Source organism: Nyctereutes procyonoides, unplaced genomic scaffold, assembly GCF_905146905.1.
Source record: "Nyctereutes procyonoides isolate TBG_1078 unplaced genomic scaffold, NYPRO_anot_genome, whole genome shotgun sequence".
Taxonomy (NCBI): Eukaryota; Metazoa; Chordata; class Mammalia; order Carnivora; family Canidae; genus Nyctereutes; species Nyctereutes procyonoides.
Genome location: NW_026575121.1, coordinates 30,900,630 through 31,033,430, shown reverse-complemented (window position 1 = coordinate 31,033,430; position 132,801 = coordinate 30,900,630). Strand labels below are relative to the sequence as shown.

General features: G+C 36.9%; 1 protein-coding gene across 11 annotated transcripts; it reads right to left on the bottom strand.

The window, feature by feature from the left end:
- Positions 1 to 13,466: 13,466 nt before the first annotated feature.
- On the bottom strand, positions 13,467 to 124,503 carry SCEL (sciellin). Of its 11 annotated transcripts, none has more exons than XM_055335683.1 (32): positions 124,360 to 124,503; positions 108,582 to 108,642; positions 107,579 to 107,696; positions 104,951 to 105,010; positions 101,508 to 101,576; positions 95,776 to 95,844; positions 95,140 to 95,178; positions 93,883 to 93,963; positions 90,753 to 90,818; positions 73,674 to 73,754; positions 71,196 to 71,261; positions 69,419 to 69,478; positions 65,444 to 65,488; positions 64,219 to 64,278; positions 63,859 to 63,918; positions 60,011 to 60,070; positions 59,591 to 59,650; positions 58,610 to 58,669; positions 54,542 to 54,601; positions 53,826 to 53,885; positions 52,890 to 52,949; positions 51,371 to 51,433; positions 46,073 to 46,132; positions 45,871 to 45,930; positions 45,679 to 45,735; positions 30,729 to 30,791; positions 24,464 to 24,556; positions 23,694 to 23,765; positions 21,533 to 21,607; positions 18,001 to 18,109; positions 15,642 to 15,744; positions 13,467 to 14,232 (listed from the first exon to the last, which is right to left on the bottom strand). In XM_055335683.1, the coding sequence occupies exons 2-32, from the start codon at positions 108,622 to 108,624 to the stop codon at positions 14,216 to 14,218; spliced, it is 2,049 nt and encodes a 682-aa protein (XP_055191658.1). In that variant the 5' UTR covers positions 108,625 to 108,642; positions 124,360 to 124,503; the 3' UTR covers positions 13,467 to 14,215. The 11 variants fall into 11 exon arrangements, with proteins under 11 accessions (XP_055191658.1, XP_055191659.1, XP_055191661.1 ...); XM_055335684.1 differs by having other exon boundaries at positions 51,371 to 51,430; XM_055335686.1 differs by lacking the exon at positions 58,610 to 58,669.
- Between the last annotated feature and the right edge of the window lie 8,298 nt (positions 124,504 to 132,801).

Below are 132,801 nucleotides of genomic sequence, written 5' to 3'. Positions count from 1 at the left end.
CTGGCAAATTGCTAATACCCCAAAATGAAAGATATAATGTACTTCTGATGAAAGTACCCAATCCACTTTCTAAGTAGTCTTCACATACATATACCACACCAAACCACCACCACCGCCACCAAACCTGATATCTCAAGACATAGAAATACACAGGCCAAGAAACATGTATAAAACAAAACAAAACAAAAATTTAAACTGCAGGTGATTCTATGAGACAAGTAACCCAGCTTCTTCTCTTCCTCTCCCTTCTTCTACAACAAGTACAAAATTCCAAGGGAAAAAAAAGAGATGGAAAGAATCTATAGATTAAAGGAGACAAGAGTGTGTTAGCCAAATGCAATGTATAGAGCTTTCTGAATCATGATTCAAACAAACTCAAATAGAGAGAAAACATTTATAGCAAAATCTGGGAAATGTGAGCACTGCTTGGATATTTGAGGAGACTACAGAATTAAAGCTTATTTGGGAGATATATTGGTGATATTGTGTCATGATTTAAAAGCATAAGCATGGTAAGTGTAATGCAGCAAGCATGCTATTTTGACTACCAATGAACCAGTCTTCTGAGGCCTTTAGTAAGTGGGAGTAGGGTCATGGAGCTAGAAAGAAAGGGTTGCTGCTTCCTGTCGCCAGAAGAAAAAACTATAAAATGTATTTCAAATTTAGTTTTGGTTCACCCTGAAGCATGGACATGAGTAGTTTAACAAATTAATTGACAATGCTGTTAAATCACATAGATAGTGGGAAAAGCATTCTCTCTGGCTGATTTTTCTCTAGTAATGAGAGTTTATTAAAACTTTGTAACAGATTCAAGCATCTAGATTTACAGAATAGAAGTAAACATTTCATGAAAGAGTTAAATATGCAGACATATGCCTTCATCTTAGAATTTGGTGTTTGTTAGAAGTTCGTAGGATCCTAAGATTCTTCCCCTTTTCTCCCTAAATTAATCCAATACTGAGCTAGAAGACAACCATAAGAGTGCAAAATAATAAATAAAAAGAAATCTTCCAGGCTGATATTTTGAGACTTACATATTTCGTCTTCCTGCTGTATATATTTCCATATCAGTGTATCATGGAATTAAGCACTTGAGCAGTATACACCTATAGTATTTCTTAAATGAGTTTGCCTCACTTTCCCCAAGCTGTGACATCTCTGAAACAGTGAGATATAGATCCAGAAATGCATGTATGGAAAGTGAAGCAGTTGGTACTTGGTGAATGGACGTTACTATTATTGTATCAGAAAAAAAAATACTATTGGCATTATCCTTTGATTTCCCCCATTTTCCTGTCTGTCAAAGAAAATCTGCATTGGGGAGCCAAATTTTCCACCTCTTACAAGTTCCAAGGGGATGGATAATTTTGTGCTGAATTTAAGACTAAACTCTACTAAATATTGTGAGGACAAAAAGGAGAGAGAAAAGGAGGAGGGCAATATTAAGGTACACTGGGAGTATAAGAGGATTTTTGAGGGGGGAAGGAAGGATTGGGAAGGAGGGAAGGAGACTTTAATAAAAGTAGATGTGGATTACTTGCCATCAGGAAAATACAAATCAAAACCACAATGAGATACCACCTCATACCAGTGAGAATGGGGAAAATTAACAAGGCAGGAAATAACAAATGTTGGAGAGGATGCACTGTTGGTGGGAATGCAAACTGGTACAGCCACTCTGGAAAACAGTGTGGAGTTTCCTTAAGAAGTTAAAAGATAGAGCTACCCTACAACCCAGCAATTGCACTACTGGGTATTTACCCCAAAGATACTGATGTAGTGAAATGTTGGGACACCTGCACCCCAATGTTTATAGCATCAATGTCCACAATACCCAAACTGTAGAAGGAGCCAAGATGGATAAAGAAGATGTGGTGTGTGTGTGTGTATGTGTGTGTGTATATATAAATATAGAATGGAATATTACTCAGCCATGAAAAAGGATGAATACCCACCCTTTGCTTCAACATGGATGGAACTGGAGGATATTCTGCTGAGTGAAATAAGTCAATCAGAGAAGGACAATCAACATATGGTTTCACTTGTACGTGGAATATAAGAAATAGTAAAAGGTATTATAAGGGAAAGGAGGAAACTGAGTGGGAAAAAATTAGAGAGAAAGGCAAACCATGAGAGACTCTTAACTCCAGGAAACAAAGGGTTGCAGAAGGGGAGGAGGGTGAAGGGATGGGGTGACTGGGTGATGGGCAGTAAGGAGGGCACTTGATGGGATGAGCACTGGGTGTTATATGTTGGCAAATTGAATTTAAATTTAAAAAATTTTTTAAAGATTAATTATTTATTTATTCATGAGACACAGGGGAGGGGGCAGAGACATAGGCAGAGGGAGAAGCAGGCTCCATGCAGGGAGCCCGACATGGGACTCCATCCCGGATCTCCAGGATCATGCCCTGGGCTGAAGGCGGTGTTAACTGCTGAGCCACCGGACTGCCCTAAATTAAAAAACTTTTTAAAAAGTAGATGTGGAGTATGTATTTGGATTCTCTCAAATGTCCTTTGAGAGTCACTAGTAAAATATAGAATTCTTTTTAATTACATTTTAAGAATAGAACTATACTTCTTAAACATAGCGTTGTTGTGGGACTGAATTTACAAGCATATATTATTATTTGCTTGAAAGTTGTATGCAGTAAAAGATCGACCTTGCCCAATGAGAGATTTGGCCTTTTCCTGTACTTCCTGGGAGATCTTTATAATGCTCTGTCTTCTAAGTGTATCTTTGTTTACCTGGAGGTCTTGGGCCACTCCAGATATTCTCAGCTAACACTGGTGGGGCTTTGGGCCACACAGTATCAGCTCTAGCTCTAGTGGGGCTGGGGATTAAGGTCAACTATACAAGCAGCCAACCAAGTCCAGTGATGGAACCGCAGTAAAAACTCTGGACACCAAGGCTGGGATGGGCTTTCCCGGTTGTCACAACTCATGGTGTATTGTCACATATCATTGCTAGAAGAAACAGGAGTAATCCACACAAATCCACTGGGATAGGACAACTGAAGCTCTTTGCTGTTCCTTGGACACTGCCCTAGGTGCCTCTTCCCCTGTCTGATATTAATCCATACTTTTTCACTATAATAAACTGTGACCATGAGTATAATAGTTTTTCTGAGTCCTAGGAGTCTTTCTTGTAAATTACTGAAATGAACAGTGGTCTAGGAGAACTCTTGAACTTGCAGTAGGTGCCAGAAGTGAGGATGGTCTTGGAAACCTACACACTTTGCAGAAGTGCCTGACGATATATATTTCTACACAAAATGTAAAGTGAAGTGTTCCTGGAAAAGCCTTAAAGTGAAAAAAAAATCAGATTTAGAAGGGAATGAGTCTAGAGTTGGAGGCCAATAAACTATATTTCTAGAAGAAATTTTGAATACATATTCAAAGTAGCAAAATGTGGAAAATAATGTGGCTTTCAAAGGAGTAAATCCTACTCTTTTTTTTACAGTAGTGATATATATAGTCAACAGAGGTCATATAATGGATATAACACTTATGAACTTTAGTAAAATTTTGATTTGATCCCAGGATTTGACTTTTTAAAGCATCTCATATTAAATGGGAACCAAAGAACTATATATTCAACTAATTCAATAATGACACATGGAGAGTATAAAAAGCAACTAACTCATGGAAAAAGAAATCTATACAAATGCAAGCTAGGACAGAACTTATTTTGTAAATGTATGGCACAAATTGATTTAGAATCATAAAACCACAAGATAAGTAGGAGTTAGCAGTGTGTCACTGTAATTCTAAAAGTTAATAAAATACTGAATTATCTAAATAAGAGAATAGCATGTGAGGCTTAGTCTGTCACTGTGTTCTATTCTGGTGAGATCATTTTTAGATTATTGTATTCACTTTAAACCCCACAGTTAGCAAAGAAACTTCAGCATGCTCGTTTCCAATCCCAGTTTTGCCACTGACAGACTGGCCGTATCACAGACACGTTCAGGCAATTCCCCTCATCCACAAATTCTGTAAATTGAAGACATCAGACCAGAATCATTCTCAAATGGCCACACAAATCTAAAATCATTTGTTCATCAGCAAAAGACATTAGTAACAATGACCATGGGGAATCTGATCACAATGCCTTTGTACACAGAGATATTTATAGGAGACTCTGCGCTACCATCCACTGATAAGCTATCACAGGGGATGGATGAGGAGCCCTCACTCCTGGGTTCTGTGCTGAGACTCCCATTGGCTCCCACAACCCACTTGTCCATCTTCCTTTAGTACTAGAAATCTCAAATTGTCGTAGCAGACACGTGGCTAAGAACTACCCATCTATCATGGGACATGAGCAACCAATTGGATGTGACGACAGGAACAGGGCAACTTTCATCACATTTTTTTCTCTTCTCCCAGACAGAGCCACAGTTCTGCAGCTGGTGCACCAGTTTTGATCATGAGATACTAGGGGACAGCAGTGCAATAATATGCTCTAGACAATGTTGTGGACAGAGCCTATTTCTGTTTTACTATGAGAAAGAGAAAAAAGAATCTTGTCTGAACCACTATACTCCAGAGGTTCTTTGCTACAGCCACTCAGTTGTTCCCTAACTTGTTTAGAAACTGGGGCTCGAAAGAGTATGCAATCACACAAAAGCCTAAAATGTGGGGTTAGCTGGCAATCGAGAAGGAGGAAGTACATATTGCAAGCTGGAAATCCGGCACCCTCATTACACCATGGCCAAATGTTCCGGCAAGTTCTCACTTACCTTAGCAGTGGAGCCTGCGATTCTAGGGGAAGGGATGGAAAAAATTCAGAAAGAAAGAAACTAAAACTAAAGCCTATACTTTATTCAGAATTCTTCAGTTTTAACCTAAGTTCCTTTTTTTTTTTTTTGGTCCCAGGATCTCATTCATATACCACATTACATTTAGTCATCAGTTCTCCTGAGGCTCTTGTTGGCTGTGATGGTTTCTCAGACTTTATTGTATTTGCTGACTAACAATTTTGAGGAGTGTTGGCCCTTCAATTAAGATGTGTCTCATGTTTTTCTCATGATTTGATTGGGGTTATGTGTTTGGGGGAAGAAAATCAGAGAGCTATTGTGCCATACTCATCACCTTCTGTCAAGGATACATGTTAGCAATATGATTCATTGTCATTGATGTTCATCTTGATAACCTGTCTGAGAAAGGTTTTATCAGGTCTCTCTACTGTCAAGTTACTCTTTTCTCTCCTTCCACACTGTACCATGGAAGGGAGTCACTATGAATAGCCACACAGAAGTGGACAATTGTGCTCTACCTCTTGGAAGATAGAGGTCATATAAATTATTTGGAATTCTTCTGCATGAGGAGATCTGTGTCTCCTGCCTTTGTTGAATTTATTTAAACCAGCATGGACTTACAAATCTTCAATTTATGCTTTGGGTTATAATTCAATACTATATTATTTATTTAGTTCCTCAAATTATTCCAACTTTCGCCATTGGAAACTCTTTCAGTTGAATTTTGTGTCCCTTTAACATATTCACATTGTGTGTGTGTGTGTGTGTGTGTGTGAGCACATATGTATTTGAACACTTTATTTTCTAGCACTATAAGATGCTCCAGATTCATCTTACATACATCCTGCTCCAGTCCCAGAACCCGCCATTTCTCTAAGAAGCTTTAGTCCCTTTTATTGGAGAATGGCATTAGAAATCAAGATCTAGATATCAGCTATACTCATTACTATCAGAGTTTCATTGCTTCTAGGCCCTCTCAGCTGAAGGAACTAGAAAATATACGTGTGTGTAGCATCCATGTATATGTACATATCTAGAAATATTTCTATATGTGATCATCTATACCTGTGTTAAACTAAACCTGAATCCATACCAATGTACTCATTATCACACAGATCATTCTAGCCTCTTCCCCTTGCTTATCTATAATCCCTCACTCCAACTGTGATAAATCTGATCCCTACTATCCATTATGTACTTTTTAAAAAATATTTTATTTATTTATTGATGAGGGACACAGAGAGAGAGGCAGAGACACAGGCAGAGGGAGAAGCAGGCTCCCTGAAAGGAGTCTGAAGTGGGACTTGATCCCAGGACCCCAGGAAGACAACCTGAGCCAAAGGCAGACACTCAACCACTGAGCCACCCAGGTGTCCCTAACCACTATTTACTTAACTATTCAATTCCAGCATATATTTATAATGGTTTCAGAGCTGTTAACCTGGAGCCCATAGAAAACAACTTTATCAGCTAGAGTACAGAGTTCATGTACAGTTACTTTTGTCATTAGTCTTACAGGAGCCACTCATTTCCATAGTTACTTAGGTCAGCATTTTTCCACTTGGCCCCTTTAGTGAGATGGTGTCATACATTTGTAGTACAGTTAAATTATTTTGGCACATTCTGAATTCTATCCTGGGATCCCCTGCCCCTGACCATCTAAATGGGATTCTAGATCTGTATGTAACAAGGTTCATTCTTTGTACTATAAAGTTCTATGGGGTTTGACAAACACATAGTGTCATTTATTCATCATTACAGTATCATATAGAACAGTCTGCTCTAAAAATTCCCTGTACTCCACTTACTCAACTCTCCATCTCCCCAGACTCAATTTTCCTTGAACCCGGGCAATCACTGATCTGCCTACATTTCCTATGATTCCGTCTTTTCCAGAATGTCATATAAATGGAATCATTGGTATGGAGTCTTTTTCAGACTGACTTTATTCATGTATCAATACTGGTTTAAAAGTATCCATGTTTCTGCAGACTTGATCATTCACTGCTTAATGAGCCTGAAGGGCCCTTAAAGCTCATGAATTCTTTTTCTCTTGGGAAAGGAGGTAAAATTAACAAACTGTGACTGCGAAGAAAGTTATACTAAGATCTGAATGTTTCTTTCCACCAGATACATTATTCATATCGCAACAAGGGAAGAGAACATGTAATGTTTATAAAATTCCTACGAGAAGTCTCTCCTAGATCAGAAATGATGCTGACTCTTTCATGTTTCCACTTGGAAGACAGAAAGGGAATTAATCATTAGTGCTTCAAATGAAGTGAGGAAACGTCATACCCAGCCCATGATTTCCATTCTATTTGAGGGCTGATTCAGATTTCCCTCTCTCCCATCATCACCTTTGGCACAGTCACCAGAACGTACCTGTTAGCTCCATTATCCAAGTGAGCACTTCATCATGAGGTCCAGGATTTCAGGAGCCATTTGGTGTAATCCACCCCATGCAGAGATTTCTTGAAAGCTATGTGAGTAATACTTGAATATTGTTTTGCACAAGGAATAGAGGAAGCTTAAAAAGTTTTGCTACTTAAGTTTCTGGCATCTTTGAATTTCCATCTTATTATGTTTAAAAGGGGATAATTCTCTGACTTTGGCCAATGCTAAGGTCTAGTAACTGTGCTTTATTTCTTTCATGGGTCTTATTGCTTTCAGAAATTACTGTGTTTATTTTCTGTCTTTCAAACTGCTCCTTTAGAATATAAGTTCCATGAAGGCAGGAACCTTGACTGTTTTAGTCATCACTAAGATCTGGAACATAGGATCTAAATGAAGATTTTTAAGTTTATTGAATAATAGAACAAATGAATGAATGAATGAATGAATAATGATAGATTATAAGCCATGTTTTTTTTTATATAGCACCTGGAACAACCTAACAAATCAATGTTATAAGAAGAATGTATCAAGAAACTACAGAAGCAATGATGTTAAAACATCTTTCTCATATCATTCATAAGGCAATTGTGATATTTAGTTTCTTCTCTTCTAGTGTAAAACTGAAACCATTTCTCTGACTCATGTATTTGAACATTTCAGCAATATCTCTCAGAGCCATACCTCTCAAATGATAGGACAAAGATCCAGTAAATAAGGTTCAGATGGTGCCAAACATTTGTACTGTGATAAAGCCAACATGCTATTCATACAATCATACAAGAAGATACAACATGTGTAAATATTCATGCAACCAACATAGGAGCACCAAAATACATAAAGCAAGTATTAACAGACTTCAGTGAGAAATAGACAGCAATTCAATAATAGCAGAGGACTTTAATAGCCCACTTACATCAATAGATAAATCATCCAGACAGAAAATCAATAAGGAAACATCTGCCTCAAATGACATGTTAGACCAGAAGGACTTAACAGATATATACAGAACATTTCATTCAAAAGCAATAGAATATACGTTCTTTCTAAGTGTACATGGAAAGTTTTCCAGTAGAAATTATATTTTAGTCAACAAAACAAGCTTAGTAAATTTAAGAGGATCAAAATCATATCAGCTATCTTTTCCAAGCACAATGATATGAAACTAAAAATTAATTCCACAAAGAAAACTGGAAAATCCACAAATATGTGGAGATTAAGCAACATGTCACTGAATAGGTCAAAGAGAAATCAAAAGAAACTGAAAAATACTTTGAGACAAACAAAAATGGAAATGTAGCATACCAAAATTTGTGGGGTGCAGCAAAAAAGTTCTAAAAGGGAGGTGCATAGTGACAAATGCTTACCTCAAGAAACAAGAAAAGTCTTAACTAAACTACCTAACATTATAGCTCAAGGAATCAGAAAAAATAAGAACAAAGTCCAAAATTAGTAGAAGAAAGAAAATAACAAAGATTAGAGCAGATATAAATGAAATGGGACTGAAAAGACAATAGGAAAAAATCAATAAAATTAAGAGCTGATTCTTTGAAAAGATAAACAAAATTGACAAGCTTTTAGCTAGATTCACCAAGAAAGAGGACTCAAAGAAATTAAATCAGAAATGAAAGAAGAGATGTTACACTGATAGCACAGGAATACAAAGAATCATAAGAGACTAGTATGATTAATAATATACCAACAAATTGCACGACCTGGAAGAAATGGATAAATTCTTGGAAACCTACAACTTAACAAGACTGAATAATGATGACATAAAAAAATCTGAACAGACCAGGTACTAGTAAGAAGATTGAATCAGTAATCAAAAACCTAACAACCAAAAGTCCAGGACCAGATGATTGGTGAATTACACCAAATATTTAAAGTAGAATAATACCAATTCTCCTCAAACTCTTCTAAAAAATAGGAGAGAACTCTTCCAAACTCATTTATGAGGCCAATATTGCCCTCATAGCAAACTAGATAAGGATGCCACAAATTATATGCCAATATCCCTGCTGGATATAGATGCAAAAAGTCCTCACCAAAATATCAGCAAACTGAATTCAACAATAGATTAAAAGGATCATACATGATTATACCATGATCAAGTGGGATTTATTCCAGGGACACAAGGATAGTCAACATCCACAAATCAGTCAATGTGATATACCACCTTAACAAAATGAAAAATAAAAATCATATGACCATTTCAATAAATATGGGAAGGCATTCAACACAGGCAACATCCTTTATGATAAAAACTCTCTCAGCAAAGTGGCCAAAGAGGGAATGTAATAAAGGCTATATATGACAGTGCACAGCTAAATCATACTCAACAGTAAAAACTGAAAGCTTTTCCTCTAAGATCAGGAACAAGATAAGCATACCAATGCTCATCAGTTTTATTCAACATAGCATTGGAAGTCCCAGCCAGAGCAATTAGGCTAGAAAAAGAAATAACAGGAATCCAAATTGGAAAGAAGTGTCACCATTTGCAGATGACATATTATATATAAAAAACCCTAGATACTCCATCAAGAAACTGATAGAACTAAAAAAGAACAACAACAACAACAAAAAAAAAACCCAAACCTGTTAGAACTAGTAAATGCCTTCAATAAAGTTGCAAGATAGAGAATCAATACACAAAACTCTTTTGCATTCCTATATACCAGATAACCACAATGAGATGTCACACCTGTTAGAATGACTATGATCAGTAAGAAAAGAAATAACAAGTATTGGTGAGGCTATGGAGAAAAGGAAACCCCTATTGGTGGGAATATAAACTGGTGCAGCCACTGTGGTAAATGTCAATTGATTTGGTCAAATTTTTTCCTCAAAAAATTAAAAACAGGCACACCTGGATGGTACAGTTGGTTAGGCATCCAACTCTTAGTTCCAGATCAAGTTGTGATCTCAGGGTTGTGAGATCAAGCCCTGTGGCAGGCTCTGCCCTTGAGTTTCTTTCTCCCTCTCCCTCTATCTCTCCCCCCACCTCACTCTGTCTCTCCCTCCCTCTCTCTCTCTGTCTCTCTTTCAAATAAATAAATAAAGTTTCTAAAGAAACTAAAAATAGAACTACCCTATAGGGACGCCTGGGTGGCTCAGTTGATTAAGCATCCAACTCTTAGTTTCAGTTTAGGTCACGACCTCAGGGTGGTAAGATTGAGCACTGCAGTGGGCACAGTGCTCAGTGGGGAGTCTGTTTGAGATTCTCTCTCTCTCCCTCTCCCTTTACCCCTCCCTACTCACACTCTATAAAATAATAAATAAATAAATAAATAAATAAATAACCCTATTATCCAGCAATTCCACTTCTTGGTATAGAAAGAAAGAAAGAAAGAAAGAAAGAAAGAAAGAAAGAAAGAAAGAAAGAAAGAAAGAAAGAAAGAAAGAAAGAAAGAAAGAAAGAAAGAAAAAGAAAATGCAATTTGGAACAACATAGATGGACCTCAAGGTCCATGCTAAATGAAGTAAGGAGAGAGAATAACAAACACAGTATGATCTCTCTTATATATAGAATCTTAGAAAAACAAAAACAACAACAAAAACAACAGAGATACAGAAAACAGATGGGTTATCATAGGCAAGAGTTGGGGTGGGGTAGGAAAAATGGGTGTACAGGGTCAAAAGGTAAAAAGAAAAACATATAAAACATTCAACAGCCCCTAGTCATCTAAAAAAAGAGATCAGCTCAGAATGGGGTAAGCACCAAGATACAGATGCAGTGAAACCCTGGGACACCTGCACCCCAATGCTTATAGCAGCAATGTCCACAATAGCCAAACTGTGGAAGAAGCCTCGGTGTCCATCGAAAGATGAATGGATAGAGAGAGGCTGTGGTCTCTGTATACAATGGAATATTCCTCAGCCATTAGAAACTACAAATACCCACCATTTGCTTCGACATGGATGGAACTGGAGGGTATTATGCTGAGCGAAATAAGTCAATCGGAGAAGGACAAACATTATATGGTCTCATTCATTTGGGGAATGTAAAAAATAGTGGAAGGGAATAAAGGAGAAAGGAGAAAAAATGAGTGGGAAATATCAGAAAGGGAGACAGAACATGAGAGACTCCTAACTCTGGGAAACAAACAAGGGGTGGTGGAAAGGGAGGTGGGCGGGGGTGGGGGTGACTGGGTGATGGGCATTGAGGGGGGCACTTGATGGGATGAGCACTGGGTGTTATGCTATATGTTGGCAAATTGAACTCCAATTAAAAAAAAATGTCAAAAAAATAAAAATTAAATTAAATTAAATTAAAATTAAAAAAAAAAGAATGGGGTAAGCAGCAGGAATAGATTCATAGATCCATACAGTGTTTGAGCTGGTAGGTACATGTTCTAAGTGTGCTAAGTCTCAGATTTTATTTTTATTAAAAAAAATTTTTATTAAGTAAACTCTCACCAATATGGGGTTTGAACTCATAACCTCAAGATCAAGAATCTCAAATTCACTGCCTGAACCAGCCAGGCACCCCTAAATCTCACATTTTAAATAGTAAATAGAAACAGCATACCCAAATTAACAGATATTTATGGGTGCCCCTGGGAAAGGCTGAGTACTTAAGAATAGGTGGAACTCTAAAAGCAACTTATTTACATTGTTACAAAATAACCAGTAAATTCAGCAGTACACACACACACAAATAAAAATCAACATCATTATTGTTAGTTTGCCATAATGTAGACCAAACAGTCACTTGTTTTGGTAGAGTTCTGAATCAAGCTGAGTAGGAAAATGTTCCAAACACTCATGATTGTCTATGGTAGTAAACAAGCCAGATACCACAGTGACAGTGTGAGCTGGGTCAGATCTTTCACTCACATCTAAGTGCAGGAGTGATTGCCATCAAACAAATAGGGTGTACAAATTACTTCTTGAATAAGCTTAGTCTTATTTCCTAGCCTTATTAAAAGAAAGAATACTATCTTAACAAATCCTATCACTGAGATTATTATATTTCTTCCTTTTTGCTTTCTTCGAAGGATATTGTCATGTTGCAGCAATTAATTCTTTTGAGAGGTATCTCTTAATTAGCAATAGAATTCAGGACCTGGTATTCTGAGATTTAGGCAATTGTGTCCAGGAAAGGTATGCCAGTAATAACATAATTAACTGGCAGCAAAAAAAAAAAAGTGATCTTCCAAATTGTCTTAGAAATCTGTATTCTGATGGTGCAAATAAACCCAGACATAATGAAGTGGTCTTAGTGAATTGGAAGGCCTGCTCTCTCTACTCTGTATTTATTCCATTTTTATAACAGCTTTTAGGTTTAATTTAATACATTATTATAGAAAAAAGGGGCCATTAAACAGCTACAAAAAAAAGTGAGAAATATGTTCCTTTTAAGTTTTTTTTAAATGGAGCATTAAAAAGTAGAATACTTCTAAAATGATATTCAAATGATTTTTAATTACTACAAAGGCATTGAGATGTTAATACACTTTATATAAAAGAGAGGAATACGATTCCATCCGTTCTTTTCTGCCACAAATTCCAACCCTAAGAAAATTATTTCTTTTGATCCATTCTGATAGCATGTAATAAAAGAACAATAAAACATATGGCTCAATTACCACTGCTTCTCATCAAGCACGAATTAATGAATATCAAATTATTATTAATTGTTTTTTCTGGCTTCCTCTCCATAGGACCACAATTATACATTGCTGTATTTTGATAAGTGTTTTGTGTTTAACGCTTTGTGGACCAGTCTCTAAGAGGAACAGATGCTTGAACCATTACACAGAAGAATAATTCTTTAAATTTATCAACATTTGGAAAATACATGATGATCATTTAATCTCCCTAGTCGATGTCAGTTTTTTACAACTACCTTAAGCTTCCTTAAAATTCCACCCTCTCTTCAATGTTCTGGATGCCTTCCTTTGAGAAAGCAGTTGCTATATGCATATAAAATAGTTTATAAGTTCAATTTCTCACAAAAATACTAGTACCTGACTTAAGATTATTGAATTTTAAATTCCTCAAGAAAAAGCTCCTTAAAAATAAAAGCTATAGGGTGTTTGGGTGGCTAAGTCAGTTAAGCAACCCACTCTTGATTTCAGCTCAGGTCATGATCTCAGGGTCTTGAGATCAAACCCTGTGTTGGGATCTGTGCAGTCTGTGAAGACTGCTTGTGATTCTCTCTCTCCCTTCCCCCTCCCCCCTCCACTAGCACACACACATGTTTCTCTCTCTCTCAAAAAATAATAATAATAATAACAATAATAATAAAAATAAAATAAAAGCTCAATGTCAGTGAATGATATTTATAGAAATTCCACAAAAAGATTCTATGTAACTGGTAGTTCATTTCATTTTTATTTATAAGCTGTCTGTGACCATAAAGTGCTACGTAATATGAGTAGATGCAACAAGCAAAAAGCATATGTCTTTATAATCCACAACCATTATTTCTCAGAGATTATGCATATACTTGGATTTTGAAATGCATGCAAAGAAAATTTAGCAATTTTAATACGTAAACTACACAAGTCATGTGATTTTACCCATTACCCATAAATCCATGTTTTTGTTTTTAAAACATTCTATAAAAATTACAACTGTGGTAAATTGAAAGATAACATCAACATTTCTTTTATACACAAAAGAAACATATCTTGCTTTTTTTTGACAGTTTGTCAGGGTGTCAATAATGTCTGTAAATCCAAATCCTTACAGAAACAAAGATGAGAAAAAAGGAAACTTGTCTATAATGGCAACTACAATGCACAGCCCAATAAAGAACAGAGATGGAACTAGATAAGGTTGACATAGCTCACTGCCATCAGAAGCATAATTCCTTTGACATTGGTGACTGGAACCACTTGAATTTTTCATAGCTAAATCTAGCCAGATACCAGATGGTTTCCTTTATGTATATGACCTTATTTAAGGCAATTAGATTACTTATGCAATAGAATTGTTAATTCTATATAAGACTCAATCTTCAGTGTAAAAGCTTTTCTAGATTACATATTCTTAAAATAAAATTTTAATTTCCTAATGAATGCTTTTATCTTGATTTCCATGTGCCAGAATTATTGAATCCACTTTGCTGAAAATTTTAAAGAAAATAACAGTTAGAAATACAACTTCAATACAAACATAAGCCTGTAATTAAACATTTTTAAATAACTACTTATCAATGGGGTAATTATGGGTTAAGCATTTTATTTTTCCTTTTTACTGCATTCATTACTATGGCTTTTGGTCATATACCATAAATACAAAGTACCAAGTACTTTTATTTATGAGATGCCTGAGAGTCATGTCTTCACAATGATATGTATTATAAAAAATGCAATGCCTAGGGAGTGCACATAGACAGGGAGGAAGACATAAAAACTTCTGAGTCTTTTGGTAATCATATCTCCTAGGCCATTCCATGGATTTCTAGAAGACTGAAAGTTTTAAAGTTGCCACTATGCATATCCAGGCCTTCGATATAATACTGGATCATGATAAGCCTGCTAAGTTAGAAAGAAAATGAAATATGGGAACTGGCTGAAGCTAGCAGAAAACGAAAAGTAAATACAATTGGGTTTGTTCCTTGTAATTGATACTGCAGCCTGATGGAACGTGTGTTTCTGAGTATTTCTCAGATCATTTTCCAGATGTGGCCTCCCAGTACACCATTAATATCACATATTGGTCATTAAATTCCACATTTTGGATCCCATGTAAGAATCACACATGCTCCTCTTTTATTCACCATGCCAATAAGGTGTCAGGAAACTTGTCCTCACATAATGCTGTTGACCACCTATCAATAGTAGCTCGGTTATTCCGTCTACTTACCATTGAATTAAAAATAAAATGCTGATACTGGCTATTAAAAACTAATCAAGTTTGATAAGATTTTCTGTTGCTAACTTAGTATACATTGTGCATAACTTTTAGATCAACTTTTAAAGTATTCACAGTTTAAAGAAAAGGAGTTAAAAATACCAGTCCTTAGTGTTTTCTTCTTATATAATTTATACCACTCAAGAGCCCATATTAAATTCATAAAAATACTTAGATGCTATATTTAATATAGAATTATATAGAACTAGCTCTAAGCTTTTCATTTAAAAATAACATTAAAAAGTATTTAGTGTAATAACCAAATTAGGTACAAAAGTATATTTCAATACAAATACAAAAGGTCATTCACAGAAATGGACTTCAAACAATTATTTGAGCAAAGAAGATCTTTATTTTTGTTTGGAAAAAATAAAAAATGTTCCAAAATAAATACTTAGTTGTATTATGCCTAGTCTGATACCAGGAGATAATAATATATGGTGACTGTTTTTATGCCATAAAATCCTATCATAGTATAAACTACCTTCAGCTGAAATCTTAACTAAATATAATTAATAAAATATTTTTACTTTATTGAAATCCCTCATTTCAACAATATTAAGTGCTCATTAATATTATTAGTAAAAGTGATGATTATTTAAAGCGTGTAACACTTACCCATAACTTTAGAGTAGCAAGGTTCACAGTGTATTGTCTGTCTGTAAATCCAAATACTGTCACCTGCTTGCAGGTTTTCCAAAGGCCGTTTGCATATTTCACACTAAAGAAAAAAACAATACATGAAGTTTACACACATTATATATGAAGTCTTTATTCTCAGTATATCAGGATAGAAAAGCCCTTTCAATTTACCCAGTACCATCCTCCATAACAACACTCAGATAAAAGAGAACCCTCAGGGAAAATGAGAATGTACCTGTCCAGGATCCTAATATTGAACTTTTCAAATAAATTATCACATCTCTCTACTCTGAAAAATGTGTATTTCAGGGCATATATAGCACTGAAGCTTCTACTTAGTTAACAATAGAGTAAATATAAATTTTCAAAAATTGGTTATGCCAAGGATAAGATCACCACTCAATATCTCAAACAAAAGCACAGAGTATATTCATTTGCTTACTAAGGGAGAGTTATGCTGCCCAATAACAGTCTCACTAGACAAAACCAGACTTCTGTTTTTACAGAAGTTTTGTATTGTGTTGGTTATGGAGGCAGAAAAGGGTTGACCTGTGTTCTTTGGAAATAAGTTCACTGCCAAACAGCTGAATTTCAAGCATGAGATTGTCATTGAGATGGCTTTCAGAGGTGAGTTCATGGAAGCAAATTGTCACTGATCAATTCGGTATGTTTAAACCAGTCCAGGTGGTTCTCCATAAGAAAGCTATAAGAGTAATACATCTTCTCTGAGGAGTATGGGGACATTTTTATTCTCGGTAGTATTTTATAATTAAATTGAAAGTGGAAATAAATCTTCCAAAATACAATAAATGGAAATTGTTGTTTAACAAATGAAATAATTGGGAAAATTCTCTTATTTTAAGAAGTTTTCTATATGATAACTTTATTTTTTTAAAGAATTTATTTATTTATTTGAGAGACAGAGTGAGCAAGAGAAGAGAGAGCAAGCCAGGGGCAGGGCAGAGGGAGAGGCAGGAGCAGACTCCCCCTGAGCAGGGAGCCTGATGTGGAATTCGATCCCAGGACCCTGGGATCATGACCTGAGCTGAAGGCAGACACTTAACCAACTGAGCCACCCCAGCACCCTGGATAATAATTTTAAATAAAGAGCTGTAGACTAACTTTTGATTTATTGAGTAAATTTTCATAACTAAAAGGAAATTTCTTTTTCTCTTAATTAAGTAATTATGCAATTTTCACATTTTATTTTAAATGGAATTCTCTATATTATAGCCTAAAATTGAATATTTTTTCTCAAAATGAGGCATCTGATTGCTATGTGTCACTTTCTAAAGCTACCTGAAGGAGAAGCAATCACTTGTCCAAGTATTACAGGTACTTGATCACATTAGATAATGTTTATCAACTGCAGAATGTCAGCGCAGAAAGGACCCTTGGATTTATGCAAGTGATTCTTCAATTGGCTGCCCTTAGATCTATCTAAGGAGCTTTTAAAAATGCCAATGCCAAAAAAATTAAAATTAAAATTAAAAAAAATGCCAATGCCCAGGAGTCACTTTCAAGATTTTTTATTTAGTTGGGCCAGTCCTAAGCATTCTATTTTTCTCCTAATTGCCCCTAGATGATTATAAGGTACAGCCAGAGTTGAGAACTACTTGTCTAGTCAGCTACCTCATTTCACAAATAAGGAAATGGAAGCCAAGCTAATTAGTTGATTTTCCAAAATGACAGCCAAAGTTAGTGGAAGTTAGAATTTGTACTCAGGCCCTCAGATTCCCTATTCAGTGCTCATCCAGTTACCCCAACAACTGTCATGTTGACCTACTCAATATTAGGGCAAGAAGTAAAAGAAATGATGTAGGACCAGAAATTGAAGAGTTCCACTATGTAAGCTTATTTTTATTATACTCAGCTACAATTATTTATAACTAATCATATTCTCAAAAGTTTCAGTAGTTTCAAGTATCATTAAGCCTATCAGTCCAAATTTCATGCCTCATGTAAAAAGCTGCTAGCTTTCTTAACAATTTCTCTTTTTGGATTTCATTGTTTTTATGCAATGCATGATTTATTAAAATGTTGCAAAAACTTATAAAGAGAACAAGTGTTTATATTCTTACAGATTTAAATCTCTAGGGTAAGAGTAATAAATGTGTCAGTAATCAACTCTAAGCCTAAAGCCAAGATAGTAATTATAAACCTTTGAGGTTTAGGCTGCAGAACTCTGAGAAATTTTTAAGTAATACATTATTAATATGGATGAGAGTGTTTCTGAAAGCTTTAAATTCACCTCCTGTATTTCATTAAATAATTATTTTTATTCCAGTCATTATGCAATTTTATATTTAGTTAACTGCAATAAACATATCCTTACCTTGAAGCAAGTGGAATGGCAGCAAATTTGTAATTCATCTAAAATCATTTTAGTTTCTATACCCAAAGGTTTCCGGCAATAAGTACACATATCTCTTTCAATGACAGACCTATAGAGACATAGCAATTACAAATAAATTTGTCATCATGCAAGAGACAGATGTATTCCCCATAAAGTCATGTGGAAATGATATGTTAATTTTGTTGATACTCTAGGAAATTGTGTGAAAATCATGAAAAGTTTGGGACTTACTTATTCTAGTGATAGAATTGATTCTTTTAGTTACCTCAGAATACTATCAAAGAATTAATATGAAGGAAAGTCTCAGATTATTAATTCATTAGCAGTGAAGAGTGCATCTGGTCAGGGTAAAGATGCTCATAGTTCCCTAATTGAACTAGGTCATGAGTACCCCTTGAAGCTAGAAGAGGGTTTTGAATTATTAATTTGCATATATCATAGACAAATTATACTGTCAATCAGTATAAAATTTTAACTCTCAAAACATTCAATAAGACAAAAATACAAATCCATTCAAAAGCATTTTGGTAAATTCACAAATGATGGGTCTGTGGTACCCTAGACTCTAGGGTCTAGAGTCCCCAAAATGCTCCTCTATAACAAATCTCTTGGTATCATTTTAAGACTCAGAATACAGGGCTAGCTTTCATGACAAAATTTATGTTCTCCAACAAGATACAACCTCTCCACAAATTTGATGAGGAAAAGAGAGTTTTATTATCTATTTTGGAATAATAACATGACAGACAAACCACAGATAAGATCAGCAAGTCCGAAAGACCTCAGGTCACACAGCACCTTATGAAATGCCAACAGCTCCGTGATTCTTTTCCTTTGGGAAGGTACTAGGACTACCTTAAATAGCATCTTGCAAAGCTTACTAGTTTCAGGGCGTTAGGAGACAGGCCTGAAATTTCCACAGTAGGCTACACAAGTGTAAAATGAAAATAATCAATACTTATATAGTGCTAATATGCTTCCTACAGGCAGTGTGCTTTCCATGCACTTAGCTTGCATAAATTCATTTACTTTTCAAAATATGTCTGAGAAGCAGGTCCTATTATTTTCACATCATTTCACAGAAGAAGAAACTGAGGCATGGAAGGGCAAGAAATTTGCTTCTGTCATGCGGCCAGTTGAGTGGCAGCAGAATTTGAACAAAGGTAATGTGGCCCTAGAGTTCCTGTGCTGCCTCAAGGCCTGCCCATGAAGACCACTAGGCTCATCATATGAAAGTGAACTAGTCGTGCTCAGAGCCTTGATCCTAGGATCAAGGCCAGGACTAGAAGCAGAGAGGAGGGAAAATGAATGAAAGGAGGAGGTAGGAGAGGAGATTTAAGAAGATGAAACTTGTCTGATTTTATAATTTCAGTTATTCTAGTCCTTATATAGATCAATAAATAGTTTCCTCTTTCAATTATCTCTAAAGGTCCTTCCTTATATATTCCTGTCCAATAGTTTCTCTTTTTTATTTTTTTAATGGTTTCTTATGGATAATTCGTATATATACATACATAGGTGCCCACACACTTAAATTTTCTATGTAAGACCGTGAGCACCTCAAGAGTACAAAGCAGGCACTCTCTATTCTACTTCCATTCCAGAGGCACTCAGGGAGGAGCTGGGAATACAAAGAGTGAGACAGTCTCCTTGCCATGAGGGTAGCCAAGTGTATGATTTGATGATCACAGCTTATTACAGATACATGGAGAGAATTAGGAGAGCATGGCCAACGAAGCAACTATTCCCTGGGGTGGAGTCAAGAAGGCCTTGTTGGAAAAAGTGCCACATGAGTGAAAGCTTGAGGACAGAGGGGCTCAGTGAGGTGCAGAGGAGCATGGTAGAGGAATTCTAAGCAGAGCAAACAGAATGTACCAAAGAGGGTATCTGGAGTGATTAAACATCAGTCAATATTCAGCAGGAACAAATTCTAAAGGCCCATAAATAATTGTGCAGAGGAATTAGTCTTTATCCTGGTAAAGTGGGAACCACTTTACATGGGATTGAAATGCTTAGATAAGACCTCTGGGGACATAGCTTATTTCACATATTAATCAACAAGAAAAGTTGCTTGGCAGACTGCTCCTACAGACGATTGACTTTTGCTCTGATGACTAAGAAAAAGTTCAAGAGCCACTTTAGTAACAGAATTGAAATTCTTCATATTAAGAGCAATACTTATGTGAAGAATGTTTTTCCTTCCTTAAGTTAACAGTAACAATATGAGCCCAGGGAAAGCTTTGATGTTGGTGTTGTCCTTATTAAGACCATACTGTTAATGAAAGACCTTTTTCAAAGGATTATGGAGGGGAAAAGCTGCCTTTTTTGTTAGTTTGTTTTTAGTTACCTAGGCAGTATTTGTAGTTCTAATGCTTGTGTAAATGACTTTATTCCTCAAAGAAGTGTGACATAAAGGCAAGACACTCAGAGGATTACTGGTACTACAAGATCTTATAAAAGTCACAGAAAGAGGATATTATTTTGATGCCTGGCCCATCCATGTTTTTTCTTAGCAAATAGAGCATTAGCTTATTTTTTTCCAAAAACATTTACTGAGTATCTGTTAGGTGTAAAACACAGCATTACAAGCTGAAGCTGTGCTTAAAAATAAGATAGGCCCTTACCCTCAAGAAGTCATATTTCCAGCCTCTGCTATAAAGAAACACCATCAATAGAATGTTGTGCATTTGCATTACAGTTGGCTTCCAGTGGTTGGGTTGAAATGCTAATTACTTTTATTTTGTCCATTGGAAATCTGCAGGATGTATTCTCATGAGCATCACCTATGTGCCCCACTGAACATTAAATGGTAAAGAAGGATCACCAACAGCAAAAGCCTGGTGTTAGTTTACCAGAATTAACTTGATATGCATTGTAACCCCTGTCTTGAGAACTGAGTATGGGCCCAGGGTGGGTCATAGCAGCATATCCATGCAGCTGTTTGCAAGGTGAGCTGGCTCTGGAAAACCACAAGGAGGGAGGGTTGAGGGCACAGTCAAATGATGCAGTGAAGCCTAGACACTAAAAATGTGACATTAATAGTGACTCCTGGGAATCAGCAGAGGGGCTGATCTGGTAGGCAGCTGTATGGCATGGAAAGTTCTAGTGGCATGGAAAGTACATCAAGTATATCAAAATTAAAGAGCGGCAACATCCCAGAAGCCAAAGAATGAATTCCTGGATACAGAGGTTGTTGTATGTTGCTCCATTCATACACATGTGTAACAATCACCATCAAGAGTGCCATCTCTAAGTACAATGGACAAGAATCACATCTTTCAATATTATATATACAATTAGATATATCTAATGTGAATAGAAATTATATTATATATAAGTGTATATATGCATACATGTATATACTTATACACTAAAATATATAAAATATACATTATATATAAAAGTGCATATATTACACATATATGTATATATATACATATAGTTTAAGTGTGTGTGTGTGTATATATATATATATATATACTTTCAGGTGTGGAAATAAAGAAAAACTCACCTATCTGAAGTCGAATAAACAGTTTGTATGTATTTTCCAGAGATATTCTCCTGATATCCATCCTTCAGTGATTTACTAGAAACAAACATAAATGGACATATAAGAATTGGACAATTTTCATCTTGTTGTACACACTCACATGCATGTGACGAAGCACACACACACCTCCTCATGCAGTCTTATTATTTTTTTTCTGTGATGTTACAAACCAGGACCATGTATTAACATCCTTTTCTTTTTTTTTAGGATGGAGAAGAGCTAATACATAAGCCATCTCCAAGATGACCGAAGTTGACATATCTCCTGAAGTAAATAGAGAATAGGGCAAGGAGCACAGGAACACACATGAACCATCATTTCTTGTGAAATTTATACTCTTCTCTTCCTCAATCATTTACTAAAAGAAAGCCACATGTAATCTAAAGAGAAAAGGAAATACACTAAGCATGAGCCAGTGTAAGCGCCTGTAAGTATCACCATTCAGGTAGAAAAGCAGGGATTCTTGAGCTTTTAGAGAAAACTATAGAAATGCTTATTTTTACTTGAACACATCCAAGAAAGAATAGTCTAGAATGAAAGAAAAAGAGAGTACTTTTAAGTCCTATTTGCTTCATTGTTCAGACTGCCCCAGTTTGTAAATATCAGTCTTTCCCCCCAAGAGGAGTGAAATCTGCAATGCACTAACCAGCTGGCAACTCATAATTGCTTCCCAAGTACTTATGCTGTCTGGGAGTATATTAGGGCTGGAAGCAACACATTCCTATTATTTCATACAGTTAGTGGTAATCCTACAACCTTCACCTAAAATATTTAAATAAGAAACCTTTCTCTCCCTCCAAACTGCCAACAGGCAGACTGTTGCCAGAAATAGAATCTATTTGGAACATACAAACCAAAATGATAAGCAAGAGTTTGCACATATTTGTACATGATACGTGTATTATTACTCCCAATTTATTGATGAGGAAACTGAGATTTGTAGAAATTAAGTAGCTTTTGCCAAGATCACATGGTTAGCAAATGACACAGATTCAATCCTGAATCTGATGCTAGGACCTCTTACACTATACTGCAACATCAGTGTACAGTTTAGGGAGAATTAGATTCAGCAGAAAAATCAAACTTGAAGCTGTGTTTTACGAGGAAAATTATGTGTGGTTTTGAGAAACGTCTTCTGGAAAATTGTCCACCTTCTGACATACAATGAAGCTCCTAGAGTCCTTTCAGGGACCCCTCTCTAGAAATGCTCTCCTTTCTTTGAAATGAGTTCTGGTTAACACATACATCACATTGATCACATTTGGAATACCCTTCAATATATTACCTCACAGGCTAATTTTTGTTTTTGTACTCCCTGAAATTGAATGGGGTGTGAATTAATGACCTTGATTGACATTTTCCTCAACATCCATCACTCCAAGCAGTAGATATTGGGGCATATTAATTCTCTGTAATTTGGGCCAGAGTGTATCTACTAAAGCTAATATCCCTTATTTCAGATTAGAGGCAAGCAATAGTAGATAGAACCAGAGTAGTATATAGAACTATTTAATTAAAGTGGGACTTGAAATTAGCATAGGAATATTTTTTAATAGATTTATTTTTAATTGGTGTTCAATTTACCAACAATTTTGCATTGTGTGATTTTATAAAGCTTGCTATAAACATATAGTTACATATGATAATGTGAGAACTTACAAATGGTTATCCCACTATGCATACACTTGTTATATTCAAGTATTTGGTTCATCCAACGACTATTTATGACTATTTGCCAGCTACTTAATATTGGAAACATTATAAAGAATTATATACCTAGAACTCAATATATTCCTAAGTGGTCTTCTTTTTTATAATTTCTTTTTTAAAAATATTTTATTTATTTATTCATGAGAGACAGAGAGAGAGGCAGAGACATGGGCAGAGAGAGAAGCAGGCTCCCCATGGGGAGCCAACTGGGGTACTCCATCCCAGGACGCCAGGATCATAACCTGAGCCGAAGACAGACACTCAACCACTGAGCTACCCAGGCATCCCTCCTAAGTGGTCTTCTATTTGAAAAAAGCATGCTTACTCCAAAATAATAGGATCTCTTCTTACATACAGATTTTTTCAAAATTAGAATAAATGTAGCAAAATATTTTAAATAAATGCCCAGTACCTGTTCTCCACATATGTCCTTGTATACACAAAGGTATCCTTTGGTCCTGCATGCCTGGTTTCAGCATTGAAGCTGCAATACAAACCATTTACTCAAGGTTTAAAGTTTATTTACAAGAATAATGAAAACAATAAGGCTATTATCTAATTTAATGTAAAAAATAGTGCTTATATTTTTTAAAAAAAATTGTAACTTTTGAAATGTAATTGTTAAAAGGGTATTAATCCACTTCTGCAAAACTTCTTAATAACTCCTATTTTGTTCTTAGCTTCCACTGTCTTGGTCTACTTCCAGAATACTGCTATGAAAATTTGTCACTCAGAAAATCTGTCATAGAGCATATCGATTATTGGGAATATTTGTATAATACATTTTACTGTTTGTTTCCCAGGCATCTCATTTGTATTTTCAAACCATAATATTCCCTGCAAACCTCAAAAAGTTTACCTTAATGAGTTAATAAAATAACATCTAATTTAATGAAACTTTAAATCTACTTAAAGAATATCAACATAAATGTCACAAACAGGCTTTTTAAAAAATGTAGAATTTTCAGAGAAAAATCACACTTACACTTTACTATCCAGATATCAAAACTTACCAATGACTAAGTTGCTAACTTAATGCCTTTGTGTGAGGCTGTTTCATATAGCCACTGATAAAATGATAAATGTATGCATTTCAAACAAGGGATCAGATCATATATAAGATGATTTTTAAAAACAGAAGGAGAAGAGTCCTGTCATTTGGTTTACAATTGGCTACAGCACCTGAGATTCTTCCTGGCTTCATAAGAATGGGCAGGAGTTCTAGTAAGCTGGTTATTTAAAGCATCAGTGGATCCAACGACTTGGCCATCTACCCTGGGAAAGCAAACACAAATATCTGGCATTTCTAAGGTCATTTAGAAGTTTATTGTTTTGTGAAAATTTTGTTCAATTAACATTTTAACATATAGTAAACCTCTTTATATTGGTCTGGTTTCTGTGCAGATACTCAAATAGAATACATGTACCATTTTACTCCTCCACAGCAACCACTGTTTCACCTTTAAGAATAATCTACAGGCATGTGTCATATTATCTAACAGTAGGATATAATACATTTTCACTGAAGGCAAAAACCATCTGAAATTGGTTCTGGTAATGCTGTCATACCAGCAGCGCCACTGCAGAAAGCTTCTCATGCACAGTTTATCTTGAGAGTTTATCAATTTGATGAAAATTATCCAGGGATTGCTTTTAGAAATTCCAGTTTCCATGTTATTTTTAATGGAAAGCAATATTTTGAAGATTACAGAACCCTGACCTAGATTTCTGCTAATTAAAAAATACCACTACACTTAACAAAGTATAGGCATATTTTCTTTTTCCTCTGGAACAGAGGAAAACTTTAATGAAGGAATAGTAAAAATTATAGCCACTTTTCTCCCTCCACGTTAGTAAACTCTGATATAGAAGAAATGTGAAAACCAAGAGGACAGTTTAGATCTTAATCAAGCCTTATCATTTCTAAACACACTGTTCCTTCCATTTCAATAGCTCTTAAAGAGGAGGAAAATATTTGTTCACATATTATCTCTGGCATACCAAAAAATCATCTTTTAGTTTTAAGACAGATGTTTCATAAAACATACAGCTATATTAAAATGATACTAAGTAGCAAGGAAGTAGAATTAACGTCAGAAGATTTTCTAACCTGATTATTAGAATATGTCATTCCAGGAATAAAAAAAAATAACTAGAAATTGTTTGGAAAATACTCAAATCATATAATATATAATACAAAACCCAATTTTAAGAAATAAACAGCTTCAAAGAACAAAAGTTGTGAGTTTGAAATGTGTTTGCACCATCCTCAGCAGTATAAAAATCAAATATCACCAGTTAGCAAAGTCTTCAAATAGGAAAAGGAAATTGCAAACAGTACTGTTTTTCTAAAAAGATTTTATTTATTTATTTGAGAGAGAGAGAGAGAGAGAGAGAGAGAGAGAAAGTATGAGCAGGAGTAAAGGCAGAGGGAGAAGCAGACTCCCCACTGAGTGGGGAGCCAGACATGGGGCTTGATCCCGGGACGCCAGAATCATGACTTGAGCTGCAGGCAGATGCTTAACCCACTGAGCCACCCAGGTGCCCCACAAACAGGACTGTCAAGGACTGAATTGTCTCTCTCCAAACAAAATTCATATGTTGAAACCCTAACTCTCAATGTGATTTGGAGACAGAGCCTATAAGAAGGTAAAAAAGGTTAAGTGAGGTCATGGGTAGGGCCATAGGACTTGTGTTCTTTAAAGAAGGGGAAGTGACATGAAAGATCTGTGTGTGTTTGTGCACATAGAGAGGAGAGGCCATTCAAGGCCACAGTGAGAAAGTGGCCATCTGCAAACTAAGGAGAAAGGCCTTGGGAGAAGCCAAGACTGACAACACTTTGATCTGGACTTCTAGCTTCCAGAGTTGTGAGAAAATAAATTTCTTTTGTTTAAGCCCCCTGGTCTGTGGTATTTTATTATGGCAACACAGACAGAGTAATAATACAAGTAGCATTCCTAGTTGTGTTTATAATGAGATTAATGACTTCGCCTTCATGAAGATTTAATTTTTATAACTGTGAATAAAAACCAAATACTACTAAACAAATTTGAAATATGGAGCAATAAACTATTAGATGGATTTTGCTCCATCCAGGAGGTTTGGAAGATGAGAAATTAAAAAAAAATAGAACTTCTATTTCAGAGTAGTTTTAAATGTATGGAAAAATTGCAAAGAGTGAGGAAAATTTGTGTCTACCCTTCACCCAGCTTCTCCTAATACTAATATCTTACATAACCGTGGTATGTTTTTCAAAACTAAAGAATCAACATTGGTACAGTACTATTAACTAAACTACAGACTTCATTTGTATTTTATCAGTTTTTCCACTGATGTCCTTTCTCCATTCCAGAATCCGAACCAGTACATATCTTCCACATAATCATCATGGCTTTTTAGTCTCCTAGGGTCTGTGATAGTTTACTAAGTCTTTCTTTGCTCTTCATGAGATGGTGATAGATGTTACACAGGAAATTCTATCTTGATGCCAATAAGTGGTAAAGATTTTTTTTATTATTTAGAACCATAGAAATAGTTAGAAAATACTTTGGCCACCAGTGAAATAACCGGCAGTGTTTTTTATAATGCTACTGGGTCCCATATCCAGATATTCTGGTTTAATTAGCTTGAATTATAGCTTGGGCACTGGGATTCCTTTAAGCCTCTCCGGTAAGTCTCATAGCAAATTAAGGTTACAAACCATCACCTTAGAGGTTGGGCAGCCCAACTTTTTACCCAAGAGAGCACTGGTTCTCAGAGTGTGATCCCTGGGTCAGCAGGTGGTTGTAACATACACTAAAGTTTAGGAACTGGTGCAATCAAGGAAACTCTGCCCAAGTATTCCTCTCATATACCTTGAGTAATCCTTATAAAGGATAACTCATGATTCACAATGTTTGTTGTTTAACGGTTTTATGGTTAAGAAGTTACTCTTCAGGGGCACCTGGGTCGCTCAGTGGTTGAGCGTCTGCCTTTAGCTTGGGTTGTGATCCCGGGGTCCTGGCATCAAGTCCTTCATCAGGCTCCCCACAGGAAGCCTGCTTCTCCCTCTGCCTGTGTCTCTGTCTCTCTTTGTATATCTCTCATTAATAAATAAATAAAATCTTTGAAAAAACAATAATAACAAAAAAACAACACAATAAAAAAGGAAGTTATTCTTCATCGAAACAAATTGTTGAATTATAACTTCCAATTAATGGTCATAGCTTTGTTTCTTACTAAATAACAACTCTACAAAATATAAACTCACTGTGTAGGATCTTATAAAATTTCTAATGAAATTACTCTTGAGGAAATATTTCCTGCAGTGGAAATTCACCTTGAAAATTTACCTATCTGGAACCATCATACATCACCAGTGAGAGTATGAAATGGTACAGCTGCTCTAAAAACAGTCTGGTGATTCCTTGGATGGTTAAACATAGAGTTACTACACAATCCAGCATTTCCAGTCCTAGGTGTATACCCAAGAGAAATGAAAATATATCCCACACAAAATCTTATATATACAGCATCTTTCCTAATAGTTAAATACAATCCAAAAGTCAAAAACAGTTCAAATACCCATCAATTGATGAATAAACAAAATGCTGTTTAGCCATACAACAGAATAAATACCATTTGGGAATAAAAAGAAATAAAATACTGATACACACTGTAATACAGATGAATCATGAAAATATTATGCAAATTGAAAGAAACCACTCATAAAGGACCACATAGTGCATGATTCCATTTCTATGAAATGTTCAGAATAGGCAATTCACAGAGACAGAAAAGTAGATTAGCAGTCGCCTAGGGCTGAGGGGTTGGGAAGAAAATGTGTGACCGCTAATGGAATGGGGTTTCTTTCTGAGGTGATAAATATATTCTAAAATGGGTTGTGGTGATGGTTGCACAATTCCATGAATATACTGATCAGAAACATATATTTATTTGGACATTCTATTACTATACTAAGGGAATGCATTCATAAAATGAATCAAGTCTCAGTTTAGTAGATTGGCCCAGGACACTTATTTAGATTTCCGTTGTCTTACTGATTTACCCTGAACAATCTGACATTTAACACCATAAAACAGTTTCAGCTGATAAACATCGATACCATTGCAAACTTTATGAATCTCTTTTGCATTAAGAATAAAATCATATTAAGAGCCCACTATTTTGTGTTATATGTGTTAGTGTTTACCTCTATAAAATGTCTTGAACTCTTGTAAGAAATTTCAAATTTTAAATATATTTTTTAAAAAGTACTCTACTGTATGGGACGCCTGGGTGGCTCAGTGGTTAAGCGTCTGCCTTCCGCTCAGAGCGTGATCCTGGAGTCCCGGAATCGAGTCCCATATCGGGCTCCCTGCACAGAGCCTGCTTCTCTCTCTGCCTATGTTTTTGCCTCTCTCTGTGTGTGTCTCTAATGAATAAATAAATAAAATTTTAAAAAGAAGTATGCTACTGTAAAAAAATAAAAGAGGACTTGCTGCCAGAACACTTGGGTTCATTCATCTCTGATTTACTAACCTTCCACACTCAGTCCAGTCTCTTACTTTCTGTGAGTTTTATCAATTTTCTTTCTGTTAAATATTTACCCAGTCACCCATTTTGACAGTCCTTTTTGCAGCCATAGTACATGGGCACAAAGTTGGGTCCAGAGACTTCTTTTTTCTACTCTTTTCCAGGTGAAAATTTTTATTACAGTTGTTGTGTCAGTGCCAGGGTGGTGGTTACATTTTCCATTTAATGTTTCAATGGCAGAACCTATGATTTCTCATACATAGGCAGGACTGTGATAAGACTGAAGGAGAATGATCAATAAATGGTCTTGTAGTGGTGGTGATTAAGGCCTCTAGATGTAGTAACCAAATGGGATGATTCCTGTCTCCCAGGGGGGAGAGTGGGTGCATCCATGAAAGTTTATGTCATAGTTGGATTATCTCAGGCAGGAGACACAGATGAATTTGCAGAAAGGGAAAGGGGACTGTGTGCACTTTATCGTCACCCATGGTGTTTTCCATTTACACACTATTTTTCAATGCAGATGGCCACACCCACACTGCTTAGCATTGGGAAGCCAGAAAGATCATGGGGAGTTAGAGTAAACTCAAGGTATGAAGAGCCAGAAACTGGAAGGCAGCAAAGAATCTCGGTTATAAAACAGATATAGAAAATAAAGAAGCCAACAGGCAGAAGGAAGAGTGGGAGAAAAATAGGGTGAAGCCAATACTCAGGGAGTAGCTGAGTTACAATAATGAAAAAGAACTAGGGTTAACGGTATCCAGGGATTCCTGATGGAATGTTGTCTGGCCAAGAGGGAGCAGCCTTCCAGCTATGCTGCCATTCCTGTTCCTGAATTTCGATAAAATTCCATTTCTTCATTATCTTTCCAATAAAAGCCACACTGAAATTGGAGCATCTGTCACATCATGTTAAATGAGAAGTTCCTTAACCATATGTAATAATCATTTACTTGTAATTTTTTTACCTTGATCACATCCAGATAATACTTCAGTAAGACTGGTTAACTGTAAGCCCAGTCCTATTCCCAAAATAGTGTATGTTTTTCAAAGATAAATGGATCCTATTGAAAATTTTCCCTCCTTCATTTTATCAAAGGCTTTCATGTGATCACAAGAAGAGAAGGCAGAAGACAAGTTAGGGAATTGAGGGAGCAGAAAGAAACTACCCATTAGATGTAAGAGTCTTTTGTAGACATTATGGGGAAAAAGTGATCCAGCTCTCTGCCTGCTTTTCCATTGTCCACACATAATATTGACAATATCATTTCTTTGCGTAACAAAATTTTTAATAGAAAAGACAACTGCACCTTATGAAGGTAAAAAAAAAAGAAACCTATTGTTTTTGGGTCCCCCATAGTAGAGGGAGATTGCAAAACAGGGAAAAAATGTTTAATTCTTTCTTAAAAGTCTGTAACAACAATGAAGTATATAACTGTCCCAACTTTCCTTGTAAAAGAAAGTACAACAATTTTAATGCTGTTATACTCCATGGGGAAAAGAAATTTCAAAAGTACGTCCTGTTTTGTAGTTGTGATGAATTTGTGCATTCTTTTAGTACTAGGTATCCAAGGAAGAGATTCCCAGAGTGCTTTCTGCACCACTGAAAAACTACTAAGCAACAATAAGTAAAAATAAATCTTCACAGCCCGAGTGCACAGCTTTAAATTTCCATGATGCCTTTCACACAAAGCTATTGAATAGAAGGTCCTCAGTCAGAAATCCAACAGAATTTGAATTTTGTTAATTTTTTCCATTTTTGTTAACTTTGCTCAACTCTTAAGTACCCCATATATTGATTTTTGTATTTCAATAGTATTTATATCTAAATACCATAATACAATTCAACTTCTTAGTAAATCTTCTAAGATTATATAATTTAGGTAGGCTTAGATGGGATTGAGAACAAAATAATAAATTATAATAAGTCTTACCTTTCATTTTTATTTTTAGGCACATTAGAATTTATTTCAATTACATTTTTCAGGTCTTGGTCTCTATGGAATAAAAAATATATAATTAATATGTATACATATATATGTATTATATGGGACATTGGAAATCTGACATTGATCTATTTGATCTATACAGCTCAAATATAAGAGCATGGATTATGTGTGAGAGAGAAATATAGAACTAATATTTGGAAATTTTAAGAAACCTCGTCTGAAAACCGATTTATAGTCCCATTCAATTAAAATTTAATGATTACTAACTTTGTGTCACAAAGTATTATGTATTTTCACATGGATTATCTCATTCAGATCTCACAAAATCCTGCAGGACAGCATCTGGGACTCAGGAAAGCTAAGTGAATTTTCCAAGGTCAATTAACTAATTTGTAAAAGAGTCAAGATTTGAGGCTAAGCCACCTGCCCATCTGAAATCAATTCTTGGATATTTAATTAGAGACTTCATTCCAGCTTTGTAGATCACAGAAACATGAAACCCAAAATTTGAATAAACAAGTCACAATGTGGAAGATAAATGGGACAAACAGATTCTTGAATTTTGAGCTGCAGTAATGATTTGATACACTTTTCATGATATACAGTGTCCTCTCATATGTTACTCATATATTATTTATTTATATACTTGGTTGTAACTCTGGTGGTTCTTGTTTTTTTTCCCCATGAGTTTGGAAAAGATTTTGTCATGAACTTGACTGACTAGGAGCCTTGGTTAGGAGTCAAAACGATGAAGTCATCTCTTCCCCTATTTCCTTGGGCAAGTTAATCAAACTTCCTAATTTTTCTTTTGTAAACTGGGCTAATAATATATAATTTCATAAGGTTGTGGTGAGAATGAATGAGCTAATATAAATTAAATTCATGGCACAATGACCCCAGTTGTGGGTGAACTGAATAAGCATAAATAAATGAAGTTACTAGAAGTGCAGCAGTAGGCACTATTGATTCCAGTATTTTGACAGGCTACCTTTTCTTTCTTATTTCTGCTCTAATTTTTCTTTTTACCTTTGGCATTAGCTCTAGTTTTCATAAATCTCTCTTCTTATGATTGTGAATAGTAAGTTTAAATAAGGTTATTATACATGGAATCAAAGCATTGGCTCTCACAAAATTAGTATTGATAAGTATGAAAAATTCTATAAAAAGTTCTTGTAGTGTAACAAGATTTAATACTTTTTTTATATAACCATCCAAACCAGATAAATCTGCAAATTAGCCAGCATTCCATAGCTACACTTAAACTTCACATTTAAAATACTAGTTGCATAATTTTGAAAATGTAGAAATTAGATTATTTTTAATGTAAGTTATAGTAGGGAAAATATGCTAATTAATACATGTAAAAAGCAGAAGATTTCAGAAGTAGCTCAGAAGTGTCACAATCATTTGATTCTTCAGTCTGAATGATGTAAACTTCAGAACTGACTCCCTCAACATAACTGCTAGAACTATGTAAGGAAAGCTCCCAGATCACATCATTCAAATTAGAAATGGAGACAGAAGGCTTTTGCTGAACCCCTGATGGTCCTTTGCTAATTATTAGAGCTACCTTCTTGGCCTCAGGGGCCACTGTACTATTTTAATAATCTGGCATTAAGTGATACCCTTTTATCATTTTAAAATAATACTTCACTAAATACTTGGGTGCAATGAAATATAATTAAGAGATGTATTGTGATATTATATAGCCCAGTTTTCTAGGATTGCCAAACTAGGATGGTTGGCAGTGGTAAATAGTGAGAGATCACCAAAACATGTGTATCTTGGAGGAATTAGAATTTTGTCTCAATAAATGAATTTTGTCCCAGTAAATGAATCTCCTTCCACTGCTAACCTAGGATGAGCTGAGTGCCATTTTTTAAGGACACTGGTGGTTTTCTTTTCTTTTCTTTTTTTTTTTTTTTTTGACACTGGTGGTTTTCGCTACAACTTGAGAGTAGAGTCCCATTACCATGGCCTTACATGGCCTTGTATACAGAAGCTGCTCCACACATATTTGTGAAATTAAATTTAAATTCTCTTTTTCTACTTCTCTAGGGGAAATTTTTAAGTACCTTACCTAGCTCTGGGAAAAGATATTAAAGGGGCCCTCAGGAGGAAGACATTAGACCCTGAACCTTTAAGGTAGTCAGCTTTACCACTTCTAGGTGCATATAGTGTGCACCATGACCTTCTAGAAAAAGATCACTAAAGGCAGTGATGGATATTTTATCTCCATTGGTGTCAGTCACCTGGAACCTGCCTTATTTCACCTCTGAATTACATATTTTTTTACAGCTTTCAACTCTTGCTTTTTTCCCTTGTTTTGGGACATTGTTACAGGTCAAATTGTATCCCCCCCAAAATCATATGTTTAAGTCCTAATGTTAATGGTCAAAATGTGACCTTATTTAGAGATAGGGTCTTCACACAAGCAGTCAAGTTCAAATGAGGTCATTGGTGTGGGCCCTAATCCAATTTGACTGGTATCTTTACAAGAAGAGGAAATTTGGACTAAGACACACATAGATGAAAGACAACTTGAAGATATATGGGTGAAGGCAATCTTCTACAACCCAAGGAGAGAAACCTGGAGTAGATTCTTCTTAATCTTCAGAAGGAGCCAACCCTACAGATATCTTATTCTTGGACTTCTAGCCTCTAGAACTGTGAGAAAATAAATTCCTATTTTCAGTCAATCACTCTGTGGTACTTGTTATGGCAGTACTAGAAAACTAATAAAGATCTCCTTTTACCCTCACAACAAGATTACATTTAGTTTTTTGGTCTGATCCTGGACATCCTCACTTCTGCTGGTACTTTCTGTTCATTCCTGGCTGCTGCAGACACTGGATCTTTGCATATCCTCCTACCCCTGCCCCAGGACCCAAGCCTTTTTGGATTCCAGCTATCATGAAGGAGAGCAGAAATGAGTTTGGACCTGAAGAATAAGAAGCCAGAATCTAACAAATTTACTAACTACAAATAGGTAACTCAAAATTGGAACCTATGCATGCCTTCAAAGAAGCATATTCTGAAAGTGATGTAATTATGAATCATCGAATAAGCCATATTATTAGTGGTTTCATAAAATTTTTGGTGTTTCTATTAAATAGCATCACATATCAAGTTTGATGGAGTGGATTATAAGATTTTATTCTGAATAATGTATACTAATATTTAAAGCAAAATGAAAAGTTCCAGACTATGAAAATCACAAAATTATTTGCTTTGGTTGTTTACCTTGATTGATGTCATCAGCTAGATCTGAAGATCCAATAAAAGAACTTCAGATTGCCCATAAACTTTCTAAGACAAAGTATATAAAAATAAATTTTCACTCTTTAATTAAGAACACATCTATTGCATGGTGTCTTTTACACTGCGGAGGAAAAGTGTGGCAAGTCGATTTTTATAGAAGCCCAACTATGTGCAGAAGGGTGGGGCAAAAGCTTGATTCCATGGCAGTTGCAGTGAAAGGAAGACCTTATGACTAAATATTTATGAGAATTTGGAATTAGCTCCAAGTAAAGTCACCAGTTCTCTGTGGACATAGTGAGAAATGAAAAAAAGAAATTTTGTTAACCTTTGCAAATAAAAATGATTTTTAAATGTAGATTTCAAAATTTGGGGGGAGGGGGAGTGAGTCATTTGTTGTGTAGAGTCACAGCACAAATTTTGAATGTTAGCATTTATCCTTGCTATAGTAGTGTAATTTATTTTCTACTGTCCCATTAAGGCATATAACACTCTCTTACAGAGAAGATTAAGAAAAAAACAGGTATTACTATGTCTGCTATTATACAACTTTTCTCAAGATAAATTCTGCATGAGAGAAAGTTCACAGCTCACTCACCACTGCTCTTCTTCTTTCATGAGGGTGTGGGAGGTATTTATTAAAAGCTGCAATATGTTTCTCTCTCTACAGCTTACTTAAATTGCTTTTGCAGAGTACCAAACATATTTGCAAAAGTAAGAGCCTCCATATAAAAAATTTACTATGGCACTTCTTTTGTGCCAAGAACTAAATCTTAGGCATTAAGCTTTAGTTCAAAAGTAATATCTGTCTCTCTGAAAGGACTCTAGAATACAGTGAGATAACATATAATTCTTCAGCTCTGTTGACATGGCAAAATGGGCCCATATGTATATATCTTTATAGTTCTTTTCAATGAAAGAGTCTTAAATATTTTATATTAAAGAAATTAATTGGGATCCCTGGGTGGTGCAGCGGTTTGGCGCCTGCCTTTGGCCCAGGGCACGATCCTGGAGACCCGGGATCGAATCTCACATCTGGCTCCCGGTGCATGGAGCCTGCTTCTCCCTCTGCCTGTGTCTCTGCCCCTCTCTCTCTCTCTGTGACAATCATAAATAAATAAAAATTAAAAAAAAAGAAATTAATTGATCTGTAGAGAAATTGGACAATATAGGTATTTTAAATATAAGATGTAACCAATAATTTTAGTGGCTCTAATTCACCATGGTTGATTGAGATTATGTCATGAGCAAGAGATAGTCATTGGCTTAAGCAAGCAGACCAATCATAACATATCAGATTCCTTCAGTCTGGTTTCACTCATGGAGAGATCAGAATGTTGGAACTAGAAAGCAATTAAGCTTTACATAGCTGGATGATAAAAGGTCTGTGATTAGTTGGGGATTTTAACCTTTAATTCACAAAGTATTTCTTAAGAACCTAATATGTTCCAGGCATTGTGCTTTGCATTGTAAATAAAGAATTGAATAAGAGAGACCCAATCCTTACCCTCAAAAATCTTATAGTTGGGGAGAGATGATTAAATAATAATTCCTGGGGATCCCTGGGTGGTTCAGTGGTTTAGTGCCTGCCTTTGGCCCAGGACGTGATCCTGGAAACCTGGGATCGAGTCCTGTGTTGGGCTCCTTCCTCTGCCTGTGTCTCTGCCTCTCTCTCTTTCTCTCTCTCTTTCTGTGTGTGTGTCTCATGAATAAATAATAATAATAATAATAATAATAATAATAATAATAATAATTCCCTCTAGAAGACAAATGCTATAGGACAGGAAGGTTAGAGAGTTTCTCTAGAAGAAGCACTGACATGGATGGGGTGGGTCCAGGGGGCCTCTCAGAGCTAAGTAAGAGACACCTATTTTGAGACCTAAGGAATAAGTAGAAGTTATCAATGCAATACAGATGAAAGATGGGTGGAATTTGTTTGTGTGGGGAGCATGATGGGAGTAAGGGTTGGAAAGCCTTTGGAGGAAGGATAAAGTAGGCTTTGGAAACCAGGTTAGAGTATGGCCATTGTCCAATGGTGATGGGAAACTACTGGAAAATTTAATCAGAATGAGGTGATCAGATTTGTGTTTTAGGAAGATCACTCCACAGTGTGGCCAGTGGATTGAAGAGCAGAAGGCAAGACTGGCAGCAAAAGGACCATTTAGGAGACTGAACTGTAATCCGGTTATGGTAGTATCAGGAAAGATGAAGTGTCTTAGTTCCTGAGATAGAAGCATCTAAAGTGACCTACTGATTATGTGAACAATGAAGAACTGGAAGGTTCAAGATTACCACCCCTGCCCCACAGCTTTCTTTCTTGAGCAGAAATATGAGAAATCTGTATCAAGAAGTTAGGAAGAACTCCTTCTCTTGTTGGAATACTAAACCCTGGGGGCAGGGCAAGATGGTAGAGGAGTAGGGTTCCCAAGTCACCTGTCCCCACCAACTTACCTAAATAACTTTCAAATCATCCTGAAAACCTAAAAATTTGACCTGAGATTTAAAGAGAGAGCAGCTGGAATGCTACAGAGAGAAGAGTTTGCGTTTCTAATAAGTACAACTCGTTTTTAGCCACTCTGCAGGGAGCAAAATGACTGGAAAGAACTCACCACAAAAGAAAGAATCAGAAACAGTACTCTCTGCCACAGAATTACAGAATTTGGATTACAGTTCGATGTCAGAAAGTCAATTCAGAAGCACAATTATAAAGCTACTGGAAAAAAAGCATAAACGATTCAAGAGACTTCATGACTGCAGAATTTAGATCTAATCAGGCTGAAATTAAAAATCAATTAAATGAGATGCAATCCAAACTGGAGGTCCTAACGATGAGGGTCAATGAGGTAGAAGAAAGAGTGAGTGACATAGAAGACAAGTTGATGGCAAGGAAGGAAGCTGAGGAAAAAGAAGAAAAACAGTTAAAAGACCATGAGGAAAAGTTAAGGGAAATAAATGACAGCCTCAGAAGGAAAAATTTACATTTAAGGGGGGTTCCCAAGGGTGCTGAGAGGGACAGAGGACCAGAAAGCATATTTGAACAAATCATAGCTGAGAACTTTCCTAATTTGGGGAGAAAAACAGGCATTCAGATCCAGGAGATAGAGAGGTCCCCCCCTAAAATCAGTAAAAACTGTTCAACACCTCGACATTTAATAGTGAAACTTGCAAATTCCAAAGATTAAGAGAGGATCCTTAAAGCAGCATGAGACAAAAGATCCCTAAGTTATATGGGGAGAAATATTAGATTAACAGCAGACCTCTCCAGAGAGACCTGGCAGGCCAGAAAGGGCTGGCAGGATATATTCAGGATCTTAAATGAGAAGAACATGCAGCCAAGAATACTCTATCCAGCAAGGCTTTCATTCAGAATAGAAGGAGAGACAAAGAGTTTCCAAGATAGGCAGAAACTGAAAGAATATGTGACCACCAAACCAGCTCTGCAAGAAATATTAAGGGGGGCTCTGTAAAAGAAAGAGGACACCCAAAGAAATAATCCACAAAAACAGGGACTGAATAGGTATTACAATAACACTAAATTCATATCTTTCAATAGTAACTCAGTGTGAATGGGCTTAATGATCCCATCAAAAGAGGCAGGGTTTCAGACTGGATAAAAAAGCAAGACCCATCTATTTGCCATCTAAAAGAGACTCATTTTAGACCTAAGGACACCTACAGCCTGAAAATGAAAGGTTGGAGAACCATTTACCATTCAAATGATCCTCAAAAGAAAGCAGGGGTAGCAATCCTCATATCAGATAAATTAAAGTTTATCCCAAAGACTATAGTAAGAGATGAGGAGGGACACTATATCATACTTAAAGGATCTACTCAACAAGAGGACCTAACAATCATGAATATTTATGCCCCTAATGTGGGAGCTGCCAAGTATATCAATTAATAACCAAAGTTAAGACATACTTAGATAATAATACACTAATACTGGGAGACTTCAACACAGCACTTCCTGCAATGACAGATATACTAAGCACAACATTTCCAAAGAAACAACAGCTTTTTTTTTTTTTTAAGATTTCATGGGAGACACACAATGAGAGAGAGAGGCAGAGACACAGGCAGTGGGAGAAGCAGGTTCCACCCAGAGAGCCCAACATGGGACTTGATCCTAGGTCTCCACTATCAGGCCCTGGGCTGAAGGCGGCACTAAACTGCTGAGCCACCCCAGCTGCCCAAAACAACAGCTTTAAATGATACATTGCACCAGATGCATTTCACAGATATTTACAGAACTTTATATCCAAATGCAACTGAATTTTCTTCTCAATTGCCCATGGAACTTTCTCCAGAATAGACCACATATTGGGTCACAAATCAGGTCTCAACCAATACCAAAAGATTGGGATTGTCCCCTTCATATTTCCAGACCATAATGCTTTGAAACTTGAACTCAATCACAAGAAGAAATTTGGAAGAAACCCAAACACATGGAGGTTAAAGAGCATCCTGCTAAAAGATGAAAGGGTCAACCAGGAAATAGAGAAGAATTAAAAAGATTCATGGAAACTAATGAGGATGAAGATACAACCATTCAAAATCTTTGGGATACAGCAAAAGCAGTCCTAAGAGGGAAATACATCGCCATACAAGCATCCCTCAAAAAATTGAAAAAAAAACTCAAATACACAAGCTAACCTTGCACCTAAAGGAACTAGAGAAACAACAGCAAATAAAACCTACACCAAGCAGAAAAAGAGAGTTAATAAAGATTTGAGAAGAACTCAATGAAATAGAGACCAGAACTGTGGAACAGATCAACACAACAAGGAGTTGGTTCTCTGAAAGAATAAGATAGATAAACCATTAGCCAGCCTTATTAAAAACAAAAGAGAAAAGACTCAAATTAATAAAATCACAAATGAAAAAGGAAAGATTGGGGGATCCTTGGGTGGCTCAGCGGTTTAGCAACTGCCTTTGACCCAGGGTGTGATCCTAGAGTCCTGGGATCGAGTCCCACATCAGGCTCCCTGCATGAAGCCTGCTTCTCCCTCTGCCTGTATCTCTGCCTCTCTCTGTGTGTGTGTCTCTCATGAATAAATAAATAAAATCTTTTTTTTTTTTAAAAAAAGGAGAGATCACAACCAATACCAAGGAAATACAAAACAATTTTAAAAACATATTATGAGCAGCTATACACCAATCAATTAGGCAATCTAGAAGAAATGGACGCATTTCTGGAAAACCACAAACTACAAAAACTGGAACAGTAAGAAATAGAAAACCTGAACAGGCCAATAACCAGGGAGGAAATTGAAGCAGTCATCAAAAACCTCCCAAGACACAAAAGTCCAGGGCCAGATGGCTTCCCAGGGGAATTCTATCAAACGTTTAAAGAAGAAACTATACCTATTCTACTAAAGTTGTTTGGAAAGATAGAAAGAGATGGAGTACTTCCAAACTCGTTCGATGAGGCCAACATCACCTTAATTCCAAAACCAGACAAAGACCCCACCAAAAAGGAGAATTATAGACCAATATCCCTAAAAAACATGGATGCAAAAATTCTTAACAAGATACTAGCCAATAGGATCTAACAGTACATTAAGATTATTCACCATGACCAAGTGGGATTTGTCCCCGGGATGCAAGGCTGGTTCAATACTCGTAAAGCAATCAACGTGATAGATCATATCAACAGGAGAAAAAACAAGAACCCTATGATCTTCTTAATAGATGCAGAGAAAGCATTTGACAAAACACAGCTTTCATTCCTGATCAAAACTCTTCAGAGTGTAGGGATAGAGTGAACATTCCTCAGCATCTTAAAAGCCATCTATGAAAAGCCCACAGCAAATATCATTCTCAATGGGGAAACATTGAGAGCCTTTCCTCTAAGATCAGGAATACAACAGGGATGTCCACTCTCACCACTGCTATTCAACATAGTACTAGAAGTCCTAGCCTCAGCAATCAGGCAACAAAAACAAATAAAAGGCATTCAAATTGGCAAAGAAGTCAAACTCTCCCTCTTTGCAGATGACATGATACTGTACATAGAAAGCCCAAAAGACTCCACCCCAAGATTGCTAGAATTCATACAGCAATCTGGCAGTGGGGCAGGATACAAAATCAATGTCCAGAAATCAGTGGCATTTCTATACATTAACAATGAAACTGAAGAAAGAGAAATTAAGAAGTCAATACCATTTATAATTGCACCCAAAAGCATAAGATCTCTAGAAATAAACCTAACCAAAGAGGTAAAGGATCTGTACCCTAAAAAGTATAGAACACTTCTGAAAGAAATTGAGGAAGACACAAAGAGATGGAAAAATATTCCATGCTCATGGATTGGAAGAATTAATATTATGAAAATGTCAATGCTACCCAGGACAATTTACACATTTAATGCAATCCCTATCAAAATACCATGGACTCTCTTCAGAGAGTTGGAACAAATAATCTTAAGATTTGTGTGGAATCAGAAAAGACCCCAAATAGCCAGAGGAATATTGAAAAAGAAAACCAGAGCCAGGGGCATCACAATGCCAGATTTCAAGTTGTACTACAAAGCTGTGATCATCAAGACAGTGTGGTGCTGGCACAAAAACAGACACATAGATCAATGGAACAGAATAGAGAATCCAGATGTGGGCCCTCAACTCTATGGCCAACTAATATTCAACAAAGCAGGAAAGACTATCCACTGGAAAAAGGACAATCTCTCCAATAAATGGTGCTGGGAAAATTGGACAGCCACGTGCAGAAGAATGAAACTAGACCACTCTCTTACACCATACACAAAGATAAACTCAAAATGGATGAAGGATCTAAATGTGAGACAAGAATCCATCAAAATTCTAGAGAACACAGGCAACACCCTTTTTGAACTTGGCCACAGTAACTTCTTGCAAGATACATCCGTGAAGGCAAGGGAAACAAAGGCAAAAATGAACTATTGGGACTTCATCAAGATAAAAAGCTTCTGCACAGCAAAAGAAACAGTCAACAAAACTCAAAGACAACCTACAGAATGGGAGAAGATATTTGCAAATGACATATCAGATAAAGGGCTAGTATCTAAGATCTATAAAGAACTTATTAAACTCAACAGCAAAGAAACAAACCAATCATGAAATGGGCAAAACACATGAACAGAAATCTCACCGAAGAAGACATAGACATGGCCAACAAGCACATGAGAAAATGCTCTGCATCACTTGCCCTCAGGGAAATACAAATCAAAACCACAATGAGATACCACCTCACGCCAGTGAGAATGGGGAAAATTAACAAGGCAGGAAACAACAAATGTTGGAAAGGATGTGGAGAAAGGAGAACCCTCTTGTACTGTTGGTGGGAATGTGAACTGGTACAGCCACTCCGGAAAACTGTGTGCAGGTTCCTCAAAGAGTTAAAAATAGCACTACCCTACAACCCAGCAATTGTGCTGCTGGGGATTTACCCCAAAGATACAGAAGCAGTGAAACGCCAGGACACCTGCACCCCAAAGTATAGCAGCAATGTCCACAATAGCCAAACTGTGGAAGGAGACTCGGTGTCCATTGAAAGATGAATGGATAAAGAAGATGTGGTTTATGTATACAATGGAATATTCCTCAGCCATTAGAAACTACAAATACCCACCATTTGCTTCAACGTGGATGGAACTGGAGGGTATTAGGCTAAGTGAAATAAGTCAATCGGAGAAGGACAAACATTATATGGTCTCATTCATTTGGGGAATATAAAAAATAGTGAAAGAGAATAAAGGGGAAAGGAGAGAAAATGAGTGAAAATATCAGTGAGGGTGGTAGAACATGAGAGACACCTAACTCTGGGAAACGAACAAGGGGTAGTGGAAAGGGAGGTGGGCAGGGGGTTGGGGTGACTGGGTGATGGGCACTGAGGGGGGCACTTGACAGGATGAGCATTGGGTGTTATGCTATATGTTGGCAAATTGAACTCCAATAAAAAATATACAAAAAAAAAAAGCTTGAAATGCTTATGAGGTTCAAGTAAAAAAAAAAGCAACTGGAGTACATTTGAAGAACTAAAAGAAAACATTTAATAAATTGAAGTAACTTACAAAAAAAGGAATACTAAAACCTGGAGGTATAGATATTAACAAATAGGAAGCCCTTAAATTATTATGTGTATAATAATACAAATAGAATAGTTTTTCTACTTCAGATGAAGGATGCCTTTTCTAACTTTAAATGCCTCAGTAGCACTAGCTGCTTTTCAATCTTCATTTGGAAACAGCAGTTTATAGGCTACGGATAATTGAATTACGGATAATTGAATATCTTCCTTTTATGTTTGTTCACAAAAATGTGACGCTATCACTGCTAAAAGCCATGTGGTTTCTCCCTGAATAAACTGAAAATTCAGTGCACTCTTCATGTGTTCAGGTTGTTGTGTCACTATAAGGAGCTCAGGGACACCTGCTTATACTCTGATCGACGACCAGAGTTTATTCCACCCCTAACTGTGAATCAAACGCACAACTGCTGGAAATGTCAGCAAAGTCACATAAAAAGGACTCTGATTCACTACTATTCTACTATTAAATAATTGGTGCTCCTATCACACTGAATGGGATGTAAAAGTGCCTATGGCTGTTATTCCTTGGGGAGACACGATAAAATGCCCCCTCTTTTTCCCTGTTAAAATTAAGGGGGCAGGGTGGATATGTTTTAGTTACAGGTAGCTGAGCCAATTGAATTAAGTCACTGTTTTCAAATAAACCGCTTCCTGTTTGTGTATTCTGCTCTAATTCTTGAACAACCTGGTTGATTATCATTACATCTGGTGTCACTCCTAAAGAACAGTCAGATGTTACTTAGGTTAGATTCACGGATCAAGCTGCCGTCTGAAAGCAACATCATGGCCACTATTTTCAAATTTACTTTTTGTTAGTAATAGCACTCACATAAGGAATGTGTCTTCTTTCTATAGAAATTATTTTAGAAGCTGCTGAAATACAAACTAGCTTTATATAAAATTAGTGTTTCCAAATAAACAACCGGCCAAAAAAAACACTTATGAGGAAGTTACCATTGTCGACAAAGCACATTTGCCAGAGGGAGGGAGGGCAGGAAGAGAAAGTGAGAAAAAGGGGAAGTGTGTGTGTGTGTGTGTGTGTGTGTGTGTGTGCGTGTGTGTGTGTGTGTGAGAGAGAGAGACAGAGACAGAAGTACATCTCATAGAATCAGCTAAGAGAGAGGAGTTGGCTACAGTAACTACTATTATTGATTCTGCGTGTGGTTAGTAAACCTGACCACTTCCAACATGGCAGAGAACCTCCTAAAACTGTTAGCAATGAAAAGAAAAATCTGTCCCAACCAAAACCACTGTGAAGAAATGGTTTTATTTAACAAAAATATTTCCATACAAGTCTCAGTGGCAGGGCCAACACCTAAAGTCTGCTGTCTCCAGGAGACAACTATTTTCTCTCCTCCCTGCCACTTTAGTGATAATTTTCTAGAATAAATGTTTCTAATTGTAGTCCTCTGGCTGCAGGGTGGGAGGGAGACTTAGAAGGGAAAAGACTGTTCCATTGGTCTATGTGTCTGTTTTTGTGCCAGTACCACACTGTCTTGATGACCACAGCTTTGTAGTACAACCTGAAATCTGGCATTGTGATGCCCCCAGATATGGTTTTCCTTTTTAAAATTCCCCTGGCTATTCGGGGTATTTTCTGATTCCACACAAATCTTAAAATAATTTGTTCTAAGTCTCTGAAGAAAGTCCATGGTATTTTGATAGGGATTGCATTGAACGTGTAAATTGCCCTGGGTAACATTGACATTTTCACAATATTAATTCTGCCAATCCATGAGCATGGAATATTTTTCCATCTCTTTGTGTCTTCCTCAATTTCTTTCAGAAGTGTTCTATAGTTTTTAGGGTATAGATCCTTTACCTCTTTGGTTAGGTTTATTCCTAGGTATCTTATGCTTTTGGGTGCAATTGTAAATGGGATTGACTCCTTAATTTCTCTTTCTTCAGTCTCATTGTTAGTGTATAGGAATGCCATTGATTTCTGGGCATTGATTTTGTATCCTGCCACGCTACCAAATTGCTGTATGAGTTCTAGCAATCTTGGGGTGGAGGCTTTTGGGTTTTCTATGTAGAGTATCATGTCATCGGCGAAGAGGGAGAGTTTGACTTCTTCTTTGCCAATTTGAATGCCTTTAATGTCTTTTTGTTGTCTGATTGCTGAGGCTAGGACTTCCAATACTATGTTGAATAGCAGTGGTGAGAGTGGACATCCCTGTCTGGTTCCTGATCTTAGGGGAAAGGCTCCCAGTGCTTCCCCATTGAGAATGATATTTGCTGTGGGCTTTTCGTAGATGGCTTTTAAGATATCGAGGAAAGTTCCCTCTATCCCTACACTCTGAAGAGTTTTGATCAGGAATGGATGCTGTATTTTGTCAAATGCTTTCTCTGCATCTAATGAGAGGATCATATGGTTCTTGGTTTTTCTAATGTTGGAGAGGATGCGGAGAAAAGGGAACCCTCTTACACTGTTGGTGGGAATGTGAACTGGTGCAGCCACTCTGGAAAACTGTGTGGAGGTTCCTCAAAGAATTAAAAATAGACCTGCCCTACGACCCAGCAATTGCACTGTTAGGGATTTACCCCAAAGATTCAGATGCAATGAAACGCCGGGACACCTGCACCCCGATGTTTCTAGTAGCCATGTCCACAATAGCCAAACTGTGGAAGGAGCCTCGGTGCCCATCGAAAGATGAATGGATAAAGAAGATGTGGTTTATGTATACAATGGAATATTACTCAGCCATTAGAAACGACAAATACCCACCATTTGCTTCAACGTGGATGGAACTGGAGGGTATTATGCTGAGTGAAGTAAGTCAATCCGAGAAGGACAAACAGTGTATGTTCTCATTCATTTGGGGAATATGAATAATAGTGAAGGGGAATATAAGGGAAGGGAGAAGAAATGTGTGGGAGATATCAGAAAGGGAGACAGAACATAAAGACTTCTAACTCTGGGAAATGAACTGGGGGTGGTGGAAGGGGAGGAGGGCGGGGGGTGGGGGTGAATGGGTGACGGGCACGGAGGGGGACACTTGATGGGATGAGCACTGGGTGTTATTCTGTATGTTGGTAAATTGAACACCAATAAAAATTAATTTATTAAAAAAAAAGAAGGGAAGAGACTGTGGAGAGTACTAAGTATGGAAAGTAGAGGGGAGTCTGAACCATTTTAGCCATAGATTTTTTTTGTGTTTCTTCTAGGAGGTGACATCAGCAGGGCTTGAGTTCACATCTAGGATGTTTTCTCTCTTAATAAGATCATTTAATGCCTTGAGCTATGGTTTCCTCTTCTATAAAATAGGGTGTGTGAATATATTTTTCATGGGGTAATTTTAAGGAGAACATGTATAGAAATTGCCAGTCACATGAGAGGTGCTCAATAAATGCTACTCTCAATAGGGATGGCTCTTCAAGTGCCTTTGTGCCTCCCTACCCCAAAGACCCCAGCACCACAGTGATAAAAACACACAAACAGAAACAGCAAAACCAAAAGAGTGCAACGTTTCCTTGCTGACAGGAGACACATGAGTTAATTCTGTCTTCATTTGAACACTAAAGAAAAATAAAAGGCTTCTTTGAGAGAAAAGGAAAGAAAACTCCTAACTAGAACCTTGAGAACACATCAAGATAGTTAGGCCAAGTCATTTACCGCTCAGTGTCTCGGAGAGCTGAAGATTTCACTTTAATGAGATTGTCCAAGCCTTCACTGTTCAAAAGAAAAAAAAAAGTTCAGATTAGTGATAGGTTTTTGGTTATGTTAGGTTGATAAAGCAACATTATAAATCCACTCCACCCAGGGGCAATAGATGAAAACATGAAGTAATTGCTTTTATCTGATTACCTCTGACTGCTTCTGGTCACTGCAGGTTTCACTTTGATGAGGTTATCCAGATCCTGGTTTCTTTAAATAGAAAAATAAAAAGAGATCAGGTTAATGATGAAGTTCTTTTGGCAGAGCATTAAGGTTATAAATCTGCTTGAAATAATAATAAAACAAAACATTCTTACTGACCAAAGCACAAAAACTAATATAGTTCTATTACCTCTGGTTGCTGGTGAGAGTTTCAGGATTCACTCTGATGAGCTTATCAAGATCTTGATTTCTTTTAGTAAAAACAAAACAAAACAAAACAAATTAAAGCAGTTTGTATTAGAGATAATGTGGGTTCAAGTCGCTGGAATTAGAAGAAAGGATTAGCTATCTTATCATTATGTATGATACCTGATGGTTTGGCATAGAACAGCCTTGAAATAAGCTTTCTAGCTAATTTAGGGGGGACAAATTATGCTGGATTAGAAGTGAAGCTGCTCTGACTTTACATCCTTCATAACCAGAACACATCTACGAGGGCACGCTGGCAGGTGTTCTTTTTTTTTTTTTTTTTTTACTAAATGTTTAAAATATATTTCTAAACAGAATGGGCCAACTCAGTCATAGTAACTGCTGATCTCCATAGTAGAGCAACCCACCAAGACACAGCACTGTTTTTTTTTCCCATAATTCAGGATGAAAAATATACAACTTATTTCTGAACCAAAACCACAATTTCTGCAGTTTAAAATGCTTCACTGCCAGTATGGCCCTGGTAGAAATTATGTATTTCCTTAAAAAAAATTAAAAAAATTTCCTAGGACACTAAATCATCAATCTGGAATGTAGATTCTGAGCACAAAGCAGCTCAGTTCACCTAAAAAATAAAGAAAAATTTCCCATCACCTGTCTCAGTAGGGCCTGAAAGGAGAGAAGTAGTGTGGGGAACCTCTGCTTTGGTATGGAGAGTCATGGCCCCTTGACCGAGACCGAGACCGTGAGTAGCCATAGCTGGTGCTTCTCTCTGGATAAACTCGGATGTAGGAAGTTTCACCCTCATGAGAGCGGAATTTGGTGTCATCCAGTTTACGCAGGGCGTATTCCATGTCTTCTTTTCTGAGATACTCAACTTTTTTTTCTAGTGAAAATACTCTTTATTGGACATTTAGAGAACAGGTGGGGGGGGTGATATTTCTCAAGAAGAACTTTGGTACAGTGTAATACATGTGGAACAGTCAAGGACTGCCCAGGTACCCGCAGGGCCAACAGATAGTACAACTGTAAACAAATAAATAAGCTGCCTAAGGAAACCTTAGCGATTTAAAATCATTTATATACTTTACAGCTAAAACTTTTTCAGTAAGTTGTATTTCATAATAAAGCTTACTCTTCTGTTAAAGAAATGGCACAAAATTAAGCTAATCAGCTTGAATTTTTGTATTTATTTTCTTCTGGAATTGTCCTGGAAAAAAGCAATAAATTCAACCTTTCCACAGCTACTGATTATCTGGTAATTAACAACTTTGCACTCTGAAGTGTTTTAACATTATGAAGACATAGGCTGATTTTAATGTCCTTGTTATTCTTAAGATTATATTCACCAACTGAAGATATTTTTTTTAATAAACTCTAAAACTGGGATTATACTTAGCATAAGGCTTGGCATAGAGAATTCCAGCAATCTATCAAAGTAGTGATTTCCTTTCCCTTTCAATGACTAAAACTGAATGAAACTCAGCTGTTAATGGTCAAATGACTTACACACTCTGAAGACTGTCCGCTTCCTATTGGAAGCCCTACCAGTTTCTTTCCTCAGTCATGAACAATATTTTTTCCTACATAGTTTGCTGCCATTCACTGCCTCTGTGTAATACCTTGTTTAAAGGACTAGCAAGTGATGATTTTTCAGTATCCTTTTAGTTATTTTTTAAAAGATTTTATTTATTCATTCATGAGAGAGAGAGAGAGGCAAAGACATAGGCAGAGGGAGAAGCAGGCTCCATGCAGGGAGCCTGTTGCGGAACCCGATCCGGCACTCCAGGATCACACCCTCCGTCGAAGGCAGGCATTAAACTGCTGAGCCACCCAAGGATCCCCTCAGTGTCCTTTTAAATCCCTTTTTAATGTTTATTCAAAGAAATAAGATAGCCTGTCATGGCAAGAAATTGCAGGACTGAGAACACCTGCTTTCAGTACCATCCTGGATAACAACCTGCCTGGCTCCCCCCACCCCCAAAGTAGACCTTTTTCCTTATATAAAAATAAGAGACATTTTACCCATCAGAAAGATTGAAAAAAGGTTAAGAACTCCATTTAGAGCTTCATCTCCAAAATGTTCTAATAAAAGGTTTGCATTTCCCTCCCTTAGCCCTAATACTTCCATAGAATGTGCTTCCTAGGTCCTAGCTTTACTCAGTTTCTCCTTTCCATCATTGTTCTCAGATCTCCATGGTACACAGAAAGCCACTAATTGAATTTTCAGTGTTTTGAATTATCTTCAATAATAGTATTTGCAATTAAAGATAATCAATTGTTGGGGCACCTGGGTGGCTCAGTGGTTAAACATCTGCCTTTGGCTCAGGGCATGATCCCAGGGTCCTGGGATTGAATCCTGCATTGGGCTCCCCACAGGGAGCCTGCTTCTCCCTCTGCCTATGTCTCTGCCTCTCTCTCTCTCTCTCCCATGAATAAATAAATAAACTCTTTAAAAGAATAACCAATTGGTGTCTACAAATACTATTAAAGGAATGATTAACATATGAGAGCTACTCAAAATATAATTTCCTTGCATGAATTGATTGCAAAAATCTGTTATAAAGCTCAACCATGCCTAAAAGACAATAATATCTAAAGTGAGGTTATTGTACACCTTAAACTAATGTAACACTGTATGTTAATTACACTAGAATTAAAATAAAATAAAGTGAGGTTAATTTCATATACTAGAAGAAAAAGTACAAAGAATAAAACTTTGTGGAGGAGATAATATATGCAAAGTTCACAGCCTTTTAACATATACATTAATCACAATATTTCTTAGTGTAACTACATGTAATATTCATGTACCAACAAAATTAGAGTAAGCTACACACACAACCATAAGAACTTCTATTTTCACTCTCTGAGCATAGAAAATCTGATTTATCCAACAGCCTGGAACATTTTATACCACAGCCCAATACTCTCTTTTCAGACAGACAAACACACAGATTTCATCAAATAATACCTTTACTACATAAGAACACTCATATTTTCCATTCTATTTAATTAATTTTATTTAATTGGCAAAAATGCTGATTGCCACTCACTGCATTAATGACAAGACCCTTTAATGGGTTTTGACCCACTGTTTGAGAAATCCTAGCTTAGAAAATATATAAATATATGCTTTGTTCTACCATTACTCCTAAAAAGACAACACGGTATTTTAACAAAACAAGGATCTCAGTATCAGTTCTGAATTGCCTTGATTGATAGCATCATGCAGTTTATCTCAAAGAAATGAATATAACAAATTTATAGAACTTTTTAAGGCCCTGGATCCCTGCAAACACAGGAATTTTATATCTAAAGCTTACCCAAGAAAAATGCATCATTCTTTCTTTTTAAATTTTATTTATTTGAGAGATAAAGAGAGCACGAGCAGGGGGAGGGGCAGAGGGAGAAGTAGGCTCTTCGCTGAGCAGAGAACCCTATGTGAGGCTGGATCCCAGGACTCTGGGATCATGACACAATTTAAAGGCAGATGCTTAACCAACTGAGCCACCCAGGGTCCCAACATTCTTCCTCCTCCAGTTACTGCTTTCATTTGTTTTGCTTTAAGGATATAGAGAAGAGATATATTACAGTTTTTAGTTCTTATTTCATCCCTGTAGTTTAAGAGCTATAAAGTTTTGCAGGCATTTGCACGTTTATGCCACTGTCACCTATGAAGTAATATTTCAAGTGACCCTGTAGAGCAGTAAATGACACCTCCTGGCTGTCCCATGACAAAAGCAACAATCCTAGCTTTACAAGCCTCCACTATTTCTGGAGGAACTTAATTACCTTTCATTTACTTTAAGATCTAAGTTTGTGTGCTGTGATTTCAAGACCAGGAGTTGTTCTGGGAGTTAGAAAAACTCACAAGAGACTATGAGATTTTTTTCCCCCTGGCCTTAGTATTCTCATCTGTAAAATGAGGAGATTGGATCATTTCTAAGAATCTGCCCATCTAACGTCTTGTATTCCTAGGAATCTATGAATATGAACTTGACTGCCTGTCATGTTTATTAAATTTGATGTTCAATGTCTCTTTTTTTTAAATGCAATGTACTGACAATGCATTCTATATTCAGCAAGCAGAACATGAGTGTTCCAAAATGTAATATACTAAATTGACAACCTATTATTCTCTTGGAGTAATATCTCTGTGCCCCCAGTACATAATTAGCTTTAATCTATGATAATTGCCCGCTGTTAATAAGATTGAGTATGTCTACCGAATTCTCTTCTTGGCGTCCATGGCCTATAATTATACCTAATGTGCAACTAATGATACCTAGTTGTAAGCTTCAAACCCAGTAGGTGCTCAGTAGTTATTCAATGCCTAACAGATCAGAGAGCTAGTACCAGTCGTCTATCAGTTTTCTCTCTGACCCTGGTCAGATCACTTAACCTTTGTGAGTCTGTTTCCTCTTCTGAAAATGGAATAGGTTTGACTGGAACAGGGGTTTTCAAAATTGTTCAAACTAACAGTATGGGAGTTCTCTGAGTCCTTTCTTTATCTTTAATTTTTTGCAATTTTATATGTACCAACTAAACTCTATAGGGAAACCATGAGAACATTCTTAAGAGATTATATATACATATAAATAATGAGATAATATATATACATATAAATAATTTATATACTATACTATATATAGTATAATTTATATACATATAAATAATTACAAAATATGTAAATATATATATATATACACACACACATATGGAGTAGTGTGTAACAGTATAAAAATCTTCATATAGCCAGAAAGCTATAACTTTGCTGGGAGCATCAAACCATCTGAGAAACAACAAACCTCCTAAAATTTCCACTACCAGAGAACTCTCTTCAAAAATGAAATACATGGTATTGCTGATGATGAATCTAATGAAGTGTTCTATGTCTTTTAAAAAAATAACTGTTATTAATAAATTTTCATCAGTTTGAGAGACAAAGGTATTAACATCAACACTTCAAAGAAAAAAATAAAATATAGCACATAGAGCATCTATGTTCCTACCCCAATCATTCTCTTCAATTGCTTTATTTGAGGTCAAAAAAAGTGAAGTCACCATCATATTATTTTCTCCAACTATTGTTCTTTCTTGCTAGTAATAAATAGATATTTATTTCCAGGAACATATAAAAATTGTGGCAGCTTTTCCAGACCTATATTCATTTTGCCCACGGAATGACTGTAAGTCATTTGTATTCATATTGTATTTGTATTTCTTAAAGAGGATAAAACCAAAACAGGACAAACAAATAACATCTTTCTCTTACCCAGCCATGTTTTTGACAGCTTTGGGGCTTATATTAATAAGTTCATCTAGACCTTCTTTCCTGCTAAGACAAAATAAAAGTTCAAATTCAGCTGGAAATCTGCAAATTTTATGACTGACATTTTTTCTTTTGACACCTGTGAATCATACAATGGGATGCTAGATAAAAAGTAACAAGTTTATCAAGTTTCTACTTTACAAGTCTTTAAAAATCCTCAAAATAATTAGCTTACTAAGGTAGAGACTATCATCCTCCCTTTATAAATAAGAAATTGAGTTTCATGGAAGTTAAGACCCTCTTTAGGGGTAGGTAGGAAGAAGTGACCAAGGATGAATCAGATTTGGAATTATAGCAACTGGACCCTAATTCTCATGCTCCTTCCCACTATCATCCTTTTTCTGTGTTCATGGTAATTCCTTCTATTTGCACCCTGCTTTTCACCATAAACCAAAATCAATAATAATTTGTACATTTTTTCAACTGTAATATTAAATTATGAAATTGCTAACTTAAAACTTCATCATTACTTGAATTCTTTTTAGTCCTATGGAAAAGCAGGTGGCTATGAATTCATTTCTTACACAATTATGTATATATGAGAATTTAATTTTATTCTTGTTTCTTTCAAGACAACTTCACATTTAAATTGCTCTTAAGCTTTTTATTTTCCATATTATATTTTATTGTTGAATTAGCATGTAGGATATTTGGGGAGGTTGTAATGAACAAGAGAAAAATATAAAATTTTTTTATCATTTCTTTGTATGCCTCATTTCCCTACCCTCCAAAAAAATAAAACAAAAACAAGCAAACAAAACAACAAAACCTGGAACTTTTAAAAAACAGAATTATTTCCTGATTCCAAGGTATGGGGCAATATATATAATGTGAAAGTGTAGCACTGAGGCTACTCTCAGATATCAATTAAACCACTTCAGAATTGCATTTCATGCAAGGCTAAATCAGAGCAAGCAAGACTTTTGGATTACATGAATTGCTTTTATTCTAAACATCCCAATAGGCAATTATAACTCTAAAGAGACATTTCTATTATCACAATGGGTTCTCATACCAACACTAACCCCAAAGGCCTAAACAAGTTGCCTAATTTGATATACTGTATTACTGGACAAAATGTTATATATCCTGAAGAGAAAAAAGGCCAGAAAGGTTTGTATCACTTGAGGAATCTTTAGAATTAACTAATCTTATCATGTGTATTTCCTTTCATGTAAATTACTGCATCCTGTCATGTTGAACTATTATCCTGAAATAGAATTATGTTGAAATTCCAAACAGGGAACACAAATCCCATACTAGTAAGAAATATTTTAAGGAATTCTTTATCTTCCATTAAAGCCCATGGCCCAGGAGCCCTGAGCAAGGCCTTGAACACTAGGTTTCTGACACAAAGCTGTTGATTTTGAGTCCATCACTGGCTGTCTCGATGGTAGAAAAATGAATTACATTTTTTAAGTTAGATAGAAAAAAATAGATAAAAGAGTTCCATGAACCTCACCTTTGGTTAGTTCTGTTTGTTTCAGGAGCTACTTGGATGAGGCTGTCAAGACTTTGGCCCCTTTAAAACATGGAAAAAATGATCAGATCAGTGGTTGATTTACAAAACATGGTTGCAAATATTTATTAAAACCAAGAAACATTTTTATAAAATATTATATTATAAAATATTTAGGAATACAGAAATCATCTCAGAGGACTGGAGTTTTTCAGTGCTATGGAATATATATTTTTGGACCTAACTACTGCTGCATAGAAATAAACAATAACCAGTGGTTTTAGAAAATTCATGATGTGCCGGCACTGTTCAAGTGATTTACATGATTTATATAATTGAATCCTCACATTAATCAGTCAATATAGGAAGTTTTATCATCCCATTTTCTCAAAGGGAAAAACTGAGACATACAAAGATTAAGTGAAACCAAAGTGCTCTAACTCAAGAGCACTTGCTCTTTCCATGATATCAACCATTGTATTGGCATTTAGTAATTGAATTCTCATTGAAATGACAAGACAGCACCTGGTCCAAGTTCCTTATTAGAGGACAAGGAAACTGAAGCCCAAATAGAAGTGGCCAATCTCATTTTGCACCGTTAGTGAGGGCAGAGCCAAGGCCTAGACCCACATCTATGGTCTATCATCTAATTCTTTTTCCCCACTCCTGTGCCATATTCTGCTTAAGAAAAATAAAGAAATCAATGAATAAAGTGTCTTGTCATTCTTGGAAATCAACTGTGCATCTAATTAACCAAAGGTTACCCCCATTATACTAAGAATCAGTTGACCAAAATCTTCAACATTTTAGATACGATGTCATGGAGGTCACCTGGCTTTTATTGGAGTTCAGTGTCAGTCTGCTAAAATGTTATTTTAATCATATTTTTAAGCATTGGTATGTGTGAAACAAAAAAACAAGAAGCATATTAAATCTTACCCTTGCACACTTTTTCCTGTTTGTGGAACCACTTTGATGAGGTTATCAAGGTCTTTGGAACTTAAAAACGGAAAACAAAACAAAACAAAATGATAAGTAAAAATACAATTAAATCAACTAAGAATTTATTTAAAAGATATATATGCTCAAGATGAATTTTGCTATTAAGTTTTGAGAAAAATAAATACCAGTCTTTGTCCATAATTTTAAAAAGTACAAATTTTGACCTCCATACAAATCATCATTATATGGCTCAGATTCCTATTTACCCTAAAAAAAAAAAACTATAACATTAGGGCAATATTAAGTTTTTTTAAAAAATCAGGAACTATGTAATGATTTGCCAAAAATTTTCACCTGCCCCCCACAGTATTCCATTGAACACTATAGATGTCACTAAACTATATTTTGTTAATAATTTCCATTTATAGAGCCTTCTTGCTTTAAAGGGATTTTATATCCATTATTTCACTTGATCCTTACAATAATCAAGTGACAAAAGTATAACAGTTATAAAGGATCATCATTTTATAACTTAAGAAGCCTCAGCCCACAGTGTCCAAGGAACTTGCTCAAAGGCACCCAGCTGGGAAGTAATGGATTTCAGATTTTCTGGTTCCAATCCAAAGATTTTTTTTTTCCACACAGTTTTTCTGATGAGTGCCACAAATCAATGCAGACAGAGAAGGAGAAGAAAGATAAGACATAATCTTCACCCTGTGTTACTTCTGTTTCCTTCAGGAGTCACTTGAATAAGATTGTCAAGGCTCTGGCCCCTGTAAAACATTGAAGAAAAATGATGAGGTTAATGATAGATTACTACCAAATGAAAAAACAGGATAAACACTTACTGAGATCATGCCAAAGAATGGAAGATTGTTAAAGGTGACTATGCAGAAGTATGTAGGGATTTATACATCTCTGAGGCTCAATGAGACAACATTTTAATCTTGGAGCCTTTAGGCCAGTTACAAACACTGTATTGGGACTCTATGTCTATTATGATTCATTTAATGCTATGCTCTTAACCTTTGCCAGGTGTACTGAACATTTTGTAATAGTCTATATATGCATCTCATGGAACATTCCAGAAAGCACATCCTCTTAATGTCAACCTCCAACATGCTGTGGGAATTTAAAATCAACTTTGGATAATCTATATTTTGTAAAATTGGCATTCATTAGCAGGTTTTCTATTCATAGCACTGGATTAAGACTAATAAGCCAATTTATTAATGTCCATGTTATACAACCTGGTGTCTGTGTCTGGTACTTGTAACTATGTGTTAAAACTACAAATTTTGACTAATTGTGTTGGCAACAAACAATAGGAAGATTAAAATCTATAGAGTTCTGAAATGTATATTATATTTACTATAATAAAAAACTCCATGTAGTCACTAAAAACATCAGTATTTTGTTGTTACCCTTCAATATATTCTGTTTCTGATCTTAGTGGAATTTTGCTTTTCTTATTGTTTCTATGTGTTTTCCATATTCACAGCACAAGTCAATGCCCCTCTGATCTACAGAGGATGCCACATGGGTAAAGGATATCTGCAGAAGGTACACCCTGTTTGTCCATGCCCCGTGGCCCTACTAAGATTGTATCAGAAAGTCTCTGAGGTTGCATCTCTACAACATCAAAGATACAGATATTTGGAAACATCCAGATGTTGACTCAAGTTTTTACTTGTATCCAGATGTCTGAGAATGTATATGCCCAGGCTAAAAGTAGCAATAAAAAAATGAGGACCTTTTCCATGCAAAATGAAACAATTGACCCAACAGAAGCAACTATTCTGCCCCGGAATATCCTTGTTGATGTTTTTTACCTCTCCTTGATTTTTTGCCTAAATGAAATATGTGAGATTTGAATGCCAGAGTCTGAGAAAAACAATCCCAGAATTCTGTTTTCCAGATTTGAGTACTAAAATAAAATAACACAACAATAAGCATTGTGACGCCTCCTTTGTAATACTTGTGTTGATTCTGGAGTTCACTTTGATTATTTTGCCAAGAACTTGATCTCTTTAAACATATTAAATAGAGCACATATAAGTGGAAGTTTGTTTAAATCTCAAAGTAAATAAAATCAATAAAGAAGAGTGTGCTAATTAATGTAATAATTTAAAATAACATTTCGAGCTAAATGGTGAATCAAAGCCTCATACTATATAAGTCCCCAGTACTCATTCATTCTTTCAATTTACAATTAGTTATGGAAACCTATAAATAATACAGACATAGGCTTACGCCTCATGAGCCTTCCATTTTAACTTGGGAAGAGGCAAGCAATATACAACCAAGCATATAAATGAATGTCACAATTCCAGATAACAATACATACTCTGAAGAAAATAAGAAGGAGTGTCTGATGCCTATGTTGCTGGGGTTGGAGGAGGGGGTGGTGATAATTATAGTCAATGGTCAGAAATGACAATGTGGCAGTAAAGCAGTCCAAAGTGGGAATAGCATATGCAGAACTCATAAGGCAGAAATGAGACAGGAATAGGAAAAAAGATTAATATGGCTGGACTGTATTGAACAAGTAAGAGACCATTGCTGAAGGTTAGAATTGTATTCTACTTGAAATGGAAAAACCTTGTAATTTTTTAATAAGAGAGGGAGTATGATTTAGTTTTACTTTTAAAAGATCTACAGAACTTAATTATGTGTACTGAAAGAAAAAGACAGTTAGGGTCCCTAAAAGCTCTCAGGAAGTATGCACACAAACACACACACACACACAATGCATACTCCCAAACATATGGACACGAATGCACACACATAGACATCCATGTACATATAAATTAATATGCATACAAAGCATACAGATATACATATATTTATGCACATACAAGCATGTGTGCACTTTTATGCAATCACACACAGGACAATTGCAAGGACATGCACACACCCATATGCATGTGTACTGACATACATACAAAGGCACATCAACATATATACATACACTCATGAAAACACACACACAAACATTTGCATGTATACACATGTGCAACATAGACATTCACACAGACACACACCAACATATAAAAAATAACAGGTGGTTATTTGAAATACTCTTTTAAATAAAAATTAGAAAGGAAAACAGATTTTTCTTGGAGAGTCAAAGTAAATTAAATATTTAAACAGTATCTAAATCGCTAAGAGAACATAATTCATCTGAATCTTTACTATTGCTAACAATTACTTGTATCTACTATGTGCCAGGCATGATAGTGTTATGATCTTTATTTTGTGGATGAGTAAATTGAAGCTTGAGGACACAGCTATCAAGTGACCAAGTCAGAATTTGAACAGAATTTGGACTCCCTGTTCACATTCACTACCTTGAGTTATCTTCCTGGACTACACAGATAGCCAGGGAAATCAACACTTTCTTCTCAGTTTATTGGGTGCAAATACAGGTGTCTAACTCCCTGAGTCTCTGGGCCTCCCACCATTTCATGCTGCTGAGAACAGGATAGCCTGACAGTGTGCACCACAGCTTTTCAGCTAACTGAGCCCTTGCTCTGCTGACTGGGCCTGCAGGCATCAGTGACACATTTTAGAATCAACTAATAATATCATGTACTGAGTTAACTGAATGGAAAGAAGTTCAAAGGAAACCACATGGAGTTATTTGGTGTCCTGTTTTTCAGCAACATACCAACAAGCTCAGTTTCAAATATATCCCATCTGCTTTTTAAAAAATAAATAGCAGGAGAACATAAGCTTTCCAGATTTACTTGACTGTTCATGGGTAGTAGGACTCTTTTAATGAACTACACTTTGTTAAACTCTTCATCTTTAAACATACACTACACTATGTAGACGTAGATATGCTACACACAAATACACTACACATGCACACATTCACACACAAACATATCCCCATGCATCCATTTATATATATTTATACTGTGTATACATACACATACACTTATGTATATACATACATTTTTTTTGATGGTTAATTTCATATGTTAAGTTGACTGGGTCACAGAGTGCCTACATTTAGTCAAACATTATACTGGATATGCCTGTGAGGGTGTTTTAGGGTGAGATTAACATTTAAATCTAGACTGAGTAAAGTAGATGGTCCTCCCTAACACACGGGCCACAACCAATCCACTGAGGATTGGAATAGAGCAAAAAGGCTATGTTAGAAGGGATTTTGCCTGCCTGACTGCTTGACCTAAGACATCTCCTTCAGCCCTCCTGGTCCTTAGGCATTTGGATTTGGACAGGAATTGCATCACTGGCTCTCCTTGGTGTCCAGTTTGCAAACTACAAATCTTGGGACTTCTCAGCTCTTGTAAGAGCATAAGCCAATCCCTTATAATAAATCTCTTTCTAAATATATACATGCCCTATTGTTTCAGTTTCTCTGGAGAACCCTGATTAATATACATATATACTTATACATACACACTATTTATAATACACGAATACATTTATATGAACACATACTACTTACACATACACACATATACACTTATACACACACACACACAAGGAAAGAAATAATTTAACTCAGTAGAGGAGCTCATTCAAATTCCCATTTAATTTCTCAAAATCTACCTGATAGTAAATGTTATCCAAAAATAAAATGCAAAAGATCACTTCTGAGTATCACTTGTATAAAACTAGTTATTGTGATATGTTTGGGGGAAAAGAGAACTTATTTGAATTTTAATTTACCCTCCTGAATAAAAGCACTCAAGATTCCAATGTGCCTATAAGCGCCAAAGGGAAGGGGGAAGCTTTAAATATCTTACCTCTTGATATTTTTATTTGTTTCAGGATTCACTTTAATAAATCCAGCAAGGTCTTGTTTTCTTTGAATAAAGAACTGAGTTTTAATGAATGTTATTAAGTAAAACACTAATAAACTGAATAATGATTAGAGAAGTAATGTGAGTCAGATTAAGTTCTATACCAGATCCAGACAGAATATAAACTTCTACTCAACAAATCAGATATAATTGCCTATTCTGTTTTTAAATAATAACAATATTAATAACAATAATATTTTAAATGATAAGAATATATGTCTTCATATAAACTTTTTTCCTAACCTAAGTTCTTAAAAAATATAATTAGATTATGATAAACTACAAAGAGCAAGAATAAAAATAGCTTACATGGTAGGAACATTGACTCATTTCTCAGGGATACACATGTCACCCTCATTAAAATGCACTGAGTAATATCAAAAAGGAATAACCTGAACCCCAAAAAGTTAATACTGTAGAGGTTGGCAGAAGTACCATGACTGCATGCCCTACTGACAGAGCCCTGAGGAGGAGAAAAAGTTGGGAAATTTCCTTACTCTTAATGGATATACCTGTCCAGCCCCTCCCTTCGGCTACTTTTTGAGACCCTCATCTTAAGAGAAGCTGATTTACAAGAGTTTTAGTCAAGCCTCACTTCTGGCTATCTTTGTTACTTGGACCTTGAAAATGTTGTCAAGACAATGCATTCTTTAGATAAAAAGAAACTCATTTCTGTAAATCATCCATTAAACAAATTAAAGCCTAAAATCTGGTATAAAAGGCAACTTACTATCAAATACTAGGACAGTTCTTCAAAAAACAAGTGATTTTTTTTAAGGAACAAGAAAGGAAGGTCATATGGCCCACTGTTATTGTCTAAGTCCATGCTAATAAAATATGGTTATGAAGTTAAAATGCCAAATCATTTTATCTTATTGATTGTTACTTACAGAAATCAGACTTAAAGACACTAATAATGCTTACCCAGTAGCATTTTCACTTCCTTTGGGATTTGCTCTGATAAGATTATCAAGGTCTTCACCTCTTAAAAAAAAGTTTAGATCAGTTTCAACGTATTTTCAGAGTGTTATATATAAATAGACATTCCATATTATTGATGATTAGTTGAAAGCTTTTGGAGAAAATTATTATATAGATATTAATTTTATTATAAAAATTGCCTATCAATAATATAGTTAAATCTCTGGGATTTTATATTAGCCAAATGTAAATTTAGATAAAATCCATTGTAGACCCTCCAAAGTAAAAATCAGGGTGACAAGGATCAGACAAAAGACAGGAGGCAAAATCAAAGATGTGACTCCCTCAATATTACTAAGAAGATCACGCAGTGGAATTTGGGAGAAAACAAACAAGATGCAGAAACATCAAAACAGTTCTCACCCTCTCCTAGTTTTATCTCTCCTAGCATTCACTTTGATAATCGTTTCGAGATCTTGGCTTCTTTAGAAAAACAAAAACAAAAACACAAAAATCTTGTGTCACTTAGGTTATATTCAGTTTTTTTCTGAAATCTGTACAAACAAGATTGTCCCTGAAAGGATATCAGATGTTTCCAGGCCAAATGGCCAGAAATACTTGGATTTAATTATCCTCAACATAGCCTTATTAATCTCCACAGCAGTACTTGGTTTAAATCAGTTTAGAAGAACTTCCCAGCATACCTCTCACTTTGCAATTTGTCCTTCATATTTCTTAATTTAAATATAAAACTTGGCTGTGTTTTAATTGTTTAAGAAAATACAGAATAAGGGATTATGTAACAGATTTCCTGCACTTCAATGTAACAAACATGTGGTCCTACGGAAACAGCATTCATCATATTCCTTTGCTTACTCTCTGAGAGGCCTATAAAGTGCAACGGTTCATCTGTGACCAAGGAAAGTATAATACTCCCATTTCTAATGAGGTGTGAAAAATCAACTTGAAAAAAGAGAGCCCCAGCAAGATATCCTTTCTCATTTTTGTCAGTCCTTTGATTAATTTTAGTAAGACCTCCAAGGCCTTCGTTCCTTCATAACATTGGAGCAGGGAGGACAGCAAAGCAAAAGAGAGAGAGAAGGGAGAGTAACTCAATCTCTTGTGGCAACAGCAGATTTCTCACCACGGGAATAAGATATTAGCAGTACCTAAAGCCTCAGAAGTCTTTAGAAATTTTTAATACAAGTGGCTCTTTTCATGCAAAATGCTGATGAGATATGCTAACTATTCTAATAGTAAGGTCCCAGTCATTACTCTGTTGTGACTAAATCATTTTAATGAAATACTTTTTAATACAATAATAAACATTCTTGCTATTTAGAACTGAGTTGTCTTGACAGTTTATACAAAGTTATAGCCTTGAGGTTACTTTTATTAGTATGCATCATACCACTAGAACCCAGTATCAGTGTACAAAGGAGATCTGGATTCAATTCCTAATTCTGATTTTAATACGGTTGTGACCATGTTCTTTCACTTCTCTGCACCAAGTTTTCTCACCACAAGGAATGGAATTAGACTATGCCATCTTAAGGTCCTTTTTTCTCTAATATTTTATTCTTCATGTTCTCAAAAGACATAATGGTCAAAGAGCCTGACCTGTGGTTTGAGGCCAAGCTATTACAAACTCTTTATTCTTTTATTTTTAAAGTAAATGTAACAGTTTTCTTTTAAAAAAAAAAGATTATTTTAGAGAGAGAACAAGCAAGAGACAGCATGTGCAGGTTGGGAGAGGGGCAGAGGAAAAGGGATAGAATCTCAAGCAGATCCCTTGCTGGGTGTGGAGCCTGATGCAGGACTCCATCTCACAACCCTGAGATCATGATCTAAGCCAAAATTGAGAGTCCAGTGCTCAACTGACTGAGCCACCCAGGAGTCCCAGTAAATTTGTTTTTAATTGAAATAGAGTTGACACACAATGTTCACATTAGTTGCAGGTGTACAACATAGTGATTCAACAACTCTATATGTGATACAATGTTCACCACAAGTATAGCTACCATCTTTCACCATATAATGCTATTTCAATACCATTAACTATATTCCCTACACTGTACCTTTTATCTTCGCGACTTACTCATTCCATAACTAGAAACTTGTATCTCCACTCCCCTTCACCCATTTTGCCCATCCCTACACTGACCTCCTGGCAACCATCATTTGGTTCTCTGAATTTATGTGCCTATTTCTGCTTTTTCTTTGTTTTAAGTTTCATATATAAGTGAGATCATATGGTATTTGTCTTTCCCTGTCTGACTTACTTCACCTGGCATAACTCCCTCTAGATGCATTCATGTTGTCACAGATGGCAAGATCTCTTTCTTTTTTATGGCTAATATTCCAGGGTGTGTGTGTGTGTGTGTATGTGCATGTGTGTGTGTGTGTGTGTGTGTGTGTGTGTGTGTATATACACATCACATTTTCTTTATCATTAAATCATTTTAATAGTAAAAGTTCCCTTCAGGTCTCAGGTTGTGCTTTCTTTGTCCTTTCAGGGATGGTTGGTGGGAAGCTAACTTTAATACATTTGTTGATATATTGCCTTCTCTAAACATAAAAATCATTCATATCAGGGGTGGAAATCAGATGGTCAACATTTAAAATCTAGACCCTTTGGAGATTTAGACATGCCATTTTTAGTAAAAAGTTCAAGGTCCTGAAGTACCTTGGAAAGGCAGAAATAGCTCTAGAATGGCTCCAGTGATTTATATAAGACTACAAACAAGAAACCGTTCCATGCAAATAGTTTAAAGCTATTAGAGAATATCAAAGTTAATCCCTCTAAACCCCCCAATTGTCCAGGTGTTGCCCTTTGCCATTTTTATCTGTCTCAGATTTCACTGTGATAAGGCTATTGACATTTTAGCATCTTTCAGAGAAACTAAAGAGAAAGAAGGCAGAGAGAAAGGGCAAGAAGAAGGTAAAAGGGCTATGACTCACTCTACTACATCAATGAGTTCAGTCATTACTACATCAAAAAGCCAATTGCACATTACAGATCACATCTCTTTTCTCTTCTTTATCAGCCCAGAAATGATTTACTTGAGATACTCATCCTAAATTTTCTATTTTCTATCACTTTTGTGGACCCTTCCCAATTTCATTTTTTAAATATCTGAAATCTCATCTTTTTCTATAAAGCTCATATAACCATTCACAGAGAATTGACTATTTTCCCCCTTCACCTGTCCTCCATGTGAAGAAAAAAATTTTACCTGTAATAATACTTACATGTTTATATTATATTATTAATAAGGATTCAGTATCTGTGAAATTATTATTGCCAATAATTTTCACCACATAGACTTTAAGTGTTCTACATCAGATAGAGTTGAGAATGCATCTGCCAAGATTGGCTTGGAAAGCTAGAATACCATTCTGTGCACAGACTGGCACAGATAAATGGCTTTAAAAGATAATCAAGACAATAGAAATAATTATCATATAAGGAAGGCAAATTAAATGACTAATCAAGTACAAGGTAAACAGCCAACCTGGTGGGAAAAACAGCAGAAATCTCCTAAATCTTTACCCTTTGTCATTCTTGACTATTCTATGATTTTCTTTAATAAAACTGCCAAGAGTTTTGTTTCTTTCCATATAAAAATATATCAAAATCTAAGTCAATTTTCTAGGACATCAGTATCAGCCTAGAACTATAAATCAGTCTCTTAAATTAAGCTACCGATTTAGTTATTAATCATTCACTAACCCTTTTTTATGATCTAAAACAAGTAAAAGCATGACTCTTGACCCTGAGATATTTACAAATATATATGAGATATACATCTGAAGTGACTCAATCAAGATTCCAACTGAAAAGTGCCTTGGAGTATTATAAAGACTTCAGTGGTGAGAGACTATGCTCCCAGCATCAAAATATCTTAGAATGAATATATTTAGTTCATAAACCAGCCTATTGTCCACCACTTGTAATAGTCAGCTAGAGTTCCTTCATTTTTAAATACAAAAGGGAATGTGAAGATCATCTAGGTCATGCCCTTCATTTTATGAGATGAGGAAACAGCAGGCTCCAGAGGTTAAGTGATTTGCCCAGGGTCATCCAGATTGATGTGAGTGGCAGATGCAGCGCCAAGATATCCACTCATCTCCTGACCCCCCCCCCCATACAGGACCTGTTCCACCAGTCTGCTTTGCCCCTTGTCCTGAGCAGGAGGTCATATCCAGGAAATAGCATATAGTCTAGGACTCAATCAAAGAGGCCTGTAAGAGTCTTAGTCAAATCTTACCCTTTGCCATCTTTGTCTGTTCGAGTATTCATAAAAATGAGATTTTCAAGGCTTTTGGCTCTGTAAACACAAAGAAATTCAAATAAAAGACTACCTACTGAAATAAAATTATGTGGTATCTTAAGAGGTCAGATACAATAAACTTTCTTCATGAACTGCTCATTTACTCTTATTGAATGGAAGAGTAGAAATCCTTCTAGGCAATTATGTCTGAGCTAAATGTACAATACTGAGAGCACTACTCCATCTGTTAGTACATTTCCATGCCAGAGGATACAACTCCCTTCCAGTGAATGTCTGAAAAGATAAAGCAAGCAATCTGGAAGATCATATTTTCAGGTTAGGGACAGATGCACTTACCTTTTCTCTGTTTGCTCTGCCCTACGATTTGCTCTGAAGAGACCATCAAGACCTTGATTTCTTTAAATGTATTGAATAAAAAACCTCATTAGTGTTAACAACACATTCTTAACTCTATAGAAACAGAGACCAGTTTATATTTCTATACATAGACAGGAAATAGAAACTGGGTGGGTAAGATGAGCCCTAATTCTTGAAATTGCTATATTCCAAATAGATATTTTCATAGACTCAAAATTTAAATTTCAGTGGACCTCAGAGAAAATAAGACAAAAGATATGAACTGGGGATTCACAAACAGCCAATAGGTCCTCGATGTGTTGCTTGGATTCAGTATTTAGTTTTTAGTGTGAGCCAGTGCTTACAAAGATGGCTATGACATATCAAAACCTGGATTTTCAAGATATCCTGAAAATATTCTGTAATATGGGGTTCAAATTCTCACAATGCACCTGTTAGCAGCTGAGAAACAGCCAGACACTTTGGACAGGGCACTCCTCTGTGTTCCATACAGTCAGGCCCTTCCCACTATTGGAGTCTGGGATCCTTAATCTAATACCCACTCTCTTCATAGATGAAGAAACCGAAAAGCAGCAATTTAAATGAGTTGTTGATAGTCAATCATAAGATCACTACTGTCAGAACAGGGTATGAAAACCACACCTCTTGAAGCTCAGATCAATTGGTTCATTTGACATTTGTGTTATTTCTCTATCCCTCTGGCTCCTACCCATGTAACATGTTAGTAGGCAAAGTAGCAGAGAGATAGCAAGAACTGCACACACTTCCAACCCAAACCTCAATTGTTATAATTTTTAAAGCGTGCAATTATAAGTGATTCAAAATTAAGGAGATAAGGTTGACTAAGATAATAAGTGGCTTTTGTAAAGTGTAAAATTGAAAGCATTCAGTGACCAAACTAAACTCTGTCCACATATGAATATGTTAATATTTCAAAAAGAGAACTGTGATTATTTATATCACTGCCTTACTAAGTAGAGTATGAAAATAAAAAACACTTTAATATTAGTATCTTTAGAATGTAATAACCATTCATAGTAGTGGTGAAATGATGATGATTCCTGCAAGCTTTTTATTCAAGATTTGTAGGCTACTTTTAACTCACCCAGGATGTGGATCCTCATGCTCAAATACTAAAAAGACATGATAAGTCATGATATACAGTTCAATAATAAAGCAAAAAATGGATGTTTTTAAGTCTTACCTATTCAAACTTTTCTTCATTTTTATGAGGTTATCCAATTCTTCACTTTTGGAAGAAAAAAACAACAAACAAAAACCTCACATCAGTAAAACCTGCCCAAAGGGCAGGTTCATCTTAAGTCTGAAATACCACAAAAATCTCATATATCCTTCAAGGTTCTCTTCAAATGCCTCTTCCTCAAAACAATTCCCAGTCTTCCAACAGAATAGAGTACTCTATGTTTTCAGAAACTTTGCTGCATTTTGTTTTCACTTCCTTTCTAGCACTTACACTACTATATTTTGCAATGTAGCAACTTGTCTCATGTTAATGTCCCTGTTCCTACATCTCTCTCTTTCTTTCTCTCTCACACGCATACAAACACACCACTTAAAATTTTGCGCTATGTTTTACATTGGATCCTCTTCAGTCTTTAATTCTGTATCCTTTACACAGTAAATATTTAATACAGGTTTTTAATTAAATCAACAAATATAGGTACACTGACTAATTAGAGATTCTATCTTTACATAATGTACCAGCACAAAGTAGCTATTGAAAAACACCTGTTCATCAGTAAGTCAGCACTTTCTTAAATTGTGATCTTCCCTCATTTGAAGTCCACTAAATTTGTTATCTTGTTTCTGTATTTGAGAACTACAACTTTCTGGCTGCTTCTTGAGGAGCAACCTGTTTAAGCTAAACCCTGGGTTCCAGAACATCCGTTAGGGTCACCTGAGTTCAGGTCTCTCCCTCAAGAAGGCAGCCTCAGTGGGTTTCTGGTTTCTGTTTGTTCCTTGCAGCGTATTCTCTCTTCCATATTTCTGTCATCCCTTTGCCCCCATTTCTCTTGCCCTCCTGGTCCAGTTTTTAGATCACAAATCATGGTTTTCCCTTCTTCTTGCTCTAGAATCACACATTTCCCACACTTTCTCAATGTTCCTTTTTCTTCTGAGTCATCACTGGTACTAACCAGGAAGCCATGAGGCCAAGTAACTCAGGAGTTACATATTCAGAGTCCCAGGTCAGGGATCTATGGAGCCTAACCCAGGATTTACCAATTATGAATTGATGACTCTGGGTGAATTACCTAACCTCTTCCTGCTTCAATTTTTCCACCTGTCCAACAAGAATACTAATTGTACCCACATGAGAAAAGAATCAATAAGCTAATGAATGAGTATATAGTGTGAAGCATATCTGGCAAGTCAAAAACTCTCAATTAATTTTGGCCATTATAGTAACAGTTCCCAGTCTACTAAATTTTTCATCTAATAAATGCTTGCTATATTTATTTTTTAAACTGCTTTTAGAGACATCAAGAGTTTGGCTCAGGCTAGAGAGGTATAGTTGCTGAGCCATTTATGTGCTTTGAAGACGCCTGGCACAATGCCCCGCCAAAATAGCTGCTGGGGCAATCCTCTTAGAGACCCAAAAACACGTAAAATTAACAGCCATCATATAGGTGAATCCTTTCAAGTAATGTTACATATTCAGTGGTAGGATTGAAGACAGGTTAATACTGAAATATGAAAGTTGCTGACCCTGACAAAAAATTAACATATCACCTAGTACCCTGACACAATGCCCCACTGTTGTTAGTTGCTTGAAATTCCACCTCCTAGCTCTGAGAGTATGAATCTGTCCATGTCTCCAAGGAAAAGAGCAAACCTAAGAGTCCTGTAAAATTGTAGTCCCAGAATTTCTGACTAGTATGAATTACAATGATGTAATTATCAGGATTTGGGGTTGCTCATGTTTTTACAGATTGGCATAAATCATGAGAAGACTCTCTGTGATAAATTAAATAAAATGGAGACAATGTTCTGAATAAAGAATATGGACTTTTAAAATGACCTTACATTGATGAAAGCTTTGGATATTAAATTTCACCATTGCAGGTGCAATAAATTAAATGTTCTTAATCAGATAGGAGTGACAGTTCACAAAGGAATATCACCAAGAACAGTTAGGTGAATAAAGCTATTTCTAGTCCCTACAGATAGTCCACAGTAATGATAGTTGGGTATGTTGATCCAATAGACATTTCCCCTGGCCGCTGACAGAGCAGTAACTTTTCCCTGTGGAGAACACATCCCAATCCCATTGTGGAATTTGTGTACTATGCCTACAGAGAGGGAACAGGACTAACTGTAGTCCTCATTGTTTTTGTTGGATTTGTGCCAAACCACAATTTCCCTTCAGCATCATTCACCCATCTCTCCTTTAAACACCACTCTCACTCACCAAAAAACTATTCAATCCCTTTTAAAAACAAAATACTACCTCAAAAAAAAGTAAAAAGGTAAAATTAGAGATCTAAACACTTAGATAAGAGAAGTGGAAATGAAACATCCAGGATACTTTCTGGAGTTCCTGTCTGGATTCAGAGCTCCGATCAGTTTCATTTGCAGGGAAGGGCTATGTGTTACTTCTGTTTCTTCTCTTCACTTCTTTTGACTGAGACTGCAATCCTTAATCTTGCTTAGCATTGCTGAAGTCCATGAGCAAGAAGAATTTTTGCAGGAATGGGATTTAAACTATGGAATGTTTATACTCCAGGTTTCCTGCTGTTCACTATTCTTTACCACAATCTATTATATAAGCACCTACTTTACACAAAGCATTATGTCAGACTCTGCAAATGACTTATGGTCAATAGGACAAAATATTTCCCCTAAGAGATTAAAGAAATGATAGAGAAGGTAAGATATTTACAAAGATTCCATGAAATAACAACAAATACGATTAGCTGTTATAACACATAAATAGTGGGACTCTGATAGCTTAGTGAAACACAAGTCACATCTCACTGAATCATTCTGGGAAGACTTCACAGAAGAGGTGATATCTGATCTAGATCTTGAAAAATAAGTAGGACTTGAATGAATGGATATGGTGGCCTTGAGGTTAGGAAAGGCTGCCACATGGGTGGAATGGCATAAACAAAGGCACAATGTCTGGAGACTGTAGAAAGAAAGTAGTTTATTTTTATTTTATTTTGATTTTTATTTATTTATGATAGTCAGAGAGAGAGAGAGAGAGGCAGAGACATAGGCAGAGGGAGAAGCAGGCTCCATGCACCGGGAGCCCGACGTGGGATTCGATCCCGGGTCTCCAGGATCGCGCCCTGGGCCAAAGGCAGGCGCCAAACCGCTGGGCCACACAGGGATCCCCAAGAAAGTAGTTTAATTTGGTATTCCATGTAGGGTAAATAAAAGGGTGAAGTCAGAAATAACTCTTGAATGTTAGGTTGGAGCCAAGTTAACAAAGGTTAGATGTAACTGAACAGGCAATGGGGTGCCAGTAAAGTAATTATTCAACAGAATTTTAGGAAGAAAGTTCTGGCACTAATGGGGTAGTAATGGTTTAGGGGAGAGGAGACTGAGGGAATATAAGTAAATCTGCATAGCTACTCTAAAAACCTATGATGGAGTTGATGAGGGTTTGCACTGGGGTGAGGCCATGTGGGCAAGTGGAGAATTTTACAAATTTAATGCATATATGCCTGATACTATATTGAGGGGGAAGACATGGAAGGATTAAGAATGATTCCAGAAGCGTGAGGTTGGCTGAAGGAAAGAACAGAAAGAAGTTTGGAAAGAGTGCATTTGGGAAGGAAGGTAAATATGGCCTAGGACATTCTAAATGAGGATTCTAGGAAGACAGGTAAGATCTGAGCTAGTAGCATAAATACAGGACAAAGACTTGGAATAAGGTCAAAACCACAGACAGCTGAGGTGATGGAGATGAGAGTAGAATCATCAAAAGACAAAGCTGAGGAAGAAGAGTAACCCCGTATCCATGAGTGAGATCAATGTCAGTCTCACCCACTTTTCAGGGACATTTATCTAGAGAAACTGATTCTTTCTTCTTTTAAATTGTATATAGTAAACAGGGATTTTGCTTATATTTGGAACTTTTAAAGGCGCTGGTTAAGCTTTTTTGAAATAGAAAGAAAGGAAAAATACAAGCTCAAAAGCTCTGAGCTCTTACCCCTTGTTAGTTTTCTGAAGTGAAGTGGCCACTTTAACGATATTCTCGAGATCCTGAGTCCTTCAAAGGATGAAAAATAAATGCAAGTCAATGATAGTAGAGCTATCCTTGAAGTAGCTAGAAAATCCTACATTTTCAGTAAAGAAAACAATAATCCGTGTGTTCAGGAATTATTGAGTTTAACTGCATGATGAAATAGTTCTCATATCACCGTGCGCACACACATACACACACACGCACACACACACACACACACATCAGTCATTTAACTGGGCATTGGCTCTGCCATCTAGTGTTCACTGAAATAACTACAGTTTCTCCTAAACACATTGGCTTCTCCCAAGTTCTGTACGTAAGAAAGGATATGAAAAAGAAAGTAGAGCTAACTACACAAGTAAACACAGCTGTGTGTTCAGAGGTGTTTCTAGTATACTAGAGTCAAAGAGCATTAAGCAACATGTCCAGATGATTAATTCATCCCTCACATGCAGTGAAAATATCTGCCTTCTTAGACTTCCAAAGCAAAAGAACGTACATTTTAAACTATAGGGTAAGTGGAAACACCTGACACATACAGGGCTCAAATCCACACGAATTCCTCTAGATCATGCAAAGAAATAATTGGGAAAATCCTTATTGGCATCTCTGTAATTAAGACCTATGTTTCACAAACAATGTTTCATAGAAGGTTAAGAGGGTTACATGAAAAAAGAATTTTGCAGTCAAGTCAATTTGGGAAATACAACCAACTTTTGGAGATTCAGAATGTATATAAGCACACTGAAGGTTCTGAGAAGTCCTGTGGTAGAGAACTCTATTTAATTGTGTCTCCCAAATGGGTTGGCCATTAAGCCCTTCTTTCACAGAATATACATTGACATCTTATGGCACATGGGACTCAGCTTGGGCAATGCTAAGATACAGTTGCACTTCAAGTAACTAAGTACAAGGGAAACATGATTCTCCCCAAAGGTAAGGGTATCCATGTGATATATGTTTCAAACTGGGACTTTCCTGATGGTCAAGGGAGATAACAACAACAAAAAAACAAAAAACAAAAAGTATGTAAGTTCTGCACTTTGAAAAATTGGTTGGTCATAATGGATAAGATGGTAAATTTAATGGAATGTTTTTTTAACATAATAATTAGAAACTTATTTATCATATTGATAAGCAATAGCATCATTTAAAACTGATATCAAAATAGTGGTTTCTTTAAAAAATAAAAAATAAAAATAGGATATAACCAAAATGCATACTATACCAGATGGGATGTGCAAGACAACAGGCATAAATCAGGACTGTCATGGGGAAACCTGACCCAAAGATCAATACAATTTGTGAGGCTTTTCCTGATGATGTGGATAGAACTGGATATGGCCTTATTATACAGCTAATTCTAGCAATGCTTTTGTAGAGCAAGTTCAATCAAATGACTACATTTCCACCTATACATTTAAATATCAACAAAACTATATCACTGTCCTTTGGACAAGTGCTGGGAATAAAAAGTATTTTCCTTTCTTAAGGTGTTTATTTTACTCTACTATCACGGTCAGACAATGTTGGTTATTTTCTTAATGTAAAGCTTAGAATAGAAATCAAAGGAATAAAATTCTGTAGGTACACGAAAAAAAATGTTTATTCCTCACTATATCGAAGCCAGCTGGAGAACTGATTTTGTCTCTTTTATTATTAATTGTCTGGCATTTTTAGGTATTCTAATTAGGCAAACATTATACTTTCTACAGTTACATAGATATAGAGATCATTGTACCTTATACTTTTTTCAGTGGATCTGTTGGTTTCTGTATGTACACCTGGTTTAGTTGGACAAATCTGCCTATATTTTCAAAGTTAAAGATAATATCTGTTAGGTAAGAAAGCACTTTTGTTAAATATAAATTTTTAAGGAAACATTTATATTCAAAAAGATTACAGTGTGTTGAACCAAGAGCACCACTTAAGATAACAAACTTTACCTTAGCTCTTTCAGTTGGCTAGAACTCAACCATTTCTTATTTGAAAATCTGAAGTCCAATATAATAATTTTGCAATTTAGCCTATGTTTTAATACATTTTTAATCACTAGATATGCCTAGAAATATCTTTCCTAAATGTGTTTATGTTCATTTTTATCTTAGTCTCCAATCATCAATAAGGCATTTTCATACATATTTCTTAAGAATCTTTTTTGTTATCAGGCATCAAAGGAATAGTTTTTTCCTAAATATGTTACCCCCATTTGAATATGATCAAGGGACATATTTGCTGAAATAAGATGGGAAATTTTTTAGATTTCAATACACCCACCACATTGAGAATGACCACACTGAGTTGATAGAACAAGTTTATGGATATTAGATTCTGTCACAGTCTATGATGAGGTTTTTTTCTGTTATTTTCCTAAGTATCTGATTGACCTACTTATACATTCTTGCTTGTTCTCAAAAAACTATATTCAACTATTTTTGTTCCCCTGAGGACATGTGTTAATTACATAGGAAACACTTTCCTTTCATATTCTTTCATTAAAATCATCTTGCTGTGATTAAAGTAATCAGGATGTAAAACATGCAAGTTGTCCTAATTTTATTTTTAAGATCACTAGAAGAAAGAAATTAAAGTAGTAAAAATGGATTAGACCAATTACCGTGAAATTTAGTTTTTTTTTTTTTTTGAGTTTACACAAGCTCACTGCTCTAGGGTCACTGATTTTGGACTAGAATTTAGATAATACTAAAGCCAATTTATTTAAGGCCCTCTAAAAAATCCTATTCAAATTAATATTTAATTTCTCATTACTATATTAAGGAAAAATAATATAAGATGGAAAACTTAAAAAGTTATTTTAAGAGTTTAATTATAACCATTGCACAAATAAAAAGTTATAAATTTAGTTTATATTTTTCATTAATTCAATGAAGAAGTATTCTCCTGACTCATTAAAGGAAAAAAAATCTCCTCATCCTAAGGACAAAATTTCAAAGATCCTGTGAAGTTTCACTGAATAGAAATTCAGACTTCGGTTTTTAACTCAATAGGCTAAACACTTAATGCTACACATAGCCCTGCTGCCCAGTCAGCATTTTCTAGCTGAAGTTACTCTCTTCCTGAAGAATAATTCTAGAATTTTCTTTCATGTTGTCAACAAAAATCATCATCAAAATGCAAAAATACAAAAGAATCAAAGGCAGGCAACCAAGTGGATCTAATGTATTCAGTCTTCAATGATAAATCATTTTTTAAATCTCACAATAATGGAAATGTGCAATGCATGTCCTGAAAAACAGCTCAAGATTATTAAACAGTTTAGCAGAAACACATGGGAAAATTTTCAGAACTTTGAATTTGTTTCTAAGTATTAATTATAGAGTGTCAGAGATTAAAAATGGAAAAGCAAGTCTGTCTTTTTTTCTTGATTTGGAGACAATTAGAAGATTTTTTTTAATTATAATAGTTTTGAAATAAATTGCAAATTCCTTAGCTAAAACAAGACTAAAGAGCTACCCAAAAGTATTTCTAATATAAGGGAGGGTTTGAGTAGTAATACAGTTTTAAGAACATCTTTCATCAGAAAATGTAGCTTTTAGGAACGCCTGGGTGGCTCACTCTTTGGGCATCTGCCTTTGGCTCAGAGAGTGTTCCCGAGTTCCAGGGATCAAATCCTGTATTGGGCTCCCTGCAAGGAATCTGCTTTTTCCTCTGCCTATGTCTCTGCCTCTCTCTCTCTATGTCTCTCATGAATAAATAAATAAATAATATATTAAAAATATATAAAGAGAAAATGTATCTTTTAATGGGAAATTTAACTAAGAGTAAATATAAACCAAATGCATGTATATATGTAGTTTCTATCTAGATTACATATGTCAAATACTACATATGTATGCATATATATTTATATATTATATATTTATATACACAGAGACAGAAAGAGATTCCTTATATAATGCTTCCTTATACATAAATTAGAAGAAATGTGAGGATAAACACTTCCTGGACATGAATATTGTTCAGCTTCTATTTTGAAGGTATATTTCCATAAGACAGGAAATGGCCGTAAGTATTCAAAGGCAAACGTAAACATGCATTTGTATTGGCAATTAGAATTAGAAAAGCTTCACACATGCTTCTTCTGTGAATGTGTGCACAAAACATACCCATGCTTTGCACAAAACAGGTCATAATTCATTTGCTTTCATTTCTTTAACTTCCTCATTTGGGCAAAAGTTTCTGGAATGCCAGGTCTCACCTGTTCTCCCATCTCAGCTGGTTAGGAGATGAAACAGGAGAACTGGGCTTTGGAGGTATTGGAGGGTGAACAGTTGGTTCCCTTTAAAACAGAAAACAGCAATTCATTTCACCATGGAAACATGGCAAATTTTAGCATCTATTAACTGAATGTACTTATGGTCTATATGGAAATAACTCATGCATCTTATACCACCCCCCCCTCATATGAGGTAGCTGAAGGGCCAGAATCCATACAGCACTAAATTTTAGAAGAGTCAAATATTTAAATTACGAATATTTTCAAAGTTCATTTAATCAGATTTTTGGAAACCTTAGCCTCTTTCACTAGCTTGAAATATAATGTGTCCTTTTCAAAGATTAATATTTTGCTTGACTAGCTCAAGCTGTGGCATTTTGGGTCAGCAGTGTATGAGCATAGTAAATGGTTCTTGAGCATTAACATATAATCTTCTTCAAGAAATGTGTCGACCATCTGGCTGCTATGGGAACAGTGAGGAAGGTTTTCAGTTTTACAGACCTCATGATAAAGTTGATTTGAAGCTCTTAACTAAATCTAACTTAAATATTGGCAGCACAGGCCAGTTTGCTTCTAGCAAAGCGTGTATATACTGTCAGCCTAAACTTTCCAACCGAGAGCCAAGGCAGCCTCTGAGCCAGTGTGATTTGATAACCTAGGAACTGCAGATAGGCAATTATGTACATATTTTGGATAGAGTCACCACCTAACTTATCCCAGGGGCTGTCACCCCTCTTCCCTCACCACTACTACAGTAGCTCCCTATTAAATTCAATACCTAGTAAAAGTACACATGTGATCTAGACTCCAGGTAACCTCTGGCTTTTGCAGCATGGCTAGGTGACATGTAGGCCCTGGAATCCAGTTGTCTGAACTGCCAGCTGTGTGATAATGGGTTAACCTGATTCCATCTCTTCATCTGTAATGACCTTTCTCATAGGATTGCTGGGGTATTTTCAGGTATTTTCAGAATTAGATCATGCTTTTATTTAACAAACATTTATTGGTAGCTTTCTATGTACAAAGTGTTCTACAAAGTGGATAATCTCCCTGTTCTCAAAAGGCTTTCAATGCACAAATCAATGTATGACAGATAAAATAAAACAGAGTAAGAGAATAGAGAGGGATGGTGCAGGAACACTATTATATAAAATGAGAGGGTCTCTTTGAGAGGTGAAATTTGAGCCAAGACTCGAAAGAAATGATAAAATGAGCCATGAGAGTATTGGAGGAAAAACATGTAAAGATGGGCATCATCAACTTAGAGATGACATTTGACACTTGAAACTGGGTGAGATCACCAAGGGACTCAGTGCAGATAGAGATACAAGAGGGCTAAGGGTTAAGTCCTGCAGTATTTAGATGTCAAGAATATGGGAAGGAAACAGCAAAAGAATCCAAGGAGAAATGGTCAAGGAGAAAAGAAGAGAAATATGAGGGTTTAGCACCCTGGAAGTCAAGTAAGGGAAGTCTTAAGAAAGGAGGAACTGGCCATACCAAATGGTATGGACAGATCAAATAAAACAAGGATTGAGAAGTTTCCATGGTCTGGGCAAGATAATGCTCATTGGTAACATCGATAAGTGCAGTTTTGATAGAGCAGTGGTGAACAAAACATTATAGAAATGGATTTTGGAGACAAAGGGAGATAGAGGTGTTCTGCAGTGAAGAGGAAAGAGAAAAATAGATAGATTCCTGAAGGTCAGTCGGTCAAGGAAGACTACTGGAGTATGCACACATGGTGATGGGAATGACCCAGGGAAGGGCCTCACTTTGATGGTGCAGGAGAGTGAGCAGAAAAAAAGAGACTTGAGAAGTAAGGGAACTTCAGACACAGGTGGGATGATTGGTTGGTCATAGATGGAAACACAGAGAGCTCTCTCATTTAATCCTCACTGTGATACCAGAGATAAATGTCATTCTTCTCCCCACCTTACAAACAAGAGGACTGAGGCTCAGAAAGTGAAGATAAATATCCCATAATGATACAGCTGGAAAGTGGCAGAAGGAGGAATCTAAACAAGGAAATCTGGCTCCATAAGCCTTCTCCATGTTTTGATAGGAATCCTTGGGCAGCACCAATGGCTCAGTTGAGGTTTGTGGTCATGAAATTAAAATAAAGCTAACTACCATTGTTTTCTCTTGCTACATTCAGCTGCTTAGGGAGCAGAAGCAGACAAAACAGAGAGTTGGTTCTAAGTTTCTAATTCAGCCAAGTAAGTGTGACAAAGAGAATGATGGCAAAGGAAAGGAAGGTGGGATGTGAGGAAGTGATTATAAGAAGGGATTATGGATCTGAGATTGACGTGGAGGGAACAGGATATGAGGGGAGAAGGAATGTGAAAAATCAATGGGTTAGTGGGGGCAAGGCTGAGAAACTTCTGGAATCAGAGGACTGGAGAGAGTGGGCTGAATGGAATAGATAGAAAGTAGTAGGAGAATGGGAAAAATGAAATTTTGAAATTTGTATGGTTACTTACAAGGGCAAGATCTATGAGAGGCTAAGGTAGGGAAAAGGATAAGATCAATGGTGAGAAGATAAAGAAAGTGAGAAGTCAGGGTGGGGAAGGATTCTCATATGGGTTTGGAAATCACCACACATCATAATGGTAGGAGATACGTGTGAGACAGACAATGAGCCTGGTGTCAGAGTCTTCAAAGAGTGCAAGTGAGTGACTCCAAGACCTTCAGATAACTGCAATGAGGAAAAGAAGCTCATTATGCCATGATTTCAAGGAAGATGGGGGAGTTTTAGGGAGGAGAAAGGTAACATTGATAAGTAGTAGCAATGAGGAGAAAACAGAACCTCTCCTCTTCTTCGGGACCCTGTGGAAACAGAGTCTTCTGGAGGATCCCAACAGAGGTGAATGCTATTTTGTCAGAGATGAGACTGCAGAATTGCCAGTTTTGAGAGTAATAGATGACACATCCAGGGAGGTACTGTAGAAGGTTTGAGTGGTTAAGCTACTGTTAGGTTGGGTCAGGCTCAGTGATGGACAGAGCTCTCTATAAGGCTAGTCTAGGTGACAAGAAATGGTCAGACCAGGCTTCTCCTGAGGGATCCATGGCCATAGGGATGGAGAACAGGATGCAATTAGTTCTAAATCTTTCTCAGCAGAGTGTGGTACTGATTGTCTGGGTGATGGGCAGTGGAGCAGCTGAGCATGGAGCATGGTTGGTCTCCTGACTCTTGTGTGGATGGTGGCACTGAAGCCAAGAGAAGAGCCTGCCGAGCATTCAAGCTCTGTCTGGCTCCAGTAAGTGCTTGCTATATGTCTAGTGTCATGGCTGTTGTTACCCAACATGAACCCAATACTGTAGCTGTGCCAAAACACTTGCACTCCTAACCACTTCCGCCACCATATTCTCTCTGCTCCCTGGCTTGCCTGCTTCTCCCTTTCCCCTGGACACTTCTTCCTTGCCCTTCAGACTTGGCGTGGGCATTACTATATCTGGTGGTAACCAAAGCTGTGATAGATATATCCCTATGTCTCTCCTTAGCCACCCTTTTAATGGCTCTATTACACTGATCTGGATTAAACATAATTTTCTGTCCCCATACTGGGCCAAAAGTTCCTAGGATAGTTATATCTCAACTACTAGGACTGTGTATGATTTGGGTGCCCAATAAAAATGTGTTGAAAGAAGGAGTGATTGGCTGGATTTCTATTTGGTGAGAAAGGAAATAAATACTGAAAAGGGGCTTGAAACTTCTGAAATCTGTTCAAATTTAGCCGACCGGTTGAACTTCACTGTTCATTCCCCTACTGAATACCTAGTAGGTGCCAGGAGCTCTTATGAGTTCTGTTGTTACATCATATGCCTGATTTACAGTTTATATAAAACAATTTAACATAAAAATAGTCTCCCCATTCTGGTTTAGTGTTAGATTTTACAATTGGATATTGTTCATTGTTTATTTGAATATCATCATCTCTCTCAAAAAAATATCCCTGTGTTGGGAATCATGGAATATCACAAGTGATAATGTATCTTTTGTGTATCAGGGAAGATTAGCTGATTATATGCTTTTCTTCCAGAGGTAGAGCAAAGGGTAAGAAGATGGTCAGTGCTGGATAATAAATCTGCACAACACTGGATATCTGAGAACAGGTAGAAGAAAAGTAGCAAGATGGAAAGGAGGATTACAAAAAGGGGAAATATGATGGTGCCACACTTTGCTTATGCCAGAATCACATTGATTGAAAAGCTATGTATATTCCATGTCTGATGGCTTAGCCCTCAAAGAGGTGGGTAAATATTGACTGGGTATATCTGGGAAACAGATATAGGTAGAGAAGTAGACCTGGGTACCCCGTACACAGTGTGGATATGGTTTGGAGATGAAAGAAAGAAAAAGTGGGTGTGCAGTTGTGAAGACCAAGTGAAGCAGAGGAGCATATTTATTTCTGAGGGTGCTGCATTTAGCTCCCCACTGGGCTGGGGCTAGTCAATGCCACATTGACTTCAATTCATCTCAAAGGAGCTTTCATTTGCATCTCCGCAATGACAGCCACAGATGACAGAACCCAAGCCCTTAGGGGCAATGAGAGAAGTCATTCATGCCATGCCAAGAGCTTGATGTGATGCCAAGTAGGGGGATTAAAATGCAAGAGCGAAGCAGGAAGCTGTGGCCTGGAATGTTCTGAAGAGAAGGGAACAAGAGACACACATGTGGAATGATCCTGTTTGAATACTGCTTTGAGATGCAATGTTTAAGCTTGGATAAAGTTGACCTCTGGCTGTACACTCTGTCTTTCCCTTAAGCCCACATGACCTTTGCAGGATCAATATCACCACATTAGTGGCTATGATTGTAAAATAAATAAATAAATAAACAAACAAACAAACAAACAAACAAATAAATAAATAAATAAATAACTTTCAGGAATAAAAAGACAGCTTTCACAAGAAATAGGAAAACTTGGAGATAATAGCTCAAAGGCCAGAGCTAATAGAAATAACATTGTGAAATGGCTTATATTACTTCATTTTCACATGTTGCTACAAAGGTCACTTCTTTTTGTATGGCTTTTTTGCACAACATGCCTGGCTCTGTGACTTGTTTGACTGCCTTTGTGAAGAGCATTTCATTACTGCAGCACACACTTAGGTTGAAACAAGAATAATTGACTCTAATATTGAACTACGAGTTTTGTTTTCACTTTCCCATCATGTTTTGCCTGTTTCCCAGACACAGAATTTTTAATAACAATGACAAAGGATATGGAATTTGTATTTTTTTGAGTTTCAGTACCAGGCTGACTTCACCAAGCTCTCACAAACTTATTTTGGTCCATCCAAACATCCTTCTCACGGAGTTTTTTTTTCCCCCCAATGAATCAAAAAGGTTATTTTCCCTGCATCATGGTACTGGTAGCTCAGCCAGGGTTTCAACTTAGTTTTTCTGATGTTGAATCTCATATGTTTTTCTCTATAATATACTGCATCAAACCAATACCCTTCCAGGTATTCCCAGTGAAAATCTAATAATGACAGGTTGTTCTGCATTGCTTCCTTGCCCAAGGACAGCATCATTACATTAGCTCAATGAGCATTTATGCCACAAATGACCCAGGTATAATGTTAGGACACATAATAATGTAGATCAAAATTGGGCATTCGAAAACTAGAAAAGGTGCAGTCTCTACTTTCAAAGATATCATTGAAAGCAAGGCATATGTTCAAAAGAATGATTACTATAATGAAGTCTCACTTTCTAGTGGCCAGAAGCCATTTCAATAAACCATAACACAGCAACAGAGTGTGCACTGGACTCAAATTCCAGAGCCCTAGGTTCTAGATTAGCTTTGCCACTAACTAAATTTGACCCTAGAAAGAGGGCTGATTCTCTGAACCTCTGCTTCTTTATCAATACAAGGAGAAGACTGGTCTAGATCTGTGGCTGTAAAACCATTACATGACTGAGGGAAGGCAGCATGATTACAAGGCATCTTCAATTCCACAGAGCCCCGAGCATTTGCTGTAAACCAAGCACCTTGAACATTTATATACTGCACTTTACAAATGTATGTAGGTGCAATTGTAGTTAATAAAATTTAAATTAGCATAATTCATGTCAGCTTTATAAGAAAATATGTCAATATTTTCTGGTCAATAGACACAAAGGTGACACAAAACTTTAAGTATTGCTGAATTCATAGCATCTTTAAGTCCTTAGATATTTACTCAAAGACTAATAAAAAACAGTCCAATTATTATCAGGTGAAGTTGTAAAAATTTTTAGCATTAAAAAAGGAGTCCACTCAAAATGGATCATAGACCTATATATAAAACATATCAGTATAAAACTTATAGAAGAAAAATCTCTGTGACCATGCATTAGGGAGAAGGTCTCAGATGTGACACCAATAGTACAATTCACTAAAAAAATAAATAATTTGATAAGTTGGACTTCATTAAATTAAAAACCTTTTCTCTGCAAAATACACTGTTAAGAGAATGAAAACAGAAGCCACACTGGCAGAAAAATATTTGCAAATCACATATCTGACAAAGGACTTGTAAGCAGTATGTTATTTGTTAATTAGTCAACTGTAAGTAAACAAACAACCAATTCAAAAAATGGGCCAATGATTTGAACAGATACATCACCAAAGAAGATGCACAGATGACAAGGAAGCATATGAGAAGATGCTTGACATCATTAGTCTCTAGGGAAATATAAGTTAAAAAAAGAATGAGCTATACTACACACCTATTAGAATGCCTAATTGTTTTAAAAGCTGACAATACTAAATGATGTTAAGGAAGTAGAATAACTTGAACTCTCATGCATTGCTGGTGGGATGCAAAATAGTACAGCCTCTTTAAAAACTGGCAGTTTCTTATAAAGTTAAACATATGCTTACCATATGACCTAGCAATCCCACTTGTAGGCATTTATTCAAGAGAAGTGATCACACCAAGAAACAGGCATGCCCTCAATCCTGTATGTCAAACTTAAAGCCCACAAAAACAACCCAAATTTCCCTCACCAGGTAAATGGCTAAAAAAAAACTGTGGCTCCATATAATAGAATATTACTCAGCAATGAAAAGGAATAAGCTACTGATGCACACAACAGTGTGGATGAATCCCACATGCATTATGCTAAGTGAAGAAAGCCAGATTCAAAAGGCTGTATATACTGTGTGATTCCATGTAGCTAATATTCCATATATATTCCTGACAGAGGAAGAAGAATGATCAGAAGACAAAGAAGTGCCCCCAAGTATGCTGACACTCTTAAGTAAAATGTGGGTCTTTGCACCCCCTACCCACCCACTTTTCCCACTGCCCTTCTTCTAGGCTCTTGGAAACCTAGTTCCTATGTCACTGTCTGGTCACCCACACTACACCATACCCGGGATGCCCTGTCTTCTTGCTCCAAAGCCATCCCCTATTCAGAAATTCAAGCCACCATCCCTTAGCATGTCCTAATTCTGCCCAGTTCTTGCAGAAAAAAAAAAAAACAAAACATGGTTTAGGTAATTGAAACTAAGATTTGGATGACCAGATGACCCTTTTAACCTCTCAGAATTTTCATGCTTTTAGCTGAGGTGAGATTTATAGTCTCTAGTTGATAGACCTTCAAACAATACTACAAAAGGGTAAAATAATTTAAAAAAGAAATCAAACCATTTGATTTTTATGATTGGGGCAGAGGGAGTTGTCAAAGGGCAGGGCATTCACCCCTAGGTATCCTGATTCTCACAGCGTCTTCCTCACCCCTGCTTCTGAACCTGAAGATACCCCACTTCATTATACTTCTGGGGGCTCCCTCAGTAGCAGTAGAGGCAACAGGGGCTCCAAGGGAGCAAGGCTGGTGGAATCTAGAGTGGGGGTAAGCACAGATGTCTTTGTTGGTTGTTATTTGAATGTGTTTAAGTTACTTAAAACTAGTGTTATGAAATCAGAAACAGTCTATGTTGACCTCATAGGACTGAAAAAGCAACTAACTCTATGCTGAAGGTTAAACCCTTCACTGACATATTTTGAATTAGTTTTCTCCTCACTCTAAGCAAACAATGCTATATAAAAACAATGACCTTATTTCAAGTTAACATTTTAATTATTTTGAATATCTAGAATGGGTACTTCTTTCTTCTTCTTTTTTTTTTTTAGAGAGACAGAGCAAGAGAGAGAGAGAGAAAGAGAAAGCATTCAAATGTACATGTGAGCGGGAGGGGAAGAGGCAGAGAGAGAGAGAGAGAATCCTAAGCAGGTTTCACACCCAGCCAGAGCCAAGGTGGGGCTTGGTCTCACAACCCTGAGATCATGACCTGAACCAAAATCAAGAGTCAGACACTCAACCGACTGAGCCATCTAGGAACCCCTACAATGGATATTTCTAGGCATTCAGATAAAATTTTTAAATCGCTGTACTTGGATATTTTACTAAGAGTCTTAGAATCTTAAGTTTTACAAAACAGATTTTAGTCAATATAAAGATTTTGGTTGAGATAAAAATAAAACATATTGATTTAATTTACCATGACAACAAACTGCAGTGTTTGGTACCAATAGAGTTAAAAATGTAGCAGTATAATTAGAAAGGTTACATTTTACCATTTATAGTTACAGACAGAAAAATATAACCAGAGCAAAGTTGCCATGGCAACTCACATCTCAATCAGAATTTTCTTTCCTCCTTCAACTCTACCAATCAGCTAACTGAGCGTGAAAACCACTGAAGAGGAAGAGGTTGAAACAAATATGGATGAGAAATTATAAAAGTACATAGCAAGCATTTAACTCTATAGCAATTTCCTACAGAAATTCCTTAGGTATGTTTCCACTATTTTAATTTTATCAGAAGTATGTATTTTCTTCTCTGTCTTTGGAAATGATTCCAGAAAAAAACACATTAGTGTTTTGGTAGTGGTGGTGGTAGTAGTGGCTTCATTGCTGGTCTTGTATCACCATAATGGGTAACATTGTAAACATTCATATTGTCTGTTAAGCAACTACCTTAATTCAGCTTCAGTGAGTTTAATTGAGCGCCACATGCCATTTAACCACCGAATCTCTAAGTCACCTAAATACATAGTTAGAAACACTTGAATGTGTCATAAACAGAGTATATTTACTCTGAAATCAGAAGCAACTTCAACATCAACTTCCTAGAAATGCTGTGTCCACATTTCATTGTGACGTGACTAAATATTTCTCAGGAATGATGCCTGTTATCCATGCCTTGGCTCAGGCTTGGCAAATGTCATCACTCTTTTGAAGGACTCACAAATGAGGAAAAGTTTAAGAACTTGAAAACCGAAGACATACACTAGTGATATTTTGTGACTATTGCAACTTTGTGTTTATTATACCCTCAATGACTCACTCTCATTTGGGGCCAGTTTTCATGTTTAGCACTCGTGACTCAAACTGACTCCCTGATATACCTTGACTTTCTTGAAACTGGGACTAGGTCTTATACATTTCTGTATTCCTGGCTTCTAGCAAAGTGCTTCCCTAGCACATAGTCAGAGCTCAGTAATTGTTTTGGAAAGAAAGAGACAGACACAGAGGAAGTGGGGAGGGAGGGAGCTATATAAATAGTCATCATAGCTTAAGCACATAGAATAAATCCTAACTACAAAAATAAATATAGTAATGGGTTGAAGGAATTCCCTATCTTGTAGTTATTAAGAAATGTTATAATTCATTTATTAATATGTACTTATTAACAAATTACTATGGATAAGGTCATATGGATAATTCAAAAAATTATAAGATGATGCCATCTAGTTAATGAGTATACCATGAAAATAAGTAATGTTCTAAGGTAATGGACGATTAATTGCCAAGTGAGGATTGTCGACAATAAGTTTTTTAAGTTCAGATGACAAAAACAACCTCAGGCTAAGAAAGCTGTATGGTGGAAGTAAGATTCATACCAGATCTTGAAGAATGGGCTCATTTTGGATGTAGAATGTATCCACTTACTCTGCTTCCCCAGTACCTACTGCATATCACACTTCACCTTTACCACGCAATTGAACTAGTTGCAGTTTAATTTTCTGGCTCCTCCTTCATCACTTAATGTGCGGACACACATCAAGGTTCAACTTTCATTCTCTTTTTCATTTAATATTTTCTCCATAAGTAACTTCATTTCTGAAGATATACACTTAAAATCTCTGGGATCATTCCCAAACCTGGATCTGTGGCACCACCTCTTACCTGAGTACTCCCCCATTTCCCACTGTCTGGTGATTACCTCCACAAATATATATTTGCAGTATCCCAGACTCCACCTGCCCAAAACATTGCACAACCTCTTAAAACCAATTGTGTATTCCCCATTCTGCTCCTGTTTCTTCCTATACTGATTGGAGGCATCACTAGGCTTAAAATCACCCTGGACTTGAAAATCTAGGATTATATATTTCCTTTCTTTCCCCCAAATGCCACACCTCTTTCAGGACCTCTTCCCTAAATCCCTTTGTTAGAAGCTCTCCCTACAATGTCAGAGTTCCCAGAGAATGTTGATGCTTTTCTCATGATCCCATCACTGATTTTTGTGCTATGATTTTTTTTCTGCATCCATACTGTCCAACTTTGGAACTTTGGAAGCCATAAAAGACCCCAAATCACTGCTCTCGGTCAGAGTTCTTCACCCAGAAACTGCCTGCCATGCTGCTGAGTGGCATCACCTAGATATAAAAATCCCCTCTGTGAGTCTCCCTTTTCTTCAGGAGTTCTCTTGCCCTCTTGCCCTTCTGGGTGGTGGCTCCCATGCAGCTGTTTTTGGAGAGTCTTATCGAAAGGAGTGACTCTCCCCAGGCAAACCTATCAAAGCACCATCCAAATATGGCTCAGAGTGTGCAACTACCTCCCCCACCAGTGCACCAGCGGTCATATCTTTTTTTTCTTGAATGGCATCCAAATCCTTCACTCACTACAATGACCACTGAATAAGAAAAAGGAGATAGAGAGGTCAATGAGATTTCTTGATACTTTAAGTGTGGGTGACTGAATGTTTACATTATTGTGACGTAAGAAAATAGTGCCTCCCAAAGAAAGAATATATCATCATGTTTGGTTATGGGATGAGATTTTCTGAGAAGAGCCTCTCACAGCAAAAAGAGAACTAAACTGCCTGTATAAATAATTAATAGAAATTTGAGGGGTGGAGGGATGAAGGGAGAGGAGGAGATAGGGAGAGAAAAAAGAAAGATGGAAGAAATAAGGAGTGAGAAGCTGCTGAACAAAATAGCAACAAAATCAGGCCTATAGAGAAATGTCAGCCAAGAAGAAATAACCAATAATAGGTGTGGCCAAAGAACTAACAAACAGGATTTCTAATATTACATTTGACTTTTTTTTGGTCTGAGCTTCTACAATGTATTGTTAGCACTTTTATCACCCCACATCTTTATTAAAATCTTATGCACAGGGATCCCTGGGTGGCACAGCGGTTTGGCGCCTGCCTTTGGCCCAGGGCGCGATACTGGAGACCCGGGATCGAATCCCACATCGGGCTCCCGGTGCATGGAGCCTGTTTCTCCCTCTGCCTGTGTCTCTGCCTCTCTCTCTCTCACTGTGTGTCTATCATAAATAAATAAAAAAATTTAAAAAAATCTTATGCACAAATGGACAAATCAGGGGAGGAAAGCTGCCATATCTTATACCTGAGTGAGTATGAAGCAGAAAAAACAGAACAGACATGACTCAGAAGTGATATTTTGAAGACAAACCAGATGAAAACTTGGCCACAAGAATGTAAGTGCCCCCAAATGAGGGAGAAGACAGGATTCTAAGCAGAGAGGACCTTATATACCTTATATGGTCTATGGAAGGTGAGATAGGATGCATTTAAAACAGGTTATGTGAAAAAAAAAAAACAGTTATGTGACGGGAACAGACAGCAACGGGAAGTTGTGAGGGACGGGAGCCAGGAAAGGGCAGGCAGGCAGTACTAAGGATTGGGTCTTTATTCTAAGAAAAATGGAAAGTCATATTTTTATTTAGGAGGAGGATATATTCCATTATCCTTTTATAAATATCACTAGGGCAGCAGTGTAGAGAAGAGATTAGGAGAGTGGGTATCAGGGTAGATGAAGAGAGAATACCTAGGTAGCTACTACTACAGTCCAGAAAAGATATGATGGCAGAAATGGAGGGAAGCATATGGATTCAAGAGACATTTTGTAGATAACTTGATAGGATCTACTAAATGGATTGAATATTGGTGATTAAGGAAAGAAAAGTACAAAAAATAACTTCAAGTTTTCAAGTGTCAGTGGGCTGAGCACGGTATTACTAATTGAGATAGAGCACCAAGTTAGTGTGGAAAATTATGAATTTCATTTTGAACATGTTATGTTTGCAAGGCTTCTGAGAAATTTAAGGGAAGATGTTGAATAGGCAGTTAGCTAACCAAAATCAGTCAGAGAAGAGGTGTGGAGTAGATATAAATGGAGTCAAGAGCACAAATGTGGACATTGAAGCCCTGGGCATGGATAATTTGTGGAGGAGCAGAATGTAGAATAAGAGGGAAGGAACTTTGAGGCTTTAGGAGCATCAACAATTAATGGCTAGTATAGGATGACGATGTGGCAAAGGAGACTGAGAAAGAATCGTTAGAGGAAAGAAACCCAAGAGTATGTTTGGGGCAGGGGAGGGTTGGGGGTTGAGGAGCTTCTCAAAAGACAAGGAGAGAAATTTCCTAAAGGCATGAACAGCCAGTGATGCCTTTTGAAAGGTCAAGTAGTCATAGGGACTGAAATGTCAATAAGAATTTATCAGCAAAGTCATTTGTGACCTTGAGGAGCGAGCGCTATTTCTATGAACTAATGGTAGTGGGAACCAGAAAATAAAGATGGCAAGTATCATCAACTTTTCTGAAAACTTTGGTTGCAATGGAGAGATAAGATGCCAGTCTAATGGATTTGTGTAATTAGGCTATTATTTTTTTTTAAGTAGGCTCCATGTCCAGCAGGGAGCCCAAGGTGGGGTTTGAACTCAGAACCATGAGATAAAGACCCAAGCTGAGATCAAGAGTGAGATGCTTAATCAACTGAGCCACCCAGGTGCCCCTAGGCTTTTTTTTTTGAGAAAAAGAGAAAGCATGCGTGTGGGGAGGAGGAGGGCAAAGGGAGAGGGAGAGAGAGAATCTTAAGCACACTGGGTGTGGAGCCTACATAGGGCTGGATTGTTCCACCCTGAGATCATGACCTGAGCTGAAATCAAGAGTCTGACACTTAACTGAGTAAGCCATCCAGGGCTCCCTAGGCTATTACTTTTCAAGAAGCTATTTTTTTAAGATGAAAGGGGTTTGAACATGGAAATGTGGGGAAATCAGTGAAGCAGGGGTTTGATCACAGAGGTAACAGGAGAGACAGCTGACTGTAACAAGGAACAGCAATTATAAAAGGTAAAATCTTGATTCAGTCTTAATTAAAATGAAATGAAATTATAGGTTCCAGGGAATTTGATAAGGTTTCAGAACAAATAACCTTGTTGTCTAGGTTGGTCATTCAAAATACTATGCTGGTTGTTTCTCTTCTCAGCAAGAAAAGGAAGAGGAGGTCAGAGAATATTTCCATCCCAATGACCAAGGAGCTGCCTTAGAAACCAGCTAGAAAAGGTTTCATTTAAGTTTAAAGCTTTACATGCTATATCTTGTTACCATAAACCACAGCTTCTCTCTTTAATCTTGTTAAGAAAAAAAAAAAGCAAGAGATTTTCAAAGATATTTAACTCTTAACTCCAAAATTCTGTTTGATCACCCAGATCTTATCTCTCATTGTAAGACTAATGTATACCATACATAAAAGGATATCTATTTTAAGAAATTGCTTTCTTTCTTTAGCTGTTATATATGGTTATTTTAGAAAATTAAATTTTATCATTTAATCTCTAGTTCAACTCACCAACCTTATATTAACTGTGTATAGAATTACCTGTAGGTATAGCTATAGTTGTAGGTATAGAAAGAGACATAGATGTAAATATAGTCCTATGTAGTCATAGGGATAGATATACGTATACATATAAGTATAGATAAAGCTCTGATAGCGTGAGTCCTTCTGCTGATAAAAAAAAAAGCTTGAGATGATTTGTAAGGCAGCTTATATATACCTGTAATAGATTTTAATCCAAACACAATGCCAAAGCAAATTTTTAATTCAAACACACCTAAGTTTGATTTTCCCATATTCTATAAGTCAAGAAAGGAACAACTGAGGGACAGGGTGATCCATGGTGTCAAACCACGGAGACGACCATGGAGACGTCAAGGGGGAAAAAAGTTGAATAAAAGGACTCACTCCAACAATGGCTGGGAAGTCTGATGGTCTTTTCGAACATGCTGCACAGACATGGGTGTGTGAGAGAAAATTAAAATTCTGGGAAAGATTAGGTGATAGGAGAAATGAAGGTTCACAAGATGAAAAACAGGAAGGAGAGTGAGAGTGTCAGTATTAAGGGGAAATTCTCTTGCAGGAGTCAGGAGCAAGGGAAAAGAGAGGAGACCAGTGTATAAGTGAGGGATGGGGAAATATACTTAGGATTGGGCTATTAGCTAGTATTAAAAATCATAGTCCCCCATTTTTATATTTTTTTGACCTATTTTCATTTTCTTTGCATTCTTCTGGGGACAAAGATCTCTTTTTGAAGCCTTTGCTTCCTTTTATTATTTAATAATTGCTTCTATTTTTCAGCTTCCACTAAAAAAGGCTCTTTTTTCAGCCCTAGGAATGCACTGGCATTAAAGGTGAGAAACAGAAGCTGTACTCTGAGCTCTTCCAAAGAAAAGCACTTTAGAAATCAAAGACTGGTATATTGTTATTATTCCCTTCTTCCCCTGAAAGCTTGGCATGACATTAGCTCTGATCCTCAAAGAGGAGTCTTTCAGTTTAGCCATTATATTAATAATCTGTGCCTCTAAAAAAGGAAAGGATATCTAAATTGATCAACCTAGTCCAATAATTTTCTCTTTCCTTTAGTTCTGGCGCTATGGATCTGATCTAGGATCCAGAAATAGGAGCATTGTGACTCATTTTATCTTCAATGTAAAATTATACCCAGCAATGAATAAATCGTAAGGGCATATAGCCAAGCACTACCAATTCTGTGCAAACAGAGGTCCACAAGTTTAATGGGCATTGAAAGCATGAGATATTAACTCATGAATAACCCTTCTGTATTTTTATAGTCATATAACCAGTTGCTTATTGTAATGATAATTTTACATTAATATTGGAATAATAAATAGAAGATGAACATAAGATTTTAGAAATAAGTAATAAATATTTTTAAGTACCAATTATCTATCAAGACAAAATTGGATAGACCTTAAAATACTCAGGAAACAATAGTTTCCTAGCAAAACCCCTAGCTAATATTTTCCCCACTTAGGTAGCTCCATAAAAGGTGTTATTCATAGAGACATATCTAAACACTGACTGAGGGGAAAGAAGGTTTTAAACTAGAAACAAAATCCATACTTGGCAGCTCATATAATTAGAAGTCACCTATAAATGAGATTCAAAAAGAAAATATTTTAACAGAAGGTGGATGTAATTCCAAGTTGTGATTGTTCAACGTGTTTAATAATTATACATGTATAAATAATATATATATATTTATGTGTAATATGTATATATGTGTATATATATACAGATATATATACAGATGCAACATGTATAGAAAGAGCTCTTGTGTCTATTGATGAACTAAATTTATTTACAACCTATAGAGCCAGCCTAAATTATAATAAAGGATATTTATTTCCAAATATTTCTGTTATTTGGAAATAAAAGAGACATTAAACGCCTACACAACATATGACAATTTTAGGAAATAAAACAATCTAATACTAAACAAGCACATTGTTTAATAACTCTTTTTTCCAATTGTTGAATTGGGAAAATAAATCCTATTGGAACATGGAAATATTCAGTGAAGATATTCTGGGAGTTGAAGATATAAAAATAATTTTGGATACCCTAAAGCAAAACCAAATCAGAAACTTATTTTTCTTTGTGTGTTAGAGACGGCATAGATAATAGGAGTTCGGCACATATGTCTGCTGCTTTGAAGATCAGAGTGTAGCTCCATGTTTTCTTCACTGATACATCCCAGGATCTTAGAACAATATCTGGCACACAATAATCACATATTAAATTAAATGGTTGTTGACATTCCTAGCACAGATTTTGTAGAACAAAGTGCCATCCACATGGTCTATAATCTTAGTTATAATAATTGATCTCAACAAAAAAATAAAAGTAGAAAACACCCATTCATCCCTTAAAGTTTACAAAAAACTTGCAGCTCATATCCTTATCCAGTCATTTGGGTTCATCACTGCCTGGAAGGGGTGGTGTATCAGGAGCCCACTTTTGAGTCGTGCCTGGTGCTTGATTCCATTCTCTCCTCAGCCACTTGTGGGTTGAATTGTATGCCTCCCAAAATTCACATGTTGAAGCCCTAACCTGCCTCAGATGTGACCTTCCTTGGAAATAGGGTCATTGCGATGTAATTAGATATGTGAGGACAAGGTCATAGTGGAGTTGGATAGACTGCATATCCAATACGACTAGTGTCCTCTTAAGAAGGGGAAATGTGGGACACAGACATGCACTCAGGGAGAATATCTTGTAAAGATGAAGGGAGAGATCTGGATGATGCTTATACCGACTCAGGAATGCCAAAGGGTGACTGGAAACCACCAGAAAACAGGAGAGAGCATGGAACAGATTCTCCCTCCCAGCCTGCAGAGGGAACCAAGACTGACAACACCTTGATCTTGGACTTCCAGCCTTTGGAGCTGTGAGAAACATTTTTATTAAGCCACCCAGTTTGTGGGACTTTGTTATGGCAGCTCTTAGCAAACTAACACAGCTAAGTATTTCTCGCACCTTGTAAGATTTCCTACCAGAGGCACTGATAGCCTGACCTTATTCCCACTGAGCCCTGTCTTGTTCAGCTCTCAGAATTCACAAGATCTCCTCTGATTTATTCCAAAGCCTCCACAATTATATATGGTCAATATCTGACGCATTCTTCCATTAAGTTACATAGCAATTACATCAGCCACCTTTCCCTTACCTTCTGTTTGCTCCCGTGCTTGGGGTGGCACTGTAACCAGGAGGAGGTGGTGGAAACCAGGACTGTCTGTTAAGAAACAACATCAGTTATAAACGTGGTGCTTGAAAGACCTTATGCCACCCACATGTCTACCAGGAAAAGCTGAAAATAATTTGACAGTTAAAAGGCATTGAGACGACTTTTCAGTAAGCCCTGGGAATAAAATGAAAGCTTTCTTAAACTCAGTTGGAAGTAACTATACTGCAATCCAGGCTCTCTGCTCCCCAAGTAAGCTCCTTTCTTTGTTTTTTGACACAACATGTGGGTGGTTCTTTCAAAAAGAATTTAGACATAGGACATGGCCAACATGCACCATGAGAAAAATGCTCTGCATCTCTGCATCAGAGAAATACAATCAAACAATGGGATATACCACCTCACACAGTGAGACTTGGGGGGTGAAAATAAACAAGGCAGGAAACAACAATATGTTGGAGCGGATGGGAGAAAGGGGAACCTCTTACATGTTGGTGCGGATGTGAAAACTGGTGCAGCCACCTCTGGAAAAACAGTGTGGAGGTTCCTCAAAGAATTAAAATAGCCTGCCTAGATCCAGCATTTGCACTGTTAGGGATTTGACCCCGAAGATTCAGAGCATGATGAAACGGCGGGCACCTGCCGATGTTTCTAGAGCATGTCAAATAGCCAACTGTTGGATAGGAGGCCTCGGTGCATCGAAGATGAATGGATACCGAAGATGTGGTTTATGTATACATGGACAATTACTCAGCATTAGAAACGACAAATACAACCTTTGCTTCACGTGGTGGAAAGGAGGTGTTATGCTGAGTGAAAGTGAGTCAATCGGAGTAGGACAAACAGTGTATGTTTCATCATTGGGGCATATGAATAATAGAGAAGGGGAATTATGGGAAGGGAGGCAATGTGTGGGGAAGATATCAGAAAGGGACACAGAAATACAGATTCAAACTCTGGGAATTGGAATAGGGGTGTGGAAGGGGACGGACGGGGGTTGGGTGGGGGTGAAGGGTGAAGGGACGGCGGGGGTACACTTGACGGGATGAGCATGCGGAGTTATTCTGTATGTTGGTAAATTGAAATGAACACCAATAAAATTAAATTTATTAAACAAAATAAAAACTAAAAAAAAAACAGAAGAAATATGAAGTATCTAGAAATTAATATTTGTTAAATCTAGTTAGTGGGTACATGGGTGTTTATCATAAACATCCCTCTTTTTCTATTTTCTACATATCTGAAATATTTTATAATCAAAATCAATCTTATGTTCTACTCTGTATCTATAGTTTCTAAAAAGCTGTATGATAAAGTGAAAAATTCTGAAAGTAAGAATATTGAAAACATAAGTAAATGCCCCAGTAATGTTAACCTCAATTATATATACATATATGTATATATACAAACACATATATATCCAATTAGAAAGATGTCTTCACATTACCAGGACTTAATTTTAATTGATAAAGATAGCTTGGGGCTCTGTCAGAAAGACTTAGATATGGATCAAAGATGAAGATGTTTAGAGGAGAGTGACATGTCAGAAGAAAGCCCAGAGAAGGAATGGCTGGGATAAGGAGAGCTGGCTGTAAATTCATGAAGCAAGTCTATTCTCTGAGGCACTTCAGGACTGAGCTAGGATGAGATCAAAGCCAATTTCAACTTAATGTAAGTAGTTGATACTACTCATCGACAAAAGTAAGAGTCTTATTGCTGGCTTCAATGATCCTGACTTATGCCTAACCTGTCAGAGGAAAGAGTTTTGAAGTGGGTAAGAGATATGAAATTTGGGTCCAAGAGAAAGGTGATTACATTTTTTGAGACTCTGCAGACACAACCAGAATTCTGACTGCAGGAGCATTTTGGCAATCAGCCAGCCCATCAACAAACATTGAGCACCTACCCAAACGAGGCACAGTCTTAAGTGCAGGCAAAGAGAATAAAAACATTTTGAATGCACTGAGGTTCATGAATGTTTGTTTTCCATTTCATTGTGATTCACTAGCACTGTGTTCTCGTCAACAAGCAAAAATTGCTTCGACCCTCAACTTCTGTCTCTGGAAGAATATTCTATCACCACAGGTCTAGCTACTTCTCTGTGCCTACTAAATAAACAGACATCTACGCAGGCAGAAGGTGGGAGGCCACCCGGGATGTCGGAGAAGGAAGCATGATCACACAAACATTGATGTCTCAGCATAGAGCCTTTGACTCTGTACTTGGAAGTAGGGTCAACCTAATCTACAGAATAGAGGAGGCAGCAACAATGCAGGCTGATTTCAGGAGTGTGGTGATATCCGGTCACCCCACAGTCATAATTATTTCAGGGTAAAGCATTCCTTGTAGTAGGACTCTACTAAGGGTGTTACCTGAAGTAGCTTACCCTTTGCTGAGCTCTGTCATTAAAAACATTACCTAGATATTCAAGACCTCAGGAAACCTGGAGAAAAGATTGCATATTTGTTTTTTAAGATTATTATTTATTTATTTATTTATCTATCTATCTATCTATCTATCTATCTATCTATCTATCACATGAGCAGGAGGAGGGGCAGAGGGAAAAGAATCCACAAGCAGACTCCATGCTGAGGGCAGAGCTACACGGGGCTCCATTTCACAACCCTGTGATCATGACCTGAGCCAAAATAAAAATTCAAGCATTTAGCGACTGAGCCACCCAGGCACCCCAAGACTGCATGTTTGAAAAGGAAATTAGACAGAAAAGGACAAAGTTTGAGGACACCATGATCCAGTAGGCACTGGATCCCTGGAAAGAGAGAGGGGGGAGCAAGGATGAGAGACCAACTTCTGAATGCCATCTGGATGTCTTGGTGGATGAATTCATTCAGAAAATAATAAAAGAGGATGCCTGGGTGGTTCAGCGGTTGAGCATCTGCCTTCGGCTCAGGATGTAATCCCAGGGTCTGGGATCGAGTCCCACATTAGGCTCCTGCATGGAGCCTGCTTCTCCTCCCTCTGCCTATGTCTCTGCCTCTCTCTCTGTCTCTCATGAATAAATAAATAAAATATTTTTTAAAAAATGAAAGCAATTAATAAAAGACAATCCTCTAGAGAATATCAGCAAGAAGCAGATGCAACAAGTCCATCATACCTCTTTTTCTTTACAGGAGTTGTAGCAGAAGTAGGAGCTGGGATGCTGGTGCTGTTCGCACTGAACAAACTTCCAGGTTGCCTGTTTAATCACAGCCACAAATTACATTCTTGAAACTTTTATGCTGCCCCACCTTTGAAAGATCTGATAATCTACTCATATTCCTGCCTCCTCTTTATTCACCACAAAAATGTTTCAGTTGACAACAGAAAACAAGTTCTTCTGTAGTTTATCCATTTTTATAAATAATCAAGCTTTCATCTGAATAACTAGAACTGAAGGAAGGAAGGAAATGATTCATTATATGACATTGTGTGTCTGAAATCTGGACCAATGCATTCTGATGTGCTCTGGATTCATATTATATATTTAATCCTGTATATATTGTGACTAGCAGAATTATATTGCTTTTTTTGCATTAAATGCATTATATTGTTGAAGAAAACATTTAAAAACCACACCATTTCAAATCCTTATTTAGTATTTATTAATGTATAGAGATCTTCAAAAAAAAAAATAGAAGTGACCCTGGTCTGTTTTAACTACTGAAAGGTGCAGTCCAAGGTGAAAAATTCCTTTCTGTGTAAATAAAAATTTAAAAACTAATTCTGTTTTCAAAAATCCACCTAGTTTGGCTGTTTATAATCACCAGTAGTATGTTTCAGAGAAAATGTACTTCATTGCTAGCAAACCTATAATTTCATGACTCAGTTGAATTGTAATGTGATGGGTATTTTGAAGGACAAATGAAACATACAGGAAAAAAGAGTTAGTGGCCATAAAAAAGGGAAAAATAAAAGTCTGTAGGGGAAAAAAGTTAAAAATCAAATGGGTGATGGGTATTAAGGAGGGCACTTGTTATGATGAGCCCTGGGAGTTGTATGTAAGTGATGAATCACTAAATTCCACTCCTGAAACCAATATTACACTGTATCCTGACTAACTGGATTTAAATGAAAAATTGGAGAAAGAAAGAAAGAATAAAAGAAAAAAGAAAAATAAAGAAAAGAATGACTTAAGTTTAGGTGTTTGGTGAGAGCAGAGGTTGGTAAACTTTTTCTGTTAAAATCCAGATAGTAAATATTTAAAGCTTCATGGACCATTTTCTTATTTCTACTAAACTCTGCCTAAGCAATAGGAGTGTGGCTTTATTATAACGAAACTTTGGCCTAGGAGCATATACCCTGGTTTTTCTTGAACATGTACAAAGAAATACACTTATTCTTAAAATGTAACTTCAGTTGGAAAAATACATACGTCTTTGCTGCTTCTGGTGATCTAAATGTGGACGTGTTTCTGGTAAAAAAAAAAAAAAGGCAAAAGTTTGAGCAGCAACAAAGAATGAACACTTGCATCAATTTGCAATTGTCCATGAATTTAGAGTTGTTATTTAAAGTTAGACATTATTTGAGAGAAAGAGAAAGAAAGCATCAGTATTTGAATAAATTTGATAAGGTGATTTCATGATCTTTTTGTCTTGGACTAGATTCTAAAGGAAATAATTTAATTTCATAAAATTCAATATCAAGTAAGCCCAACATTTTTATTTGTTGGGTTCAGTAATTTTCTTTAGCAATAAGAGTGTAAAATTGGCATTTATATGTATTCCGTACTCTTGCCACCAGGATCACTTAAAACAAAAACATGAATGTGGTGAAAACAATGACCTGAAGCAATGAATTCTCAATTTTTAAGCAAGGCCACAAGGATTTTCTATTTCTCTTACTATGAAGAGAAATAAAGGTATTTACTCCAGAATTTTTGTGTTTAAAAAAATAGAAGATAAGAATTTATAGAAAGATATCAAGTAGGACAGAAAAATTGTAAATAAATAAGTAATGCTTAGAAAAGCATTGTACTTGGGTCTTTCCCAAAGTCAACAGATACAGATACCTATTGGTTAGTCGGTTGTCCACGGTATTGGTCTTATATGTTTTAGTGGCATCATTTCTGTCTGAGATCCTTTATAAAGAAACAAGACACAAGTTTGGATGAACATTTAGGTCATGGAAGTCCTTTGATCCCTCTTTCATGAAAGAATAACTTCACAATATAACCTTTTCCTGATAAGGAGATTTGTTTTCAGGTGTTACATTTTAGAATATTTTGCAATTTAAAAAAGTTTCTTGAGATAAAATCTATTTATGAGGCTATTTCAATACAGTTTGGGATTTTTAAGGTTTATGCTTTTCTACTGGCCTCTCTGATTTATTGAGCATTTAACCCACTATTTTATATTCATTATTGTTTAATAATACAGTTGACCCTTGACCACGTGGATCTGAACTGCAGATTTTTTCGGTAAATATAGTATAGTATTGTAAATGTATTTTCTCATCCTTATGATTCTCTTAATAACATTTTCTTTTTTCTATCTTACTTTATTATAAGAATTCAGTTATATATAACATACAAAATCCGTGTTAATCAGCTGTTTATGTTATCAGTAAAGCTTCCGGTCAATAGTGGGCTATAGTAGTTAAGTTTTGGAGAGTCCAAAGTTATATGTGGATTTTTTATTGCACAGGGTTCAGCACCTGTGTTGCCAACTGTACATCCATCCAATGACACTACTTCCGAAATCCGTAAAAGGCATCAATGAAAGGCGAGTATTTTTAAATATATTTTGTAGCATAGACAATGATATATGTTTGCCAAATTAATTTTATTTTCCTCCTGAGCACAGAGGGACACCAACACCCATTCTTCATTGCAATTAAGTTGGGACTGTGTGATTGAGTTCTAGAGTAAAAAATGTGGGCAGAAATGTTGTTTGCTACTTCCAGAACCATCATAAAACCTCTTATGGGTTCCTCCATGCTCTTTCTTCCTCTTCCCACTATGGTTTTGTTGCCCATGGGTTGAAGATAGCAGCATCAAAACATGAATTTAGGGCCCTGAGTCACTTCATGGAACTGAGACATGCCCTACTCTTCCAGCCTATCACACTGGACTCTAAAGAGAGCGGATAGTAATCTTCCATTGTGCTAAATAATAATGGATTCGGGGGTGAGAGAAGGACTTTGTTAAAAGAGTTACTCTACCCTGGCAAATTAGTTTACTTTGACTAATACATTTAATTAATAGCCTCTACTGATCATCAGAGGTTTTAATCCCTCAAATCTCAGATCTCTTCAAAGAGGTCACAGCTAGAAAAGATGTATTTGTCTCTTGTGTCAGAAAAGATGAATTAGGAATCTCATGGTCTCCATGCTCATGGTGGACTCTCATAACTGCAGAAATTCCTTCCTCACAGCAGGTAGGAAGGTTCTTCCTAAGACATAGGGCCATCCTCTGGAGCATTCTGCAGGCTTGCACAAAACTAGGATGTAACAAAATTAGGCTCAGCAAAACAAAGGTCAGCAACACTTTTCTGTTGATTGGACACTATGGGTCTCCTATAACTGTTTCTAAATTTTTTATTTTACCATCAACTTTAGTACATAGCTTTATAGAAACTAATCTTGGAAAGATGGACACTCACTTTTCCTCACTCTAAAATAAAAATGAATGTGGGAAAATATGACTTAACTGTCATAAGTTTAAAATGATTTCAATTCCTAATGTCATCTTGATATGTGTAACTAAAGTATTGGGTAGATAACTCTAATATATTAAAATGCTATGAGTCAACTCCAAACAAGTTTTTGTTTATAGTACATAATACCATAAACTGATAACTCTTGAATACAAAAAGGAAAGAAGATTGAAATTTCCAGAGTTCCATATTCTCAAGAGACCATTCATAATATAGGCATTAACTTATACAGGTTCCTAGAATCCATGGATAAAAAACTCATGTCTAAGGTGATCATCAGGCCATGGACTGTGACTATATTCCCTGTGCTAACTGCTACCAAGCCTCTGAGATGTTTATATTTAAAGGGCTCTAAAGGAAGAACCACTTCATGAGTACCATAAGTAAGAGGTCAGGTGACTCTGAGTCTTAAATCTTCAATGTTCCTTGGAAATTCGACTCAGACTTTATAAGCTGTCTATGAGGCTCTAATATGAGATAAAAAATAATCTTGGGAAATTGCTACCATGGTTCTCTGAAACAACAATCTGTCTAAAACAAACAGAACATCAAACATTCTCAAGGTTTAAATAAAGGCAAGTTCTGATGTTGAAATAAATGAAGTTAATCAAAATTGTACAGTGTAAATCTACGTGGGCAATATCTACATGCAGATGTAATAATAAAAATAGCTACCTACTCTTTGCTGCTTATTGTATACATTCTCCTCTACTCTTTAAAATATCCTTACAAGGGAGGCATAATTATTTTCACTTTATAGATGAAAAAATGGAGACTCAGAGAAGGTAACTTTCTCTTGGACACCCAGCTAAGAAGTAGGGTACCTCCAAAGTCTTTCCAGTAGGACTCAATGTCATACAACTGATTCTGTAGTGTGATTGTTTCAACACCCATGTATTAGGTCAACCTGTCTTCCTGTACTATTCTTCACCTCCACTATCTTTTCTATGCCACCAGGGGGTCAGTCCATGAGTAATAATGGAGAGAACTGTAAACCACCATTCCAAAACATATGTCAATTTCTTATTACTTAAAGAGATTAACTTTGTATTTCTCTGAAAATTTAAGTTCCTGCCAACTTGTGATATGAAATAAGTTGTTTTGATAAGTGTCAATCTTGGAGACAGGAAATACTCAAATATAGTCCTTAGCAAGATGATCAAAAGAACCAAAGAAAAAGTTACACTTCCAGAAGTGAGCACTAGAGGTCACCACAACCTAGGTTTTACAAATTAGTCATTAAACCACCTTCAGGATCTGGGCCATATTGCAGGCCACATACATTAGTATTTTACTGTTTCTTTAGAACACTTCATACTTTTACCTGTATATATATATGTGTATATATATACATATACATATACATATATATATATGTATATATATATATTTAAAGATAACTCCAAATATCAAGTCAGTACTTTTCTCATACCTATTTAAAAATAAATACATTATTGTAGGGCGACTAGCTGGCTCAGTTGGTGGAGCACACAGCTCTTCATCTCCAAGTTTGTGGGTTCAAGCCCCACATTTGATGTAGAGACTATTTAAAAATAAAAATAAAAAATAAAATGAATGCATTATTGAACTACATACACATGTGCATACCAGATATATTTTGGTGTTTTCCTCCTAAAATTATTTCCTATCTCACATTTGGAGTGGCCAGAATTATGAAAGTCTGATTCCTGCTGATAGGACTTTCTTTTCTTTACTGATTCCTGAGTTCTCTCCCTCACATCTATTTCCACATTTAGAGAGATATGGCATACTGCTATGACTCAGGACTCCTGAGGAAGGAGCAGACCAAACTCGCCACTAAACCTCTAGTGTAAATAAAGCAGGTAATCTTTGGCCTCATTTTTGAGAGTATAAAATAAAGGACTTGGACTAGATTGGTGGTTCTGAATTTTGGCTGCACAACTAGAATCACTTCATAAGCTTTAAAAATTTCTGAGTCCCATCTCAGTCTAACTAAATCAGAATTTTGAGAGTGAGAGGTGGGGGAACCAAGTTATCAGTAAAGTTTAAAGGCTCTCTCACTGATTCTAATTTGCAGCGAGGCTGAGAATGACTCACATAGTTAGCCTGTGAGGTCTGGTCTAGTTCATTGCTAATGTTCCAAAGCTCTGTCTTGACTGGCCTAATATAGACCTTCAGATACACAGCCTGCAAAGGCTTAGGTCCCCTACATATTTACCTATCTTGAGGCATAATTATCTCACTTTCAGATTAATTCCTAGAAATAGGGTTTCCGTCTTCACTTAACGGCGCAACAGGACAGCCCCCAAGACCAATGTGAATAGACAGTTATTTTGACTCCTCTCTCCACTCAGTGCTGTGAAGATGAGATCTTGTACATATACCTCTATGATCTCATTTTTTGAGGCTATTAATTACCAGAGAGAAGTTAATTCCTTAGGAATACCAGTGCAAATTAGCCTCTATTAAGGGAGACTGGCTTGAAAACCTATGAATAGTACAGATGTACATTGCCTACATGAATTAATACTGACAAATATTGAATATAGAATCTATTAGATATGATAAATTTTAGCATATATGCTTAAAATTCAGCTGTTGGCATTTTTGTATACAATAGCAGCATATCTTTACCTAGAGCAAGTGACCTCAAATGCCAATGGCCTCAGGTGTCCATTGTCTAGACTCCAACTAAAAATGTTAATTTTGCTCTTTATATATGCTTACTAAGCATCTCTACCAAATATAAGATAAAATGTGATGTGGAGGTTTTACACTTTAAATAAACATTTCTTGGGGCATCTGGGTGGCTTAGTCAGTTAAGCATCTAACTCTTGATTTCAGCTCAAGTCCTTTTTTTTTTTCCTTCTCTAATTGATTTATTTACTCAGCATAATACACTCCAGTTCCATCCACTTCGAAGAAAATGGTGGGTGTTTGTCATTTCTTTTTTTTTTCTAGCTTAAATGTTTTTTGTTTTTTTTTAATAATAAATTTATTTTTTATTGGTGTTCAATTTGCCAACATACAGAATAACACCCAGTGCTCATCCCGTCAAGTGCCCCCCTCAGTGCCCGCCACCCATTCACCCCCAACCCCGCCCTCCTCCCCTTCCACCACCCCTAGTTCGTTTCCCAGAGTTAGGAGTCTTCCATGTTCTGTCTCCTTTTCTGATATTTCCTACCCATTTCTTCTCCCTTCCCCTCTATTCCCTTTCACTATTGTTTATATTCCCCAAATGAATGAAACCATATAATGTTTGTCCTTCTCCGATTGACTTATTTCACTTAGCATAATACCCTCCAGTTCCATCCACGTTGAAGCAAATGGTGGGTATTTGTCATTTCTAATGGCTGAGTAATATTCCATTGTATACATAAACCACATCTTCTTTATTCATTCATCTTTCAATGGACACCGAGGCTCCTTCCACAGTTTGGCTATCAGCTCAAGTCTTGATCTCAGGGTTATGAGTTCAAGCCTTACACTGGGCTCCATGCTAAGTATGGAGCCTAATTTTTAAAAATATAGACATTTCTCAGTTTTCTCCCTAAAGACGAGCCCTCTTCCTCTGTGTAGGAATGAACTGACAATAGGCCATATGGTGACTGTAGTGCCACCCACAAGAGTAGTTTCACTTTCTAAAGTAAAGAGTCTTTATACTATAGTAGATTAAAACTACTTTATTATTAAAATGTAGTTTCTCCATAAAAACAGAAACTGCCACTTTTCCACCATTGTGATGGAAAGACCAAAAGTTAGAATAAGAACTCACTACTCATATTCACAAAAATAACTAGACTCTCCATTTTAAACTGAACAGATTCTGTGTAGTGTCCATCTTACTTATACTCAAACCAGTTTCTTCAGAATTGTCCTTATCAATCTCCTATTAGCAGGATTTTAGAAAAATAGCATGTTGAGTCAAGATTTTGTGAATTTTGAGGAAGATAATTCAATCTGAATAGACTTCTGTCCTTGGGGATAAAATATCATGGTTCAAAACTTACTTTGGTGAACATTTAAATACCTCATGCTTGATAAAAAAAGGGGGGGATTTCATATGCATTTTGCTTTCTGCTTACATGGTTCAAAAATACCTTACCTGTCTAAAGTGTCATCAGATCTATACCGACTAATCGTAGCCTTTGGCTCATCTCTCTCATTTGCTTTCCTGTAGCAAGAAATAATTACAGAAAGATCAAATAAATTACAAAAAAAATGTTTTTAACATCTATCATGCCTTTGGTAAAATATTTGCCTATTTAGGTAGGAGATGTACATGCTACCACAGTAAGACATATTTGGAGCATCTAAATATTCCAAAGTTTTAACGTGGATAGGATAAATTATGTCACACACAATTACCCATGCTAATATAGGAATTCTTCTCTAGGTCCAATTATTTCTAACTACGATGTAACATATTCAAATTGGGGATAAATATAGGTAAAACAAACAACATGACATGCAACGTGGTTAATAACTAATATATACTCTTATCAATACTGTTGACTTTTACATCATAGGAACTCAATCCCTTAAAATCAGCTTTGTTTTGTTCGCAGAATTTTAGTAGCACCATTAGGCAGTTCAACAGGCTGAATACAAATAGCTTTATTTAAAGTTCAGCACCGTGGACAGGGTTGAAAAAGAACTTTCTACTGAAGGGAGAAGGAAGGAAAGGAAGGAAAGAGGAAAAGCTAGAAAGAGATGAAGAGAGTGAGAGAAGAGAGAAAGGATAGATGTAGGGAGGAGAGGAGAAGAAGGAGGAATAAGGAGAAGTAGGGAGAAGAGAGACAGAAGGCAAAGAAAGTTGAGGAAGACAAGTAAGCAGAACAAAGGGGAGAAGGAAGAAAAGAAAGGACAGGAAGCTTACTAGTAGAAATCAAGATCATCAAAGCAAATGGGAATATCTTGATCAGAGAGATCAATGAGTGAAAACAGGCCGTTTAATGCCTTATAGAACCTTGTGATACAGGAAAAGCAAGCTCTTTGATGAATTACACCATGATTTACTCTGTTTGCATTTCAAAGCATCATTCGAAGTTGACAGATCAAAGATACTGAATCTGAAAAAATACTAATACAGTATATGCACTTAAAATTTAATTTTTAACTTGATAGAGTGTACTTTTATTAAGCAAATATTTGAAGGTAAACAATATACAATTTATTATGCTGATGACTATGAAGAAGTCAAGAACAAAAAACTATGGACTTTACTCCCACAGAGCCAGAGAGACAAATTAGATATGTACACCCAAAGGTAGAAAGTGGCCATTGTCATAAAAGAAGTTCAAGTAAAGTGAAAGGAAGTTCTAAGGTGAGAAAGTTTATTTCTAGGTAAAAGAATCAAAGAGGGCTTTATGGATAAGGTGTGGTTTGAGCTGGGCCTTGGAGGACAAATAGATGTGAACATTTTCAAATGGAATCAGAGGAAACTGTCCATTCATGCAAGATAAAAGTAAATAAAATTGTCTAATGCAATTCCCTAAGTTTTAAATGAACCTCAGAAGGAAATCATGGTATATAGTCCATCATTGTGTTTAATACATGAATGCAAACAGGCACTATGGGCCATCTGACTCCCATCTGTAATACAGCCCCTTCTCAGCATCACTTTATGTCCCATTAGCTGGCTTTATTCTTCCTAGTACTTAAGGCAATACAACATATTAGACTGTGTTTATTTATTTTCAGTCTCTCTCCTCTTCCATCTTCACTCAGGATGCAGGTTCTATGGAAGCAGGGACTTTGTTTTGTTCCCAGACCTCAGACCACTATCTGGTTCACAATAGGCATCTTTGCAAGTATTTGTGCTACGAGGCTTGTTTGTCATGTTTAAACAATCTGGCAGAAGCAGACAGCAAAATTTCTTAGTTCATGCATACTATGAAACTGTTATCTAATAATATATTGTTTATCTTCTCTTTCCTTTATTTTCAGTTTCTGCTCACATGGAGCTTTTTGCACACATTGCCACTTCTGCTGGAAGCACTTTTGTCCTGCCTCATGCCGACCAGCCACCCTTCCCTACTCAGAACCACCTCCTTATCCTTTGAATAGCAGCATCAACACCAAAGACCACATTCTGGGTGACATCTCTGATTAATTTGGGCAGAATTAGGCCATCTCCTCTATTCCCATGGCACTATCACACAGTTCTACAATAGCACTTCCATGGTAAATTTTAGCATTATAGTCTATGGATCCCTATTTTTCTAGAATGGATGGTCTCCCTAAGGTCAAGAGTGGTATCTTAATGCATCTTTGTATTCCTAGCACCTACCACTATGGCAACACATAGCAGATGTTCCAAAATGGTGTTAAGCATCCACTAAAGTGGGTACAGACTCTGTGAAAGGGCAGAAAAGGAACAAGAAGGCATCCATTTGAGCAAGCACAAGAAGAAAAATCATCTGCACTACCCTTCTAGGAACATGTATTTTGAGACACTAGTTATGTGTCAAGGGGAAAACATCTCAGGCTCACATTTCTTACAAAAGATAAAAGTTCGATGTATTATGTTAGCCAGTACATGGAGGGGAGTTAGCCAGTATAATGGAGGAAGCAATTTCCACTGGTAGCTAGACTGAAATGATCAGACTCCCTTTGTTTGGCAAGTTGAGAGCCGACTGAGATCAAGGCTGTAATCTCTGAAATCATGAAAACCAAGAAGAGGGCAAAGGTAGTCACAGAACAATCAATCAGATGAACTAAGGCTGTGAACCAGAAAACCAAATAGCTACTTTGTGTATAGTGTTCTAAGCTCAGTACCCTTAGAACAGGTCAAAATCATGAACAGGTTTAAAAGGGTTTAAAAAAATTCATAAGTAAAAGTTTCTAAAATATTCAAGTTGTCTACTTAATTTTTTAAAGTCCACACCGTGACAATCACACTCCTTTACTAAATACATTGTGGTGACAGAGACAGGCTACTGGACCAGATAAAACTTGTGTCTGATAAATACTTAGGTTCCTCTGATGGGTGTGGTTGTTTGTATGTGTGTGAACACAAATCTGCTTTAACAAGAGTATTATCTACTAATTTTATCAATCTTAGATCATTTTCATTATTGTGATTACAAGTCTTTTCTGAATTTTTCTTCTGATTCGCCTGTCAGTCTTTTTGCTACTCCGTATTATTTAATGGTTTTCCACAAGCTTAGGAGTTTCTAGAAAGAAGTGTACTGCCCATAAAGCAAGTGAACTCTGGGGCTGTTATTTCTGTATTTTAGGGTTCCTTTTCCTAAGGTTCTGAGATATCTTATCTGGTCACATTTCTGTGGCCTCCCTTTTTTTTCCATCAAGAGGGCCACCTCCATGCACTGGTTATTCTATACCTCCAGACTGTGGTTCTGGAAGCATGGAGCTGGAGAAGCACAGACTTTGCTCTGTGGAAACTCCTGATGATATCACAAAGTCTTCCAGAATGCCAGGGAAAGCCTGAGGCTAGCCACAAATATTCAGCCTGACTTGAACAAGTCTCTCAAAACTATCGTCTTTGTGTTTCTGCTAATGATGCAACTTGTCTGAAACACCCACCTGTCCAAGGCATCATGGGAGTTGTGTCGGTTGAGCACCACCCTACCATAATTTTCATCTCTGTAAAGAAAGAACAAAACTAAGTCACATGGAAAGTTACCACAGTATTTGGTAAGCACTAAATAAGGGAGATAGGGGAAAGCACTAAATAAGGGAGATAGGGGAAAGAGCTCACGATTTAGAATAAGGTTAATTCATTTTATTTCACACATAAGAACATAAGTATGCATTTATTCTTCCCAGTCTCCCCTTGAAAGACCGTGTGAAAAGAAACAAGTTTGTCAGAACAAATGATGATTATTCTCATTTATCCCATGAGATTTCCATATGATTCAACAAAGGAATGAGTGGGGTTTTTTTCCTATCAGAGTATAGAACATGTGGACATCTACTTTGTGCACATTACAAGAGTCCTTTTCTGCAGGAGGGCAAAAGCTTTCTACAAACATGTCTCGAATTTAATTAATTCCTTTATACTTAGACATTTTTTCATTTGATGGACTTGATAGTTTTCCTTGATAAAAAGCAGGAAAATAAGTACCAATATTTGTGGTTAAGGAGGTGGATCATTCGCAGGAGCGTTAGCTCATTTTTGAACCATGACACCTGTTTGGTCCTTAAAATAATCCTATGAATTAGGCAAGGAAGACCCTGTCATACCAAATTCACAGAAGAAGAAATTTTCAGAGATTTTGTGGTTTTGTGGTTTTCCTAAGACCAAAAGATTAGTTAGTGACAGGAATAGATCTAAGACCCAGATCTTTTTATCTCAAACCTTTGCTTTTCCTTCATACATAACAATTTATACATACATAGACCTTCATATATAAAATCTCAAACCATGTCTTTCTTGCCTTGTACAGCAGATCTGAAAGCGCAGGCAATTTTAGGAAATGTTAAAACATGTAATAGGGCTTTTGGCCTTGAACCAAGGCAGAAGAGTAAATATCTGAACCTTTTTTATGTCAACCCAACCAAACCTGAAATACCGCATTGCTTCTGGCTCTGCTCCCCTAACATTACTCAACCCTCTAGAACTATTTATAATAAATCTATACAAGAAACTGTGGTAGATAATTAAAAAGAAAGATGAACAGTGAAACTGAAACAATTCCAGCAAATTTATATCCTCAAAAATCCCAAGAGGACTTTTCCATCTCTCTTGATATCCCTTCCCTAAACTTGTGAGAGAGTAGCAGGCACCAGACACTTTCTGACCTAAAGAAGAATTATAACACACAGGCCAGAACTGGGCCAGCATGAATGGGGGAAGCATCAGAGCCCATTTCTCCTTCACTCAGTAGCTGTCATGCCTTCCAAGCTGTCCTCCCTGGGCCTTTATAAAGCAGGTATGCCAGGCATAAAACCATCATTCTTATCCCTTATGATTTGTCCTAGACAACTCTATCTATACCCATCTGTGCACACATTTGCAACACAGAATTTATGATTCACATTTGACATCATTCTACCACTATGGAAAAATAGAAGTGCCATATTAGGCTCTGACAGAAGTAGTAAGTGTTTGTTACTAAAGAATGTGATCATTCCCCAAGAATGTTAACTCCAGAACCCAATGTAAGTCTCTAAATACTCCTATATGCCCTTAAAATAATAATATTTAATAACATAAATTAATAGACATCTTTATTTAACAGTTACAGTATGTTCCTCAAATAACTGTATATGGGCAGTTTAGTAGAAAGTTTAGAGTATCCTATAATGCAGAGCTTCTCATTGTCAATGCTATGACACTGTGGGCTTGATGATTTTGTGTTGTGGGTAGTGCCCTGTGCATTGTAAGATGTTTAGCAGCATCCATGGCCTCTACCAACTAGATGTAAGAAGTATTCCCCAGTTTTATAATTGAAAAAGTCTCCAGATCTTACCAAACATCCCCTGAGGATAAAACTGTTCCTGAATGAGAACCATTGGTGTAATAGAAAGACAATGGGTCATCTTAAAATCTTAACTCCATCTCTTAATAGCTGTGTGGACTGGACAAGCTACTCAACCTTTCTGAGCCTCAAATCCCTCTTCTATAAAATAGAGGATGTAATACCTACCTTGTGTAATTTGTGAGACTTAAAGATGTTTGATATATAAAGTATGTACCTACACATAAGAGGGAATAAAATAACATACATATATGTACAAATGTAATTTGTAATAAATATATCTGGGCTGGACAAATGTCTATTGTAAATCAATGTTGGCAATGAGGCAATATGCCTGCAGTTGTAGTTTTCAGATCTATAACACAGAGTTAGTAGAAGCAATGCTCAAAACAGACAAAACTTTCTTGTTGATAAGTGTTTTTTCCCTTGCAAAATAATAACACATGTGCCACCTACCAATACCTGAAGATACATGACCAATGGGACTAAAATGAGTTGAGAATGTATTGATCTCACTTGCATATACAGAGATTTTAGATAAATTATTATTAAATTTGTAAATTAGGAATTATACTATTTGTTTGTTTCAACTGACATGATTAACATGCATCAGGAGTCTCCCTACCTTGGATTAAATATTACCTCTTGGGAAACTTGTTTTTCAGATAGCTACTAGCTTCCCAGTTAGAAAATGGCTGTCTCATCACCCACCCTCTCCATACCCTCTTACTTTTCTTCTTCAGGACGTTTCTTTATCCAGCTGTTGTCCTGTAAGAAAGTCCTTCTTTTGTTCACCTCATGAAAACCCTGTTGTCTCAGTGTGGTCCCCTGAGTGGTACTCTTTATACCTATCAACAGAAAAAATAAAACACTAAGAGATGCAATTGCATGGGGTTAGGTGTGAGTTTGTTAACCTAGATGTCTTGAGAAGCACATCTCAACTGGCCAGCATCAATCCTCTAGGATGACAAGGCCAGTACTGTTTTAAAGTTGGATGCACTGGTAAGAAAGAACAAATCCCATATCACATCATCAAAGATAACATACAAAACTGCTCAGGTGCCAAGTGAAACTACCAGTGTGCTTCATGAAGTCCCATGTGGCACCCAGAAATATAGAAATACACGCATGGGATAAAACAAGCCAGGGTTTGGTGGGTTGGCAATTTTATTCAAAAAGAAGTATACACAAGACTGTTTTACAAGTACTTAGTAAATGATAGTCAAGAAGTCCTGGTGCTTCTGACTATATATAACTGGAATCATTAATCTCAGGGGAGTCAGAAACATGGAATGTCCCACAGACAAAAGAACATTTTTATTGATTTTTTTTTATTTTTATTTTTATTTTTTTTTTAAATTTTTTTTTTATTTATTTATGATAGAGAGAGAGAGAGAGAGAGGCAGAGACATAGGCAGAGGGAGAAGCAGGCTCCATGCACCGGGAGCCCGACATGGGATTCGATCCTGGGTCTCCAGGATCGCGCCCTTGGCCAAAGGCAGGCGCCAAACCGCTGCACCACCCAGGGATCCCTTGATTTTTTTTTAAATTTGAATTGCAATTACATGAGTAAAAGCTATAGCACTCTTTTTCCTTAAGCCTAACTTTGGAATGTTAATTAGGTTAGACTGTTGCTTCTAAGCATTCCACTCTATATAAAAGAATTAAGAGCTAAGCATTGTTTTTCTCAGATTTTTAAGTTTTCTGAGTAAGGAAAATATTATCTACATTACCATTTCCTGTGGGAGACATTTTTCTTGAGGTAAAATTGGACATGCTGCCTCCAGAAAGGATCTAAAAGAAAAATAAGGAGGGGGAAAAACAGCAATGACTCTAAGAATCTACAAGGAACTCTTTCACTGGTAACGAAACACATTTTTAAAGGACATTAAGAAAATCACATGATCTGTTACAATGAATACATGATATAAAGTGCCCCCTAAGAACCTAAGAGTTCATCTATTCCAACATATTTATTTTACAGATGCAGAAATTGAGGCCAAGAGCAGTTAATGTCTCCTATATTATATAACAAACAATTGGCTGAATGAGACCATCAATTAACTCATTTATTCAATCAATAAATGTGCATTGAGTGCTTATAGTATGCTTGGCGCTAAGCCAGGAGTCAGAGACAAAAAGATGAGTAAGAGAAATGTCTGGTCAGGTCAATAGGGAAATTGAGACGTGGAATTCACAGCACAATATGCAGAGTGCCCTGAAGGGAAGTGGCCCCTTGGGGAAGCCAAAATGAACTCAGGGCTGCATTATGACTTTGTGAATCCTAGACACTTTTGCTTTCATAGGCCTCTTCCTTCACACAGGCAGGCACAGACATACACACACATGCCCACACAGTTAAAAATAATATTTTTTTATTGTTAGTATAAAGATGAAAAATAATACAGGCTGGCTTAATTAGCATACAATTGTTATTATTATAATATTCATTTTTTTCTTCTGCTGTTAAAAGGAATTAAAATTAGAAACTTTTTGTAGGCCCCTAAAGCTATCATTGGCCCTAGGCACTGTTTTCTTTGTTTAACGGTTAAGTTAACCCTGGGTTTCCCTGAATGTGGGATTTCAGTTTATTATTTTTTTTGGTTTTTTTTTTTTTTGGATTTTCAGTTTTAAAACTGAAAACGTCCTGGGCAAATGGGGATGACTGACCTCCTTTGTGGGGTATTATATTATTTGCAGAATCCATCCAACTATAAATGTATGAAATGATGGTGGGACATTAGATCTCAAGAAGCAAGTTGTAGGCCCAGCTTTATTCATTCAAAGTTCTGTGACTGAGGGGAGCTTAGGTGGCTCAGTAGGTTAAGTGTCTGCCTTTGGCTCAGGTCATGATCCTGGGGTCCTGGGATCAAGACCCTGAGTAGGCCTCCCTGCTCAGAGGGTAGTCTGTTTCTCTCTCTTCCTCTGCCCCTCCTCCATGCTGGTGTGCATGCTCTCTCTCTCAGTAAATAAATAAATAAATAAATAAATAAATAAATAAATAAAATCTTTAAGAAAAGATTCTGTAACTGAACCACATAAATTCCTTATAAAATGGACTAATGAAACTGGCCATCACAGGTTTGTGATAATTAAATGAAAAATGTACACAAACATTACTCATTAAACTATAAATGCTATTTCAAACTAAAACCATACTACTGGGCAGCTGTTCATAGGTATGATTCAGGGATTCTAAAAGACCCTGTCTCTCACCCTCTGATGCAAAGCATCTCCTGCAATAACTTGCCATAGGACCTGAAGTGGTAAAGACACATTCCTTTAGATTATGTCATCATTTTCTTGGGGTCTTCTTTTAGAATGTCCATACCCTCACCCTAGAAGTAGGTGAGAAATGGAATGTATTGGACCTACAGCCAATGGCTGAATGACCCAGGGCAAAAGGGGAATCTCTTGTCTCAAGGTAGTGGCAATTCTGCAGATGATTGATGCTTCAGAGCTCACTATGAGATCAAGCCCTGTAGCTAGATTGAGAGAGCATATCCTTGCTCAGCCTCTGCCCCTGCCTCCACTTCCTGCTGCCTTTCTTCTTTCTCCTGAGAGCTTACCCTCAAGAAGTCATAGGCACCCAAATTCCTCTCAGGTACTGATTCTAGGAATCCAACCTATGACTGACTACCAATGTAATCAATCAGGGCATTATCTTCACAGAGATCAACAGCTGTTCATATCACTAATAGCTGAGAGTCTGAAGGTCTTAGTGAAATTAGAAATATTTGCATTTAAAGGATGCTGTTTACTGAATGCTACCTTATGTGAGTTCAGTTACCTCATATATCAAAAGAGGTGAAATAGTTGTTTTGAAGATCAAATTAGATGACATATGTAAAGTGTCTAATTATTGCCCAGCATACTGAAAGTACTCAGTTAAAAAAAAAGATTTTATTTATTTGAAAGAGAGAAAGCAAGAGATAGAATATAAGGGGGGAGACAAGAGGGAGAAGCAGACCCCCTGCTGAGCAGGGAGCTCAATGAGGGGTTCAATCCCAGGAGTCTGGGATCATGACCTAAGCCAAAGGCAGACATTTAACCAACTGAGCCACACAGGCGATCTATGAAAGTGCTCAATTTTTAATCTTATGCCTCTATCATCTTGGAAAGCAGAGAACAAAGACATAAAGTAGGTGTGGTTGGGTGTGTGGAGGGGATGCAACAGCCTTGACTTTGGGACACTGGGTATGCAGGGAGTGTGGGGAGCCTCTGGCTGGCAGTATTTGAAGGTCACTAAAATTTGGCAGAAAGGGGTGGAAAAGAGGCCTGTGAAGACAAACTTCAATCTCAACTACTTATTTATTTCACCTCAGTCTGGCTCTTGGCTAACCTTCCCCTGTTTCTCAATGGGTTCCGATAAATACTCTTCCTGAGCTGGTAAAGACTAGAGAGTTCGATCTGGTTGAATTGAGATCCTCCAATGGGCAAAGCTGAAATGTATACTTGATGATACATTTGCAAAGACCGTACATTACACGTAAGACACAGGGCAAGGTAAATGGAGAAAAGGCATTTTATAGTAGTCTGTCTGTCTATCTCTTCCAAAAGATTGAGTGTCCTTGGGCAAGACCTAGCCTTTCCTTTCTTTATTTCCCATGCCTGGGGCAGAGTAGTTGCTGCTTAGGTGCTTACTATAGGCTGAATATGTCTCCCCCATACTTCTCATATGGAGAAGCCCCATATCCAGTACCTCAAAGGTATGACTGGATTTGGAGACAGAGCCTTTGAAGACATGATTAAGTTAAAATGAGGCCATTAGGTGGGCCCTAATCCAACCTATCTGGTGACCTTATAAGAGGAGGAATTTTGAGCACACAGAGACACCAGGGATGCAGGTGCACAGAGAAAAGACCATGTGAGGACACATAAAGTGGCCATCTGCAAGCCAAGGAGAGAGGCCATAGGAGAAAGCAAACTTGATCCCATCTTGACCTTGGACCTGAGCCTCAAGAACTGTGAAACAATAAATTCGGGCTGTTTAAGTCAACTGGTCTGCTGTATTTTGTTATGGCAGTCCTAGCAAATAAATGAGTACTTATGGGAAGTACTGGGATGTATTGAACTTGGAGACACAAGCCTTCCTGGTGTGTAGCTTGCCACTTGCCACTTATGGGAAAGATGATTTAAATATCTCTATAATAGTTATGTCATTCAAAGGGCTTCATCTCTGACCTGTGTCCTTTGTGCCTTCAATTGTCCTACTGCACGGGGTCACTACTAATGGCAATAGCACCTGCTCTGAGATGGGGTGCCTCACAGCCATGGTCTCGTTCTCATCCTACACTCTGTGAAGTAGCTATTATTGCCTCCATCTCCCAAACAAGGCACCTGAATATCAGGGAGAGTATGTGCCATACATAGGGTAGGAAGAAATAGAATCTACCTTCCAAACCAAAGCCACCTCTTTGGACAGCAACCAGCAATAATGCTCATCCTGAGTAATGCAAGACTGAACCAGTACCCTGACATTAGCGTGAGAGGAAAGGGAGACCCTAGTGGCCTCCACCTGACTCCTGACATCTCACTCTTCGGGAGTGCCATGAGCTCTGCGCTGGGTGCCTGGCAGTAGGAGAACCTGGACAGCCTCTGCAACAGACAAACCCTCACAGAGCAGGCTTCTCTATGTGCTCCTTGATATTTTCTTGGTTATGAACATATGTCTCCATAAAAACTTGTATGGGAAAGGTCATAGCAGCATTATTCAAAATAGCAAAAAAGTAGAAACAACACAAATGTCCATGCATGGATGACTGGGTATATAGTGTGCGGTATACAACATGAAAGTGCTACATTCATACATTTAACTCAGCAGCTTTTTAAAAATGAAGTTTTGGTATATTCTACAACATGAATGAACCTTGAAACATGCTAAATGAATGAAGTCAGACATAAAAGGCCACATGTGTATAATTCTATATGGATGCTGTTTTTGTTTATTTTTAATTTTTTTAAAGATTTTATTTATTTATTCATGAGAGACACAGAGAGAGACAGAGACATAGGCAGAGGGAGAAGTAGGCTCCCTGTGGGAGCCCGATGTGGGACTAGATCCCAGGACTCTGGGATCGTGACCTAAGCCAAACGCAGGTGCTCAACCACTGAACCACCTAGGTGCCCCATAGATGCTGTTTTTTAATTTTCTTTGCTATTCTACCCACTTCCCACCTCAATTCACCTCCCAAGTAGAATTAAAGGGGCAGAACTTGCTGCCCTTTAAGTTCTGCTGGGTAGGGAGGAGAGTTCAGACAATAATAAAACTTTATATGATTTTATAGAATTTATATTTACCCCATTTGGTTTCCATAACAACAGTCAAGAGTGGTATAATTTTATGACAACATGGATGGAGCTACAGAGTATAAAAAGCTAAGTGAAATAAGTCAGATAAGGAAAGACAAACACCATACAATTTGACTTATTTGTGGAATCTAAACAAAACAAAACAAATGAACAACAACAACAAAAAAAAAACAGAAACAGACTCATAAACACAGAGAACAAACTGGTGATTGCCAGAGGGGAGGAAGATGGGAGGATGGGAAAAATAGGCAAAGGGGATTGAGAAGTACAAACTCCCAGCTATAAAATTAGTAAAGCACTAAGATGAAAGGTACAGCATAGGGCATAGGGAATATAGTCCATAATATTGTAATAACATTGTATGGTGACTACACTTATAGTGGTGAAAACTGATTAATATAAAGAATTGTCAGAATCACTATATTCTACACCTAAAACTAATATAACATTGTATGACAAATATACTTTAGTTAAAAAAAATTAGAGTGATATAATCCCTACCTTGTAGAGATAGAAACAAAGATAGCTTGAGTAGCTAATGAGTGGCAAAGCTGGGACTCAACCTGAGGCTTTCTAGCTAGAGGCTCATCATTTTTTCCTCTATCCCAGGGACTCCCACATTGTCAGCACTTCCTGCAAAGTGTTACAGAGAAAAGCAGGTATCTCCTCTTTACCTTATATTTAGAGAATGGCTCTAATCAGATCCAACATTCTGCTAGAGGGCCTGATATTTTCATGCCTTCCATAGCTAGGCATTCTTTAGGAGTTCTAGTTTAAATGGAGACAAATGAGATAAAACAGCCAAGAAGCTCATTGCCCTTAACCTCCTTCTTCCTGACAATGACTAGCTCAGTTATCCTGTAAACACCTCACTGGCTCCACCCTAAGTCTCTGTAATACTTTCTAGGAAAGTTTCCAACAAACCCACTTGCTTTCTCTAGGATGCTCAGTTCTATCTTATTGCCTCTTCCATGAAGGTCCCTGGGAAGAACTTAGCCTTTTGTACTTCACCCTCCATCTTCTCTCAAACTAGGATGCCATGCAGAAGGCAGGAGCTGCCATCTTGGGACCATGGACTAACCATGAAGACTAAAGTCACATACTAAGAATGGCAGAGCAGGAAGTTGAAGGAGCCTGGTTCCTTGACGGTATCACAAAGCTGCCATAATAGCCCTGGATTATCTATCTCTTGACTTCTCCTTGCAAGGAAAAAAATAAACCACTAGTATGTTCAGGAGATTATTTTTCCATATATTTATTACACAAGCTCAATGCTCTTCTTACCTGTTATGAGGCCATTGTGGAGCAAACAGAAGCTAGGTATAGTAGGTTAAAAGTAAGGTATAAAAAGCCTTTGGTGGCCTACAAACTATAAGATATCAATAACTCTTGGAGTGCCTGAGTGGCTCCGGCAGTTAAGTGTCTGCCTTCAGCTCAGGTCATGATCTTGGGGTCCTGGTATTGAGCCCTGCATTGGGCTCCCTGCTCAGTGAGGGGTATGCTTCTTTCTCTCTCTCTGCCCCTCTGCTCATGCTCTTGCTCAAATGAATAAATGAAATCTTTTAAAAAAAGACATCAGTGACTCTTTTATTAGTAAAACATTATTTCTTGCAATATGTCTATGTGTTCATTGTTCCTAGCAGGAAGGATCACTTCGTGAGTCCCTATTATTACTTCAGATTGCGCCATGTGCTTTATGCATACTATTTTGTTTAATCTTTCCAAATGAGTACTATCATTTCTAATTATAGGAATCTGAAACTCAGAGAGGTTAAATATTCTGCCCAAGGTCACACAGTAAGTGGCAGAACCTGGAACTGCAATTAGTTCCATATGACTGCATACCAAGGCTCTTTTGAGTACATGATACTACATGTCATTCAAAGTATCATGTGATTGAGCCAACACCAAACACTCAAGGAAATGCCCCGGAGTTCTGAAAAATGGAAGATAATGGAAGAATTGCTAGGAGAGTAGAAATAATGAATGGCTGCTCCAACATCCCTGGACAGCCCAGCCTGGAGCCTCACCCTGTTGCATCTACACTGAAGCCATGAGTCGCCTGGCACTACTCCTGACCAGACTCCTTCCCTGGATCTATCTTCCTACTAGATAATTTGACAATGTTTTATACTCTTTCTTAGTCCCATGCTGTCCATTGGCACAAAGTAAATGATAGAGGAACATGCATTCTATTTTCAGGTGATAATAGTTTAATAATATGCAAGAGTTTTTTTTTATGAAAGTGACTAATATTGTGAGAAAATAAATTTTTCTCATTAAATCTACACATGTTCCTCTTTTTTACAAATTTTATTTATTTATTCATTTATTTATTTATTTGAGAGAGAGAACGCATGAGAGTGGGGGTGGAGGCGGGGAGAAGAGGTAGAGGGACAAATAGACTCCATGCTTTGTATGGCTTGATACCATGACCACAAGATCATACCCAGAGCAGAAACCAAGAGTTGGCTGCTCAATTGACTGAGCCACCCAGGCACCCTGCATGTGTTCCTCTCAGACCGCCCATACAATCTCCCTCAGCCTCACCTTCCTCTTTTCCTCTTAGGACTCATCGGCCATGTCACCCTAACCATCTCCCCATGTCAGCCCATTTGGTGGCCCAGAACCATTCCAAGAAGCTCCAACCTAAAACCTCTAATGTGCAAGCCCATCTCATCCACCTTTCATGCCTCAGAGAGTTTACTGCAATGGAACTCTTTCCATCTTGCCCAGAATATAAAGCAATATTTTTAATATATGGATACTTCCTGTATTGTTATTAAAATGGATCAACAACATATGTCTTTGTGAATAACCCTTATTAATAATTAATATTAATTAATTATCCTTTTGCTAAGTGGACCAGAGATAACAAACCTTTTAAACTGATACTGCCAAAAATATATGAAGCCAAATTTTATTTTTATGGCTTTTTTAGAAGAAATTACTTATTTCAGGGACTGAAGTTATCCCGAGTTTCAAATCTATGCAGACACCTTCATATCTGTGTCTATAAGATGTCTAGTAAGGACACCACAGTAGCCTAAGTTTAGCCAATTAGACTTATTTCTAAGTGCTGCCCTTCAGTTTCATTCCAATTAAGTTTTTAACTTCTCAGGAGAAAGACTCTAATGTTGGCTTCTCAAAAAGCTGCTAGCAGTGCATATGCCTAACAATGGCAGATTACCCGCAACTGTATTGTAAATGTGGGATTTTGATGGGAAAAGATGTGTGAAAGCTGTCTCTATTATTCTGGACACTACAAAAGCCTTTCCCTTTAAAGTATCAAATGCATAAGTTTAAAATTCTGATAAGAAACCATGACATCAAATCAATAAAGACAGAGGAAAAAAACTTCAACGGCTGACCCATCTTTCGTTTCCCCTTTGTGGCCAAACAGCAGAAAGAGCTGGTTTTGACCCATGCCTACAGCCTACACACGGCATCTATCTGTCTTTAGGCTTAGATGAAATCACTTTTCTTAAGCTCTGAATCACAAAAGCAGTCAAATTTCTTAGTTCTCTTTGGTTGTATATGAAACTATCAAACATCTCCTATTTCTTAAAATTGTCCTCTTTTCGGCTTCTTTTCATCTCCTTACGGTCTTTCTCAAATTCCTCCAGTGTTTGTATAACAGCACTATTATTTGTAATAATAATAATAGCACTTTCCCAAGAGCCCTTAAGTCCCTTAGTTTAAATCCAATCTTAGTTTCAGCTCTTCCTGTCCCAACTTCAAAAATTTCCTGGACCCCTCTCTAACTAAGATACAAGTCTTTTCCTTCATCATTTGGATCTTCTTGACAAAAAAAGACTGTGGATCTCATTCTTCCCTTCCTGCACAAGCACAAAATGCCTCTTGGCTTACCTAATAAGGTCCTTACCACTCCTTGCTAACTTTCTCTTCAGAAAGATCAGGTAAGCAAAGAAACTGGGCTGGGGAGTTGCATAGAGGAAAGAGAATAGGAAAAATGAGGCAGGAAAGAGGAAAATAAGCTGACAAAATAGACAATGAGAGAAAAAAGAAGTAAAACAAAAGATAAGAAAAAATCAATTCTAACTGCGGGTATCTGGGTCATGTGATAATGTTAGCTGTATGGAGCTCAGATTTTATATGTATTATCTCATTTAAGACCCCCCCAACAAGTCTTTAAGGTGCTATTATTATCCTCATTCTACACCTACGTGAAACTTTGTGATGAATGATTTCAGTGAAGCCAGGGTTTTTTTTTGCAGATGATAGGGCAGAAGTTGGAAATGTGGGCAGTGGGTGAAATTAGTTGTTTCAGGAAAGAAGTTTTAGGATGAACAGTTTGCCGCTATTCACATGATACATGGTTGGGATTCAATCTGGCAACAAAGTTCTTGTTCCAGTAGCCTATGAAGCAAAAAGGGGCTGGTAGGTGAAAAGTGACAGGCTAAATGAAAGGGTGAGAAGAAGGACATTTCCTCCACTGTAGATCCCTGATGGACCTCAACCAAGCGTAAGATTAGGTAGGCTTTCTTGGATCATTTTACCAAAGTATCATGAGATCAGCATTGAGTGATAATCGGTTATTTTAACTGCTCCAAAATCTTCTGCTCTACTTATGTAAACTGATATCTTTATGAAAAAGAACAAATGCGAATAGTCACCTAGAGGAAATCACTATAGTGATGGAAAGCATTAAAAAGCTAATCTAGAGTAAGGAAATAAATGCAGCAAAAATGGCTTAAAATGGCATATGTACATGCCCTGGTTGCATTCATCTTTGTGCATGAAAGTCTGGAGGGTTTCATGGCTCAATAATAGTGCCATATCCACTAGTACTTGTTCTCAGAAATCACTGATAACCGGAAAAAACTCTAGAAACTGGAAAAGAACAAATACCATTAAGCTATTTTCTATAGAAGAGTAAGAGGAGCCTGGTAATCACAAACCAATAAACAGAAGCCTTAGCTTCTAGAAGATAAATAAAACAAACCATCAAACAACCAATTACCACCTAAAAGAACATGAAATATTATGTAAGAAGAAAACAAACAGGTCTTCATGAAGTACAAACATTAACAGGTCCACTTACATTAATGGATTCTTTTTATCCTTCACATGCAGTGTAGAAGCAAATCCAATAATTACCAGGCTGGTAAGAACTCATTTAGCCTGCTGCGATGGTTAGAAATTTGCTATTTCTTTAGTCATGCAGCCTCACAGTCTGAGCTTAGCACTGAGAAACTTGCTTACTGTCAGTGAAACAGTTCTGAATGTAGTGCAAGTGAAATCTTTCAGCCAGTCAGATGTCTACATGCTACCGGTTTTCTGGTACCCACATAGCATTTTCTGTTTGTTCTATTTTTAGTGTGGGCCCTCACTAGCACCTATAATTTCCACAGAATGACAGCATCAAGTTCTAGCATGAAGAGTCCTACTCTCTGGGACAATGATCTGTTTCAGCCTATAAAAGACACTGATCTAATACTTATTAATAAAAACGCTATCACACAAAAGTTATCTATGACCTGAGCCCTTGATGCGCTATTTTCAGTTCCAGTCAAGAACGTTTGTTAAATGAGCGAAAACCCAAATTTTTAGCCATGGACTATAAGTCAAAACCCCATTAGTTACCATAAGTAGTATTTGATATTCACAACAGCTCTGTCATGAGGTCATTCTTTATCCCAATCTTACACAGTACCATATTTTTCATTGTGTCAGTAATACATGCTCAAAAGAAAATGTGAAAAGTCAAAGAAAGCACAAAGAAAAAAAATGAGACACCTTTCATCTATATCATTATTTTCTTCCAGAGATTTATTTGCCTACTAGAGCCTACTGATCCACATTTTTCAATGTCATTAAAAACGATTAAATGAGGGACGCTTGGGTGGCTCAGCTGTTGAGCTTCTGCCTTTGGCTCAGGGCAAGATCCCAGGATCAGGGATGGAGTCCCACATTGGGCTCCCTGCAGGGAGCCTGCTTCTCCCTCTGCCTGTGTCTCTGCCTCTCTCTGTGTCTCTCATAAATAAATAAATAAAATATTTAAAAAAAACAATTAAATGATTTCTCCTGCAACTAAAACACATTTCATCTTATGTGTCTATTAATATAACATTACTCTTCTGTTGTTTCCAACAAAACCATACAAAAATCTTTTACCACATCTCTGATTTTTTTTTGTATGGATCCCTAGAAGTGAAATTACTTGTCAAAGGGTATAATTTCTAAAATGTTCTTGATCCCTATTATCAAGTCTCCTTCCTTAAACCCTGTATCAGCATATAATGCACCAGCAGCATATAAATGTCCATATATTCAAGAGCTTTTAGAATTGTCATTTATTAATCCGTTAATAATTTGATCAGTGAAAGTGGAATCACTTTATCTCAACTGCATATTTTCATAATCCTATCCATTATTTTATTTATTTTGTGAATTCTCCATTGATTAATATTATATTTCTTATTGTTTCCTTATTGTCTTCATGTATCGGTAATATTAATTTTTACTTTCCCAATTTTTACTTGTCTTCTAATTCTGATTTTTTTTTATCAGCAGCTTTCAGTTTTCTAATTATCTTTATCCTTATGAATTCTTTCACTCTTTAAAAATTCCTGTAGACTTGGGCAGCCCGGGTGGCTCAGCGGTTTAGCGCTGCCTTCAGCCCAGGGCCTGATCCTGGAGACCCGGGATCGAGTCCCATGTCGGGCTCCCTGCATGGAGTCTGCTTCTCCCTCTGCCTGTGTCTCTGCCTCTCTCTCTCTCTGTGTGTCTCTCATGAATAAATAAATAAAATCTTAAAAAAAAAAATTCCTGTAGACCATGCACAAAACTTCTTTCTGACCTCAAAATCCAAGCAATCACCAAGACCTACAACTCTGCTCCTACATATCTCTTGATAGTATTTCTTTTGATATTCAGACTACCAATTCAAACTGCCATAATCTGTTTACCATTTTAACAGCTTCCTAGATACATTACTGGTCTCTAGACTTAATCCCTTCTAACCCATTCTCTGCCAAAGAGTCACCACCTTGCTTAACACTCTTCAATGGTGCTCATCTCTGTCAGGATAAAACCAAGTTGTTAACAAGGCTTACAAGTCCACACCCTCCTGCTTCATCATCCCCACTCCCCATTCCTCACTCAAGCTCTGGTTTCAGCCACATTAAATTGTGCCAATTTCCTGAGGGCTTCACCCATTTTACACCTTTAAGCTGTTCCTTATTCTATGTACTAGGCCCAAAACAGTCTTTATTCTGAGCCTTTCCTCACTCATTACTCTCTTTTCAGGAAAGACTTCTATTCATTCTTCGGGTCACATAACCTCCCAGAAGCATTCAGTGACATCATTGCAACCTGCCCCCTACCTCCCCAAGCTGAGTTAAGGGCCCTTCTAAGTAGTCAAATAGCAAAGAGTATCTCTCTATAAACACATTCATCAAACAGACTGCCTGGTTGTGACGCTGACTATTCTTCTATCCCCAGGGCACACAGGCACACACTCACATGCACACACACACACAGTAAATCCTGAGAACTGTAAACAAGACTATCTTCTCTACAGTTGTGTTTCCAGAACTTATTAGAGTATCTGGCACATAATTGTTTTAGAGGGGATATTTATTGAACAAATGAGATTAATTAAATGTTTACACATACTTTCTTACAATTTTTTAAAAAAAATATATTTTATCATTACATGGGCACTCTAATACATATGGATTTACTTTGGTAATGGTAGAATGAATCTCTTTCCTGTTGATATATGATTCTTCCTTTGTCACATATAAAATTCTTACATATTTTAGAATATGTCTGTTTTGTTCCAGAAACCTGTCTTTAGTTTCTTGCAATAGAAATAAACTTTTAATTGCTGTACATTTTAATACCCGTGAAAGCACCCCTCAATAATTTCCTTTGTAGAAATTCTACCAGCTATTCTCACCCTCTTATTTCTTTCAGATAAACTTTAAAATTATTTCCCTTAGTTCCAAAATATTACATAGGAACTTCTGATCAGAATTGCATGAATCCTATAAAACGATTTGGGAAGAGCTGATACTTACGATATGCAATGGGTCCATCTAAGGACAGTACTCAAAGAAGCTTTTACTCAAGAAATTCTTTGTGTCTCACAGTAAATTTTTGTGATTTTTTAGAATCAGGGTTCCATATTGGAAATTTTTTCTTGATGTTTTACATTTCTTTGTGCTATTGTGAAAAAAATAGTAATACAATATATATAGATCATTAAGAATTCTAATTTTTTTATCTACTGGTGCTGTGAGATATGCACAATCATACAAGTTACCCCTGGTTCAAAGTAAAATCATGATTAAATCCAAGTCTATCTGGACTCCAGCCTCCTACAGCCTCTTCTATACAAATTCCTTTCAAACATTTCCTAATGACAAAAGTGAGAACACTGGGAAAAAGGGCAGAGTTGCAGGAGGGCATTTTTCTACAAAACCTTTTAACTAAAATTAGTTCTCAGTGTAGATGTACCATGTAGTATCTGTGCATTTTCTCAAACACCACCCGTCTCCCGGGATCTATGTGTTCCAGTTTGAAAAGTATGGTCTACAGTTCACTACTTCCCCCCAGAAGATTCCAAAAGAGGGGACTTAATCACATTTTAGGTCAAAGAAACTTGAGTCTAGAAATGCAGAATAAATTATTTGGATGCTTAGAGTTCTCAAGTACATAATTATGATGAGGATCCAGCACTGTGGTTCTCATGTCTAGAAGTAAGCTACTTGTCATTTAGTGGAAAACCATAAAATGCACTCTTCTAATTAATAATCACAATAAAAGGATGATGTGTATCCTTAATAAGTTTAGCAATTGATATAAAATACAATCTAATAAATATAGCTATCATTTGACAAAGTGTCCATTTTAAGGAGGGCTTCTCCCAGATTCTAAAATCACCTAGATTTTTACAACAGCAAACTAGAAACACTTAAACATATTTGATGAAAACTTGCAATTAAAATGTGAACTCTGAGCAACTAATGATAGTACACAGAAATTAATACATAAAACCCTATTTCAAAGTTCTCAGCAAGAAAAAGGGAAATCTGATCAACCAATGGCCATGAAGCAGATAATATCAGAAGACAAGCTGTGTGGGGCAATAAAGATTTCCCTTGGATTGCTGGCCAAGGATTTCATCACTTCCTTCTTAAAGAATGCTTCAAGTTAATGCCCGAATCACAGGGATACTCTCAGTTAAATCATGTTTACTTAAGTTGACTGCTTAGTGGATTATATGCAGTTCATTCCACAGTATGAGTTTAGCCTTCAAAGCATATTCTCTTCACAGAAAAATGATTTCCTTAGGTATTTCAGTCAAAATTCCAGTGGGTAAAGAAGTCACTGCAAATATGGAATGGTAGCTGAGATGATGATGGAGCTCACCACCGAGGGAGAGCACCACAACCTCCAAACAGATACCACACTGCCTTCCTACAGAGTTGCTGACATCTCCTTAGATTAAAAGCCTGGGAATACAGCCAATAACAGGACTGACCCCATGAACTACAAATGAAAATGTATCTCATTATATCATAGTCATACTACACACATAAGTATTACTGGATAAGGAAATACTTATTTCCACATAATTTTAGTTCTTTTTAAAGCCGGAGGGAAGCTCATTTATTGCTCCTACATATTTTATGTGAAAGAAATGTTTAAAATCATTGAAAAATTCAGTAAGACGAAAGTCAGGCTTTTTGTTCTGGTTCTGTTCACTATGTCTTGGCAAGTTGCTCGACAGATATGTTTTGTTGTCCTCATCTATCGACTGATATGTTTTGTTGTCCTCCTCATAGGTTAGACTAGATAAAGCTATGCTCCATTCCAATCAGAAATTTTTGCCAATCAGATCAAAGATTTATATGAAGCTAAAATTTTAATTAAAACTCTGGCCTGTTTATCTGCTTTTGTCTAACCTGACACTTAAAATCAACAAAATGTTTCACTAAAATTTTTACTGATAACATATCTCAGTTTTCTCAAACTGATTGTTCCAATAAACACTGGAGTATGACAAATATCAAAAAGATCATATCTGCTTTATAAACTGTGAAAGCGAAAGCCAGTTTTAAATTTGATGTTTCATGAAAAGTAAACTTAAAATTCACAAATGCTGTACTTTAGCTTTGTGTTTACTATAAATGTTTGAAAGCCAACTTATAAAAATCCTCAGTAAATCTTTGGGAATTGAGTGCTAAACCTGAGACGCACATGACCTGGACAACAATGGGAAGCAATGAAAATGCTAGAAGTTAAGGCAGAGCTAGGTATGCCATGAGAAACACTCCTCTGGGGGGCAGAGAGCTGCTACTTGCAAACTGCAAGTGGCCCCAAGTTTGAGTCTCACAGCTCTGTATCATGAATGGAAATGGTGGAGAAAAAGACATGAATGAGACAAGTCAACTTTGCTACCAATTATTAAGCAAAACTTGGTTAGAATAACTTTTCTATCCCTATCAAAGAATCAGCTTCTAAAACCAATTTTTCAGGATTAGGACATGAATAGAAGTTGAAAATTGCCCCCCCCCATCTGCATTAATCAATTCTTAGGTTAGATATAACATAGACAAATTGACCAAATGCACACAAATCCCTGGAGGATGTCATGCATCTCCCAATTCACCCCACCCTGCTTTATTCCACGGTACACTTATGCAAGAAATATGATTTTTCTTTTTTGGGGAAGATAGGCTAGAGGGGATATGGGCTTGGCCTCTCCCCCTCACAGCTCTTGACTGCAATGTTTTTTAGCTGTCAAGAAAAACAAATCTATAAAATAATGGAGTTTACCATTTCATCATCTGTGCAAACAGGGAGGTCCTTTTAAAAAATGTTTTTATAGTCACTTGTGAAAATAGAATTGCCTTGAAGAATTTACTCTCCTTATGGGTGATAGGATTCACCAGCTGACAGCTCCCACACGGAAACTCAAAGAGGCTCTCATTTCTCTGCTGCCCATAAATGTGTTAAGTCTCAGGGAAGTTAAAAGGCAATGCCATCTCAAATCACAAGAAGTAGCAGAGCTGTTGACAAGCAGAACAGCCCCTTGGAAGCTGTCGCAATTTAACTCGAAAAAAGACAAAGTTAATACAGTAAGCTTAATCACTTGCAAAGGAAATGGGAAAGTTAAACAAGTAAAGCAGATATATTTATGTTTGCAAATATCATTCAACTTACCTCTCTTGAGCCGAAAACGAGGACTTTTTGTCTCAACTGCCAGCAGTGATTGATCCCCCAGGTAAATCCTGCTGAAACTAATGCGTTCCTAGAGTTAAATGAGTGTTGTTTCCACCTCTACCTGTCTGTGTTAATGAACAATTTAGAGGCTTCTCCCTCAGTGGCTGAGTCACCCAGGGAGGAGGTGGGTGGTGTGAAAGAGGGTGTCACCTTGTACAAATAACAATTCAATTAAAACAGGCTCACTCATGGACCTACTGTCTTTGTTTGGTAAATTCTTGTTGTAAGTTATGGCTTTGTTATGACAAAAAGAATGTGCTCCTGTTATCGCCCTTTTCATTGATATCAACAATACACATGACTATATCACTGACAAGGAGGCAGAGTACCCAATTTGTTTTGGATTTTCTTAAAAAACAAAACAAAAACATAAGGTAGGAAGAATTTTCCTCTCTCATAGTGGCTGGAAGGCTGGGGCACAGAGGCACAACACGGAGCACTCTGCTTGTGAGAATCCTATTCTTTAGGAGAGGAAAGTCTTTTGAAACTCTGACACCAGAAAATAAGAAAGGACACAAATCCTACATATGGCATATTTTATAAAAACCATCAGGAGAAACATACATTGTGAAATATAAGAATTCTGATCCTTTTATAATTTCAACGTAGATAAACATGTGAAAAAGATGCTTGAAACACCTTTCACAGCTGAGTAGACTCCAGTGTCAACACCTGCTCTGGCAAGGAAGCAACAACCCAGGAAAGCCAAGCTTGGTAGGGGTTCCCATTACAGGGTCTGAAATGCATCTTCCATAATGCCAAGGAGGCTTTACAAGAAGCTCAGCAAACCTGGAACATTGCTGAGCAAAGCCAAGTCATTAGAACTTCCTGGGTCATATTTATTCATCCTTCATATGAACAATTAACCAAATCCTTCCAATTTCAAGCCAGCTCCTGAAAATTATAGTAGAGCTGAGCTGTAGTCACTAGAAATGACCATAAAAAAGTAGGAAAATGTTCAGATAGACACAGGCAATTATAGTACGCAGTTGCTATGCATGGGACATCACTCCCTTAACGTGCCCTTTTTCTGGGCTAAAGAACTTGAAAATTTTAAATGGGAAATGTTCTTTAACAATAACATACATACACATGTCTATTCAGTCCTTCTAAGAAATTTTATAAATGCAAAATATTTTAGAAATATGCTCTAAATTTCTGTGGTGCCTGTAAATTGGTTGGATTGAGGTTGGATATTAATACTACAGATGAGAAAGCTGAAAAATATGTTTGGCTGAATTAAAATAAATTAGGAGTTATATTCAGCATTATAAAGAAGATACTTCAGTAAAATAAAATAGAAGTTATATGTAGTATGATTCAGCATTCATTTAGCCAAATGAAGGGCTAAAACAGTTCCAGAGCCAGCTTGGAGGGAAAGGTAGTTAATTTACATTATAGAATGTTTAAATGTGTGTTTTTGTCCTCATGAAATACAGAACCAGCAAAATAAGTTTTTAATTTTAATGAAGTAAAATATACTGTCCAAGATATATCTTAGGCTTTTGAACTTCCAAGCAATTATTTCTGCATGTAATTGATGCAGAGGAATATTCCTTCTTATATATGGGGGGGGGGCGGGGGGGGGGGGGGGGGGGGGGGGGGGGGGGGGGGGAGGGGGAGGGGGGAACCTCATACCACTAAGCCACACAAGTGTCTTTTCATTTAGAACCAAATCTTTAAGTCAAGAAAGGGATAATTCTAAATACTTGGGCAAAATTCACATCTCCTGGCTGAGCAGACATTCAATGAAAAGACTGCTGAGAATTAAGACTCTCAAAATTTGAAGAGGTCAATCAAGAATCAAGAATGTGTTTGGGTGTGGAGGTGGCCAAATGTGTTTGGGTGTGGGTTTGGTCTTCGTCTCACTCAGGCCTTGAGCATGCTTGGAATACTTGGCTTCACCTCGCCTATTTCACTGTGACTGTCCTGAGTTCTTGAGGTCTCTTTAGAACTTGAGCTCCTAGGCTGGGATGGCAAATGTTTTATTGCAGGTGCCAATGCCAATTGCTTGGTAGTGGCTGCCTGGAGAGATATGATGAGGTCTGTAAAGCAACTTTGAACTTACACAGGAGAGTGCCATAGTTTTAATTAACAATGTCTGTCACCTGTCTTAGGGTTTTTTTGTTTTTGTTTTTGTTTTGTTTTTGTTTTTGCTATGTATATCTCCTAATATAGAACAGTGGTATATCTTTTTTTTTCCTTTTAGTTTTTTAACAGTGCTTTTTCTAATGTGTTATATCCAATGAAACAATCAGCCAAATGAACACTTATTATTACATAATAATGAGAATAGCAAATACTTACATAGTACTGTTAATGTGTGAGGCATTGTTCTAAGTACTTCTCATACATTAATTTAATAATTGTTATTAGATGATTGTCTTCTTCTGCTACGGTCTGTTTCCCTGAAATTCATGTTGGAATCTTAACCCCCCAAAGAGGATAATGTTGGGGCTTTTGAGAAGTGCTTAGGTTATGAGGATAGAGTCCTCATGAACAGGATTGGCATTCTTATAAAAGAGACCTCTCAGAACTTTCTAGCTTCTTCCTTAACTTGAGGACACAGTAAGTAGGCACAGGAACCAGGAAGAAAAGCTTCATCCAACCATGCTGGCACCTTGATCTCAGACACACACACACACACACACACACACACACACACACCCTGCTCCCAACTCCAGAACAGTGAAAATTAAATTGTGTTGTTTATAAGCTGCCCAGTCTTTGGTATTTTGTTATAGCACCCTGAACAGACTAAAATACCTCCTGACCCAAGACAGATTCCAAGAGTGATGTGGAAAATGTAAAAAATACAAATAGGACAAATCAGCATCTTGAAATTCTCTAACCTATTACACAGATTAAAACCCCTGACTCTGGGGTTGAAAGATAGAGGGTTCCCTTTTTTCCTCCCAGATGGAAAAAAAAATGTTATGTGCATGTTAAAACAAAGATATATCATTAGGATGTAATTACAGAGCCAGTTTCTCTTTGGCTGGGAGTAGACAGATGTCAGAATTAATGAATTACTGCCAGTGCTGCAAGAGCTGGTACATTGCTTAATACACTTTGATGGTGCCAGCATAATGCAGACCAGTGGAGAGCACAGCAGAGAGTGCACAGAAGCCTGAGTGCCCCTTTCTGAACAGACTCACCCTTCACTATGGGCAAATCACTTAACCCTTATGCCCATGTCTTTCTTGGTACAGTGAGATTGATGAGATCTACCTCTTTACCAACTGGGTTAAGGTCACAATGAAGATGTCAGGTTTTTTTTAACCAGGACTCCAAACCTTTGGTTTATAGAAAACATCAGGAAGAACCAGAACTCAGTTCTGAGTCCTTTCTGACTCTTCATGCTGCAAACAGGCAATTCTCCTGCCCAAAGAAAACAGCAGAGATTAGGCATGGTTGATGGTGATTATAATGATGATGATGAAAAAAACAATAGCAACAACAATTGTTTAAATATGTGCCAATCTCTGCTAAGTGCTTTACGCACATTATTTCATTTGATCTGCACAAAACCCCAACACAACAGGAACTGCTGTTATATCCATGATAGAGATAAGAAAACAAAAGCTTAAAATAAACACATCTAGGAATTAGATGTGTCCAGAATTCCAATGGAGGCAGACTGACAGCAAAGCCCACATTGTTGGGTATGAAGCTCCGTTGTCTCTCCAAAGTGTCAGAATGGAGCATGGGCACTACTTAATTCAAGAGACTGGCTAGAGCGCAGGATAAGCTAAATGTATAGGAGGCCTGAGGCCTGAATAATAGGTGACAGAAAAATACAATGGCTTTCAGCAGGAAATGTATGTATATATGCACGTATATCATCATAGCCTACGTGTATTGGATTACAATGTTAGACCAGAGAATGGCCCTGAGTAGCTTCTGAATCGAGGCACCTTTAATGATAGTGTAAATTTAACTCATCAGTTTTCTTTTTTTTCTTCATTTAAGGAACATTTATTTGTTTAAGACTATTTTTAGAGCAGTTTTAGGTTCTAAGCAAAATTGAGAGTCATGTACAGAGAAACCCTACATACCCCTTCCCCCCACACATGCACAGCCCCCTCTATTATTAACAACCCCCACCAGACCGGTACATTTGTTAAATGGATGAATCCACATTTTTATCACTCCAAGTCTATAACTTATGTTAGGACATCACTCTTGGTGCTGTATATTCTCTTGATTTGGATGAATATATAATAACATTCATCCCCTCCCCACAATTCCTGGCAACCACTCACCTTATTACTGTCTTCACAGTTTTGCTTTTCCAAAACATCATCTTGTTGGAATCACATAGTATGTACCCTTTTCAGATTGGCTTCTCTCACTTAGTGATATACATTTAAGGTTGTTCCATGTCTTTTCATTGCTTGATAGCTCATTGCTTCTTAGCTATTCCACTGTCTATTCAACAATTTATTTATCCATTCACCTAATGAAAAACATCTTGTTTCCAACTTTTGGCAATCATGAACAAACTTGCTATAACCATCCACAGGCAATTTTCTTTTTTAAAAAAGCATTTACACAATGTATTTTGAACCACTCATATATTTACATTTTTTAGAAATTAAAAGTATAGAAAGCAATACGATAAAAAGTCTTCCTTTCCCCTCAAACTCTGATCTCCAATAAAAGGCAGTTGTTTAGTTTCTTCTGGGTCCTTCATATATATGAGCAAATGTAAGATACAGATATTTCCTCCATTTTTTACACAAATGTTTGCATATTACACAGTTCTGAATCTTTTTTTGTTTTTTGCTTTAACATTATATCCTGAAGGTCTTTCCACACTGTTTTTTTGTAGCTGCTTGGCTTTCCATCCTATGCATATGCCATTATCTATTTCATCAATCCACTATTAATGGACATTTCCATCATTTCTAAGCTTCTGCTAAGAAACAATGTGGCAGTAACATTGTACATAAATATTTGGCAGATGTGTGTATATATCTGTAAGATAAATTCTTATGATGTAACTGTTGGATCCAAGAATTTATACATTTTAAAGTTGGTAGATAAATATTAGCAAATTGTCCTCTGTAATGGATTTTTAAAAATATTTTATTTAGTTATTCATGAGAGACATAGAGAGAGAGAGGCAGAGACACAGGCAGAGGGAGAAGCAGGCCCCATGAAGGGAGCCTGACGTGAGATTTGATCCCTGGACTCCAAGATCACACTCTCGGCTGAAGGCAGGCTCCAAACCACTGAGCCACCCGAGGGATCCCTTCTGTAATGGATTTATCCCTCTTATTCTCATTTTTCTTCTTCAATCATTTGATCATTTAACAAAATTTAAGCACCTAATATGCTTCTAGTACTGTTTCAGTCCAAAGAGTGCTTGCTCTCCAGGAATTCACCATGTTTAGAGAGATGGACATTGAATTAAATATCTATAATACATCAGGATAAAGTATGCACAGCAATTTTATGGGCATAATTACATGGTAGAGAGACTGAAGAATTCTACCTGGACCTAGGGGTTAATGTTGATACTGAGTTTTGAAGTTTGTATGAACGTTGAAGGTTGAAGGGGAGAAGAGTCATCCATCCACTGCGCCTTCCTTGATTTGCTTCTTAAGGTCTTCCAGATTCCTGCTTATGAATATTGTTCAGGATTTGGCAGTCTGAGGCAGCATGAGGCATGACTGGTCCAATTAATGAGAGAAGTAGGAGCAGAGATCTAGTTGGGTAAGCAGACTTGCTGCCAGATTCTCCCCAATTATGCAAAAGTTAAGAAAGCCTGCTTGAAAGTGTTGCTACTTTCCTGCTCCTTCCTGCGCCAACCTAAACCACCATTTCTGCAGCAGCAATCATAGTTACATCCATCCACATCTTCCTAGTCATATCATCTCCTATAGACAAATGTGAGTCACACTGCCAATGCAGGGCAAGCCAGTCTCCTGCCCCAAGCTGAAATAACCAATTCTGCAGTGACTAGAAGGAAGATTTGCAAGGAAGATTTGCTCTTCCTTCTACTGAGAAAACTAGAATGGCAAATTAATGTTTTTTTTTTAAATTTTTGTTTTTTTGCAAATCAACTTTTATAATTAAAGTTTTCACTTTCAGATTGTTATTTCATAATTTCATGATCATCATATCTGATGTTTTTCAATTCACAGTCAGTGTTTCCACTTTATACCAGTCTCTCCATTGCCAAAATCGCATGGTATTACATCACAAGCCCCTTTAGAGAGGGCTGAAATTGGTCTGTATTCTAAACATGTAGCACAGTTCTTGTCTCATACATAATAGCACTCACTAGTTGACTGAATGAAGGAATAATGATCATAAACATTAAGTGGGCATACACAAGGGCTACTCACCATTTGCCAAACATCTGGTTTATCTGTCTTATAAGTCTGATTTTCTTATCAGATTTTTCTATCCCTGGCTAAATTATAGATTATTATAGGCTTAACTAAGACTATAGTATAAGTTCTTCAACTCACTGGTAATATTCACGATTCTTTCAAAGCAGGAAAAGATTTCTCTGCGTTTTATAGATTGCTCAAACAATAATTATCATAACTGAACTTACTGCCTGAGGTTGGAGTCTCCATGACCTTGCTCTCTGCACATTCACATCCAATGAAATGGTTACTGACCCATCACTGTCAAGTCTACCTCCTGCTTCATGTTAACCTTTTCTTTCTACTTGACTCCCACCACCCGGGCTTGGGTTGAGTCAGGGACCTCATCTTGAAGGAACTTCATTTCATGCACTTGTTAACTGGCCTCTTTGCTGTTAAGACTTGTCCCCTACTGAGACACTCAGGCTCTTTCAGGTTGTAAAGATCAGAGAGAGATAAGCTCCAGAAATCTCAGTTAATGGGAATACACTACCAGTGGCAATTAAACAGGGAAGAGCCATGGTACCCCAAATAATGATGCTCAGAAATTTACAGTTTAATACAGGAAAAAAATTCAATGTAGCAACCACATTGAAGTAAAGAAAGCATTATAGGTAAAGGCTGTTTCATAATAAAGAGTCAGACAGAGAAGCCACTTACAAGCAAGACCTGGCTTTATCTCCCACATAGAGAACCACTGACTTATGAATGGATTACCCAAATGGAGTCTCAGCTGGAATTTCTTATACCCTGTTGGTCATGTATGCATATTCCTGCTAAGTGACCAGGCCTTCTGGGGTCTTACCAGGTACAAACCATCAATTTTACTCTGAACAATGAACAATGCTGATGAGCTGGTACAAATCATACTAAAACTTTTAGGGCACATGGTGACAAAGTAATATTATTAATTAACATGTTTCAGATAAATGCTGTGCATGCTTATTTCTTATTGTAGTAGAATATCTCATCTAATCCCAGGCTTGCTGGAATTAACCTTCACAGCACAGGAAGTTTAGTACAAAGATTCGGGAGGCTGAAAGGAAGACAGACATTTCAGCAGCCTTCTTAGAAATTATATAGTATTCCCTGCTGGTTACTTTGCAAAAACAACACTGGTTACTTTGGCACCTAATAGCAGATCTGTGAATCTCTCTACCATGACTTAGTTCCCCTCCCTCTGATTCTCCCTTCTTCCTACCATGTTACCAGTTTTTCATAGTCTCTGTATGTATCAGTTTAAAACCTCTGAGAGAGAACTGCTTTGACTTGGGGAGTCATCTGCATTCTTACAGATAGAGCCCTTGCATCAGTCCATCTCCTAGGCTTTTGGTGAGCCATAGAAGACAGTTTTGCTCAGACACCTGTCCCATCTCAATCAGTTGTGACCAAAACTACAGCACTGCGTGGTTCAAAGCACAGTTCCATGCGAGCTAAGTGCATAGCACACACCAACTTACTACTTTCTCCTCAATAAAGACACATCACCCCTTTTTCTTTTTTTTAATTTTTTTTATTTACTTATGATAGTCACAGAGGGAGAGAGAGAGAGGCAGAGACACAGGCAGAGGGAGAAGCAGGCTCCATACACTGGGAGCCCGATGTGGGATTCGATCCCGGGTCTCCAGGATCGCGCCCCGGGCCAAAGACAGGTGCCAAACCGCTGCGCCACCCAGGGATCCCGACACATCACCCCTTAATATTATTTTTCCAAAACACTGAAATCATATCCTTCCTCAGCCCCAAACATATCATAAGTTCCCATGTCCCAGAAAGTTCAAACACCTTAATATTTATATAGGACTGTGTTGTCCAACACAGCAGCCACTAGCCATGTGTGGCTACTTAAGTTTAAATTAATCAAAATTAAATATATTTAAAAATTCAGCTTTTCAGTTGCACTAGCCATATTTCAAATACCATATTGGACAGGGCAGGTAAGATAAACGGGAAGTTGGCTGCCTTATTGAAGCCACTTCCAACTATTCCAGGCTCATCC

What these genes read in the sequence shown, in the direction of transcription:
- SCEL (XM_055335683.1), bottom strand. Translation starts at nt 108,624, where the DNA reads ATGTCCAATTTTACCTCAAGAAAAATGTCTCCCACAGGAAATG. An exon ending in CTTCAGAAAACTAACAAGGG is followed by an intron (nt 65,489 to 69,418) that starts GTAAGAGCTCAG and finishes TTCTTCCAAAAG; the next exon opens with TGAAGAATTGGATAACCTCA. An exon ending in ACAAATAAAAATATCAAGAG is followed by an intron (nt 54,602 to 58,609) that starts GTAAGATATTTA and finishes AATGTTTTACAG; the next exon opens with GGGCCAGAGCCTTGACAATC.